This window comes from Meles meles, chromosome 1 (genome assembly GCF_922984935.1).
Source record: "Meles meles chromosome 1, mMelMel3.1 paternal haplotype, whole genome shotgun sequence".
In the NCBI taxonomy this organism is placed as follows: domain Eukaryota; kingdom Metazoa; phylum Chordata; class Mammalia; order Carnivora; family Mustelidae; genus Meles; species Meles meles.
In genome coordinates, this window is record NC_060066.1 from 180,318,363 (window position 1) to 180,440,258 (window position 121,896).

At 47.2% G+C, this 121,896-nt stretch overlaps 6 protein-coding genes across 9 annotated transcripts; 1 reads left to right on the plus strand and 5 right to left on the minus strand.

The window, feature by feature from the left end:
• Window positions 1-4,137: 4,137 nt before the first annotated feature.
• Window positions 4,138-21,888, minus strand: LOC123954961 (fatty-acid amide hydrolase 1). Its single transcript, XM_046026427.1, has 15 exons — window positions 21,604-21,888; window positions 14,451-14,564; window positions 12,491-12,625; window positions 12,154-12,287; window positions 11,871-12,077; window positions 11,583-11,623; window positions 11,226-11,350; window positions 10,017-10,142; window positions 9,375-9,472; window positions 7,303-7,402; window positions 6,981-7,021; window positions 6,156-6,195; window positions 5,537-5,645; window positions 4,893-5,038; window positions 4,138-4,540 (listed from the first exon to the last, which is right to left on the minus strand). Exons 1-15 carry the CDS (start codon window positions 21,796-21,798, stop codon window positions 4,412-4,414), a joined length of 1,740 nt encoding a protein of 579 aa, XP_045882383.1. The 5' UTR covers window positions 21,799-21,888; the 3' UTR covers window positions 4,138-4,411.
• Window positions 21,889-34,938: 13,050 nt separating this feature from the next.
• On the minus strand, window positions 34,939-53,851 carry NSUN4 (NOP2/Sun RNA methyltransferase 4). The gene is made up of 6 exons (XM_046014073.1): window positions 53,466-53,851; window positions 49,064-49,401; window positions 43,588-43,742; window positions 40,269-40,429; window positions 37,747-37,871; window positions 34,939-36,955 (listed from the first exon to the last, which is right to left on the minus strand). Exons 1-6 carry the CDS (start codon window positions 53,556-53,558, stop codon window positions 36,679-36,681), a joined length of 1,149 nt encoding a protein of 382 aa, XP_045870029.1. The 5' UTR covers window positions 53,559-53,851; the 3' UTR covers window positions 34,939-36,678.
• LOC123947656 (sperm head and tail associated protein-like) lies at window positions 50,046-53,039 on the minus strand. The gene has a single exon (XM_046014061.1). It carries the CDS (start codon window positions 53,037-53,039, stop codon window positions 50,298-50,300), a length of 2,742 nt encoding a protein of 913 aa, XP_045870017.1. The 3' UTR covers window positions 50,046-50,297.
• An 11,192-nt stretch (window positions 53,852-65,043) lies between the features above and the next one.
• On the minus strand, window positions 65,044-73,572 carry LOC123947670 (cytochrome b-c1 complex subunit 6, mitochondrial). 2 transcript variants are annotated; one of them, XM_046014088.1, is made up of 5 exons: window positions 73,433-73,555; window positions 69,652-69,678; window positions 69,013-69,160; window positions 68,741-68,902; window positions 65,044-65,261 (listed from the first exon to the last, which is right to left on the minus strand). In XM_046014088.1, exons 3-5 carry the CDS (start codon window positions 69,073-69,075, stop codon window positions 65,229-65,231), a joined length of 258 nt encoding a protein of 85 aa, XP_045870044.1. In that variant the 5' UTR covers window positions 69,076-69,160; window positions 69,652-69,678; window positions 73,433-73,555; the 3' UTR covers window positions 65,044-65,228. The 2 variants fall into 2 exon arrangements, with proteins under 2 accessions (XP_045870044.1, XP_045870043.1); XM_046014087.1 differs by lacking the exon at window positions 69,013-69,160 and having other exon boundaries at window positions 73,433-73,572.
• Window positions 73,573-73,894: 322 nt separating this feature from the next.
• On the plus strand, window positions 73,895-91,100 carry LRRC41 (leucine rich repeat containing 41). 2 transcript variants are annotated; one of them, XM_046010117.1, is made up of 10 exons: window positions 73,895-74,128; window positions 77,780-77,866; window positions 78,534-78,604; window positions 84,325-85,468; window positions 88,128-88,388; window positions 88,917-89,081; window positions 89,173-89,271; window positions 89,883-90,005; window positions 90,224-90,299; window positions 90,393-91,100. In XM_046010117.1, the coding sequence occupies exons 1-10, from the start codon at window positions 73,930-73,932 to the stop codon at window positions 90,610-90,612; spliced, it is 2,445 nt and encodes an 814-aa protein (XP_045866073.1). In that variant the 5' UTR covers window positions 73,895-73,929; the 3' UTR covers window positions 90,613-91,100. The 2 variants fall into 2 exon arrangements, with proteins under 2 accessions (XP_045866073.1, XP_045866077.1); XM_046010121.1 differs by lacking the exon at window positions 73,895-74,128 and adding an exon at window positions 74,188-75,368.
• A 120-nt stretch (window positions 91,101-91,220) lies between these two features.
• Window positions 91,221-118,795, minus strand: RAD54L (RAD54 like). 2 transcript variants are annotated; one of them, XM_046010130.1, is made up of 19 exons: window positions 118,697-118,776; window positions 118,148-118,235; window positions 117,961-118,047; window positions 116,157-116,276; window positions 107,983-108,043; window positions 107,150-107,285; window positions 106,648-106,717; window positions 106,258-106,546; window positions 105,912-106,036; window positions 101,217-101,367; window positions 97,645-97,771; window positions 96,522-96,596; window positions 96,238-96,368; window positions 95,591-95,701; window positions 95,318-95,441; window positions 94,884-94,962; window positions 94,403-94,582; window positions 91,535-91,698; window positions 91,221-91,439 (listed from the first exon to the last, which is right to left on the minus strand). In XM_046010130.1, exons 2-19 carry the CDS (start codon window positions 118,172-118,174, stop codon window positions 91,229-91,231), a joined length of 2,268 nt encoding a protein of 755 aa, XP_045866086.1. In that variant the 5' UTR covers window positions 118,175-118,235; window positions 118,697-118,776; the 3' UTR covers window positions 91,221-91,228. The 2 variants fall into 2 exon arrangements, 1 of the variants encoding a protein (XP_045866086.1); XR_006818847.1 differs by lacking the exon at window positions 91,221-91,439 and adding an exon at window positions 91,896-92,046 and having other exon boundaries at window positions 91,561-91,698; window positions 118,148-118,795.
• Window positions 118,796-121,896: the final 3,101 nt, after the last annotated feature.

The window sequence follows — 121,896 nt, forward strand, 5'->3', positions numbered from 1 at the left end:
TTGGCCTTGAACAAATTAGCAACCGTTTCTGAACTTGTTTCCCCACCTAGAAAATGGAAGTAATAAGGCCCATTTTTTCCCATGGGATAATGGGCTAGCAACTCCAACGGCTAACAGATGTTGGACTTTATTATGAAGACATGGCCCCAGGTCTGGTGTATGGACAACACAAAGAAGCCCTTTTCACGCAGCCTGCCGGAGGGCAGACTACCTTCTCCTTGGATAAGTGGGAGGTCTTGTGGGAGGCCGCAATAAGGCTTGAGACGTGGACAAAACCAGGCCCTGACTTGTTTCTCCTTTAAAGTCCCAATAGCCTAACAAAAGGTTTAGGACGGAAAAGTTGAGAAGCACTGAGAAAGGGTCTGTGCTATGTGTTGTGCGCTCGCCTACGCGATTTCCCACACGTTTACTTGTTAGATGAGAGCAATTTGGTTGGGGTCGTAAACTCATAACTGGTCCTTGCTGTTCCAGCACAGCTTATGAATCACTCTCAGGTTTGTTGTTACTTCTTGTATGTTTTGAGTCACTTTGGAGTCAGTGCAGCTGGTGAAGGAATTATCTGAAGCCAGAGACCACTGGCCTTGGAGAGTCTGCATTTAGACCGTGAGAAGTAGATAATGGGGAAGTCTGGAGGGTTTTTTGTGCATGTAGTAAATTCTTTTGTAATCAGTTAAAAGTAGTTATTGTTGGCTATATAATGCCTCGCTGCCCTGAATAAAGTTGGCGTTGGTAGAAATCATCCCCTATGCTCCTCCTGCCCCCATCTCTTTGTCTCTTTAATTTCTTTTCACCATCCTCTTACCCTCGCGCTTCCTGGTCGATTTGTCACGCGGGCTGTGGCAAGGTCTGTAGGTGCAGATGTGAGGAAGAGCAAGTACAGTGAGCAAAAGCAAACTGTGTGGGGGTGGGAGCTGTGCACACTGTCCCAAGCACCCCCCAAGGGCCATACTGGGATGTGAGCACTCGGGAGGGGGCAGAGACCAGAGTGCTCAGCCGCCTGGTCGGGGAAGGCATGGTCTCAGGGTCAGAACCAGGAGTCTGACAGAACACGAGCGATGCTGAAGGTTTCAGGCATGATCAGAATGGCTTTTAGAAAGGTCACCCAACTCCGATCGGAAGGACGGTGGGAGAAGAGCAGTCTGGAGCGGAGTGTTCCAAGTAGAGGGGCACCAGTGTGACACAAAGGCTCTGTAGCAGGGACCACCAGCTGGAGAAGATCCAGAAACGGAAAGGTGCTCATGTGGCGGGAGTACAAGGAATGAGAGGAAGAGACACACTAGAGGAGGCTGGAGAGGTAAGCAAGGGCCATGACCCACAGAGCCTTATAAGACACAGGAGGAGACTGGACTTTATTCTGGGTGGGATGGGAAACCATTAGGTCTTGAGACAAATGACTCGGTCTGATTTACACTTTCAAAGCATCCCTCTGGCAACTGCACAGGAAATGGGCTGGGGAACAGGTGTGGAGTGAGGCAGGGAAGCCCAGTTAGGTTACTGCGTTTGTCCAGGGGACAGTCAGGTGGCGTGGACTAGAATGCTGGCATAGCAATGGAGACAGGACGCAGTGGCTGCTTCCTGGCCACAGCGACCACCTCCCCCACCCCTTGGCAGCATTTGTCCCTTTGTATAAACTTTCCCCAAGCCCTGATCCCCCAGGGAGTAGATGTGTTCATGTTAATGGCTAACCATCCCCATAAGTCCCCAAGCCTCTCAAGGTTGGGAGTCAGGCTTGGTAGAGCTCCAGCACCACTGAGCCCAGGGCTGGGTGAGGCCATGCTGGGGCTCAAAGGGTGAAGCAGTGAAGCAGTGAAGGGAAGAGGACAGGCACCCCCATCTTACAGCCTTGTGTCTAAGAGCACAAGGATATTGGAGCACCTGGGTGGTTCAGTCAGTTAAGTGTCTGACCCTTGATTTCAGCTCAGGTCATGATTGCAAGGTCTTGAGATCCAGCCCTCTGCACCATCCCCCACTTGCCCCCTGCCATTAGGCTCCCTGCTCAGTGGGGAGCCTACTTGAGGATTCTCTCTCTCCCTCTGCCCAATACCCCCCCCACCCCGCTCATGCATGCGTACTCTCTATAATAAGTAATCTGTTTAAGATTTTATTTCTTTATGGGGTAGGGGGAAGCATGAGTGGGAGGGAAGGGGCAGAGGGAGAGGGAGCAGCAGACTCCTCGCTGAGCAAGGAGCCAGACTCTGGGCTCAATCCCAGGACTCTGGGATCATGACCTGAGCCAAAGGCAGACGTTTAACTGACTGAGCCACCCAGCTGCTCCCACCACCAATAAATAAATCTTTTTAAAATAAAAAAAAAGGGGCGCCTGGGTGGCTCAGTGGGTTAAAGCCTCTGCCTTCAGCTCAGGTCACGATCTCAGGGTCCTGGGATCAAGCCCCGCATGGGGCTCTCTGCTCGGCAGGGAGCCTGCTTCCTCCTCTCTCTCTGCCTGCCTCTCTGACTACTTGTGATCTCTCTCTCTCTCTGTCAAATAAATAAATAAAACATTAAAAAAAATAATAATAAAAAAAAAATAAAATAAAAAAAAAAAGGCACAAGGATATCGGTAATCAAAGAGAGAAATGGGGCAGGAGTAAGAGGCTTGGTGAGGGGGAGGCGGGTACAGATGATTCTAGGGAATGATACGGGCAAAATGATACAGTAGTTACAAGGAATCTGGGCAGGGCCCAACAACCTGGCCATCCCGATCTAGGTGCCCGTGTAAGTTAGGCCCTCTAATCAGCCCTTGCATCTACCCCGAAACCGGTCCTACTGAGGCGGGGACACCACCGTCAGACAGTGCAGTGGCCACTGGGCACATAACCTGGTAGGAAAAGCCCCTCTGAAGGAGTAGGAAAGTCAGGAAGGAGAAGGAAGCCTTGGGAAGGCAAGGTGCCATGAAAAGAACCAGATAGAACCAGGCACGTGCCTGACCCGAGGGCTCAGGCTCAGAAACATCTTCTGCAGTAAACAGGGGAGATAGGGCAGGGGCCAGGGAAGAGTAAGTTCTGCTTAAGGGGGCCAAGAAGTTCCCAGATTAGTCATAGACTAGCCACCCTCCCACCCACCAGTCAATGCAGTTGCATAGGAGGGAGGTTGACAGGTAGGGCAGAGGTGAGACTCTGAGCAGAGACCACTCACTTCCATCCCAAATGTCAATTCCCAAACCACCTCTCTCCCTACCTCTGGGCCATGGCCTAGCTCAGGCTCCATGTCCCCTTCCCCAGGCTAGGATCATGGACATGGAGCAGCCTCCTCGTCCCTCTCCAAGCTCTGGTTGCCCAATCTACTCTCTTCACTGCAGCTGAGGGATCCTTTAAAAACTCCCCGTTGCCCTTGAGACAGGATTCAAGTTCCTGAACTGACCCCCAAAGTCCACCTTGATTTGGCCTCCACCTATGTCTCTGCTGCTTCTCCTTTGCCCATTCAACACTTCCGTCTACTGAACTCTTCATGAGCTCTGGGTGTATGGCTCCTTCGCCCTGGGATGTCCTTACTCCCATCTCAGCTTCTGGGAACCTTCCACACTCAATACAGGTCCTTCAGGAAGCCTTACTAGAACAACCCAGTCCTTGCCAGCCCTGTGAGCACTCTACCAGATCACCTTGTCTCATGCTCTCTTCCCAAGGCCTATGGGCCTCCTCCCCCACCAATAGCGCCACCTTCTGGCCAGAACTCCAGACTCCCTGCTGCCCGGTACCCAGCCCTGGTCACTAAGAACAAAGACATAACATTAGGGTCCCTGCAGTCAAGGAGAGCCAGTGTCCTAAGAAAAGCAAACCCGCCCACAGAGGCCCACCACACAGGACAGACTGGGAAGAAACAGCCCACCTATTTCAGGACCCAGAGGAACGGGGGAAGGCCTTCTCAAGAAAGAGGGATCTGAGCAGGGCCTCAAAGGATTTAAAGGTAGAGGAGCAGAAAGGGCATCCTCAGCAGAGGGAAAGAGCAAAGAGAGAAGGGCAATGCCCAGCAAAGTAGGGTTTAGTCTAAGTGCGGGGAGTGGGGGAGGGGGAGGTGCTGGGGCCACAAGAAGCCAGTGTCGCTCCTGTGGGGGTTGGGAACCAGGAGACTGCCAAGCCCCGTGGCCGAGGTCAGAGTATGGCTCAACCCCCAGTAACAATGACAGCCACAAAGAACAGAGACTAGAAACATTTCTTGACTGTTAGTGGGCTTCTGCCCATGTCATACCCACTGCCTGCCACAAGGAGGGGTGTCAGGGCAGAGGGAGGGGACCAGAATGGGGAGCAAGGTCCAGAGTCTGTGCTTCTTGTAGGGGGTCAGGGAAGGGGGACAAGGAAGCCTCTACCCCAAGCCAAACTTCTCCTCCCAGGGCGGCAGCTGTGCCCAGACGACGCTGGGCGCAGATCGAGAGGGTCTCAGGTCCTCCAGAGCCAGGCGGGTGGGCAGGCCGAAGTCAGAATGGCTGCTTTTCAGGGGTCATCAGTCGCTCCACCTCCCGCATGAACCGCAGACACAACTCTTCCTGCCAGGGCAGAGCCACGCACTGCACAGCCACGGGCATCCCCACGCTTTTCTTCATGGCCTGCAGGGGACGCAGGCACTGGGATGCAAGGTGGTGGAGACAGGACCCCACCAGGGACCAGAGAGCACCCCAGCGGGAAAGGAGGGGCAGCATCGCAGAGCCAGGCCGCAATCTTTCGGGGGCCCGCCAGGGGGCGCCTGGCTGGCTCGCTCAGTAGAGCCTGCAACTCCAGATCTTGGAGTTGTGAGGTTGAGCCCCACACTGGGTGTAGAGCTTACGTAATGGGAACGGGAGGGGAGAGAGGCAAGGACGGCTTATGCTGCTGCATCCCTCCCAGCAGCCAGAGTTGGGGTATGGGTGGGAGTCCAGGGGAAGGGGGTGCACAGGGGCCAGGCCAGGACCTGTGGCTTACCTTTCGTACCACCTTGTCCCAGATATCCCCAAAGTAGCCCCTGTAATGTTCCATCTGGGCCTCGTCGTCTTCGGTCACCAAGGTGACAGGCACCACCCCCGCGGGGAAGTCCAGAAGGTTGTAGAGCAGAGTATAGCTGACTGCGCCTGAAAGGGACCACAGGGAGCTGGAGCCCCACCCCCACCAAGGGGTACAGGCTATCTCCCAGAGTCCAGACTTGAGTGAATGACAAAGCCCAGGGATCCAGATTCAGGGCAGGCTGGAGAGCCTGCTGACCCCTGTCATGTGCCTTTGTCCAGGAAGTTTCCCCACCTGGACCCTTGTTCCTATTTTTCCTGGCTTTTCTAAATCCCATCCGGACTTTAAACCGCACGTCCCCAAACCACAGGCTCTGGATCTCAAGATCTCCAACTTCAGTGTGCTGAGGACAGGAGCTCATTCCCTCCCAGAGCTCCCAGATGACTCCCATCTCTCCAGCCAGTCGGACTGTGAGCTCCCCAAGGGCAGGGCCTTCTGGAGGGGTGCAACCCTCCCCAAGGCTCCGCTCGTACTTCCCAGCAGCCTGTTGGGCACTGGGCTGAATTCACAGAAGGGGAAAGGTGGGTGGGAGTGTCCGAGATGTGTGCTGGGGCAGCAGACCTCACCTGTGGCCTTGCCTGGGGCGTTCAGGTCCGGAGCAGGGCCCAGCATGGGAGTGAGCAGCACGTCCAGGTCCAGCGCTCTCCACTGGGCAATCACAGAGTTGCGGAAGACCTGGGAGGAGGCCAGCACACCAGGGGAAGCCCTCAGAGCCAGCCCATTGCATGGACTCTTCAATGCAGGGACTGTGATGGGGCTGGCTGGGGCCCCAGCACCTGCCCCTTCTCTGGACTAAGCCACACTGGGATGGAGGTCCTCAGGGCACCTAGCACAGCTGCTTCCAGGAGACCTCCATTGCTCTACCTCCCACATGAACTGTAGACATCATTTTTCCTGCCAGAGCAGGGCCACTAGTTCTGGACAGTACCGGGGGAGGGGGGGTGCAGAGAAGGGGGCATCCAGGACAGGAGCTGCAGACTGAGCCAGCCCCCAAGGATGAGCACCCAGGCGAGTGAGGATCAGAGAGCGGGCCAGAACAGACCAGTCCAGGGAGTGGAAGAGGAAATGACAGACCACTCCAGGGGTCCAGAGGGAACCATGGCTAAGAGATCCTACTGGCAGGTGCCCTTTCCAATCCCACCCCATACCCTGCCTGACTCTAGTCAGTAGGGGGTCTGGCCTCACCTCGATCTCATGCTGCAGTTCCCAGAGCTTGCCAGCTGACCTGGGCAGAAGAAAGGAGGTCACTGGCCCTCAAGGTCACAGCCATGGGGAGTAGCAACATCAGACCCCTACTCTTAACACCTCCCAGATCTCACTCCTCCATGGGCCGTTCTCAACTAAGGGAGCTCCGAGAGGAAAGTAGCACAGGAAAGAAGTTCAAATCTCTAAGTGCATGTCCTGTGGAGAAAATCAGGCCCCACAAGGGATTTAGACTGTGTCACTTGGTGACTTTACAGCAGAGCCAGGCCCAGATCAGGCCCAATTCCCAATGACCCTTAGGACACCAGAGACCAGAGCTGTCAAAGGTCCTGAATGCCTGGCAGTGAGAGAAGGGGCAAGTCCGCGGGATGTCAGGGCCTAAAAATGAGGCCATTTATAGCCTGCTTTTCCCACCAGAGCCACTAAGGGGACAGCAGGACCCAGTGTAGCTCAGTTCCTGTCAGACCTCTAAGAGCAGGTCTCTCACAGATTCCTCAGTAGCCCCCCTCTACCCTGGGCCTCCCCAATGCTTCCTTTCCTGGTCCTTTCTACCCTCGTCTAGCCAGGTCTTCTCCTTTCCACCCGGTCTCATCCTGTGATCTCCTTCAGGTCCCTCCTCTCTAGCTGGACCTACACTCTGCAAAAGACAAACATCAAGGTCCCACCTGAAAGCTACAGAGGTTGCCACCCTGGCTGGGCCACTTCCAGCCTCAGCACCCACTTCCCTTGGCTCTTCCCATCAGAAACCACTTAACCCCAAGTCAGGGGAAGAGGAGGGCAGGAACTAGGCACAGGAAATGTCCTTACCGGGGCTTCATGTTGTTAAGAAAAGCTGCCATCCTTGGGAGCTGCCAAAGGACAAGACACAGTGTCAGTGACTCAGTTCTGGGCTGAGAGCGGACAACAACCTTCTTCAGGCCAAGCCACCTGTGTCTCTTCCCTCTGTCCCTTCCCCCAAGGACCCAGGTCAGCACCTCTTTCAGCATGTGACTGGCCAAAGATTGCAGGGCATGGGGAGAGGAGAGGGGTCTGGGTGGGGGGTGGAGAGAAGAGGAGGCTAAGGTGAGAGGGAAAGAGCCCCAGAGGCTCCCTCCCAGCGCCCCCCAGCCCTCCGCTCCTGTGCCCTCACCAGAGGCTTCAGCAGGAAAGCCAGCAGTCCTTTCAACCACTGTGGTATCTTCAGAATGGGGATCAGGTCCCCCAGGCAGGGGTCCACGAAATCACCTTTGCTGGGAGACAAAGGGTCCAGTCCAGCACTCCCTCCCCGGTCCTTCCTCCTGCCCTGCCCCCACCCACAGCACCCCCAGCTCAGTGTCATCTACTCCATGAAACCCCCGCCTTGGCGAGACTCGTAACCACTGGTCTCCAACCCCTTCATCTGCCTTCTTTCCTTTTTTTTTTTTTTCTTTTTTTCAAGATTTTCTTTTTTTTCTTTAAGTAATCTCTACACCCAACATGGGATTCAAATTCACAACCCCGAGATCAAGAGTCCCATGTTGTATGGACTGAGCTAGCCAGGCATCCCTATCTGCCTCTTTTTATTTATTTTTTATTTATTTTTAAAAATTAACATATAATGTATTATTTGTTTCAGAGGCATTTTTTATTTTTTAAAAAGATTGTTATTTATTTATTTGAGACACAGAGAGCGCCCCTGGGAGGAGGGGGGCAGAGGCAGAGGGAGAAGCAGGCTCCCCACTGAGCAGGAAGCCTGACATGGGACTCACTCCCCGGACCCTGGGAACCTGACCTGAGCCGAAGGCAGACACTTAACCGACTAAGCCACCCAGGTGCCCCCTACCTGCCTCCGTGTAGACATACGACTTGTTTCTGCTTATCGTTTGGGACACCCAGACTCCACTCCATATCCCTGGAGCTTCCTGAGGCAGGACTTTGCATCTCCCTCCCTGGCTCACTCAGCTCAAAGTGATAAGGACTCCACGAGGGCAACAGTTCCCCGGGCCAGGGCCTGACACCGAGGGCATCCCCTACTGATGTAGATGTGGGCCTAGAGAGATGAGTGGAGCCGCCATGACTCTTATTTCTGAGGCTGTCTCTAGCTCTAGAGCTTGGGGAAAGGTCTCAGGAGGCTAAACCTAGGGCTTCATCCCCAGGGCCAGAGTGAGGGCAGCCCCTCGTGCTGAGGCCCAGACCCTACTCAGCCACAAGCGGAGGTCTCATCAGCCCAGGCACATCGGCAGGAGGTAGCATCACAAGTCTTTCTTGCACCCCTGTCAACTCTTAAGGACTGGAAGCTTCTAAATGGAACCAGCTTCTCTAATGAGCTCTGGGATGCCTGGCTGGCTCAGTTGGTTAAGTGTCTGCCTTTGGCTCAGGTCGTGATCCCAAGGTCCTGGGATTGAGTCCCGTATGGGGCTCTTCTCCCTCTCCTTCTGCCTCTCCTGCTTTTGATCTCTCTCTCTCTCTCTCTCTCTCTGTCAAACAAATAAATATAATCTTTTTTTTTTTTTTTAAGAGCTATAGGGTGCCTGGGTGACTCAGTGGGTTAAAGCCTCTGCTTTAAGGTCATGCTTTTGAGGTCATGATCTCAGGGTCCTGGGATGGAGCCCCGAATCGGGCTCTCTGCTCAGTGGGGAGCCTGTTTCCTCCTCTCTCTTTCTGCCTGCCTCTTTGCCTACTTGTGATCTCGCTCTCTGTCAAATAAATAAATAAAATCTTTAAAAAAAAAAGAGCTATAAAAAAAATAAACATGAGCTCTGCAAAGTCCCTTAAAATAGGTCTGATCCAATCCACCCGTTCTACAGAAGAAAAAACTACTCAAAAGACAGGCTTGGCTCAAGTCAGAGGAGCCTGAAGTCACAGCATGATGTCTAGACCTCTCTCTTCCTGCTTCACCCCTCGCTTATCTCTGAATCTTTCCCCAGTAGACAAGCAACTCCCCTGCCCACCCCCTTCTCCCAGTGAGTTTTCATCACTCCGGCTCTGCTCAATCCAGCCTCCCCTTGAGCTGGTACCTTTCTAAAGTCTCCCTGGCCAGGGATCTCCAGCCTCCACCTGCACAGTTAGAGGGGCAGTGAGGTCCCTGCCCAGAACACTTGAACCTTCTTTGTGTTCAGTGGAGGCCTGGCCCCCATCTTCCGCCAGAGCGGCCCATCCTGGGAATAATAGGACCCAGCTGATCTCCCTGGGTCTACCCATGTCCTGACCCCACCCCAGAGCCCAAAGACCAACATCACTCACAAGTTCTGCAGGAAGCTGTGGCCTCCATCACTGAACAGCCCACCGGTTGACAGGGTCTCCAGAGCATGGGGTATGTTGCTTGGCAGGAAGGGAACCAGCTACGAGATTGAGGGGTATAAGGGCCCCCGAGAAACCTTTGACTCCCATGCCCCACCCCCATGCTGCCCAGGCAGCCCTGAGGATGGGCTGGACCAGCCCTGCTGCCGTGGGAGCCCTCCCTGGAGCCACAAAGGCAGGTGTCTTGACCCACGCAAACTCCCAAAAAATTCACGTCATGAGAGGAGTCAAGCTACCCATAAACTCGTCTCAGATGAACAGACAAAAACCCACTGGCACATTGTCCGGGGAGGGCAGGAACCCCTGGACAGTGTGCACCACTGTTTGTGGTGGACAGGAGCTTCCCAGTGCGGTGCTCACTCATCCCCAGCACAGAGCTGAGCTCCCCATCCATCACGTAACCTCACACTTGTGATTGGCCCTCTATCTGCGGGTCCCGCAGGGACATCGTTCCCATCCCAACCAGAAAACCATCCCCTGGGTGATGGGTGAAAGGACACCAGGGACAGGTGGCAGTCATAGGTACCAGGAAGGTTTCCCTGAAGGAGGGGCCATACCAGGACTTCCAGGTCCCCACAGCCATACCGTGTGGCCAGCAGCCTCAAGGTTCTGCTTCGTCTCCAGCACGGCCCGCCTCATGGCCGGGGTGGGCATGGTATATTTGTCGGTCTCATAATACCCCACACGCAGTGGCTGAGAGCTTGCGTAGACCTGAACCAAAACCCCAAAATCAGAATCGAGTCAAGAGGGTGGCCCAGCGTAGGGCTCCCAGAGATCAGAGATGCTACTCAGCCCCAAACACAGCTGCAAGGCTGCAGCCCGGATCCCCAGAAAACTGGGTGCCAGAGAGTCCGCCCCTTTCTGCATCTGACCCTTTCACAAAACCCCTTTGCAATGACCGCATTCCCACTGGCCATATGATGAAACTGAGGCTTCAGGTCTAGGTAAGGAGATAGGCAAACAGGCTGGAGTCGGGCTGGGACTCACCAAAGTCCACCCAGCGCACACTGACAATACTAGGTCCAGGACCCAGGTAACCTGTCTCCTGAGTCAAGGAGTCTACTGCCTGTTTCAGGATTGTAAGTCTTGGCTCCCATGATAATTCATTCCAGATCACATCACAAGGATCTCATTTCCTCCTTCCCTTCCTCTCAGGAAGGAGTTCTTTTTTTTTTTTAAGATTATTTATTTATTTGACAGACAGAGAGAGAAACCACAAGTAGGCAGAGGCAGGCAGAGACAGAAGGGGAAGCAGATTCCCCGCCGAGCAGAGAGCCTGATGCAGGGTTCGATCCCAGGACCCTGAGACCATGACCTGAGCTGAAGGCAGAGGCTTAACCCCCTGAGTCACCCAGGTGCCCCAGGAAGGGATTCTTAAACTGCTGAGTGGTTAGAATAACCTCTGCCAAGGAGGGGGAGCTCACCCCACCCAGCCCAGATCTCCTGCCTGCCAAGAAACACCCTAGTTCTCCTACAAGTGGTTCTTGGGCTGAGAAGTTTCTCCTATCTCTCAGGGTCCGCAGGCGAGGCTGAGGCCAGAAGGGGGGCATCTTTCCCTCCCAGGAAGCCTCCCAGTCCAGCCTCAGAAGTCCTTGGGTTGCCACAGCTGGGCAAGGGCTCCATCTGGTGGCTCTCTGTGGAGCAGCAGCTGAGCCCAACTTCAGACCCTTGGAGGGTGCTTTTCAAGAGACAGAGCCTCCAAGACCTGCCCACAGTGCCTGGGGATGCTCTCTGGGCTCTGGAGCACCAGCAATAGCCAAACTCAACCCCACGCCCAGCCCCACCCCTGCTCACCTCCTCCCTGAAGGGCAGCGGGGGCACTGTGGGGTCCAGACGGAACATGTCTTCACACAGCAGTGCTCGCAGGCACAGTGCTAGGCTTTCCACATCTCGGGCCATGGGGCCGACTGAGATCTGCACTGTGGGGGCAGCGAGGGAAAGGAAGAAAGATCACCCTGCCCTAATGGGCTCTGGGGCTGGGACCAAGCAAGGGCTGGGCCATGGCCCAGGAGTGTGAGCAGAGACAAGGAGGTAGGAACTCAGACCTAGACTAACCTGGGAGCCAAACACTGCCCCCAGGAGAGGCAGGGGCAGAGGTGGATCAGGCAGACCCCCCCTCCTCCAGGGCACTGAGGGAACCCCAGACCTCACCTGCTACCTGTCCATAGACACAGCCCTTCAGGCCACTCTTGCTGGATAAGAAACACAAGATGTCGGAAACAGGAAATGGTCACCCTCTGCCCAACCCCAAACCCACACAGCAGCTTAGAACTCTCACCACTTTGGAAACTAGGAACCAAGGCCAATGGCACTGACATTCCCTCCCAGCAAAACCCCAGCAAGGGACTCCCTGCCTGGGGCCTAGAGAGTTTGGAAGCTAGGCCAAGACCACATAGCAAGAGACCCAGAAGCTCCTTCCACCCACCACCCACACCATACCTGATACGGTTCGCCGTGGGCTTGAGGCCACAGATGCCACAGAAGGAGGAAGGAAAGCGGATGCTGCCTCCAATGTCAGTGCCTAAGCCCAGCGGGGAGCCTCCAGCCCCAATAAGGGCCCCTTCACCCCCAGAGGAGCCACCTGGGCTTTTGGAGGGCTTCCACGGATTCAAGGTCTGGCCAAAGAGGGGGTTACTGCAGTCATAGCTGGGGGAAGCAGGAACGGGTCAGCCCGGGGTGCACTGGGGCCAGAGCCCCTGGCCCCGCCCACACACGAGCCCACCTGAACATGGACTGAGGGACGTTGGTGTGCACGAAGGGCACGGCGCCTTGTAGCTTCAGGACCTGCACCACCACACTGTCACACTCTGCGGGCACGCTCTCGTTCAGACTCAAACCCAGCGTGGAGTCATGGCCCTGGAGGGAGGGACCAGTACCAGAGGGCTGTGGCTGCCACCTCAGGGGCCCTTCAGCGGCCCAGGACCCACTGTCACCGCCATCCTGCAGGCCAAGGCTGAGCCTTGGAGGGCCCCAGGTAAGCCAGGAGGCGGAGCCGGCTGACAGGGACAGGGGTGCAGGAGTGGGGTGGGGGTCAGAGCTGGACAGGAGATGGGGCACACCTTGTAGCTGAAGCATTCCTTGAGGCTCACAGGAACGCCATAGAGCAGGCCCCGCTGTGGGGCCTGGGACAGCTGAGTCTCACAGTCGGCCAGGTAGGTAGTCACACAGTTGGTTCCTTTGTTTACTTCCCAGGCCTGGAAGAGGGAGAAACGGACACAGGGCAGAGTGACACTGGCCCTTTGTTTTTAGCTGTGGTCAAATATACGTTATATAAAATTGGCCTCTTTAAGTCTACACAGGGAAAGGGTGACGAGCCACACGGCCCAGAGTCAGGAGCACGGAGAACAATTGAGAGCCCAGCACCCACCTCATCCGGGACATCTAGACGCAGCGTCACCCTGGCAGCGTCTGGCCTCAACCCCAAGATGGAGAGAGCACCTCCAGGGCCAGGGCACAACCCAGGCACCCAAAGGAGCAACAAGCACTGACCTCAGACACTCCCCGGAGGGGATGGGCTGGGAGGGAGATGACCTTTGACCTCTAAGCCACATCTCTGTCTGCGAAGCAGACAGGGGCAGGTCCCCACCTCAGGTCACCCTGGGAGTCAGCACAGAGCAGGGATGGACCCAGCTGCCAGCCTCCCAGAGGCCAGCAGGTTCTCTCCTGCCCTAGGCCTGGCCCACACCGGCCTCAGCTAAGCCTCCCACCCCCCAAAACTCTTGAATCTGATAATCAAGTCACACAGCGCAACTGGCTGATACCAATCAGTTAAAGGGGTGGGAGCTTGCCTAAAAGGAAATGATACTGCTGTCCCTGTGAGACATCTGAGGAAAATGGGTGTGGGCTGCCCTGCCACACCTCAGCCCTGAGATCTGCGGATGACAAGGTAGGGCAGCCGCTTTTCAGGGACACTGAAAGAGGAAAAGAGGAGACACAGGGGTCTGCTGAGCCTGCCTGTGTTCCCCCCGGGGCATCCAGGGCGGGGGGGGGGGGGGGGTGTCCAGGGTCCTCCCTCCATTGTCAGCCTCCCTCCCCCTCGCTCAGTGGCAGTCACTCACTCAGCTGTCACCCACGACCACGGATCTGTTTAGTGGTCATACTCACTGTCACACACTCTGCTTCAAGAAACCACAAGCAAGGAACTCACAAAGCACAACTCTTTCTTTCCTTCCCTTCTTTTCAAACAGATGCCTGGAACACTTACTACGTGAAAAGACAGAGGGCCCAGCACTAAGTACGAAGACAAGTAAGACAAGCTCTGTCCACAAGGGACCCATGTTGACCCAGAAAGAGGCCAAGGCAAGTGCAAAAACACCCAGAGAAATGTGTTAAAAAGTGAGCACTGAAGAGGGAACCCTAATTCGGGCTAGGAGGGGAGGAGGGTCAGATCACTGAAAGAGGATCTCCTTCTCTGAGCCCCAAGGGTTCAGCCGGCAGTGCCTGTTGCCTCGAGTGGGGCAAAGAAGAGGGAGAAGAGCCTTCCAGGTAAAGGGAATCCCGCACAAGGCAGGGCTCGGCATGGTAACCTCTGGGTGCCAGGAAACCCCCGCCAGCTGAGCTACTGATGCCCACCCTCCAGAACGCCTTGGCCAGACAGGATGCTGCAGTCAGCAAGAAGCAGAAGAGCAGAGTTTGAAGAACTGGAAACCTGAGAGGGCATCCGGCCAGGAGGCTGGAGCGCCATCGTGGAGGGAGATGGCTGCTGGGGGCATGGGGACCAGGGGTTGGACTGGAGAGAGCTATAGAAAGAGAACAGACCACACTTGGTGACCGATGGGGTGGAGGCGGGAGGGAGAGGGAAGTCTGGGCTGAACGCCAGGCTCTTAGCTAAGACAACATGCTCAGTGTCGCCCCCACAGAAGCAGACACACAGAGTCAGCGCCTCTCTCTCTTTCTCCTCTCTCTCTCTCCCTCATGCAGCTCCTGGTAGCCCCTGGCACTCAGAGAGACGAACTCCAGGCCAGGTTTTCCCCACAGCCTTTGCAGACAGAGGGAGGATCCCTGACATCCAGGCCTTACCTTTCCAACGTAGGTGAAGAGTGCAGCCTCAGGAGACAGCTCCCCACTGTGTAACTTCTGCACCAGCTGGGTCAGGGGCAGGGCCAGCAAGGCCTCTGAGTCCAGGTCAGGGTTCTGAAAAGATACCCCAGGTAAGTAACCCTCCCCCCACATGCTCCAAGTGCTAACAGCAGACGCATGTGGCCCAGTGCCCCTAAGTCCCCACACCTGGCAAAGCAGATGCTCACTGTCATGTGCCAATCCACGACAGACATGCCCACCTGCAGCTCTGACACCAGACATGTGGCCAAGCCTAGGCAGGTCCTCGCCACCTATAGTCAGTACAGATATATCTCTTCCAGAAGGTTATCGGAGAGGCTGCCCTGGGAAAGGCCACACCCAGGCTGAAATGTTATGTTATGAAAATGTTAAGAAATCATTACAAACCCCCACCACTAACAACTGCCTATAGCCCCCAGGCTGGTATACTCTGGGTGTTGATTAAATCTTGCTACCATTCCTGTTGCACAGGTAAAGAAACCAAAGCCCTGAGGGGCTAAATGAGTCACCTAGGCCCATACAGGTAAAACTACGGTTCTTTGCCCACTCAGCATAGCCCGTCTACTGGCTATCCACCCGCATCTAACCCCTGGCAGGAGAGGCAAAAAAAAAAAAAAAAAAAAAAGGAATAAGAAAAAGAAGACACTGTCCTGGGTGGTTGGGACTGTAGCTAGAGATGATCCCTAAAAAGGGATTTTTTTTTTCCCCTTCTTTCCAGATATGTATTAGGTATCTGCTCTGTACCAAGCACCAGACTAGGCCTGGGGATACAACTGAACAAAAAAGACAACAAGTTCATGCTTTGGGAAGTGAGCAGGTAATTAAAAAGTAAACAAGAGTCTGAGTCAATGAGAAATAACTTGAAGAAAATAAAACCCGGTGTGGTGTGTGGGGTGGGGGTGCGGGGCACACAGGTACGTGCCGTCAGAGAAGAGCTCTCAGAAGGAGGGGGGACAATTTTTCAGATACACGACTGCCAGGCCTGGAAGGCTCCCAGAGTCTCTGAGGTCAGCCCCTGCCTGCAAACCCAGCTCGCTCCCTCCTCAAAGGTACTGAGCCAATTAGCAAAAACAGCTAGAGGAGGATCTGTGAATCACAGCCACCACTTCCCAGCCCACTCCGGCCTGGGCTCTCCTCTTGCCAAATCCAAGAGATACTTGATTCTGTTCTTCACTCCATGTCTTCATCCGTACGAGGGATTCAAATGTATTGAGACTACACACTAGCTCCCTTCGACTTCCTCTGGTTTTCTACTGCTTCTCTGCTACTTCTGTCATCCCTTTATTCAGTCGATCAACAGACATGTTCTTTTTTTTTTTTTTAAGATGTTATTTATTTATTTGACAGAGAGCAAGATCCCAAGCATGCAGAGAAGCAGGCAGAGACAGAGAGGAGGAAGCAGGCTCCCTGCTGAGCAGAGAGCCTGATGTGGGGCTCGATCCCAGGACCCTGAGATCACGACCTGAGCCGAAGGCAGAGGCTTAACCCACTGAGCCACCCAGGCGCCCCTTGACAGATATGTTCTGAGCACTTATTGTGTGCCAAGGACTAAGTTAAGGGTTATGAATTTGGAGGTAACCAAGACAGACAAGTCCCCACTTTCAGAGAACCCACACTTAAGAAAAGAAACAAGTTAACAAATGATGGACAGCTCATGGGAAGTGCAAGAAGGCAAGTACGCACTGCTGTGATGAACACAGCAGAGGACTGGCTCAGATGGGATGGTCAGGCCTGGGAGACGACGTTTCTTTCGGCTGTGATCTGAAGGATGAGAAGGAGCCAGATGTGGGAAGAGACAGTTTCCTCTTGTTTCCTCCCTGATGCTGGGAGAAGTGAACCCTCTCGTGGCTTCCAGTCAGGCTCTCCACCTACCCCATGGCCTCCGGACCCTTCATCCAGCCTGACCCAATCAAGCTGTGGTGTTCACGGGCCATTCACGTTGCCACCCACCCCTGTGTCCTCCCCCATGAGCTCACTGCTCCGCCCCCCCCCCCCAGCCCCCGCTTTCCACCGGCTCCTGCTCTGTGTACCCTTGCTCAGGAAGGGCTGCCATCTCTCCAGGTGGTGCATGAGGACAAAGGAGTCATCCCAGACCCCACTTTTTCCCTCCCACCCACAGCCCAATCCATTCAGTCACTGTGCCCACTAAGTAGCTCTGGAACACGGCCACTTCTCCATCCCCTCTACCAAGACCCTTGCCAGTGCCCAGGCTTTTTCTCCTGGCTCACACAGGGGCCACCTAACTGGCTGCTGGGCCCAAGGCTTGCCCCACCCATCACCCTTCCTGCCAGGTCAAAGTGCAAAGCCTATCAGGTATCAAAGCTACCCTGCAGGTCCCTGTCACACCACAAGCCCCAGGGCTGTGCCAGGAAGTGCTTTCAGGCACCGGTCAGACCCCTCCACACCCCTCCCTGAGACATCGCCTACTCATGCCCTCCATATGTCCTTGGCACCTGGGTGTTAACAGCGAGAACACACTACCCCCAGCCTTCATTTGTTAAACAGATATATTACTTACTTGGGATTTTATATATATATTTATTATTTATTATATATATATAATACAGGGAGCCACAAAGAAGAAAAAAAAATGAATCCGTGATCTCTCCACACACACTTGATAATGCCTGGTGAGATATTTCTTTTTTTTTTTTTTTTTAAGATTTCATTTATTTATTTGTCAGAGAGAGAGATAGAAAGCACAAGCAGGGGGAGCATCAGGCAGAGGGAGAAGCAGGCTCCCTGCCGAGGAAGAAGCCCGATGTGGGGCTCAATCCCAGGACCTCAGGATCATGACCTAAGCTGAAGGCAGACGTTCAATCGACTGAGCCACCCAGGTGTCCCCTCTGGTGATATATTTTTTAAAAGGAGACACAAAATGAGAAATGAACACTTTCCCCACCCACCCCGAGGACCACCCTGCCCGGTCCCTCTTCTGCAAAAGGAAACCACAGTTAATGGTTTCTAATGAAAACTTACAGAGAAAAAAAATGTTTACGAAAAACCGACCATGTATGTAATTATTTATATATGTAGGCACAAAGGAGTCATGCTACATGCACAATACTAACTACACCTTGCCTTGCTCACTTGATGACGAAAATAGCAAAATGGCTTTTTTTTTTCTGATTATATAAATGTGCTCACTGTAGAAAAGAATGCCTAACAGTATGGTGAAGAAAGTAAAAGCCAGCGAAGAGCTCCCCCACACACACACTAGGGTAATTACCACCAACAGTCTGGTCACCACCATTTCCCACCTTGCGACAAGACACCAAGAGCCCCTGTGTGCCTCAGCTTGAAGCTGTCAGCAAGTTCCCTCCATTCTCAGCACAAATTTTAACTCTGTCCTTTGTTCTGCAGATTGCTGATGACACCGTTGCTAACTTTTTTTTTTTTTTTTAAGTCTTCAGCTAGTTATCAGGCAGCTGAGACATTCCCTCTTTCGCAAGACACCCAGGAAAGTCTGTGCCTCCAAGAGGCCAGTCCACAAACACGGGGGCAGTGACATTTGAATGGAAAATGCAGAGATGTGTACAAATGAATTTTAACAGAGAAGAGGGCCTCCCTGTAGTGTTCTTTTTCCAGGGACGGATACTAGAGCTATCGCTGAACGGCTTCCCCCCACCAGCTGTTTTTATCCTTGAAGCCCCTACTGTCCTAATTTCTGGGATCCTCTGAGGTCCTCCATGTCTTTTTTCTTTTTCCCTCGTGGTTTTTATCATGTCTGTTCTATTTCAAGATATCTTTTCCATTTGGTTACGGAGGCCACGGATCCTGGTCTCAACAAATAATTCATCAACTGAATCATTTCGCTTTAAAGTTAGGTTCGAGTGGGGTTTGGAGAAGGCCAGGAGGTGGAACTACAGGTCAGATCCAATGGAAGGCCGTGGTGCTTGTTAAGACCAGTGGGGTTCTGACAAAACGGGTTGTAAGCGATGAGGGCAAAGGCACAGAGGCATGAGCAGGTGCTCTGGTATGTCTCTCCCAGCTATCATATTCCATGGGTGCTAGTCCCTCTCTTCGGCCTACAAAGGACATTTAAAACTCATTCAGGGGGCAGGGTGGGTGGAAAAAAGTGGCCAAAGGGTTGTTATAGATTACAGAGAGTTACCAGAAACAGGCCTTACTGTAGAGTTGCTCAAGAGTCGAGAGAGGTGAACCGTTTTGTGATGACTCAAGAGAAGCTTAGGATTCCTCTTCCTCCAGTGATGCCTGGGAACACTGGAGGCATCTGGGCTCCCAGCGAACTTTGAGCTTTATCAGTCATCCATCAGGCCGGACCTCTACTACCAACTGCTGTAACCCCATCCCTCATCCCCATCATCCAGTGACTCCAGAGCCAAGCAGAAAGGCATATGGGCGCAGGAAGGAGAAAGGAGCTAGACCCAAGGACCCAAGGACCCAAGGGACTGAGTTCAGCTAAACCACCTCCCTCTTAACTGCCCTCAGCACCTTCAGAGCTACTGTCATCAAGACCCCATCCCTTTGGGGCGCCTTGGTGGCTCAGTGGATTAAAGCCTCTGCCTTCGGCTCGGGTCATGATCCCCAGGTCCTGGGATCCAGCCCCACATCGGGCTCTCTGCTCAGCAGGGAGCCTGCTTTCCTTCCTCTCTCTCTGCCCACCTCTCTGCCTACTTGTGATCTCTCTGTCAAATAAATAAATAAAATATTTTTTTAAAAAAGACCCCATCCCTTTGAGAATTGTTCACACCAATGAGACTACTGAGACACTGCTATCTTGCCCACAGTCACTGGAAAATCAAAAGGTAAATATCACTGTTTACCCGCCTGGAAAAGCCAAGCATTGGTGTTCTGAGGCCAGGCTTTCCAGCCCCAGGAAGGGTGCAAAAACAGGATTTTCTATTTCAGAGCCAAAACTTCTACCTTGGAAGGTTTTGTTCTTAAAACTAATGAGGGGCGCCTGGGTGGCTCAGTGGGTTAAGCCGCTGCCTTCGGCTCAGGTCATGATCTCAGGGTCCTGGGATCGAGTCCCGCATCGGGCTCTCTGCTCAGCAGGGAGCCTGCTTCCCTCTCTCTCTCTCTCTGCCTGCCTCTCTGTCTACTTGTGATCTCTGTCAAATAAATAAATTAAAAAATCTAAAAAAAAAAAAAAATTTAAAAAAAAAAAAACTAATGAAGGGCAGTTGCTCCAGAGGGAAACTGTAGATGCTGGTGTCTGGAGCTGAAGTGAAGGAAGGCCCACCCTTCTACCACCTCGCACTCCTGCTAGCAGGTGGGTTTCTTGTGACAAGGAGGCAAGTTCAGCAGGTGGGAACCGTGGGCTGATCCCTGAAGCTGCCCCCACACAGTTCTTGCTAGGAGAACCAGCTGGCAGTGTTCTGGCTTTTGCTGCAGAACGGGGGCCTGGGGAGCAGTGGAGGGTAGAGGCCGAGCCGGGCAGCACTACAAGGATCCACGAGTGGGGCACGGTGGAGTTCAGCCAGAGGAGGAGGACTAGACAGTGAAGAACTTGGGCTCAGTTAGGGTCAGCGGCCTGTCTGGGCTAAAGCTCTAAGACCTGACTGATGGCTTTTCAGCCAGCTTGATGAACCAGATACATATTTATGTCAGCAAATAAATAAATACGACATATCCTGGCCCGGGAACAGTATGGAGTAAATTCATACCAGCTAAAACCTGTGATCACTGTGATCAAGGCTGCACCCTGGGCCTGGCATCCTTTTCTCTTTTTTTAAGATTTTATTTGTTTATTTGACACAGAGAGAGAAGCAATACAAGCAGGGGGAGTGGGAGAGGGAGACGCAGGTTTCTCACTGAGCAGGGAGCCCGATGTTGGGCTCAATTGGGGATTGATCCCAGGACTCTGAGATCATGACCTGAGCCAAAGGCAGATGCTTAACGACTGAGCCACCCAGGTGACCCTGAGCCTGGCATCCCAAGGCCCGGTCTCCCTACCTATTATTTCCCCCACTGTTCTCCCAGGCTGGAATGAGGCTGGAGAGTCCCACTGGGCGTCTAGGTTCTAGTTCCAGCTCTGCCCCAACTCTAAACTCACTTGCTGCCGCAGAGCATCTGCTAAGAATTTTCTGTGACTCCATCCTCCTGATTCCTATCCTGTCCCCAGTCACCTGGAATGCTTTCCCACCTGTCAGATCTGAATCCTCTCAAACACAAACCCTCACAAATGATCGTGGCAAGTTTTTCCTCTCTCAGTAAATAAGAACATCTCTTGGAATTTATCATTTTGACTTCTACCTGGATCCTGTGTCTCAAACACCTGGAGAGAAAGTCCCCTCCTCTAGGCCCCTCCCTGGGGCCTAAACACACCCTGAGCTGATCCAGAAGGAGAAAAGCTTGTTGACAGATCATCCAGGGAAGGGCTAGAATTACACCTGCTCAAGGAAAGGGGCCTATCGGAGTTAGAACGACACCTGGGCGGCAGGAGCTGGGGAAACTGTTCCAGCCTGGCCCGCTTTGCACTTAGGCAAGTCCTTCCCTGGCTGGCTTTCAGGATCATCATGCACAATTAACCACTTCGAACTGTGAGCGCTCCACATTTCCTTGGCCATCACTCTCTGATTTCCAAGTCCTTTTGTTGTTTTTGTTTTTGTTGTTAAGATTTTATGTATTTTACGGGGGGGGGGGGGGGACACAAGCAGGGGGAGTGGGAGAGGGAGAAGCAGGCTTCTCCCTGAGCAACGAGAGCCCCGATGTGGGGGCCCAAGAGGGGGCTCAATCCCAGGATCCTGGGATCATGACCTGAGCCGAAGGCAGACCCTTAACGACTGAGTCACCCAGGCGCCACATGATTCTGAAGTCCTAAACCAGAGCATCACAATGGTTCTCAGGCTCGCATTTTAGTGTCCCAACAGTCTTGAGATTCTTTGGCACGGAGCAAAGCTCCTCTTTGACCCAATGCCTTGATGTCCTTCATGACCTGCCCTTCCCTTTCGCTTCCCTGCCTCTCCCCGCGGCTGGCTCTACCTGACTCGGAAAGAGTACGGAATGCATTAGGGCGTGGAGGGGTTCCGAAAGTAAAACAGGCGTTGCCCGCCACCTGCTCCCCCGCCGCGCGCCAGCGCGCCTGAAAATGCTGCTAGGGATACCCCCGCCCTGTGCCTCCCCCCACACACCGGACCCGAGCGGTCACCTGGAGGCGAAAGCGCTGAGCCGCCTTATCCATGGTCTCCAGGGCTGCCTGCTGCCTCTGTCGTGCCCGGGCCGCCGCGCGCTGCGCGGGCCGGCGACTTGACCAGCGCAGGACCACGGCCGCTGCCACGAAGCAGCAGGCCAGGGCAGCCCCGGAGGCGCCAGACAGCGGGGCCCACAGTTCGTCCAGTACCATGATCTCCTGCGGCCGACCGAAGCCAGGAGCGACAGATGAGGAATCAGCACGCGCGCGTGCCGCCTCAAAACCCGGCCTGGATCGGCCCAGGATCCCGCGCCCGCCTGCGCGGAAGGGGCGGGAGGAGCGCGGCGCGGCCGCCAGCCCTCGGGGAAGCGCGCTGTTGCTTGGCAGCGGGCCGAGGCCGCACGCGCGCAACGGTCAAGGGCAAGCCCGCACCCAGCCGAGGGGGCGGGAGGGGCAACCGCTTCCCCCGGCCGCTCCACGACCCCAGCTCCCGAAGACGTGACTAGCCGGAGCCCCCGGCGGCAAAGGACGGCCAAGAGGACAGGGAGCAGCGGGAGCAGCAACCGACTGATGGGGTTCGCTGACCTGATTAATCCCTGCAAACTGTTCAGAAGCATCTTTCCAGGAGACCTTCCCCGGGTGCCCACCTCTCCCATGCTCGGGGCTTCCAGGGGCACCAGGTGGGAGGGGCCCAGGAAGTCCCATCGGGAGCCCACCTGCTGCCCCTTCCATTTTCCCAACCCTGGAACCCCATTTCTCTCTCCCAGGGCTCTTCATGGCCAGACCACCCATCACTCGTTTTGCCCAGCCACCTCCTGCAGACTGGCTTTCTCAGAGTCACCCTTCTCCAGTCATGGGCCCTCCTGGATTATACATCCAGAGAGCAGAGAGAGGACGCCCCACCAGGAGTCTGGGGAGCCGGCACTCTTCATGGGGGGGTGGGGGGAGAACGCGGATTACATACACAAACAAAATACTCCCACCCAGGCATGTCTCATAGGACTTTATGTTTATGCGCTTTATCTCATTTGCCCTCACACAGACCTACGAGGAAGGCATTTTTATTATCCTTATTTTATAGTTGAGGTAACTGAAGACAAGAGGGGTTCAATGACTTCTGTGGGCCACACATGGGGCTGAGTGGGGACTGAAACTCAGCTCCAGTCTCAAACTATTGCTCTTAACCATCATGCTTTACCACCGTTACTGCTCCTGGAAGAGAAACTCTGTGGGGTGCGGGGTGGGAATGTGCTTTGTGGCTGGAAATGCTGTCTGCTGGTTAAACGCTTTGCTGGTACTCCGGTTCTAGGTTGACTTCTCTGAATCTGTGCCTTCACATGTAAAAAAGGGGATGGTGAAAATGCCTACCTCACAGGATTGTGAGAAGTATATGAGGTCCTTTAGGATTGGCTCCTGGAACATAGTAGGCCCTCCATAAATGTTTCTTGACCGAATGAAAGGCCCACCTGTGAAGAGCCTAAAAACTATCAGTGGGGCGCCTGGGTGGCTCAGCCGGTGAGTCCACTGACTCCAGATTTTGGCTCAGGTGGGGATCTCTGTTGGGGGGGAAGAGCCCCACCACCACTGCCACACTCAGCTCAGAGTCTGCTTGAGATTCTCTTCCTCTCTCTCTGCTCCTCCCCTCCCTCTCTCTCTAAAATAAATAATAAAATAAATGTTTAAAAATCAATAAAACTTGGGGCGCCTGAGTGGCTCAGTGGGTTAAAGCCTCTGCCTTCAGCTCAGGCCATGATCCCAGGGTCCTGGGATTGAGCCCCACGTCAGGCTCTCTGCTCGGCAGGGAGCCTGCTTCCTCTTCCCTCTCTGCCTGCCTCTCTGCCTACTTGTGATCTCTCTCTGTGTCAAATAAATAAAATCTTTTTTAAAATAAATAAATAAATAAAACTATCAGTTATTTTAACAGCAAAATGGTTTATTCCAGAATAGTAGAGAGTTACAACTCCTGACAACATAGGCCAAAAGCCACAGGCAAGTCCAGGGAACAAAGGAGAGGACAGCTCTTTTACAGGGAGAAGGGGGAAGTTAGGAAGGGATATTAGAAACAAAAAGTCCATTGGAGTAAACTGGAAATTTGAAGTATAGTGGCTTTTCATTGGCTGAGTTATGGTATTCTCTCATTGGCTGAGGTGTTGCTGGGGGAAGAGAAAAACTTTTTTGCCTCCAGCTGAGTATTAAAATAGTGTGAATTGGTAAGGTATGTCACTTCTGGTTGGGTCTGCCATTGAGGAGAGAGAGGGTGTGAGAGCTCTTCCCTCTGGCCTGGTGATTCCACTTTAAATGAGATTTCCTGGGGCACCTGGCTGGCTCGGTTGCTAGAGCATCCAACTCTTGATCTTGCGGTTGTGAGTTTGAGCCCCACATTGGGGTGTAGAGTTTACTTAAAAAATATAATAACAAAAATTGAAGTTTCCTTTTATGAGTTTTCACACATGCATTGGAAGGATCTGGACCTCAGGGTCCAGTGAGTTGCTGTCAGGCTCTTGAGCATATTCTGGAGGGGTCCGAAGCCTTGTGTCTCTAAGTCTTCAACCCCAGTTGAATGCTGCTGAGTTCCTACTTAGCACTCATAGCCCTTTGTAAGTTTGCCTAGGAGAGCTGACAATGCAGGATGATGGAAACCCCAATCTGAAGTAGGTCTTGCAAGGTCATCCCACCCCATTTCCTGATAGAATAAAGGGATTATAGCCCTCAACGCTTCAATTTCCGGGTGACCTGAGGTGACTCAATTCCCCCCCCACATTTTTTAAAAGATTTTATTTATTTATTTGTCAGATAGAGCATAAGCACGGGGAGTGGCAGACAGAGGAAGGAGCAGGCTCCTGGCTGAGCAGGACCCTGGGATCCTGGGACCCTGGGATCACAACCTAAGCCTAAGGCAGACGTTTAAGCAACTGAGCCACCAAGGTGTCCCTCAGATTTCCCTTTTGTAAAATAAGCATTCTTCCTGACACACACTCCCTCTCAAGAAAGAGAAACTGAGATTATAGTTATGGGGATACCATGGCCATTCTAAAGCTTAATCACCCAAATTTGTAACCTGCTGTGAGTTGGGCAAAAATTTATTAATTTAGGAACACTGTCGACAAAATATTCACTTGTATTTCTTGGCTGTGATGATGGCTGCTCTCAGTAGTAGCTTCCTGGAGGCATATTAAACAGGATTTAATTTACAAAACAGATCTGGGGAGATCTGGGTGGGGTCTGGAAGCCAGGGCAGCAAGTCCTGGACCAATTCTAATGTGCAGGTCATGGTGGGTGGCCACTTCATTCCTCTGAGAGAGGAACCCTTCTTCTTCTGACATTCTGTGCTTTCATTCAACAGGCTGCCACTGACCCCTGCTACTATTTAATAGGCCTCTTGCTGTGAGCTGCGGAAACTGAGGCAAGTACCAAACTTCGGATCTGGCCTTGTGGAGCTCAAGGTCTGGTTGGGAAGGAAAAAACGTGCATAGACTAAGAGACAAGAGATACTTCGGTGGAAATGCAGAGATCATACTGCAGAAACCCAGAGAGCCTTTGGATCCTAGGCCCTTGGGCTTGGAGCAGCAGATAGTACAGATGGCTCTGAGGTTAAAGTGCCTGGCAACCCATTCCTGTTGTGTAACTGTGTCTGTTTCCTTACCAGGAAAAAGAGGACAATAATGGCTCTCCCCCTCCCCCAGTTCGACAGTACTATTATAAGAGTCAGATGAGTTAATGCACCTAATACAGCCAGAACAGGACCCAACATACAGTAAGGATTCCATGCATGTTGATCATTATATTATATTGTTATTACTTAGTATTTAAAAAAAGAGAGAGAGACAGACCCACAGAGAGGGGTTTTCTAGCCTGAGGAGCTCAAGCTCAGGAACCAGACTGCCTGAGTTCAAATCTGAAGTTTGCTACTTGCTTAAAAAGTAACTTACAAGTTACTTACAAGTAACCTTGAATAAGTCACTTTAAGCTCTTGTGCCTCAGTTTCTTTATCTGGAAAATGGGGGATAATACCAGCAACTACCTCACAGAATTGGGAAGATTAAATGAGTTAAATCAAGGGAAGAGCTTCGGACAGCTCCCTACCCATTGTCAGAGCTCAATAAACATCAGCTCGTGAGTAAGCAGGAATGTGATGCAATCTTACCAGTGTTGGGGGGGGGGGAGGTAACTTGGAAGAGGAGTGGGAGCAGAGGCCATAGAATGGAAGAGCAGGCAGATTCGAGGATGGGGGTGGGGGTGGGGTAGATTTCCAGGGCTCTGCCTCTGTTATCCAAAAAGCATCTGTTAACACCATACCATTCCCAGAGCCACACAGCAGGGGATACAGTGTCAGGTAAGTTGCTCTTACTCACAGCCCCTCAGGCAGGTGCTGGTGGGTTACCTGAACAGGATTGGGGGGTCCTTCCCCATTAGTTGGTCACCTTCAGCAAGTCATCCTTGTGTGTTCTCAGTTGTTGGGAAGACTGGTAATACCCTGCCAAGTCCCCTTGGAGGTGGGAGCAGGGTTGCAAGAAGGGGAAGGAGAGCTTGCAGAAAGGAAGAGAGTGTCTCAGATTCCAGAGGCTTTAAAGTCTGTCTTTGTTCTGGGGGTGAGAACACAGAGTGTGCCCCCATTGCCAGTAACTGCTCAGCTTCTGCGTTTTCTTTCATGTAGGTGAGACTTTTCTCAGTCCTGAAGGGGTGAGCAGGAGAGGGACACAGCCCTGCTTCAAGGAACTCACCATCCTCCCACCAGGTGAGGTGGGATACTACGCTCAGAAGCACTAATTGAGGGGCGCTTTATCATTTCCCAAGCACTGTCAAGCCTTTGACCTCAGCTGTCGGAGCCTCCTTACCACTTTAAAGGCCCCCACTACCCCAACACTGTGCTCTGAGTTAGGGGAGTCTATCTCCTGCGGTAAGTGGATTACATAAATGATCCCAAGATTCTAGATCTGTGCTTTTTGCAGAATCACTTCCTAGCTCCTCCCTTCAGGAGGTGGAATCTATTTCCTCACCCTTGGAAACCTGGGTCGACCTTTGTGGCTTGCTTTAACTAATAGAAAGTGTGCGAGGAATGTTGTCCTAGTTCTGAGCCGAGGCTGCAAGACAATTTTCCCTCCCTTTCTTGAAACCCTACCACTACCATGAGAACAAGTCACAAGCTAGATTGCCAGATGGAACCTACTCGCCCAGTCGTCCCTGCTCAGGCCCTTACACAAGGGACAGTACCCTGCCAAGATAACCAGAGCCACTTGCGACCTGATCCATGAGTGAGCCTAGCCGAACCCAGCTTAGCTCACCAGAACCACCAGCCCCCAGGTAGACTCAGAGAATAAAAAAGTGTTGAAACCACTAATTTTGAGGTGAGTTTGTCACAAAGCAACAGCTAACTGATCTACCTCCTGATCCCCATTGCCCACAGGAATAACCAAGGCCCACAGACAACTAGCAACTTGCTCAGCACTACGTAACCAGCGCAGGGGGCAGGGGGCGGGGGGACAACCTTTAGGCAAACCTGGATCTTTGAGACCTGCTGCTGCCTCTAGAATATGGACACAGACATTAGACTTATTAAAAGTTCCTGTTGGTTAGCTTGGAAACACATCAACCTCATCTCCCCTTAAATCTGTTTTTCTCAACCCATTTTAGCCCATGTGCTCCTTGGACATTCACACAATGCTACGCTTTCTCTCTCCTAAAGGTATTTGAAACTGTGGGGTAAGTTTCCTCGTCATTCTGTCCCTGAGTTGCCTTATCTGTAACGTCGGGATACTGCACTACCTCATTGGTCATGGGAATTAAATGAGTTAATATTAGGAAAGTGTCTAAAACAGGGCCCGACATCTAGCAAAGGCTGTAGAAGATAAAATAATAAAACGTGACTACAAATGAGCCACAGCAGTAGCAATTTTACTAGGGGCAACATTTTTATTTTGATCCTGAAAGCTGCGTGTTTTTCCCTTGGATCTGGTGCCATCGGTATGAGCGTTGAGTCAGCGCCTGTGCCATAAGCTCTTCTCTCCAAGATGGCGTGGGAGACAACACCTCGTGGGTGGCAAGCCAGTTTCTGAAAGCCAGATGTGCAGAAAAGCACATGTCTCCCTTCCTGAGAAGCACTGGTAGTTAGGCCATTATCGCACATTTACCTCTTATCTCACAGACAGCATATTCTTGGTAGGTTGCATGTAGATAAAATCCTAACATAAATTTGTGTTAAAGCTCAACTGGGGACTCATTTTGCAAAGTGAAGAGGGCTTTTGTAAAGGAGATCAGTACCCCTTTGAGGGACATTCAAAATTTGGACCAGAGATGGGTTGATTTCTTTGTGTCTAAAACAAATCTGCCACCCAGGGTTCCCTCAGGGGACTCCAGTCCTTCTCTCTTTCCAGCATCCCCCCATAAGTTCCAGGGCTGCCTGCTGATGAGCCGCAGTACAACTCCAAGAGTCCTCCTCTCACTTGGCTTCTTGCCCTGGGCTCTCCAGGGCTGGGACCTGTGCGATTCCTGGCTCCACCGACGTGAATCCCCTTGAAACCAGCAGGGGCAGAGCTGTTGTCTGTGGGGACTCTGAGGTCACCCTGCTGGTAGTCTGGACATGCAGCCATGAAGCCCTCTGGCTTCTTCCCTAGTGGGCAACCACCTGCTTAGAACTTCCTTCACCAAAAGGGGCATCTAGGACAGCCCACAGTTCTAGCAGATGCCCACATTTGGTTCTGTGGGTTGGGTGAACATACAGAGAGGGTTAAAACTCAGTAGCTGATGATTCTGGCAAGCTGATGGAATGAGCACGAGTATGGAGAAAGGTCAACTTCTCAGCCTTCCTCAAACACTTGGCCCCAGTGTTGTCCTGTGCCTTTGAACACGCTATTCCCTTGACCTCTACTGCCCAGTGTTCCTCGGTACTCTTCTTCCAACTACCCCTACCCTGCAACACACAATGCCTGGTTAACTTCTATTCATCCTTTAAGACCCATTTCAGAGGTCTTGGTTCCACATGGCAGATAAAGCACACAAAACCATTAAAATAACAGAAAAAAAAGTATTTATTGGCAAACTGGAAAAAAAAAGTAAAATTCTTAGAATATCGAAAGCAGGTAATATCAAACTGAATGAAAGGGATAAAAAGTTCGAGATACCGGGGGAGACCAGGTCTTCCCCAGGGGAGCTCTGGGGAAGATCCAAACAGGAATGGGCCATGAGTACAGTCATGGGAATACAGACAGCACTGCTTGGAACTGCGGAGACTTTGGGGTCTACCCTTGCCCTCCTCAATAATAATAGTCCAGGTTCAAGTCTGGAAAAACACTCTGGAAATAAAGTGCCCCAGTCTGGGAAGGGCAAACACCAAAGGCATCAGGGCTTGAAAGGAACAGAACAGAAAAGAGCTGAGTGACTCTGGTCCACTAGAATAGACAAAGAGCGGGGGGGAAAAAGAGAAAAGGACATTGATATTGTAGGAATCCCAAATTACCTGCCCACTTCCCGGTCACACTCCCTCTCCTGACCAGTCAGCCCTCAGGCTAAGGGGAAAGTTTTCCCGGGAGGCCACCTGACTCCACTCCCTAGGAAACGCACACCACCAGCACCTTTACTGACTAAGGTTTGTTCATTGTTCCATCCTGTACCCTCAGATACAGAGGACTGAGTTCCTTACGCTCCTCAGTTTCCAGTACATAATCATCATGGATCCATCCAAGTTCCTCTCATATTTTATCTGCCCATTCTTTTATCCTTGCTCCCCAATCTTATCCTCCCCCAGCCCACCCAGTCACCCACTGATCTGCTGCCTGTCACTACACATTGGGGTACTTCTGGTATCTTCTAATCTCTTTCACTAAAAATGAGGAGCTGGTCTGTGCCCGCTGCAGGATAGGCTGAGATCTACTTCAGTCACAACACAAATTCTCAGTGGCTTCACACAACCCCAGCTCTTTTTCACTCTCACCACATGCCTCACGCAGGTCCATGGGGGCTCCACTTAACACAGTCACTCGGGTACCCAAGCTGATGCAGCTTCCATCTCAACCAATGTTGAGAAGGTTGGACGTGGCAAATCTGAGGCTCGCGCTCAAAGGTTCCATCCAGAAATGTGGAAGAAAAACACCGTTTCTGCTAATATTTCATAAAACAAGTCACATGGCCGTGCCTAACTGCACAGGGAATGTGGAAGGCAGCTCTGCTGAGGACCCAGGCAGATGAGTAACTAGGAGTCTGTGGAAAGTCCTACTGTCCTCCGTACCCACAGAACGGATTTCATAGCCACTGATGAATCATGGTTGTGAACCACAGCTCAGAAAACACTAGCTTGGGGGCGCCTGGCTGGTTCAGTCAGTGGCGTGTGTGACTGTGGAATTCCTTGTGGAACACAAGGTTAGAGAAGCAGACAGAAGCCGACTGTACCAGGAGCCCTATGTCGGGTGTAAAGATTACTTAAAAATAAAATCTAGGAAAGGGGTGCCTGGGTGGCTCAGTCAGGTAAGCATCTGCCTTTGGCTCAGGTCATGATCCCAGGGTCCTGGGATCAAGCCCCACAACTGGCTCCTTGCTCAGCAGGGAGCCTGCTTCTCCCTCTTCCTCTGCTGCTCCCCTTGCTTGTGCTCTCTTGCTCTTTGTCAAGTTAATAAATAAAACCTACATAAATAAATAAAATCTGGGATGGGGGAGGGGGAGAAAACACTAAAGATTTCTTACAGTGACCTGCAATCTGGCCCTCTCCACCTTCTCTCCACTGCCCCCAGCTCTGCCCCTGGGGACACTTAAAACACCTCTGCCCACTCTGCCTCAGAACAGTTGTACTGAGAGATGGCATCTCCCTTGCCCAGGTGTTCCCCTCTCCTGGCGTAATACTCTCAATTCCCTCAACTCCTCTTCCCAGGCTTAGACTTTCAGTTTCCTCTCCATCCTGGTCACTCTCCTCAGGCTCTGCCCATTTGCCAATGTACCTTCTAATATGTCGCCTCAAAATGCAGTCTGAGCTGCTTGGCATTCAGCAATTCCCACTTACTCAGAGAAAAGAAGGCTGAGTCAGCTAAAGAAGAGGACTGACCTTCAGAAGCATGCTTCGTTCAGTCAGTTATCTAATTTCCTCGTTCAGCAAATACTATTGATAATTATTTTCCCAGTGGGAGGCCAAATGGAAATCTGATCAGATCATTTTCTAGCTGAAAAATCCTAGGATGGCTTCCCATCACTCAGGATAAAACACCTGCTCCTGGTACAGTTGGCTTCTGTCTGCTTCTCTAACCTTGTATTTCATGACCATCACCTTCTACACGTCAGCATACTAGACCTCCTTCAGTCTGCTTTAGAGGGATCAAGAAAGAAGTTTCTGATTGTTATTTTTTGAAAGTTATTAAGTGGTTTGGGGTGGAGGGATGGGATAACTGGGTAAAAAATAAAAACAATAATTATACATACATACATACATAATACAGTTTGGGTTTTTTGAAGGAAAAATTTTTAAAAATAAAAATAAACCCAGCCTCATTAGCCATCAGACATAAAACCACCTTATAAGGGGCACCTGGGTGGCTTAGTGGGTTAAGCCTCTGCCTTCGGCTCAGGTCATGATCTCAGGGTCCTGGGATCGAGCCCCGCATCGGGCTCTCTGCTCAGTGGGGAGCCTACTTCTCTCTCTCTCTGCCAGCCTTTCTGCCTACCTGTGATCTCTATCAAATAAATAAATAAAATCTTAAAAAAAAAAAACACCTTATATCAGCTCACAGAGAGTCAAGCATACAATGGGTTAGAGACTATGGCAAACATTTTGTTAAGGGGATTACTGAAAATTAGTATAAAATAAGTAAATTAGCAGGGCACCTGGGTGGCTCAGTTAAGCATCTGCCTTTGGCTCAGGTTATGATCCCAGGGCCCTGGGATCAAGGCCCACATCAGGCTCCCTATTTGGCAGGGAGTCTGCTTCTGCCTCTCTTCCCCATTTGTGCTCTCTCTGGCTATCTTTGTCTCTCTCTCAAATAAATAAAATATTTTTTAAAAATTAGTAAATTATCTATGGAAGAAAGTTACCTTAGGAAAGCTATTGGTGAGATGAGGACATCCCCATATTTTACCTAAAAGCTGAAATGTACACAAGGTCATATCCACAATTAGACAATCGTTGCTTCCCTAACAAATTATGTATCAAAACATGTGTTGTGAAAGTTGTTTTTTGACTACAAGAATAAAAGACAAAAAAAAAAAAAAAAAGAGTTACTTAAGTGGTCTAAGCTTATTTCTTGATCTATAAAATGGAACTAAAAAGAGTACCTATCCTGGGGCGCCTGGGTGGCTCAGTGGGTTAAAGCGTCTGCCTTTGGCTCAGGTCATGATCCCAGGGTCCTGGGATCGAGCCCCGCGTCTGGCTCTCTGCTCAGCAGGGAGCCTGCTTCCCCCCTCTCTCTCTGCCTGCCTCTCTGCCTACTTGTGATCTCTCTCTGTCAAATAAATAAATAAAATCTTAAAAAAAAAAAAAGTACCTATCCCTCAGGGTTTTTGTGAGGATAAGAAACAATGATGCCTATAAAACAATGTTTAGCATCGGTCTGGGACAGACACCTGCTCAACACGCAAGACCCATTACTGCCACTGCTATTACAAATGAGGCAGCAAGGGTAGCCGCAGTCAGGCCTGGGCAGCAAGGCCCATGGCAGTGCTGTGTTGGGAGGTGAAGAACGCCCATGGGACAAAAAGCAGGTTGGCAGAAAACAGAGTGGTGATTTGAGTTAGCCATTGGGGTTCTGCCTGCCCCCTTGCCCTCCTCTAAAGACCCTCAAATCCTGAGCCCTTCTAATCCAAAGTATTTGGTGGGTTTTTTTTTTTCTAAAGGTTTTTAACTTGGGGTTTGCGGATGGTCTTTAGGGAGTGCCCAAACCCCTGAGACTATGTGTAAAATGCATTTTCCCCCTGAGAATGCCAAAGCTTTTACCAATCTCTCAGATTTATGACTCCTGCCCCTTATAAGGTGAAAACCACAGACTCAAGCCATCTCTCCAGTGTGACCCCACAGCTGCCCCAGCACTTGGTCCTCTGCCAAGCATGGGCTATTGGAGGTCACACAGAAAGGGGAAGCCATAGGAAGACTGAAGCAACACTGCTAAGCTTCCAGGTCTCCAGATATAGCCCCTCCCACAGCCCATATCAAGCCACATTTGGCACTATAATACTATGGGAGCTGGTTTTCTACCCTCTATTTTTTGGTCATCATGTGCACAAAATTGGATTAATCCTTTTTATGACACATTTTAATCATTTTTATCATGTACAACATACTTTTATGCATAGCTTTTTACTAATTTAATTGACAATAACCTAATCTAACTATATGTTTCCTCCAGCTCCAACCTATCTCCCTACCTGTGGGAACCATTATCCTGAATCCCACGGTGAGAACCCTTCCGTCCTTTTTACACAGTTTTATGGTGTATGTGTTCATTAAAAATGTTTTTAAATTCTTAGTTGCATTTAACTCTAAAACATGAGATAGATACAAATTAAAACCACAATGAGATACTCAGAGACACCCACTGGAATATAGTTTTAAAAACTTACAATACCAGGGGCGCCTGGGTGGCTCAGTGGGTTAAAGCCTCTGCCTTCGGCTCAGGTCATGATTCCAGGGTCCTGGGATCGAGCCCTACATTGGGCTCTCTGCTCAGCGGGGAGCCTGCTTCCTCCTCTCTCTCTCTGCCTGCCTCTCTGCCTACTTGAAATCTCTGTCAAATAAATAAATAAAATCTTTAAAAAAAAAAACTTACAGGGGCGCCTGGGTGGCTCAGTGGGTTAAAGCCTCTGCCTTCGGCTCAGGTCATGATCTCAGGGTCCTGGGATCGAGCCCCGCATCGGGCTCTCTGCTCCGCAGGGAGCCTGCTTCCTCCTCTCTCTCTGCCTGCCTCTCTGCCTGCTTGTGATCTCTGTCTGTCAAATCAATAAAATATTAAAAAAAAAAAAACTTACAATACCAAGTATTAGCAAGGTTGTGGAACAAAGCATTCTTTTGTTTGAATCACCATGATCTGTGTAAGGAATCTTGGCTTTGAGAGAGTTCAAATTCTAGTTTTTAGGCTACTCTGGCCATGAAATCAAGCCAGACACAGGTAACCACTTAGGCCTGTTATAGACCATTAGTAAAGTAGTAGGTTTACTTATTCACCATAAGTAAACAAGTAAAGAAAGTGACCTTGGAAGCTATCAGGGAAGCTTCAGACTTTAAATGGCACATTAGGACTTCTAGAATAGGCTAAATTATAGGGACAGGAAGCAGTGATTTCCAGGGACCAAGGATGGGAGAAGGGGATTGAGTTCAAAGGAACATAAGGAAGCTTTTTTTTTTTTTTTAAGACTTTATTTATTTGACAGAGAGACACAGCAGAGAGAGGAAACACAGCAGAGGGAATGGGAGAGGGAGAAGCAGGCTCCCCACGGAACAGGGAGCCCAACGCAGGACTTGATCCCAGGACTCTGGGATCATGACCTGAGCTGAAGGCAGACACTTAACTGACTGAGCTACCCAGGCATCCCAGGGAAGTTATTTAGAAGACAGAATTATTTTCTATATTTTGATAGTGATGGTGATTATATTATTTTCAGATTTTATTTATTTATTTGACAGGCAGAGGGGGTGGGGGAAGCAGGCTCCCTATTGAGCAGAGATCCCTATGAGGGGCTCTATCCCAGGACCCTGGGATCATGACCTGAGCCAAAGGCAAAGGCTTTAACCCACTGAGCCACCCAGGTGCCCTGGTGATTATATTATAATTGTCAAAATTCATTAAATAGTACATTTAAAATTGATTAATTATATTGTATGTAAATAATAAATTTTTAAAAGTTTTCCTTTTTTTTTTAGGGGCATCATGCTACATTTAATCTTTTGGGACTGAGCTTTTTTCATTTAATATTATAAAGATTTATCCACACTGTTATGTGACACTGGGGTTCATCTGACAGCCATATAATCTTCCATTGTGTGAGTATTCCAATTAATTTGTCCACTCTGCTGCTCATGGGCATTTGTGTTTCCTTTTGGGATTGCTATGAACATTCTTGTACAAATCTTCAGGTTTCCTTCTAGATTTATCCCTAGTATTGGAATAACTGGGCTGTAGGGTAAGTAAATGCTCAATTATAGGAGATAGTCAACTGTTTTCCAAAGTAGTTCTTTGCTTTTCCAACCTGAGTCGGTCTGGAACCCCAGGGGCAGGAGACCCAATCTCTTCTTCTTCTTTTTTTTTTTTATATTTTATTTATTTATTTGACAGACAGAGATCACAAGTAGGCCAAGAGGCAGGCAGAGAGAGAGGGGAAAGCAGCCTCCCCGCCGAGCAGAGAGCCCGATGCGGGGCTCGATCCTAGGACCCTGAGATCATGACCCGAGCCGAAGACAGAGGCTTTAATCCACTGAGCCACCCAGGCGCCCCCCAATCTCTTCTTGAATTAGCACTGCTTAGCATTCTGTCAGCACCAGGCTGGATACCCGGGAGGCCAAGGGCAGACACCCAGGGAACTGACGCCTCCCAGCCTCAGCCAGTACTGAGAGTAAACAGCAGGCAGGGGCCACATACCATACATGGAGGCTAATTAGAGTCCTACTCCCTGGAGCTCCATCTTCCTAGTTCCACTCGACTTTGAGTCTGAAAGATCTTTCAGGGCCCTCAGTTACAATGCAAATCCCAAGAGGAGACAAGGCTTAACCTTATCCAAAATCCTTCTCAGCTGACACCTCTAATACCAAAACAAGGATTAGCAGGAAAGGCATAAAGAACAAAATGAGTGACAGAAAGAGGAAGAGGAGGGATAAAGAAAGTGGGAAGCACCAAGTACACTAGTATTCTAAAATTATGCTCCCTTTTCTGCACGAAGACCAGTTTTTCAGAAAAAAAAAATGTTTAATTAAAAAAAAGCAGTATTTTTCAAGTGATCATAAGCAATTTTTAATATCCCTGCCATTGAGGGATTACCTTCTTTATGTTGAGTTACAAAGACAACATAATTAGCATGCAGTCAGCAATGATGTAATATTGCCCCAAACCTTCGCATCCATGGGGAGGGGCGGCCCTGTGCTGCTGGGGAAGAGCTCTGAGGGATTTGGGGCTGGGCCAAACCACTGGAACCAGAGCTCAGTCAGACCAGGAATAAAAAAAAAAAAAAAAAAAAGCATAATATAACAGAAAAAGATATCAGGAGATGCCTGCCTACGTGCTCAGAAAGCAAAAGGAGGAAAGTTCCCGTGAAGGAAGAAGAGGAGTCTCACGGCCCACATTCCATCTACCACTCCACCTCCAACAGCTTCCTGGCTACCTGTGAGCCGGGACCTCCAGGAACGCTTGCTACAGGAATGAAGAGGGCAGAAACGCACAGCAGAGGATCACAGCCCTGGGGCGGCAGCGGCTTCCCCAGCCACACGGGGCAGCAGAGCTGTGGACCGCAGGAGGAATGGGCAGCTCAGGAGAGCTTTCTTGGTGCATGTAAGCAGATTATCATGATTGGCTTACCATTGAGAACTGCTAGTTCCTTAAATTAGATCATGGGCCGGCTGAACTACGGAACTACAGAGGTCTGTTTGGGCCCATCGGTTGCTGAAGACTGATCACACACAGAAGTCACTTCCAGTGTGAGAGGTGTTCTGTAACCAGAGGTCTGCCACCAGGCTGAGTTCCTGGGCGTTGGGCCCTAGGAGCTGGTGCTCAGTAACAGGAGCTGGTACAAATGGCACTAAGGGTACTCGCACTGACAGGAGGCCCCAACTATAGCCTCAGCTCAATGGAGCTTCAACAGTTTTATTGGCTAAATGCTTCTTCCCAAGTCTACAGCTGAAAGTGTAGGCCTGCTCACTGCCTCCTCCTTCTAAGCTCTTAATGGGGCAGGAACTTTTAGCACAGGCTTAGAAATGGGGGAAGGTATAATAAGGGAGTTAGAAACCTGCTCATGCTCCACAACTGAACAGCAGGACAGTAAAACTCCTACTTTCTCACGCTGAAAACTGTCTATAGAAAGACTTGAACAGGATGGAGACAGGACCCAGGGTGCATTTTTGCCACTGGTCTCAGTTTCTGGTGCCTCCATGGGAGTATACCTTTTACCTTCCTACACCGGAACTTGAGGAACAGGGTGATGCTATGTCAGTCTACACATTTTGCAAAAGTACATGGGCCCAAAATTGGCCAAGAGGTTTGGGATTACCAGCTCCCCAACCTGGCAGGATGGGAAGAAAGAAAATGTGTCCATGAAAAGCTTTCGGAAGTGACTCAGGTCTTCCACCTGAACCTTGATGCTGTACTGATTGGCCAGGAACTCGACGGTGCCTTGCACTACATACTCGTTCTGTAAGTGTGAGAGCGAGCAGGTAGAATAGACAACATGGCCTCCTGGCTTGGTGGCAAGCAGTCCAGCCCTGTAACCGGAAACAGAGAAAGCAGTGACTACTGAGCTTCCCAGAAGCAGAAGGACAACAGGGGGAGCTGGAAGCGTGGATAGCGGAGTCTACTGTGGGATGGGCAGCTGTGTTAGCTTCTCAAGTCCCTTCCACAGAGATACCACCAGAAGAGTCTTTCTCAAAGCAGAGAGCAACCCAGCCTTACTCCATGGGCTCTCCTCTGGAAGCAATCCCCTGAACTCTGGCTCTGGTTATGGTCCAAACTCCTTTTTTTTTGAGATTTATTTATTTATTTGTCAGAGAGAGCGAGTGAGCACACAAGCAGGGGGAGTGGTGGGCAGAGGGAGAAGTAGGTTTCCCGTCAAGCCAGCAACCTGATGTGGCACTCGATCTCAGAACCCTGGGATCATGCACTGGGCCAAAGGCAGATGCCCAACCGACTGAGCCACCCAGGTGTCCCTATGGTCCAAACTCTGATGCTAGCTATGCACTGAGCCCTTACCAGCCCTACAGACCCTTAACGTTAGTCACTTTTTCAAACTTTCAAGCTTGTGCTACTCACTGGGAATGGGACTAGCATGGAGGTAAGGTAACGCAGTGAATTTGTGCAACGCACTCATGTGTCCTACCACATAGGCTTTTCATGTTCCAGAGGACCCTCCTATCATGTCTGTCTCCTCCAGGTATTCTTCCGTCAAAAGGCCCTTCTGTGGGTGATGGTTGTGGCAAGAACTTGCAATCCCCCAGGTGACCAGGCCCCCAGAGGACTGTGGCACAAAGTCCCCAGTTTCTGTAAATCTGTTACTCACGCGAGCAGCTGCAACTGAAGCATAGGCAACATCTGCCGCTCCTTCTTCCTCGACCGCTGAAAGATATTGTTCTCCTCCTCATGAAGGGAGTGGCGGTCTGTGGTACAGGGCACATCCACCAGCACCTGCCCAGCAGTGGTAAAGGGTACAGTATTAGAGCACCTTACAGGCTCCCTCCCTTAGGCCCTAGCCCTGAGGGGCTTCCCACATTGCTCCCTCTGCCCATCCTTCCAATCCAGAGTAACCGACAAAGCATCTCATTTACACCTGGCATTTCACCTGGTGAAATCATGAGTGGGAAAACAGTATATTTAGGTCTACTCATGGCTGGTCGAAAAGCAAAGCCAATACCCAAATAACTATAATTAAATAGCTGATATCGACCTAGAAATAAGTCTTCCTTTTCTTTTCCAAGATTTTGTTTTTAAGTAACCACTACCCCCAACATGGGGCTTGAACCTACAACACTGAGATCAAGAATCCTGTATTCCAGGGTGCCTGGGTGGCACCTGCCTTTGGCTCATGTCATGATGCCAGGGTCCTGAGATCAAGCCCCACATCAGGCTCCTTGTTAAGGGGAAGACTGCTTCTCCCTCTCCCCCTACTTGTGTTCCCTCTCTCACTATCTCTCTGTCAAATAAATAAATAAACAAATAAAATGCTGTGTTCTATCAACTGAGCCAGCCAGGTGCTCCTAGAAAGAAGTCTTTCATGCTTTAGCGTTCTGTCCTTGCCTCTGTCCTTAGCTATTTGAATGAAACATCCTATTTACAGGTGATAGAATGCCCAGAAGGTAGCTGATAGATTGAATAACAGGATCAGGATTCAAAATTATTTTTTGCTGAAACATCATATCCAATATGGAAAAGCTTTAAAGTAATAAATATAAAATCATTCATGCATTCATTATGAGACTATACTCTGTGCTAGGCACAAGACACAAAAACAAAAATTAAGACAAAAGAAAAAGTCCTATATTTACATTTCCAAAAAAATCAGCTATGGAAGACATCTGTGCATTTTAGTTAAGCAGAAACACAGGCAAGAAGCAGGCCTCAGGGTTCCTGGGGGTTTGTGGGGGAGGGATAAGGTGGCTGGGTTATGGACACTGGGGAAGGTATGTGCTATGGTGAGTGCTGTGAAATGTGTAAGCCTGATGATTCACAGACCCGTACCCCTGGGGCAAATAATACATTATATGTTAATTAAAAAAAAAAAAAAAGAAAGAAGCAGGACTCTTAAGCCTAGCCAAGATTTTATACACCTTGGTCTTTCAATTTCTTAGAGTGGTTGAACCAGAATGGTGAGAACTGGACAGATTAGATCAATGAGTCAGATGATAACAGAGAGACAATAGCTATTTATTTTTTATATTTTTAGAAGTATATGTTTTAATAAATACCTTTAGAATATGCCAATTAAAAGAAAATGCAAATAACTTTAAAACAGGAAATGACTTTCAACATCATTCATAATAAGAGAATGTAAATTAGATGCTTATCAGTTTGGCAAAACCCAAAACATCTAATAACACGAGTGGGGGCAGGATTTGAGAACGTGGTACTCTTCCGCATTGCCAGTAGAAATGAAGCCGATATAACCTCCACAGAGAGTGATTTAGTACCCTCTGTTCAATCTTAGAGGCATATAAACATATAAACTTAGATGCATATAAACTTAGATGCATATAAACTTAGATGCAAAGATACTTAAAAAGCATAAAACTTTTGAAGTTTTTTGAAGGATTGAACCCCAGGGTACATTATTAAATGAAAAAACTACAAAGACCAAACAGTGAGCGTAATACACCACCACTCCTTTTTTCAAAAATATGCACACATTGGGGCACCTGGGTGGCTCAGTCGGTTGGGCATCTGACTTTTGATTTTGGCTCAGGCCATGATCTCAAGGTCGTGAGATTGAGCCCTGCATCAGGTTCCGGGCTGAGTGTGAAATCTGCTTGAGATTCTCTCTCTCCCTCTGCCCCTTGCTCTGCTCACATGCACACATGCATATACTGTCTAAAAAAAAAAAAAAAAAAAAAAAAAACATACACATTTGTATTTGTGTATCCACAAAGGATACATCTTAAAGGATACAGAAGAAAATATAAACAGTGGTCATCTGTGGGGAGAGGAAGGAGATGGCCCTGAGACAGGAGTAAAAGTGAAGGATACCTCTCACTAAATACCCTTTTTACCTTCTGAATTTTGCACCATGTGCTATATTAATGTTCAAAAATAAATTAGCTTATTCATACTCATTTTAATCAGAGTTTCTGAGCAACCAAGTGAGTTGAGAGTCTACTCTTTTCCCACTCAGTCAGGTTCAACCTCTTTCCTGCTAATTATCTCTAACGAAGATATTACCAACAACTGTGCAGATAGCTGTGTTCTCCCAATCACCCATGGAGAGCTGGCCAGGTCCAGAAATGGCTCTCCATCCTCAAATATGGAGGGCCGGACCCTACCTGCTGAGGCCAGATTTGGCTAGGTGGATGTCTCAGGTCAGCAATCACTCACCCGATCATAGGTGTCCCCCTCCAGTTCTCCCCACTTCCTGCCATCCCATGAGGTGACTCGAACTCGATTTCTATTCCTGATATCTTGAGGCACATAGCTGTGAAGAACCCTCTGAAGTCTGCCTGTTCGTGAAGTGGACAGATCATTGGCAGCGAGATTGCCTGTGGGAATATAAATTTTAGCATTGTTTTTTCTAATTCTGGAAAAAAATGTCATTGGAACCTTGATAGGGATTGCACTGAATCTTTAAGTGGTTGTGGGTAGTAGGGATAGTTTATACCTTTGAGAATAAAGAAACTCCAAGGCCATTCCCCAACAAAACATCCTACCAGGAATGGTGCTAATGAAGAGTCAGACCAGTTCTTGGGCATAGCCAATCAATGCAGACCCCAGGGGCAGAGGCAAGTGGAGTAGAAATGTTTATTATGTATATGGCACAGTACTAGACACTCTGGAGTAGGAGCTGCGAAGGCAATCACAAACCCAGGCCAGAAAGGATATGTAAATAAATAAATAAAGCAGACCAAATATGAATATTTCTAAATAAGTATGCCCTCTCCTGCTTTTCTGAAATGTGTCTCTCTCTTTATCTTTGGCAGATACTACACATTTACCAAATTTATTTTCCTCATTCCTTAGTAATAGAACTCCCAACTTTATCTGAGGGAAAGGGGAGCAATGTGCCCTATCTCTCAGCCTCCTTCTATAACTAAGTTAGGACTAAGTTTCGGTCAATGAGTTGTAGGCATAATTATGGTGTGGGACTTATGGGAAGATGTTTAAAAGAAGCTAACACTATTTGGTGTGCCCCTTTTACCGCATCTTTTCTTCCTGCCTTGAATCTGAATGTGATAACTGGAGTTCTAGCAGCCATCCTGGACCATGAGGCAATCCTGAGAAGGGAAGCCAGAAATAAAATAGGCTGCAAAAAGAAAGAGGGAGCCCAAGTCCCTGATGATTGTGGAGACTCTATACCAGCCCTGGATTGCCTATGTCCCAGCTCTCTTATATAAGAGAGAAAAACTTTTCTTCTTCAAGCGTCATTTTCTATTGTATATGACCAAACCTAATCCTAACTGATTCACCATCTATCTTTCACTTTCCCTTTCGTGACAAACACAAAGTTCAAGAAATAGTTCAGTTTGCTCTTGGCTCTCCTGTAAGAAAAAACATTACCACAAGCTTGATGATAAAGGGTGATTGATACCTGGCCTCAGAGTCAAGAAGTGAAAGGGAAAGTCAGAAACAATGGTGAAAAACTAGAGTGCATACCTTATACCTTATGGGAGCGATCACTACCATGAAGGAGCTTAGTGTTCCCACAAAGACATAGAGTCTCAATTTTTGAGGGCACGTGAAGTAAAAATTGGATTTTCTGCTCAGGAGGAATTTGCAGAAGGACATGAACGGAGAACAGAAAAGCTGGGTTCCAGTTCTGCTCTATCTCCAACTCGGATAAAAGTTAAATTATTTACTCTCCTCAGGACTCAATTTCCCCTTCCCTAAAATAGGAGGGCCAAACTAGAGAAACTTGAAGTTTCCTTCTTCCACTGGGATGAAGGACTCCCTTGGATAAGGAGTTGGGATGGGCACAAGGTGCTGGTAATTTAGTACACCTAAGAAGAGCAACTCTCAATGACTTCTCCTCAGCCCTCTCCTTCCTCTTAGTGCAAGTTCCTCTTCTTCCAAGTAACCCCACCTTACTCATCCCCTTTCTCACGGATTCCCGCAGCACTTAGTCAGATCAGCACAGCCTGGCACAGAGGCTAGAACCTCCTGCACTGGACTCATTAAACCGTATCAACAGTTTTTCTCCTCTCCCTCTGCACTTCCAGAAGGTAAGATCAAATGTAGTACCTTGCAATCACCCACAGGGCTGACCATAAGGCTGGAAGCCAACCCAAACTGTGCAAGTTGGCTGACGAGAACTGGAAGAGAAGGGGTTAGCACCCCCAAAAAAGCTGGGGCATAAGCCAAGAGGAGCCTGGCTGACCTCCAGCATGAGTGGAAAAACAACAGCCCCCGTCTGGATATTCCTCAGGTCTCCATGGAAAAAACACTGTCTTTTTATTTTATTACTTTTTTTTTTAAAGATTTTATTTATTTATTTGACAGAGATCACAAGTAGATAGAGAGGCAGGCAGAGAGAGAAAGAGGGAAGGAGGCTCCCTGCTGAGCAGAGAGCCCGATGCGGGACTCGATCCCAGGACCCCGAGATCATGACCTGAGCCGAAGGCAGCGGCTTAACCCACGGAGCCACCCAGGCACCCCAACACTGTCTTTTTAAAGATGGGATGTCAGGGCGCCTGGGTGGCTCAGTGGGTTAAGTCTCTGCCTTCAGCTCAGGCCATGATCTCAGGGTACTGGGATCAAGCCCCACACCGGGCTCTCTACTCAGTGGGGAGCCTGCTTCCTCCTCTCTCTCTGTCTGCCTCTCTGCCTACTTGTGATCTCTGTCTGTCAAATAAATAAATAAATAAATAAATAAATAAATAAATAAATAAATAAATCTTTTTAAAAAAATAAATAAAAGTGGGATGTCAGCCAGTAGAGAGCTGAAATGAACACTTCCAGTGCACATGGCCCAGGCCAGGGGCTACAGTATGAGATGAATAAGACTTGGGCCTGTCGCCAAGGAGTTCATTCTTGAAGAGGGAGAAAATGCATACCAGGTAAAGCTCTGATGCAAGGCTAACAGTGCTAACAGTTGCAAGGGTGACACCCACCGCACGGGAGCATAAGGAGACAGGCATCACTTTTCAGAGGTCAGGAGGGAAGACTTCCAGGAGGTGGCACACCTGAGCTGAGGCTTGAAAGCTCAAAGGCTACAGGCAGGCCAGCTGGGATAGGGTGGAGGGTGTTCTAGACAGAAAATGGAACATGAACAAAAGATGGAGGCTGATTCAAATAATACCAAGTAGCAGAACATGGCTGGAGCACACAAAGTCTGGGGAAGAATGACCTGAAGCTATAAAGGGAGGCTGAAGCCAGATCTTATTGCTTTCATTGACAGATGAAGGAAATGAACTTAATCTTAGAGACAAAAGTAAACAGACACAGAGGAATGAAGGTGTCATGTGTAGATTGATCAGGGCCCTACTTGAATCTGCCTTCAGAGACCTTGCTCAGCTCAGCAACCTTCCTTGGCCAACTGACAGAGGAAGAGAGGAGAAAACTGCAAACAAAAATACACCACCTTAGCAAGCGAGCACTATACCCTCTTTGACCCTGGGACCATAGAGCCCAACCTATTCGGGAGGTCACTGGCTTGGTGAGGTAGGGACCCCTCCCACCCCAAGGCACCAGCCCTCTGACTTACGGCAACAGCCAGTCTGAAGCAGCGCTAGTGTCTTTCCCCCGGGCGCCGCACATAGGTCAAGCACGGTGTCGCCGGGCTGCAGGCCAAGGGCCAGGACAGGCAGCAAGGAAGCAGCATCCATCAGGTAGTAGTCCATGACACCCAAGCTGCCAAGCCTAGAAGAGAGGAGACCACCTGAGAGTCTAATACCAAGTCAGGAGACCCAGTGGAAGTCAAGGCCACCAAGTCCATGCCCTTAGGGGCTACTGAGTTCTACTCCGCAAAAACTCATTTCTCAGACCCACTCCCTCACTCATTCATCCCCACTGCAGCCAGAGGGACCCATTGAAAACACAGATCGAGGGGTGTCTGGCTGGCTCAGTCAGTAGAGCATGCAACTCTTGATCTCAGGGTTGTGGAGTTTTTTGTTGTTTTAAGGATTTTATTTATTTACTAGAGAGAAAGAGAGAGAGTGCATGTGTTAGGGTGTGGGGAGGAGAAGCAGGGTGGGAGGGAGAGGGGCAAGCTGACTGGTGCTGAGTGCGGAGCTAGATGTGGGGCCAATGCCAGGACCCCAAGAAGCCAAGAGCCAGTGGCCCAACCAACTGAGCAACCGAGGTGCTTCCGGGGTTGTTGGTTTGAGTCCCACACTGGGTACAGAAATCACTTAAAAATAAAATCTTTAAAAAAAACCCAAAAAACCAAAAACCAACCCACGGATCAATTCACTCCAATCCAGCCAAGCTAGCCATCTTGCCCTGCCTTAATTAAGCCAGGCACACTCCTGTCTAAGGCTTTTATATCTGCTCTACTTTCTGCCCGAAAAACTCTTCCCAAACAGCCCCGATTTGATTCCTCATTTTTTTCAGTCTCTCCTCAAAGTTCTCTCCACAAAAGTTATCTCATCAGAGAGGCACTGGCATTCCCTGACTACTCTATCTAAAAATAGCACCCCTTACTCCCATCACCTATCTCTCTATGTGACAGTAGTTTTCTTTGAAGCACTTGTTCACTTTACATGTACAGATGTGTGTGTGTGTGTGTGTGTGTGGTTGTGTGTTTGTGTGTGTACTCTCCTCCCTCTCCCTCTTTAGAATGAAGGCAGAGACTTTGTTCACTGTAGTAACCCCAGCACATGAAACGCCACCTGACATATAGGAGGAACTCAGTCTTATTGGATCACATATTAGGACACAAAATGCTTTGTGGGTTTAGAGAAGAAGACCATCGATTGTGCCTCTCACAGTTACCTGAGTCAGGCCTGAGGAAGAAATAGGCCCTCATTAGGTAAAGGAAGGGAAGAAGGGAGGAAGGGAGAAAGAAACAAGAGCATTCAAAGAGCAGAAAAAAGAACAAGCAAAGGCAAGGAAGGAGGCAAACTCATAGCTCCTTTCAAAAACAATGAGAAGGGGTGCCTGGGTGGCTCAGTGGGTTAAAGCCTCTGCCTTCAGCTCAGGTCATGATCCCAGGGTCCTGGGATCGAGCCCCACATCGGGCTCTCTGCTCCGCAGGGAGCCTGCTTCCTCCTCTCTCTCTGCCTGCCTCTCTGCCTACTTGTGATTTCTCTCTGTCAAATAAATAAAATATTTTTTAAAAAATGAGAAATCTGGTGTAGTAGAAATACAAGGCGAAAGAGATTGAAGTTGAAAAACAGATAGAGGCCAGGTTATAAAAAGCCTTAAACCTTATTTTAAGGAGTCTGGACTGTAACGGGCAGGCAGTTACCAAAGTCTGTAAAGAAAGGGACATGATCATCTGAATAGAGTTTTAGAAAGCTAGGCAGGCTAGAAAGAACAAATTAGAAATAGACACCAGTGAGAAGGCCATGATAAGAGTCCAAGACATGAAGACAGGCAGGAACCATATGAGTAGAGACAGAGGGACAACAGATAGCAACCTAATGGTCACAGGACTCCTCACTCCCAGGCCGGATGTCATAAGCCACTCTCCTGCCTGAGACATAGCTTAGCCACTGGAGACAGATTCAAGGAGACAGAAACCTGCCCTGACAGGAAGGCTCTGGGAGAAAAATGCGACAAGACAAGAGACATAGCACCACTGAGGGTCCACTATAAGAGCTACAGTCCCCAGGCTTGAGGTTGTGACACCCTTACAAGTAAGCTCAGACTATGGTGGGATATTTTCAAAGTCAAATCACACTTGGATTGTCCCTGAAACTGTGTGCCTCATGCCTCATGGAGGAGAATGATAAGAAATCTGAGAAAAGGGGGTGCCTGGGTGGCTCAGTGGGTTAAAGCCTCTGCCTTCAGCTCAGGTCACAATCCCAGGGTCCTGGAATTGAGCCCCGCGTCAGGCTCTCTGCTCAGCAGGGAGCCTGCTTCCTCCCCCCCCCCCCCCCCCCCCGCCTGCCTCTCTGCCTACTTGTGATCTCTCTCTGTCAAATAAATAAATAAAATCTTAAAAAAAAAAGAAATCTGAGAAAAGCACAAAATTCCTGTCACACTAGCACAGGTCTAAGAAACTCATTCTCATCAGTTCCTTCCTTTTGGAAGCATCACTCAACCTTTTTTTAATTCACAGACAATTTTGAAATCTGCTGAAAGCTAAAGTCCCTCTTTCCAAAAAAAAAAGTGGGGGGTGGGGGAGGAGGGGGACACAACACTTTTTCAGAAAAATTCAGGAAATTCCTGGACTCCCTAAATATATCTTTGAGCTCCTGAGAGATTAGGATTCCCTTGATTTATTCGGATCCTATCAAGACAAGAAGGAAACCCAAACCTCTCTGAGTAGAAGCCAAGCAGCTCAGGCAACTTGGTAAACCACAGGTGCTGTGTCCATGGTTCTGCCTAAAACTGATGCTTCCCAACTGATCTCCAATCCTGCCCCAATCTATCTCCCTCCCATCCCAGTTTAGTAACATGATCTTCCTGAAGCATAACTTTGATGAGAAGAATACCAGCAACAAGAGGTACTGTTTGTGAATGCTATACTGTAGGTGCTGTACTAGTGTCTCAGATCCATCACTTAATTTAGTCCTCACTAGGACCCTGTGAGACAGAAGAACACAGATTCCAGAGCCAAACCGTCTGAATCTCAAATCCAGCCCAACTACTCAACAACTGTGTGCCTTCAGCAAATTATTCAACTTCTCTGTGTAGCAATGCCCTCATCTGTAATAAGAGTGCCTACTAGGGGCGCCTGGGTGGCTCAGTGGGTTAAAGCCTCTGCCTTCGGCTCAGATCATAATCCCAGGGTCCTGGAATTGAGCCCCACATTGGGCTCTCTGCTCAGTGGGGAGCCTGCTTCCTCCTCCCTCTCCGCCTGCCTCTCTGCCTACTCGTGATCTCTGTCTGTCAAATAAATAAAATCTTTAAAAAAAAAAAAGGGTGCCTACCAGATAGGATTATTGTGAGGATTAAAGGAATTAATAGGGGTGCCTGGGTGGCTCAGTGGGTTAAGGCCTCTGCTTTCGGCTCAGGTCATGATCCCAGGGTCCTGGGATGGAGCCCCGCATCAGGCTCTCTGCTCCACAGGGAGCCTGCTTCCTCCTCTCTCTGCCTGCCTCTCTGCCCACTTGTGATCTTTGTCTGTCGAATAAATAAATAAAATCTTTTAAAAAAAGAAAAAAGGAATTAATAGAAGTTAAGTGCTTAGAACAGTAGCCGAAATATGAGGCAAGTTCCAAATCTAGGTTTTCTTGACTCCAAAGCCTATGCTTATAACCACTGTACATTATTGCCTTTCCCCTACTCAGAAACCCTTTCCAGTGGTTCTCTAGAACAGATCTTGGCAATTTACTACAACAGGCATCCAGCCCTGGAAAGTCCAACCATTTAGAAGCAACCCTGAGCCATCAAAATCCCCTTCTTCCAGGCATGTGCACCCCAAAGTTTATAGCAGCAGTGTCCAAAACAGCCAAACTATGGAAGGAGCCTAGATGTCCATCAACAGATGAATGGATACAGAAGATATGCTGTATGTATACACACACACACACACACACACACAATGGAATATTATGCAGCCATCAAAAAATTGAAATCTTGTCATTTGCAATGACATGATGGAACTAGAGGGTACTACACTAAGCGAAATAAATCAATCAGAGAAAGACGATCATCACATGATCTCACTGGTTTGTGGAATTTGAAAAAAGAGGCAGAGGATCATGGGGGAAGAGAGGAAAAAATGAAATGGGAAGAAACCAGAGAGGGAGACAGACCACAAGAGACTCTTAATTGCAGGAAACAAACTGAGGGTTGCTGGAGTGGAGGAGGGTGGGAAGGGATGGGGTGGCTAGGTGATGGATACTGGGGAGGGTATGTGCTATGGTGAGTTGTGAATTGTGTAAGACTGATGAATTACAGACCTGTACCCCTGAGATAAATAATTCATAATATGTTAATAATAATTTAAAAAATTCCCCTTCTCCCAACCTGTAGGTTCCTGGCATTCAAGATTCCCACACATGCCCGCCCCCCACCCGCCACATACTCTTCTACCCTCACCTCCTAGTTTTCCTAAGCATGCAGCCTTCCCTCAAGCCAGTAGCTAGAACCATTGCAAAAGCTTCCTAATTTACATCCCCATTTCATATGTCATACACGGACTTGCCCCTCTCCAATCAGTTTTCCACACAGCAGCCAGAATTTTAAAAATCCAAATCTGATCATGTCATTCCCCACCTTAAAACTTTTCATGGCTCCTTCTTTCTTTTAGAGAAAAAGTCCAAAATCCCAAATGGCCTAGAAGACCTACAAAGCCTGGCATTTGCCAGCTTCTATAGCCTCCCATCCCCATCCCGCCAGCTTTAATTCCTACTCATTCTCAGGTCTTAGCTTAAATTTCATTTCCTCAGAAAAGACTGGGTTAGAGCTCCTAATTATAAAATTTCATAGCATCTTGTACTTTTCCTTTGGAGCACTTATCACAATTATAAGTCATTTCTTAGTTGTTGTCTTCCTTACCAGGAAGACAAACTGCTCCATGAGAGCTTCAGCTGAGTACTGGATAAGAAGATCAGAAGTCCCCTCACCACCAACCCCTCTGGAACTAACTTTTGTGTCCCTAGGTAAGTCTCACTCGTTGTCTTGTATCAGGAGTTTACTTGTCATCCTCACCTGGATGGGTGGCTATGAGGGCAAAATGAGAAGGCAGTTGTAAAAAAATACACGTTTTAACTGCAGAGGGTACAGTAAGTGTGTAAGTTAGAGATGGCTGTCTTCCATAAGGTGCAGCAGAGCAGGTTCTGGGGTCAAACTGCCTAGCTCTAAGCATGAGCTGTATCAACCTGCTATCTCAGGGACCTAAAGCAAGCAAGTGCCTTAACTTCTCTGCACCTGTCTCCTCAAATGCCCTCCTCAGAGGGCTGCTGGCAGAACAAAAGGAGATAATGCACATACAACACTTAGAGAAACACCTAGCATATATAAGCACTCAATAAATATCAGTAATAGTATAACCCTTATGAAACAGGACAAGAGCTGGGTCTCTTTCTGTCGACTTCCAGCACACTCAGGACAGCCCCAGATCCTACCTGGCAGGAGGGAACCGACTGACATCCCCTCTGGCAAAAGTGAAGCATTGAAGGTTCGGGCTGTAGGCCCCAGAGGCTGGAGTTGTAGTTTGGTCACCCTGAGGCTCCAGCTCTCTGTGGGAGATGGCTTCCTTCACAAAGTCCCTGGCCCTCAGTTGCTCCAGCTCATCACTCACATGTCCCCAGGCGGCAAAGTTATTGACCAGTGCACCGTACTTCTGCTCTGAAAGGAGACTGACCCGGATGGATGGCCAGAGATCACCAAATTGCACGCTGTAGGTCATGTCAAAATTTTGCAGAGCCAGTTGAGTGGCAGGAAATTTGGGCTCTGTGGCAGCCTGAAAGGAAAACAACAAGCTTACTGATCTTCCAGACTGGCCTCTCCCCTACCACCTGACCTCACCAATAGCTCAGAGCCCTGCAGCAAACGCAGATCCAGCCACTGTCCACTCCTGTGTTTGCATCCTGCCTCTGCCGTCCAGAAAAGAAGTATGAAAGAGAAAAGTATTAGGGAGCAGGCCTTTCTATCTCAGGCTGTGAGAAAGCAAGCTGCAGCTCTCACAACAGCATGTATGGGTGGGTCACCAAGAAAGGGGGGAATCCTTGAGGTCTGGGCATAAGAACATAAGAGAATAGGAGCTTAGGACAGGACTCTTGAGGAGAGCCTACAGAAAGCTGGAAGAAACTATGAAGGCCCTGGGGGAAGCCTCAGCCTTAAAAACAAAAGATGCTTTCTCTCTTAACAGCCCTTTCCATCCTCTAAAGCATTTTCTTGTCTCCTAGCTTATGTGAGGACCAAAAAAGGCAGACAGCTCAGTGGGATACGAAAGATATCAACCTTCCACATTTGATGAGAGAGAAAGGTAACTTACCTAAGATCATGCAGTGACTGACACCATAATGCTGAGAATCACAGGGTTGAGGGTCATTTGGGGAGAGTTCCTAGAACTTAGGAAGGTGGGACAAGGAGAACTCCTAGAAACCTTGTGGTGTAAACAAAAATGGGGACTTCTATGGGGGGAGCAGAGAGAGACGGGATTTGGACTTGCAAGAGCATAAACACAGATTAAAAGGAAAATGAAGACGTCGTCTGAGGGGTCCTCAGTTCTGTCCACATTGCCACAGCCGGGACCCTCACTTGGGCTATTACTAGTCCTACTGGGCTAGTGCTATTACTGTCTGTCCATTTCGCTCTGGCCCGCATTTTGGTTCGGGCAGAATCTTCCTCTGGCCCTCATTTCTTGTTACGGCGGGGACTCTTGTTCCGACCATGACTTTTGGCAGGGCGAGGACTCTTGCTCCCGCTCCTGCTCTGGTGGGGACTTTTGCTGCGGCCCCACCTTTTGCCATGGTGGGGACTCTTATTTCCACTCTGACTTTTGTCATGGAGAGTACTCTTGCCTGTGCCCTGACCTTTGCTCCGTTGAGAACTCTCACTCTGGCCCTGATTTCCACTACATTGAAGACCCTCGCTCTTATCCTGACTTGGGCTTTGGTGGGGACTACTGCTCGGGCTCCGACTTCTCTTGCTACTGGGACTCCCTTTCCGGCTCTGACTTCTTTGAGGACGGAGACTCTTGCTTTGACTTCGACTTCTTCTGGGGTGGTGGGTATTCTCAGCCTGGCTCCGATTTCTGCCTTGGTGGGTATTTTTGCTCTGGTTGTCACTACTCTGGCCCTCACTGATAACAATAGCTGAACTACAGCTGAGATCAGTGCTACAGCTGGAAGTCTTCGTCGAAGACAAAGGACAGCTATAGGGAACCTTGGGGGGCTCTTTGCAGCAGCCTCGAGGAGCCACAGAGTAGACATGGAGGCCACAGGGCATAGTATCACAGGCCACAGGATGGCCCTGGGCTTGGGGGGCAATGGGTAAACTTGAAGGATCAAAGGGTGTTCGCAATGGGATAAAAGAATAGATGTGGGTGGAACAGGGAGGTGGCACAGGCTGGCGATGATGTTGGGGTGGGCCCCTGGGACCGCTAAAGATGCCACACGGGGGTACCATGGTCAGTTTATGACACTGAGGGGGACCAAGGAGTGGGCAAGGATCAGAGGTCGGGGGAACCACAGAATATATATGGGTACTACACGGGGGTCCTACAGGAAGTCCGCAGGAGGTGCTCTGAACGCAACTACTGGGTGGGACGGGACAAAAAGGAAGGCGAAGGGGAAGACAAGTGGGGAGAACAGGTTTAAGAGTTTTAGGGATCACAGTAGGTAAGGGAGTTCCTTGGGGAAGTTCTTTAGGGCAGGGATTTGAGCAAGTGGTAAAGGATGTCACCGTACAAGAAGGACCAGAAGGGTGGGAGGGAGGTGGAGAGGCACAGGCCTTAGGGGGTCTGGGGAGGTCAAGAGTAGTGTGCTGAAGAGGGATGATCAGGGAGCGACATCTATGGAGAGCACGTGGTTGTTTTAACTCTGCGGATTTGGGGGACTTCACTTGTGGGCCAGCTGGGGTAGGAAGAGGGGGTTCGTTATAGCTTCTGCGGGGGGGTGACTGGGGTGGAGATATAAACTGGTTGCTCAGGGGTGAAGGGAAGGAGAAGACAGAATAAGGACAATGAGAGGACAGGGAAAGAGGTGGTTCCTGGGGGCAGGGGGGACAAGAAATCGTGGTGCCTGACTCTACTAAGAGGCAAGAGTTCCCACCAGTCTCCCAGGTGAAAATGGACTCAAAGCAAGGCTTCACGGGAGCCTGGGACTGAGGTGAGCAAGGAGAACAAGTACTCTGAGCAGGCAGACGGAGGGTACAACACGGGCTACCAGGGGCAGGTATGTGGGTCTCTTGAGAAATATGGGAATAGTGAAAAGAGCCCTCCTGAGGTGAGCTGGGAGAGCCAGATGTGCCTGCCTGAGAAGAAAGTGGGGAGCCACAGCAATTTTTCCCAAGGAGCAGGTCAAGCTGTGGTTTAGGTTCACAAGGGTCTGGAGGCTTAAGGAGGCTACGGCAAAAGCTGTCAGTGAGTGGGGAGGATGCTGGGGAAGGTGGAGGGTCATTATAACTTCTGCCTGAAGACCAGGGACAGAGCCGAGGGGAGATCACGGGCCCAGTTTCCAAAACCCTGTGAGAAAGGGGTGGGGAAACTACAGATCTAATTTCCACTGCCCGGTGAGCAAGAGGAGGTGAAATAATGAGGGCAGTTCCCAGGGGCCTATGAGTAAGAGTAGGTGAAATGATGGGGCAAGTTCCCTGGGACCCAGGAGTAATGGAAGATGAAATCATAGGGCCAGTTTCCAAAGGCCCATGAGGGAGGATAGGAGAAGTCACGGGACTGGTTCTCAAGGGCCGATGAGAGAGAGAAGGGGAAGTCCCGGGGCTGGTTATCAGGGCTGAAGGGTATCCACCACAATAACAGAGGTAAGTCTGCTGGTCAACGCAAGGGCTTCGGGGACAGGGACGCGGTATTCTCGGGGGACTGATCCAGCTGCAATAAGGGCTCCTTGAACGAACAGGGGGTGACCCCAGAAGGCTGAACCGATCAAAACAAGGGCTCGAAGGGGGCGAACACGAGAGGATAGGCTCGCGGCAGAAAGGCCTTCCAAGGAGTGGAGAACAGGGTTCAAAAGAACATCTCCCAGGGCGCAGGGGAGGCTGTGGAGGTGGGGAGGGAGGCGGTGGGGGCGGGGAGGGAATCAATCGGGGTAGGGAGGGGGGCGTGGCGATTAGGGAAGAAATTCCAGGCCTACAGGTGAGGCCACAGAATGGGTCTCTGGAAATGTTGGGAGAGTCCAGGGGGAGAGGAGAGTCGCTGCACGCTTTGCCTGGGTTTGGGGAAAGGCCAGGAGCGTGGTCAGGGTGATCGCTGTAACCTTTCCTGGGCGCGAGAGGCAGCTCGAGGGTGAGGATGGGGTTGAATCCTTTCCCGGAGGGCGGCGGAGACCCAGGAAGGTAGGGGCTGTCGCTAAAACATTTTTCGAGAGGTGAGGGCGGCCGGGCTGAAAGTTCTAAGAGGAAAGGCGGAGAAGAGGTCATGGAGGGAGGGAGAGGGGAACGGGGTAGGAAAGAAGAGGAGGGAGGGAGGGGAGAGGGAGGAGGGGAAGTGGAAGGGGTAGTGGGGGCCAAGGGGAAGGTAACCGAGAGCCGGGGAACAAGGGGCGGTGACATAACTGAAAGAATGAGGGCGGAGGTGATGACGTAACTTAGAGGGGCGGAGTCCGGAGGGCTCAGACAGAACGCGAGCGACCACCCAAGCCTTGTGACGAAACAAAAGGGCGGATAGAGGCGGAAAACTTAACAGACATGAAAGGGAGGAGCCTAGTTACGCCCCCTGAGGGGCGGGGAAAAGAGGCCGAAGGCGTTCCAGCGGCGCGGGAGTTGCGAACCAGTCCCAGAGCTGAACAAGTTTCCCGGCTAAAGGCCGCTGTCGCTGTTCCCTCCTGGGCCAACGGCCCACCTTACCCATTTCTTCTTATGTCGATGTCTCCGCGGAATGGTCGCGAAGTGTGCACGCTTCAGCACGTCCCGAGCGCTTCTCACAACGAGCGCAGCCATATCAGCGTGCGCCGCCGAGTAATTCCGACCGGAACCGCGACGGCAGACTCGCGGGTTCCGGAGAGATGGTGGCGCCAATTCGGGCGAAAAGAGGAGGGAACTGCGGCGGTCTCTCTTCCGGGACTCAGCCCACCTTTGCAAAACAGGTGCAAACCCCGCCCCGCCAGGGATCTCTGGGTGTTGGGAAAGAGCAACCGCTGTCACAGAAAGAGATGCCTCTGCCTGGATGCATGGAGCATTGGGAGAGACTCCGTAAAGGTCTCTAATCCAGTTAGGGGATCAGAGAGGACTAGGAGCTGGCAGTTGAGTACTGAGAGTTAGCCAGGCAATAAGGGGGGAAGGACCTTCCAAGCAGAAGTTGCACGGAGAAAGAGTCTGAGGTGGAGAAAAACGAGGACAGATTTATGGGCTGAGGCGGATTTACAGAGAAGCTAACTAAGTTTGAAGTTTCAGAACCTGTCATTTGCAATGCCCCTTCCAAGGCCCTGTCCTTAATATTGTATTGTTTTTCTTAAAGAGGGCCCTCGAATTGTGTAAGCTGTAGGAGCCCCAAAAGTTGACTCCACCATAGGGAGCCATTAGAAGGGAAGGATATGATCAAATAGGTGTTTTTAAAAATGATCATCTGGGAGGTTACCGGTTGGTGAATATACCGAAGGGCTGGGAGAGAGCATGGAAGCCCCGCGTCTTTTCCCTATCTATGCCTTGCACTGTGCATCTCTTCCATCTGACTCTCCTAAGTTATATCCTTTAATAATAAACCAGTGATCTAGTGAGAAACGGGTCTCCTAAGATCTATAAGCTCCTCCAGCAAGTTGCTAGAGCCCAAGAAGGGGGTCGTGGGGACCTCTGATCTCCAGGTAGTGAGTCAGAAGTACAGATGTGAGCTTTCAGCCAGTGGAGCTAAAGTATTCAAAAGTAATCAGCCACTATCTCAAACTCATTAAAGAGTCATACCGCTTTCAGAAGGCAGGAAATTTTGGGTACATTTTTACTGGAGTTACAGGAGTGATGAAGCAAGTGTGAATTTTAAGACAACAAACTCTTCACTGCCATAGAAAATTAGAAATAGTGAAGAACCCTTGTAGCACTTGAGCTTTTCCAGTATTTTATGGATTGTGAAGTGTCAAAGCTACATATGAATGAGGGAATTTTTAACCTTTGCTCCAACTGCATTTTTTTTTTTTTTTGAGATTTTATTTATTTGGGGGCGCCTGGGTGGCTCAGTTGGTTAAGCGACTGCCTTTTTGGCTCAGGTCATGATCCTGGAGTCCTGGGATGGAATCCCTCATTGGGCTCCCTGCTCAGTGGGGAGTCTGCTTCTCCCTCTGGCCCTCTCCCTTCTTGTGCTCTCTCTCTTTCAAATAAATAAATAAAATATTTTTTTAAAAAAGATTTATTTATTTGACAGGGAGAGAAATAGCGAGAGAGGGAACATAAGCAGGGAGAGTGGGAGAGGAAGAAAGCAGGCTTCCTGCAGCGCAGGAAGGTCCTGGGTAGGACCCTGGAATCATGGCCTGAGCCCAAGACAGAGGCTGAACGACTGAGCCTCCCAGGCGCCCCTCAAACTGTATTATTCTTAATGTGAATTGTAAAGTTCCAATGAAAAATATACACCTTTATTTCCACATTTACAGGAGTAGTTACCAAAACCTTGAATATCACAAATAGAATCTTGTGTTTATCACTAAAAAAAGAAAAAACCATCTGACAGTAGATGATTGGAGTAAATAGGATTAGGTCAGGGAGATCAGATGAGAGAAGTTCGGGATTAATGTAATGCCAGTGAAGATAGAAAAGGATTGATTCCACTTAAAATTCAGAGAGAATTGCAAGACTTCTTGATTGATTGGCCCCATCTATTTAAACATGCTATACCACCAGTAAACAGCCGTCCTCTTAACCTGCTTTTCTATTATATGTATTTTTTCACACAGTCTGCTAAACTATAATTTTCAAAAGATTTGAAGCATAATTCTTATACAAAGATAAAATGAACACCTGCCAAAGATTTTATTCATAATAAACTGTTCCTCCATTATTATCATAAATAATGAGGGAACCAGTTAGATGGTAAGACTTGTTCAAATGAAACTTTGAGTTTCAGAGATTTAGATTTAGGTTATCAGCCAAAGGAATACTGAAATGAATTTGCTAATAGTTGCAAAAACATTAATATCTTATTAAGTAATAAACTGTGATGTTTGGGATTATTGCTTCTATGACATAGAAATCAGTTCCATTTCTACTGATCAAAATTCAATTACACTACCATGGCTAGGAATCATTTGCATTGTCATTGGTTTTCTACAAGTTTACCTTTACCCCTACAAAGTTCTGCAGTAGCCTGGTCAATATAAAATCTATAAAAGGTGTACCTTAGCACTGTGGTGAAGGAGCCCCCAATAATTCTCTTCTGCCCATTTATAAGTTCTGGACAACTTTTTTACTGTTTTTCCCCTCACTAGAATATAAGATTTTAAAAATCAAGGATTTCGTTTATTCATTGTTGAATTATCAGCACCTAGGACTGTGTATGGCACATATTTGGGTCTCAGTAAATATTGATTGAATGAATGAGTGAGTGAAAGATGAGAAGTTTGTTACAGGGACCTAGCAGTTCTAAGATGGAGATATGTGCATAGAGAAAAGCCTTTTTTAAAAAAAGTTCATGGCAGCTCTTTCTCCCCACCAGTCCTGTCCCCATGCTATAATAAAAACACCTTTTTGCACCGAAATAAAGATGGAACTAAAAAGAAAGAGAAAGAGAGGAAGAAAGAAAGAAAAGAAAGGAAAGGAAAGAGGGAAGAAAAGGAAATGAAAAAAAGAACTGCTCATGATATTTAAATCCAGATAAGGATCCAGGGAACAGCTCGAATACCTAAACAGGAGATATCCCAGAATACCTGTTCTCAAAGGTTTATACCAAATATGGAGTGTCAGGATCACAACCACCATCTCCCTGTGAAGGACCACTCCCAACCCCCAGCCACCTCAGTTTGCCCATCTATAAAATAAGGGATCAAGAGAGAGAGGGTTGGACTATATCAATCATTCCCAAAATTTTGGTCTCGGGACCCCTTTACACTCTTTAAAAAAATTTTTTTTTCAAGATTTTAATTTACTTGAGAGAGAGCATGAGCGGGTAGGAGGTGGAGGGGCAGAGGGAGAGGGAGAAGCAGACTCCTCAGTGAGCAGGGAGCCCTATGCCTGGGATCATGACCTGAGACCAAGGCAGACGCTTAACCAACTGACCCACCCAGACACCCCCCCTTTTACATTCTTAAAAATTAAGAATTATTAATTTTTATTTGCTTTGTCTATCAATATTTGATAGATTAGAAATGAAAACAAAAAAAATTAATATTCGTTAAAAATAACAATAGTAAACCCATTGCATGTTAATATAGATGTCTTTATGAAAAATAGAGTTTTTTAAAAGAAATTTAGTCAGAAGAGTTACAAATTCATTATTTTATAAATCTCTGGCAAATTAATGTTTGGCTTAATAGAAAGTTAGATTCTCATTGTTGTTCTAGTGGAAGTATATGTAGAAAATCCAGCCTCACACAGATAGATAGATAGAAAAGAGAGGTATATATTTTTTTAAGTTTTTATTTGTGTTTGGAAATCTCTTCACCCAACATGGAGCTCGAACTCATGACCCCGAGATCAAGAGTTACATCCTCTTCCCACTGAGCCAACCAGGCGCCCCAAGAGGAATATTTTAATAGCCTAGGTAGATAACTGAATATTCTTAGATGCTATGTCAAAATTTAACATGTGGTAGTTTTCTTAAAAGTTAGTGGCAGTGTGGAATCTGAAACCATATCAAAGGACTTCTCATACTCTGTTGCAGAGAGCCATTGATCTGTCTTGTAATTAGAATGAATCTTTTACCCAAGCTTGATTCTGTCACATCATACAGTGGTTATTTGGAAATTATCAAGTTTACTGAGTCCTGCTTATCTTCCATATGCTTTCACATTTCATTATACAATATCAAAAACCATATTTGTTAATATCACTACTGGTCTCATCAGAAAAATCTTGAAATATTAGGAAGCTTTTAAGTTCACAATAATGGGTGCGAGTTTTTCAAAATCCCAATTTATTTTATTTTACTTATTTATTTTAAATAATCGCTACGCCCAACGTGGGGCTCAAACCCACAATCCTGAGATCAAGAGTTGCACACTCTACCAACTGAGCCAGCCAGGCACCCTTCCAAATCCTAATTTTGCTTGAAAGCTCAATTTTTATCTCTGGCAACTAGTACTATCAATTGTTTTCCTTGAAGTGACAGGCTTACTTTGTTTATTTTTCAAGAAAATGCCATTAAAATATGATTGATTTTTGTCTGTTGATCTTATATCATGAGACCTTGCTAAGCTAAATTATGTTTTGGTAACTTTTCTGGAAATATTTTCACCTTTTCTATGCACAAGGTTATGTCTTCTATAAAGACACTTTTACTTCTTTCCAGTCTGAATTCCTTTTTTTTCTTTTGGATTATTTTACTGTTTATAATTTACAGTACACTGTTCAATACAGGTGGTAATAGTAGACTGACTTTTTTTTTTTTTTTAGTAGACTGGTTTTTGTGCCCATTCTTTGGGGGGAAAGCATTCAGTAGTTCATCATTCATTATTATATGTTAACTATAGCTTCTTGTGGCTTTTTAATTTTTTACAACAGGTGTCCTTTATTAGATTGAGAAAGTTGCCTTCTTTCCTAATTTGCTAAGATTTTTTTAAAAACCATGAATGGGGGGCGCCTGGGTGGCTCAGTGGTTTAGGCCTCTGCCTTCAGCTCAGGTCATGGTCTCAGGGTCCTGGGATCGAGCCCCACATCGGGCTCTCTGCTCCGTGGGGAGCCAGCTTCCTCCTCTCTCTCTGCCTGCCTCTCTGCCTAGTTGTGACCTCTCTTTCTGTCAAATAAATAAATAAAATATTAAAAAAAAAAAAAAACCATGAATGGTTGTTGACTTTCTTCTAATGCTTTTCCTGCATTTATTGAGTTGATGATATGGTTTTTCTGCTTTATTGTTAATATGTTAAATTATATTGACTGATTTTCAAATGATGAACCAACTTTGCATTCCTGTAAAAATAAAAGTACAAATTCATGATGTATTATTCTTTTTATATATTGTTACATTCTTACATCTGTGTACATGGAAGATATTGACCTGAATTTTCTCTTTCTGTAATATCTTTGATTTTGATGTCCGGGTAATGCTGAACTCATAAAAATGAGTTTGGGAAGTATCCCTTCACTTCTATTTTCTGAAAGAATTTTTATAGAATTGGTATTCTTCTTTAAATAATAATAACCATTATTATTATTACTATTTTAGTTTTATTTACTTAAGTAATCTCTCCACCCAACACGTGGCTCAAACTCACAATCCCAGGATCAAGAGTCGCATGCTCTTCCGACTGAGCCAGCCAGGCACCCCTCTTTCTGAAGTTCTTGTGAAATTCACCAGTGAAATCTTCCGGGCCTGGAGTTGGATTGTTTGGGTGTTTTTTATTTTTGTTTTTATTTTGCAGGGGTGGAGAGTACAGGGTGAGGAGGAAGGGAAGGTTTTTAATTGTGAATTCAATTTCTTTCATTAATACAGGGCAGTGATTTTCAACCAGAGATGATGCCCCTTCCCCAAGGGTCACTTGGTAACCTCTGGAGATATTTGGGATTATTATAACTAGATGATGCTTCTGGCATCTAGTGGGTTGAAGCCAGGAATACTATTGCAAACCCTATCCCCCCACATAAAGAATTTTCTAGCCCAAAATGTCAAGACTGCTAAAATTTGAGAAACCCTGATATAGGGCTGTTTGGATTTTCTAGTTCTTCTTATAAGTTTTAACAACTTGAGACTTTCAAAGAATTTGTTCATTTCATGTAAGCTGGCACATTTCTTCCTTTTGGTGTTTAGGCAAGGGGTGTCAAACTACAGCACAGGCCAAATTTAGCCTCCAGCCCATTTTTGAAATACTGCTTTATTTTTACACAGCCACACTTTTCATTTACTAGATGAATAATTGCTCTAGAGATCATAGGCCCCACAATCCAAAAGTATTTGTTATCTGAATCTTTACAGAGAAAGAGCTACTGACCTGATTTGTATGATCTATAGTTATGTCCCCTCTCTCATCACTGATATTGCTAATTTGTGCCTTCCCTCTTGGGTACTTTTTTTTTTTTTAAGATTTTATTTATTTATTTGACAGAGACAGAGAGGGAGAGAACGCACAGACACGTGAGCATGCACAAGACAGGAGAACAGGGAGGGAGAGGGAGAAGCAGGCTCCTGCTGAGCAGAGTCGGATGTGGGGCTCAATCCCAGAACCCTGGGATCATGACCTGAGCTGAAGGCAGACACTTAATGACTGAGCCACCCAGGTACCCCTCTCTTGGGTACTTTTATCAGCCTACTCTAGAGGTTTATTTTATTGAACTCTACAAAGAAACAGTTTGTGGTTTTGTTGGTTTTCTCCTTTCTTTTCTATTTCATAGATTTCTTTGTAATTTCTTTCTACTTAATGTGTTCTTTTTATTGCTACCTTTTTATTTTTAAAGATTGTATTCATCTATTTGACAGAGAGAGATCACAAGTAGGCAGAGAGGCAGGCAGAGAGAGAGGGGGAAGCAGGCTCCCTGCTGAGCAGAGAACCCGATGCGGGGCTCGATCCCAGGACCCTGAAACCATGACCTGAGCCGAAGGCAGAGGCTTAACCCACTGAACCACCTAGATGCCCCTATTGCTAACTACCTTTTAAATAAATTTTTAAAATTAAATATCTATTCTATTTACCCATTTATTTTGTTTCTTTTTTTTTTTTTAAGATTTTATTTATTTGTCAGAGAGAGAGCACAAGCAGGGGAGAGCAGCAGAGGGAGAGGGAGAAGCAGGCTCTCCACTGAGCGGGGATCCCGATCTGGGCCTCGATCCAAGGACCCTGGAATCCTGACTGAGCCAAAGGCAGATATTTAACAGCTGAGCCACCCAGGCACCCCTTGTTTCTTTCAAGTCCTTATTTATATTATATATATATATACAAACACATATAATGTAATATTGGCTTCAGGAGTAGAATTTAGTGATTCATCACTTACATATATAATTCACAGCAGGTGCTTTCCTTAATGCCCATCATCCATCTAGCCCATCACCCACCTACCTCAGAACCCTCAGTTTGTTCTCTATCATTAAGAATCTCAGGGCACAGGGCACCTGGGTGGCTCAGTGGGTTAAAGCCTCTGCCTTCAGCTCAGGTCATGATCCTAGGGTCCTGGGATTAAGCCCCGCATCGGGCTCTCTGCTCAGCGGGGAGCCTGCTTCCCCTTCTCTCTCTGCCTGCCTCTCTGCCTACTTGTGATCTCTGTCTGTCAAATAAATAAATAAAATCTTAAAAAAAAAAAAAAAGAAGAATCTCAGGGCACCTGGGTGGCTCAGTCGTTAAGTGTCTGCCTTTGGATCAGGTCATAGTCCCGGGGTCCTGAGATTGAGTCCCGCATTGCGCTCCCTGCTCGGCAGGAAGCCTCTTTCTCATTCTCCCTCTATGCATGCTCTCTCAAATGAATAAATAAAACCTTTTTAAAAAAAAAAGTAATTTTGGTAAAAAAAAATTTTTCTCTCTTCCCTCCAACCACCCTCCCCTCTTTTCTGGGCCATTTGCTATTATCTCACAGCTTACCTTTTCTTTGTTCATCTATTTTTAGTGTTTTATGTTTCAAGTTTTTATAGTTTCTGCTGCTGTGTCTTCAAGAACATACAAGTACCTATTCTTCTTCTTCAGTGTGTAATCTTTTACCAGTCTTAAGTGAATTTTAAATTTCAGATATTGTACTTTTTATTTTTTTTGAGAGAGAGAGAGAACACTTGAGTCAGGGGCAAGGTGATAGGGAGAGAGGAAAAGGGAGAGAATTTTTTTTTTAAGATTTTATTTATTTATTTGACAGAGAGAGATCACAAGTAGACAGAGAGGCAGGCAGAGAGAGAAAGAGAGAGAGAGAGAGAAGCAGGCTCTCTGCTGAGCAGAGAGCCCGATGCGGGACTCGATCCCAGGACCCTGAGATCATGACCTGAGCTGAAGGCAGCGGCTTAACCCACTGAGCCACCCAGGCGCCCGGGAGAGAATTTTTTTTTAAAGATTTTATTTATTTGATAGACAGAGATCACAAATAGCCAGAGAGGCAGGCAGAGAGAGTGGGGGAAAGCAGGCTCCCTGCTGAGCAGAGTCCGATGCAGGGCTTGATCCCAGGACCCTGAGACTATGGCCTGAGCTGGCGAAGGCAGAGGCTTGATTCACTGAGCCACCCAGGCGCCCAAAGGGAGAGAATTTTAATTCTTTTTTTTTTTTTAATTTTTTATTTCTTTGACAGAGAGAAATCACAACGAGGCAGAGAGGCAGGCAGAGAGAGAGGAGGAAGCAGGCTCCCTGCCAAGCAGAGAGCCCGATGCGGGGCTCGATCCCAGGACCCTGGGACCATGACCTGAGCTGAAGGCAGAGGCTTTAACCCACTGAGCCACCCAGGCGCCCCCAAAGGGAGAGAATTTTAAGCAGACTTGGTGCTGAGCGAGGAACCCATCTGGAGCTCAGTCTCACAACCCCGAGATCATGACCTGAGCCGAAACCAAGAGTCAGACACTTAACTGACTTGAGCCACCAGGATCCCCGAGATTGTACTTAATTTTAAGCTCCAAAAATTTTGATTCATTTTATGTTTTCCACTTCTCTCATTATGTTCATTTCCATTAAATCCTTGAGCATATTTGTAATAGTGCTTTCAAAGTCCTTGTCTACTGTTTTATCATCTCATCATCATGTGTCTGTCTTTATTGATTGACTATTTTTCTTATGGTCACATTTGCCTCCTTTCTTTTGCATGTCAAGAGATTTTTTAGTTAATGCTTGGTTTTGTGAAATTTATATTGTTGAAGGCTAGATTTTGTTGACTTCTTTAGAAACACCTTGGACTTTGTTCTGGCAGGCAGTCAGGTATTTTGTGAATCAGCTTGATCCTTTTCAAGGCTCCTTTTTAAGTTAGGGTATAGCCAATCTTGAGCGGCCTCTTTCTAGGGCTAACTTTACCCCTACTGCTGATGCGCCCTCTTCTGGAGTTTAAGTTCAATGCTCCAGGTGTTCAACAAGTTCAATAGAAATTTCCCACATTAGTTGGTCAAAACTCAAACATCTCCCAGCCTTCTGTTAACTTTGGGAATTATTCATTAACTGGCTACACAGAGTTTTGCCCTATTCATTTGCAGCTTAATATTGAGCAACAGAGTCAAGCATCCTCTAAGCAGAATTCTGGAGCTATTTCTCTGGGTAATTCCTCCTTTCTCTGGTAACACTGATGAACACATTACTAACCATTCACTAAAATTTGAGTAATGAGTTTAGGGATGTTTACCATAAAATTTCAGCTTTGTCGTTATGTTTGAAATTTTAATGAGATGTTTGAGAATAATCAGATTATATACAACAAATACAATGCCACCATTTTATAAAGGTATTTGTGAGATTATACATCATTGTGAAATGGGTTCTAAATCAGAAGTGGCTGGGAAATGCTGGCCATTCCTGTAGCTAGGACAACAGATTGGAAGAGCTTCTAGGTTCAAGTGGCCCTTTGCTGCATTTTTGCAAACATAGTCCCTCCAACTGTCTCCTTAGTGGCAATGTAAGCTTTCATTTATGCTATAGTGTATATATTCTCCTTCTGTAATTAGTATGTATCACCTTCCTCACTTAACTTTTGATTCATTTATTAGTATGGATTCATGAATTATTATATTCAGTGAGTTTAAATCCAGACTATATTTTGATGCTCACATTGTTCTAGATTTGGCTAGTGGCATTTGTGTACTTCTGACGTGTCCCCATTGTTCTTTGAGCATTTTCTTCTTTCTGCAACAACGAAACGTTCCAGGCTTATCTTGTACTTTGCCAGCCCTGGAATCATCCATTTCTCCAAGGAGCTCTGGTTCCTTTTATTAGAGAGTGAAGCCCTCTTTGTGGGCTGAGCTAGAGAAGTATGTATTCCCTACACACACACTGGCCTCTGTATTTACTTACATTGTAAGCTATTTATTTAGTCTATATAAATGCCTCACCACTATTGGGTTCTTTCTGGTTTTTTCCCTTTCCCCTATCTGTAACTCTGTTCTCTGCTAGCATCTATTAACTTCCAGTATATTAACTTACCAGGTGACTCCCCACCATTGTATGTATGTAACCAATCTCATTGTCAGCACTGCCTACCCAGGTGTCTTTTTTTGACCCTTCTTGGAATCCAGTATCCCACCCCTCACAAACCTGTATCCTTCTCTCCTTTTTAAAATGTGTATTTTTCAAAAGCAACCTTGAGGGGTGCCTGGGTGGCCCAGTTGGTTAAGCTTCTGTCTTCGGGTCATATCATGGTCCCAGGGTCCTGGGATGGAGCCTGCTTCTCTCTCTGCCCCTCTCCCCATTCATGCACACACACACTCTCACTCACTCACTCTCAAATAAAAATCTTTTTTCCCGATGCGGGACTCGATCCCAGGACCCTGAGATCATGACCCGAGCCGAAGGCAGCAGCTTAACCCACTGAGCCACCCAGGCACCCAAATAAAAATCTTTTTAAAGAAAAAAGCCGGGAGCGCCTGGGTGACTCAGTGAGTTAAAGCCCCTGCCCTTGGCTCAGGTCATGATCCCACAGTTCTGGGATGGAGCCCCACATCGGGCTCTCTGCTCAGCAAGGAGCCTGCTTCCCCCTCTGCCTGCCTCTCTGCCTACTTGTAATCTCTGCCTGTCAAATAAATAAATAAAATCTTAAAAAAAAAAAAAAAGCTGCCTTGGGGCTCAGTTGGTTAAGTGGCTGCCTTCTGCTTGGGTCATGATCCAAGGGTCCTGCATCAGGCTCCCTGCTCAGTGGGGAGCCTGCTTCTCCCTCTCTCTCTGCCTGCCTGTCCTCTATCTCTCTGTCAAATAAATAAAATCTTAAAAAAAAAAAAAAAAAAAGCTGCGTTTTTGGACACTGAAACTAAAAACTGTCAAAAGACACTTCTGTGGTAGGAGACTTTCATATGGACTGGGTATCCAATGAAATTAAGCCATCACTGTTCATTTTAACTGTGATAATGGCATCATGGTAAATTTTTTCAAAGTCCTGATCATTAAGAATTACATACTTGCAGGAGCCTAAGTGGCTCAGTCGGGTAAGCATCTGACTTTGTCTCAGGTCACAATCTCAGGGTCCTGAAATGGAGCCCCACATCAGGCTCTCTGCTCAGTGGGGAATCCCCTTGTCTCTCTGCCCTCTCCCCCAGCACATTCTCTCTCTCTCAAATAAATAAATCTTACAAAAAAAAAAAAAAAAAAAAGATACATGCTTGCTAGGTGATGGGTACATGGGAGCTGATTATTGTTCTACCTAGTCTTATGTTTGAAAATTTTCAAATTAAAAAAAAAAGAAAAGGAAGCTGCAGGTCTGCAGATCACTGGACTTTTTATTAAGAGGAAATCACAGCTAATTACATAGAAGTTACTTGCCTAGGCCAAAATCCATGAGGTTCACATGAACATAGAGTCACACTTATAAGGAAGAAATGGCATGGTCAAAACCATGAAATATCCTGATGCCCGGGTGAAGTAAGACGGGGTGAAGTAAGCACATTTATTTCAAGCTGTTGAAGAGTTTGTGGGCCACCTAGATGAAGGAAAAAAAAGATGGTCACCAACTGCAGCTTTAATGTCATAGCTTACAAGGTCCTTCATGACCTGGAACATTACTGCCTCTCCTCTCTCCACAGCATTCACACACAACCCATACCACTCCTGAGCCGTAGTGAACTACCTTCAGTTACCTGAATTTGATCTCCCTTCTACCCAGAACTCTCTACTTTTAAAAAAATCTTTTATGTTTCCTTTAGAACTTAGTTTACATGTCATTCTTTGTAAGCTTTCTCTAAACAAACTCGTATCCCCACATAAATCTGTCCCTCCTCATTCTTCCCCATAGGAACTTATACCTCCCATGTCACAGTATTTGTTAATGTAACAAATATTTAATATAACATCTATTATATGCCCGCTACTTTTCTAGGTGCTGAGTGAGCTACAATGGAAACCAGGCAGTATCTCTCTTTGGAAATGTAGAGACTAATAAGAGAAATGTAATATACACCTAAGGTAAACTTCTGACAGTGATAAAAGCTCTGAGGGAAAAAAAGTGGGGGGGGAGCACAGCAGCTTTAAATAGAGGATTAGTGAAGGCCATCCTGAGGTTATACCCAAAGAGTTCAGTATTCTACTTGTCTTCTATGCTGGTTCAACTAAGTAAAGGAAGGGACCATGCCTGTCTCATTTCTACATTTCAAACCAGAGCTAGGCTCATAAAAGTATTTAAGTAATATACAATTTACCATTTTAACTGTATTTTTTTTTTAAAGTAAAGTCTACGACAAAACCCCGAGATTAAGAGTCACAAGCTCCACCGAATGAGCCTGGCAGGTGCCCTCATTTTAACTATTTTGAACTCTACATTTCTGTGGCATTAAGTAACTCACTGTCCAGCAATTATCAAGTTCCAGTATTTTTTCATCTTCCCAAACTGAAACTAAGTAATTCCCCATTTCCCCCTGCCTGAAGCCCCTGGCAACCACCATTCCACTGTCCATGAATTTGATTACTCTAGGTACCTCATAAGTGGAATGACATATTTATCTTTTTGTGATTGGTTTACGTAACTTAGCATGTCTTCAAGGTTCATACAGGTTGTAACACATTGTCGTTTCTTCCCTTTTTAAGGCTAAATATTTCATTATAGGTATATACCACAATGGACAGTTGGATTGCATCTACCCTTCAGCTATTATGAATGCTACTATAAACATGCATGCACAAATACCTGTTCAACTGAACAGTCTCAGTTCTTTTGGGGTATACAACCAGAAGTGAAATTGCTGGATCATATAACAGAGTTTAATTTTTTGAGTAAAGTGCTTCATTTCTTTTCACTGCCAAATAATATTCCATTATACGGATATATTACATTTTATTTACTTATCAACTGATGAACATTTATGTTGTTTCCACTTTCTGGCTATTATGAATAATGCTCCTATGAGTATTTGTGTACAAGCTTTTATACAGACATAGGTCTTCATTTCTCTTGAGTATATATACACCTAGGAGAATTACTGGATCATATGTTAACTTTATGTTTAATTTTTTTTTTAATGAAAAGTTTATTTATTTATTTATTTGTTTATTTAACAGAGACAGACAACAAGAGCAGGAACACAAGCATGGGGAGTGGGAGAGGGAGAAGCAGGCTTCCTGCCGAGCAGGTAGCCGGATGGAGGGCTCAATCCCAGGACCCTGGGATCATGACCTGAGCCGAAGGCAGACGCTTAACAACTGAGCCACCCACACACCCCATGTTTAACTTTTTGAAGAACTGCCAGACTGTTTTCTATAGAGCTACACCAATCTACATCCCCAACAGCAATTTCTCCGTATTGACAACACCGATCCATTTTTTTTAATGATATGGAGAATTACAGATGCATGGAGAATTACAGATGCATGTTTTGTTTATAAATTTTCCTTCTTTTCACTAAAATTATGTTGAAAAGGAATATAATGCCTCTATTTGTATTTTATATTAAATGTATTTGGATTCCATTTTTGTTTAAAAATCTGATAGTATATATGAGAAAACATGGTTATCTCTAGGCAGTATGATTTCAGTTAGATTTTTCTATCTTTATAAAATATCCTCCTTGTCACAACATGTTTCATGGGGCGGGGGGTATGTGCACATTTGTGTATTTCCACTCTATATCATAGAATTAAAACACCTATACTGAAACTTTTTTATTTTTGTTTATTTTTAAGAAAGCTCTACACCCAATTCAGGGGCTTGAACTTAAGACCCTGAGATCAAGAGCTGCGTGCTCTACCAACTGAGTCAGCCAGCATCCCTGGGATTGTTGAAGCTAAGTTGGTAAAGTGGAGATCACTGACTTTTTTCAGGGGGAAGAGAGTCATTTATTTTTCCCTTTTGACCCCCTTCACCCATTCCTCCCCATCTTTTTGATTATACCCATCCTAGCAGGTTATGAACTAGTATCTCATCGTGGTTTTGATCTGTATTTCCCTGAGAGCTAATGGTGTTAAGCACCTTTCATATGCTTATTAAGCACCCCATTGTTTTAATTAACATATAATACATTATTTGCCCCAGGGGTACAGGTCTGTGAATCATCAGGCTTACACATTTCACAGCATTCACCATAACACATACCCTTCCCAATGTCCATAACCCAACTGCCCTATCCCTACCAATTGGTTTTAATATAAGCAATCATCAAACTTTTGCCTGCTGTGCAATTTATTTAAAATATCTGTCAGGGCGCCTGGGTGGCTCAGTGGGTTAAGCCTCTGCTTTTGGCTCAGGTCATGATCTCAGGGTCCTGGGATTGAGCCCCGCATCAGGCTTTCTGCTCAGCAAGAAGCCTGCTTCCCCCTCTCTCTCTCTGACTGCCTCTCTGCCTATGATCTCTCTCTGTGTTTAATAAATAAAATCTTAAAAAAAAAATAAATATCTGTCATATGTAAGAGAGTCAAATTTACTTAAAAAAAAAAAAATAATAATAATATAATAAGGGGGGACCTGGGTGGCTCAGTCCATGGTCCCAGGGTTGAGCCCTGTCAGGGGTCGGGCTCCCTGCTCAGCAGGGAGTCAGCTTCTCCCTTATCCTCTGCCCCTTTCCCTGCTCGCTCTCTCAAATAAATAAAATCTTAACAAAAAAAAGAAAAGAAAAAACTTTTTGGACCAACTAGTACGTACAAGACATACTGGAGGATATAAATGATTTTAAAGAATAGCCTGTTGCTTAAAGGTACAAAATCCAGCTTCCCCAATGTTTCGCAGTCCAAGTTGGGACATCATTTCTCTTCAAGTCGCAGTTTCTTATCTGTAAAATGGGACTAATGAGACCTATCTCCAGGAAAGTAGCACAATTAGGTGGATTTTTTATGTAAAGTGCTCGGCACCGTACATGACATATATGGGCCAGTAAGTAAATGCTTATTGTTGGATCAGCCCCTAGTATGGAGAAGCTGTCAGCACCAAGTCGGCCTGGCCACTAAGCTTTCCTCTCCCTGATTAGGCTGACTTACGCAGTGGTCCCTTGCATGCAGGAAATCAAAGAGCTCCTCCGTGCAATCCTCCTCTGTCTGTGACCTGGAGGATACACGCTGGTCACACATCTCTAGCCGCTCCCGAGCCTTTACACATTTCTCCAACTGCTCGCATTGCTCTCTCACTGTTGTTAGGGGATCCTGAAGAAGAAACACAGAAAAGAACGGAAATGGGGTTTTTAGGAGGAGACCCACAAACCATCTGCTTTGATTAACACAACCACCAAACCAAGGTGCTGCCTCTGAATTACCGTGCAGAAGGCCAGCTGGCAGAGCCACACTGCCGCCAGAAATGGGAGAATGGGGTCTCCCATTCAATTCTGATGCTAAGTAGTAGGGGAAAGTTTCACATTCCTGCCTTCCAAGGTTGCCAGTATGCACTGAAAGCCTCAGTCCTATCTGAAAAACAAGGTGGTAAAGGAAACCTAGCCAAACTTGAAGTATATCTATAGGAGGCCTTACATGTTAACACAGCATTTGTGGATATGTGATGTCTGTGAATTTGAATTCCCCTCATCTGACAGCCAGGCCTATGTACCCCAGCTGCCCAGGTAGAAAGGCAATGTTAACATGGAGAAGGACTGTATAAGAAAAGTTCCTTCCTGAGTCTTTATTAAACTGCAAAGAGCAGATAGATAATTGAATACCAGGCCCTCAAGATGCTGCTCTGCTCCCTGACACCATGACTGAAGAAGCTCCAAACCCAGGAAAGACTCAGCTTCCCAGGCCCACACCCACCAAACACTCCACAGCACAAGAAGTATTAAAGGCTTTTTCCATTTCCATTCTCTCCAAGGTGTCAAATAAAGACTCCTTAAAATGGCCTTAGAGTTTCATTAAGTTCAAACCTCCTTTTACTGAGATGGTTCCAAACCTTAGACGGCTCTTACCACTAATTCCTCCTCCTCCTCTTCCTCCTACAAAAGGAAAACAAGATTAATGTCAGCAGCAACTTGGGACACATATTACTAATCATACTGATGTAATTACTGAGGATAAACACTGTATTAGTTGTTTAAAAATTTTCTGTTATTTTATGATGCTTTTGCATTTTAGGGGCTTTGCTAATCTGGGAGAAAGCCCCTGCCAGGGAATACACCCTTCATATGTAAACCAATCAATCCAAACCCCTATCACCAATCACTTCCTTTATCTCCTAAACTAAACCAATTATTGCTCCTGCCCTAAACACCCTATGGGCCAAGTACCAAACAGCTAGAGACCACACCTATATCCCAGAACCCACGGAAATTACCCAAATAATCCAATCTTAAACTTGCCAGAGCTTGCCTATCCTGACTCATTCGCTCTTTCCCTCAGAAACCAAGGCCAAGAGTCTGGTTTCCCTTGCTTTTTCTGGGGGTCCAGGCCCTTCTCCAGGTGGCTCTGACTGATGTGGCCCTCCCCACCTTCTCTTGGGACTCATAATAAACTCTTCTTTCAAAAACAGTTGTCTCCCAAAAAAAACAAACAAACAAAAAAACCAAAAAGCGGTTGTCTCCATGCCTGTAAACTTACCATACCTAATTAATACAAACCCTGAGTACAAGGACACACTATCGACTTTCATTAGCAACAACCTAGTGCGTAGGACACTGAAGTTTATAAAGTAGGGCACATGGGTGGCTCAGCTGGTTAAGCCTCCACCTTCTGCTCAGGTGGTGATCCCACCGACCTGGGATCCAGCCCCATGTCCAGCCCCACATCGGGTTCCCTGCTCAGGGGGAGTCTGCTGCTCCCTCTCCTTCTGCTCCTCCCTCTTGCTTAGTTCCCTCTTGGTTTCTCTCTCAAATAAAATCTTTAAAATAAAGTTTATAAAGTACTTTCATATCTGTAATTTGATTAACCACAACAGCTCCTTAAGGGCTCCCAGTTTAGAGTAACAACATTAATTAGATATTTTCTTTTTTGTTTTTAAAGCTCTATGATGATGAACATGGAGCTTGAACCCACCACCCCAAGATCAAGAGTCACATGCTCTATTGACTGAACCAGCTGGTGCCCCATTGAGAAATATTCTGATACAGATCCAAGCTGATGTTCACATAGAACCTATATAACTTACTTTGTTTGAAATTCTGGAAGGCCCTAGTATTATGAGAAATAGCTCAATTTAGTACTTACAAAGTACTAAACAAAGTTAAGAGGAAAACTAACATTTTTTCTAGACTCTGAACTTGAACTGGGAATATGAAAATGGCCAAACCTAAACTTTTCTTTAGCCAGAGCTTAGCTAGAAACTGTTAGTTTTTAGTTTAGTTTACAGTCACTGCTCTTTGACTTGCTGAACTCCCAGGACTCCTAAGTAGATTATCAGCATTGTCAATCAAAGGTCTAGAGTACCAACTCCATTCACAAGTTTTGAAACACCAATTCCCAACTATCTACTTCTGATTCAAGCATACAACCTCAAATTTAGTTTCGTTTCCTTCCAAGAAGAGCAGTGGAAAAAAGTCCCAGTGGGAGCATCATTACAGGCCAAAATCTGGGGCACAGGAGAATCTTATCAATATTTTAACCTGTCAAGAGTAAGCTGTTTGCCTGCCTGCACGTGCACATACCCACATCTGGGGGAAAAGAAAGAAAAAGTATACAGGAAGATAAAAAGAACTAAGTCAGCAATCCCTCATGTTTTCAAAATTCCAACACAATCTGCTTCATTCTCTACCATGCCCTTTGGGGAAGAGACCAAACCTCATGAAAGCTGGGAGGGCTAAGGCAAGTTCAACTATAATTCACGGTATTTACTCTCACAATTAGCAAAGATCTCTTCTAAGCAATTCTTCTACATTGATCATTTTGATAATTTTGTGTCAAAGTATCATGGCATGTTTTTGGAAAAACAACTCCAAATGCTAAGTCTGAATATGGACTACTTCATGTAAAATTTCCAGTCAATGACACAAACCAAGGTCACACTAAATAAAAAGAATGCCCAAAAAGTATATGTTCTTCATAAAAGATCTGTTTTCTTTTTTTTTTTTTAAGATTTTATTTATTTATTTATTTGATAGAGAGAGAGAGAGAGAGAGAGAGGACAAGCAGCGGGGAGCAGCAGAGGGAGAGGGAGAAGCAGGTTCCCCACTCAGCAGGGAGCCAGATGCGGGACTAGATCCCAGGACTCCAGGATCATGACCTGAGCCAAAGGCAGATGCTTGACTGGGCCACCCAGGCGCCCCAAAGACCTCAGCTTTCTTAATTTTATTCTATTTTTTTTTTAAAGATTTTGTTTATTTATTGAGAGATCACAAGTAGGTAGACAGGCAGAGAGAGAGGGGAAGCAAGCTCACCGCTGAGCAGAGAGCCCGATGCGGGACTCCATCCCAGAACCCTGAGATCATGACCTGAGCCGAAGGCACAGGCTTAACCCACTGAGCCACCCAGGCGCCCCAGCTTTCTTAATTTTAAAACTGACTACCTTCTTTTTTTCATCTGCTGTGGTGAGCCCTACTGAACTTTCTGGTATACTTCCTGCTGAACTTCCTCAGGCTGGCTCCATTTTGTTCTGGTCCCCTTTCTGAAAATAGTTAAGACTAGGAAAAATCATGGGATAAACTAGTTTCCAACTATTTGGAACCCATAAACCCGGAACAGCTGCCCCGAAGTAACTAGAGAACAAAGGATAGGAAATGTGATTGAAAACCAAAAGCTTGGGGCGCCTGGGTGGCTCAGTGGGTTAAGCTGCCGCCTTCAGCTCCCGTCATGATCTCGGGGTCCTGGGATCGAGTCCCGCGTCAGGCTCTCTGCTCAGCAGGGAGCCTGCTTCCCTGTCTCTCTCTCTCTCTCTCTCTCTGCCTGCCTCTCTGTCTACTTGTGATCTCTCTGTCAAATAAATTAAAAAAAAAAAATTTAGAAAACCAAAAGCTAAATGACTTCTGAAAAGCTGGGTAGCACGGTGGCTAAGTCTTGGCTCTGAAACTATGCTGCTTGGGTTCAACTCCCCGATCCATGATTAAAAGTGTGGTCCTTAGGGAAGATATTCAGCCTTTCTATACTAGTTTTTCATCTGCAAAACGACCATAATAATAGTACCCAATACTTAACCTCGTAGGACTATCGTATGGCTTAAATTAATTAGTCATATAAAAAGACTCGGAATAGTAAGCAGTCAATAATTATCATACCGGTATTCTTATTCCGGGATAGAGCTCCCTCCTCCATCATCGCAGAGTTATACTGGCATATTCCCCAAATATACCTCCCACCCCCACTCCTACAAAAAACAAACAAACAACAAACACCACTTCTTCACAGAAACTAGCGTTAAGGCCAGATCTCCGGAGCCTCCATCGAAGGTGTGGCAGGATTCCTGACCTGAGGGGAGAGAAGCACTAAGACCGGTCGGCTTGACCCCTAAACCTGTCAAACCAGGGTCTCAGGTCGTCTGGTTGGCTAAAAATAAAGATACTGTTTTTACAAAAGTTTAGGCGACCCAGCATTTTCGCTGTTGTTACACCTCCACCTCATTCACAGAATGGGGAAACCAAGCCCAGAAAAGGGGTGGTCCAAGATGAGTAGACACATTCTGGGGAAGGGTCGAGGGAACTAGCAATCGTGACCGTGAAAACTCTAAGGGCGAATCTAGGGCAACAGGGGCCCGGGTGTGTTTTGGCGGGGTAGGTCTTGAGCCTCAGGGCAGTGAAAAGGGTCGAGTCGGTCGCCTTTCCTTACCTCCTTGGGATCTCCGGACCCGGTCAGCATCTTTCGCTCGTCCTCCAGCCCCATGACCCGCTACGGTTCTGAATTCAACACCAGCAGCAACAGCGGCACCTATTCCACTTCAGGATCAAGAAGGACTTGTAAGGGTCACTCAGCGGATATCCGGCGACCTGGCCGGAAGTGCGGCAGACTCGTCGTACTCGCGAACACACGCTTGGATTGGCATATACTACCGTCCAAACGCAAGGGATAGGGGGAGCTGGTATTTGCACCTGAGGAGGAGTTGCTAACTAATGTCCCCTTAATCGCGCCATTGTCAACTACATCGATCTGCACAATTATTTAAGATATTAGCTTCTAGGAGACTTGGAAAGAATGCGGATTTATTCAATATTCCTTTAGCGCAGTTCCCGGTCCTACCCACATCGCTAATGAAACCGTCCTAACTGCTGACCTTTTCAAGATGGCGGTCCGCGCGTGCCACTCTCGGGCTCGCGCACCTCCCCAAGATGGCGGCGCCCGAGGCCTGGCGCGCCCGGAGTTGCTGGTTCTGTGAGGTAGCGGCGGCAACGACCATGGAGGCCACGTCCCGGGAGGCGGCGCCAGCGAAGAGCTCGGCCTCGGGCCCCAGCGCTCCCCCCGCCCTGTTCGAGCTGTGCGGGCGGGCGGTGAGCGCCCATATGGGGGTTCTGGAGAGCGGGGTGTGGGGTAAGTCGCGGGGCGAGGGGCTACCTCTGGCAACGAGCGGAGGCGGCCCAGCGGCCGGGGGGCGCGGGGGGCGAGGCCGGGAGGCCTGGGGCAAGGCCCAGCCCGGGGCGCTGGAAGCCACACCGTCGGGTCGGAACTTGAATTCCGTCCCTGACCGGGCTAGACAGAGTAAAGGCGGGGACCAAATCGGCAGGTGGACGCGCACCGCGGCCTGGCTGGGGGGCGCGGGGGGCGAGGCCAGGAGGCCCGGTCTGGGGCCAGACTGGCAGGGCCCGGGAGACAGAAGCTGCAATGACGGGCCGGCCGCGGGCACCGAACTGACGCTCGGGTCGGGCCGGGCTGGGGAGTCTCGGATGTCGAAGCGACGGGCAAGGATGGCCCTGCTGCTTGGGGGCGGGGGCCGAGCTTGGGAGGCCCGGCCTAAGGCAAGGAGTCCAGGCCCGGGGCCACCTAGCCTGACTGTCGCGCGGGGCCTCCCGTGTCTGCTTGACAGACCGCGGGTGCCGAGACTCCGGAGGCTAGGCTGATGGGCGAAAGCAGCCCAGTGGATTGGAGAGCGAGGGGTTGGGGAAGAGGCCGAAGGACTTGGGGCGCCGAGGCCTGTCGGGCGACCCAGGGTTGAAGGGAGCACACTGACGACCGGGGCCTCGGGTGCCAATTTGCTGGAGCGCTGGACTGACGGGCAGGGCAGGGAGCGCCGGAGGCCACTCGGATTGGCCTGAGCGGAGGAAGGGCCCGGAGCGGGTGAAGAAGGGAGGCTGGAGCGGGTCAGCAACCGAGGGAGGCTCGAATGACGGACCGGCGGGAAGGGCCAGGGAGGCCCCAGGCGGGGCGAGGGCCCCGGGATCCCGGCTGGGAGGGGGCGCGTCGCCGCTAGGAGGCCTCGGGCTGAGTGCGAGCGAAAGGAGGCCCCGGGCCTGAAAGCTGCCGGGGACCGACGGCCCGGCCCGGGCTTAGGGCGCCCGGGCCGAGCGGCAAAGGCGGGCCCGCGCCGCCGAGCCGAGGGGCCGGGGAGGACAAGCTGACGAGGCCGACCGGTGGGCCTGGGATTAGGTCGGGCCGGCGCTGGCAGGGTCGCGCACCAGCGCCGAGGGGAGGCCTGCAGTCGGTGGGCACGCGGAGGCCCGACTTTGGGGTGGGCGCCGCTGGACCCAGATCGGCAGCTGATGAGAACAACTCGGGTCGGCCTTGTGAACACTGATGGGGAGCGTGAAAGAGAGGAGAGTGAAGGCTCTGGAGGGTAGGCCTGCCTGCATAGGGGATGAGGGAGGCCTTGGGCCTGACAGACTGGTGGTGTGAGGGGGTGGGGTCCAGAGACCAGGGCTGAAGTTGAGTGAGGAGATCCAGGCCGGGCCTAGGGCCCAGGGAAGGGGGAGGGAGTGGCAGGAGAGAAGGCCTCAGGCCTTGAGGGGGTGAAGGGGTGGGGTTCTGGAGAAGGCCTCAGGAGTGGTGGTAGTGCCTTTGCGAGGAGGGAAGCCCCGGTAAGGTCAGGAGAGAGGGCTTGAGGTCCTGGGATTGGGGATTTGTGGGGGCGGGGGGGTGGGGGGTTGCACTCTGAGTAGGTGGTTGTGAAGAAAAGGCCCTGAAGTTTGGGGGGAGGGGGTTGGGCCTCCAGGAATAAGCCCCAAGGCTGTGGAGACTGGTTAAAGAAGGCCCAGGGATGTGAGAAGGCCCTTGGTGAGGTGGGGGTGGGGCACTGATCCTGAAGAGGCCCAAGTGTTTTCCTGCAGTGGGGAAGACTGTTAGAAGTCCTCAAGCTGGTAGGGGGAGAGGATTGTGGAGGCCCTGTGCCCACAGCTGAAAGGAGAAGGGTCAGGCTGACCCATGGGAAAAAGGAGAAGTCTCAGTGGAACTGGGCAGGGAGTTCAAAAAAGTCCTCAGAAAAATGTGGAAGAAGGCAGAGAAGATTGGCTGTATCAGCCTGGAGCTTCTAGGATGCTAAACTTGGCTAGGAGGGAAGAGGACTGGGAGTGAAGGCCTGGAGTTGGGAAGAGAAAGCATTAAAGGTGTAGGCTGGAAAGAAGCAAGGAAGAGCCTGGCTTAAGAAGAATGGAGAAATGAAGAGAGGAGTTTGTGGATCATAGGGGATGAGACTCCCCAGTGGCTGTGAGAGGGGATGGCTAAACAGAAGATTGGAGGGACAGAGGAGAAAGAGCTCCTACGGGCCTAGCCTAGGTAAACAGTCACAGAGAAAAAGCTGAATCAAGTTAGGCCTCTTAGGAGAGCCAAGTAGGAGGCCTGCTAAGAAGTGCTGTTTTGGAGGAAGGTCTCAATGTGGGCTAACAGCCAAGAAAGGCTTCCTGGAGGCGGTGGATTAGGGTTGCTTTGTGTAGGGAGAGAGAAGGGTAAAGTGAGTAGAGGGAGCAGGAAAGGAGGATACAATGAGGGAAACAAGTAGAATAGGTATGTTATACCTTGAATGCCAGGATATGGAGCTTGGATTTTATCTTGAATTTAATAGGGGCCTACATTAATGTAATAGTTTAGGGAATTAATACTTTCATTCAGCAGGTACATTGAGTTATGCACAAAGATTATACCAGACTCTTGGACATCAAGATTTAATTATTCTACAAGTAAAGATAAAGGAAGATCCTAGATTAGAAGTTTTTGAAAGATTTTCCTTAGATATATATACTCTAAGAACTAAGACATGTTCTTGGAAGGACAGAGAGGCTATTGACAGATAAGAATAATAATAGACAACATTTAATGAGCTTCTTATGGCCAGGCAGTTCTTAAAAAGATTACAAGCATGATTTTCTTTAATTTTGATAACAATATTGTGAGGTAGTTTTTACTACCTCCATTTTAAAATTGAGGAACGGAGTCTTAAAGATGTGAATTTGCCCAGGTATTCATAATTAATAGAATCAGAATTTCACCCAGTTTTGTCCAATTCTAGAGACTAAACCATTTAGCCACAATATTGTAAAGCCTCTCAATCTAGACATCAACAAGAAAAGTTTTGTTTTTATGATATGTTCAATTTAGAGTTAGGGCCTAATTATTTCTATTGTTCATAGGAAAGTTCTAGTTCAGGATATTGCAGGGGCCCAAAGAATGGGAGTCACCAGCCTGGAAGAGTGGGAAGGGAATTCAGGAAAGGCTTATTAATAAAGGGCACATGCTACTTGAAAGATGAGTAGGTGATATGCTGAAAATGGCAAGGACATTCTTGGTAGGGAGCAGCTCAAAAAAGGCACAGAGGTAGAAAGCAGTGTAACATGTTAGGTAAATGAGAAAAGTAGTTTAGTATGGCTCAAGTAGAGGAGGCAAGGCAGGGAACTGGAGAAGTTAGTAGAGCCCAGATTATGATGGACGTCTTTATGACATATATCCAGTAGGACCTTTTAAATGCAGTAAAATAGTTAAATGATTCATTATGCTAGGCATTATGACCAGCTCCTAAATGAGCATATCAGCTTACTTTATTGTCTCACCCTTGAAGGTGTGAATGCCCCTGAAATTCCAGCTGCCAACGAAGTGGCTGAAGATAAGTAGACTAGAGTTTGAGTTAGACTTAGGTTAGCTTCTGCAGATTCCATTTGCCAAATGAGAAGTCAGCCCTTCTGTTTTTCTTTCCATTAAGATAAATAATGCTTGGAACTCTGGGAGAAAAAAGTAAATTTTGTGTTTTGGTTTTTGTAGCCCTCCCAGGCCCAATACTTCAGAGCATCTTACCTCTGCTCAATATATATTACTTGGAGAGGATTGAGGAAACTGCCCTCAAGAAAGGTAAGTGTCTTTCTCTCTCTTTCTCAGTCAGTGATTATAAGCAAGGCACCATGATGTCATCAGGTAAATATTACACCTGATACCCGCCTAGAACTTCCAGCTTTTCAAAAAGTACCCTCACACCTACTTTCTTATGTGATTCCTCAGAGTGTCCAGTGAAACACAAAGCAAGTAATGATCCCAGTTATACTAATAAAAATGAAACCACAGGCACACCACAATTAATAGCTAACCCAGACTAAAGCCCAGGTCTTCTAAATCTTCGTTTTTCTATTTTACCATGCTGTCTTCCAAACCCCTCATTGGACAGATCTGTTAACAGCTAACATTTATCTAACTAATCCTGATGTGCCAAGTGCTGTCCTATGCACTTTACCTGGAGAAACTCATTTAATCTTTTCAACAATTCTATGAAATAGCTATTATTAACTACATTTTGCAGATAAAGAAACTGAGGTACAAAAAAAATTAAGTAAACTTGCCCAAGGTCATAGAGCTAGAGTGTGGTTTGCTGATACTTAAACCCAGGCTGTCTTTAGAGCTAGCACTCTTTACTAGTCTTCTCTATTGCTCCTGTGAACCCAGAGAAGGACAACATTAAAGGCTGATGTGCTTCACTCATGGTGGCCCAAGAGCAGCCAAGTAAATGTGATATTTCTCCCCACAGGCCTCTCCACTCAGGCCATCTGGCGCCGACTATGGGATGAGCTGATGAAGACAAGGCCTTCCAGTTTGGAAGTAAGTTAAGGCACCAGGTAGAGCTCTGGCCTGACTTTGCACAGTGAAAGCAGGAATAGCTTACAAACACAAACTGGGTACTGGTAAAGTGCAGAGACAGGAATGGAGTGAATTTGGGAGGAGATGGCTTGTCACAGGGTTCTTGGCTCTGATGGCTTGTCACAAGGTCTTTCCGTTTGGCATTTGTCACTGACTTGATTGCACACCATGTTTGCAGGTAACACAAAACAGGGAAAGGTAGTAATCACAATGGATGGCAGAACCCAGATTCATAGATGTCTGGACAGGGCTGGAGCAGTGGTCAAACCTGACAAATGAAATTTAACAGAATAAACCAATTTTTCACTTAAGTCTAAAAAATTCCAGTTGCATGACCTCAGGGTAGGAGGTGGAGGGGTCTGGCTCAGCAACAACTTGTATGAAAAAGATTAAGGGGGTTAGTCAACAATGTGCTAAAGCTACTGATATAATGACTCTACTCTGAGCTATGTGAATCAATGTAACTATAATATAAGCTGAAGGACAAGGGAGATGATAGGCCTACGTGGCTCTGCAGTGGTCAGGCTATCCTGGAATATGGAGAAAGAAGTCAAGGCCACATCACGTGAGTCACATTTGGAAGACTGGAGATGTTGTTCCTGAAAAAGAAGAGTTGGGGAACATGAACTATCTTGAAATATTTGAATGATTCTCACATAAAAGAGGGATTGATAGACTTGTTCTGATAGAAGCTAAAGAAGAATAAATTTCTGCCAAACTGAATGTAGAATTTTTAAGCTCTGAGCTTATTGGTGATGAAACAAGCTAATGCCAGAAGTAACCTTCCCATCTCTAAGTGTTCAAATAGAGTTTAGCTAACTACCTGATACAAGGGTATTGTAGAAGAAAATCAGCATTTTAAGAGAGGTTGGACAAGATGACTTTAGGGTTCCTTTTAACCCTGAGATTCTGTTATTCTTCGGTTCAGATATAACTTGCTCTTATTTAAGCAGAATTTCTTCTGCTGTTCCATAACTAGGGGACAGCACAGATTGAGTTCAATAAACATTTACTAAACTTACCACATACCAGGTCTTATGTTAGGTATTGGAAGCACAGACACAGTCCCAGTCTCTCACATTTAGCGGGGAAGCCTGCAAACAAATATATCGTGCATGGTGGGAAAAGTGGTGTGATAGTAGTAAGGAGGTTGAGGTAGAAGGGAGCATGACAGTCTTTCCTGGGAAGTAGTATTTGAACTGGGCTTTAAATGGTGGATGAGGCCAAATGATAAGACAAGTTGTTTTTTTTTTTTTTAAAGATTTTATTTATTTGACAGAGAGAGGGAACACAAGCAGAGGGCGTGGAAGAGGGAGAAGCAGGCGCCTCGCTGAGTAGGCAGCCCGATGCGGGGCTCGATCCCAGGACCCTGGGATCATGACCTGAGCTGAAGGCAGATGCTTAACGACTAAGCCACCCAGGTGCCCCAGAAGACAAGTTCTTATCAGGAGATTCAATTTCTGGGGATGCACTGGGTTCAGTAAAATTCAGCTCCATATCCTTCAGCTTTCCCCTTCCAGATCTGGACACAACTCCTGAAGTTCAGTAGGATAATCCTAAGGCCCAAGAAAGTCCTCAGGCACTATGAACAGGAATTAGGCCTTATGAGGAAGAAAAGTGAATGCAAGATTAGAAAACACTAAAGGTGTATGAGATTCACTTCGAATCTCAACCATCCCAAGCAGTATGGTTGACTAGCAGATGATGGAGATCGGAACATCTTTCACTTAGAGTAAGCTTTTTTCCTCCAGTATTATCTCAGACTTCCTGGTAGTTTGTTATCTTTTCTTGTCTCAGAGCATTTCAGAATGCTTGGGAAACCCCAGGCTTGGTAACCTTACAGTCCCCTAGACAGAGGTTATTCCAAAGAGTGCCTTCTTCTTTTTTACATGACAGTAACCTTAACTTCATAATTCAGAAACACTTATTGAGTGCCTGCTCAATTCCAGGCACTGTGCTAGGTTCTAGGGATACAGTGGTGAACAAGATAGAGATAGCCCTCATTGCTTATAAAGAAATAGAATCTCAAACAGTGTAGTACTACTGTATGTGTATTAAGAGATCTGTAGAATAAAATAGATATTCTTGAAGCAAAGCAATGGGGAAATGAAGGCTTATTCAATAAAGGATTCTCTGGTTATTGGTTAACTATTTGGGAAAAAAAAGAGCCTCATTTTACAATATGCTTAAATAATTTCTATATGGATTAAAGATTAAATTGTAAAAAATAAAAGCATAGAAAAACTAAAAAAAGAATAAAGGTGATTGGTTATTTAATCTCAAGTTGGAGAGTGTTAATTATTAAATGGATAGAATCAAAAAAGCAAGCATGGACATATTTGGCCATATAAAATGCCAACACAATTTAAAAGGCACATAACCTAAGAAAGAATGTTTGCAACAATATTTGTAAAACAAGAGGATAGAGGGAATAAGAAAAACTATCCTAGTAGAGTAAGATTGGGACAAGTCACAAAATATACAAAAATCTCCAATAAAATATATTCAATCTCAATAGTAAAAAAATGGGAAAGTATATAACTCTCAAGTATATATATTATATACTTATATAAAAATAAGTATATATAAAATAGAATTTATGGCATATAAAAATTGAAATATTCATGAAGATTTCAGGATGTTCATTACAGCAACTTAATATTAAAAAGCTAGCAACAGTTTATTCAGTATGTAGGAATTATTGATTATAGTACATTCCTATTTTTAAAATATTAATAAAGTCATATTCTGCAAACACCTAAATGCATGGTGGTAAAAATGTAATGACACAGTGGCATAATGTTTTAAAAGCCCAGCATTTGAAACTATTCAGAATTGTCTCACTGTTCTAGAAACAATTATCTGTAGCTATTCACATTTACTTATACACTGGAAAGAATGGGTTTACAGATTTTATCTTTGCACAATGTTTGTTACCAGAAAAATAGTGGACCATAGTTTATGAACATCTGCTGCTCTGTTTAGTACAAGAAAATGTTTAGCCTTCCCTAGTTTGTACACCTACTTCCTCCCCAACTAGTCCCTGAGCCACCAGGCTGTGGATGGGCCAAGGACTGTGTTGATAGGCAAATGTCATTTCACCTCTTTGGTGGTGCCTCATTTCCCCTACTCTTGCCCAAAAGAATATGTTGAAATCACTTTGCATTCCCTGAGCAATAGTGTACAAGTCCACAAAATAAGTGCCTTGAACTATTAGCTATTTTTCAGCTTTGAAGTTTAGCAGAAATTCTTCTAAGGGGTGGTGATGGAGTAAAGTGCAGTGAACATAATTGAGATAGTTGTTGTAACTAACTTTACTCATTTAATCCTTACAACTCTGATGTAGGTAGGTTACTTTCTGACTTTACAGATGATGAAACTGAGGCAGAAAGTGGTAAAGTGGCTTGTCTGAGGTTATAGTTAGTGAATGGCAGACCCAGGATTCAAGATGAGGCAATGTGGCTCTGGAGCTCATGCTCCTAATCACTATATCATGCTGTTCTCCCTGCAGTTGTCTGGGGTGTTCCAGTTTCAAATATTCTCTTCCACTGTCTTCATCAACCAATAAGATGTATGAAAAAAACCCACTAAGTTATCTAAACTACATATTCCATATGCCATATGGTCAGAAATAGCCATAGTGTCCTGGTTTATATCTTTGTCCATATTTTGGGCCGAGAATGTTTCACTTGTGAAGTTAAAGCTTTGCTAGATTACCTGCAGGTGTTTTCCAAGGCTGTGAGCGTGGGCCAGTGAATGTGTAGGAAAGTGTTAGAGGTAGGATTCAGGAATATCCTCTCTGCTTCCACTCGAGGCTGAATGGAGATTTTGTTGCCAGGTATGTTTTCCTGGTCCCTCAGCACTCCCAAACTGTTGCTGGTGAGAGAGGTCCTTCCCTCTTTTTGCTACCATGCAGTTAGTTCAAACATGAAGTCATTCCTAATTATTACCACAGCAGGCAGTGTTATGGGGAATAGCCAGGGCAAAGGGAATGTCACTTTTGCTGAGAACTACAGGGGTCCAACTCCTACTAAGAACCTCTGATATAAATTACGGGTCCCTCTGGTATGAGGAAATGCATAGAGGTAGGGTAAGTACCAAAGAGAAGTGTCTCTTAGTTTTGGGGAACTTCAGGCCCCCACTATCTTTTGCTTCCAGCCGAATAAGCACCCTGCTTAACAGGCTCTGCCTCCATCAAGTCCATTTCACATTGCCCATTTGGGCTAATTATTACCATTAGCAGTAACAGAAATAACATTTTGTATTTTACAGTTTATGAAGTGCTTTCACTTGCACTGTCTCATTTGATCTTCAGAACCTGTGAAGCAACTGATATTATCCACGTTTTACAGATGAAGAGGTTCAAGAGGCCTGAGTATAGTGGCAGAGATGACACCTGTGTCAGAGTCAGCAGACTTTGTTGTGCCTGAGAGAATGGGGACTTAAAAGTGTGTCCTCTGGTGGTGGTGGGGATAAGCAGTAATTGCAAACCTCCTACATACATCAGAATCATCTGAGGGAGGTTTAAAAAACAGACACATGGGCCTTACTGCAGATGCAACACAAGAGAATTCCCAGATACCTGGCATATGAATTTTCAAAAAAGAAAAGCTCCACAGTCAATTCTGATGTGCACGAAAGGTTGAGAAATACTTGGATTCAGAGTTTTTCTAAGTGTTCTGGAATACTCTGATGAAGTCTCATATGCATCAAAGCCAATAACTACTGCCTTGGAGAAAACCAATCTAAGATTTGGACCCTGATCTCCAAGAATTTCTAATCTGGTTGGGATAACACATGTACATCATGAGACAGGCCTACCAACATTTAAGACCCAAATAATCGGAGTAGCAGAGGAGTCCCACAGGAGACAGGGAGCGGAGTAAAAGGGGGCATACAAAGAGACACTGAGATGAACCACCTCAACGAGAGTAAAATGTTAGTAGGTCCTCTCAGGAAGCCAGCAATGAAGAGCATTTCTGGCAGATATAGGAAAGGGCATAGAAGGCAGGTTTGGGTCAGTAAGGTGATCAGTTTGACCAGAGCAAAGCGTTCATGTGAGCAAGATGTGGGAGATAAAGCTTCTCAGAGGCCATATTGTGCCAGGCCGAGGAACTTCAGATTAGCCCTCAGCTGTGGAAAGATTTAGGAGGGGGGTGTGGTTAAAGCAGAAGGTAATCAGATGTGTTTTGCAAAGATGAATCCAGTGGACTTGCATGAAAGTTTGGAAAGGGGAAAAAAGGAGATGGCGGAACAATCAGGAAGCTAATGAAGTGGTCAGATGTGAGGTGGTAAGGGTCTGAACAAAGGTGGTAATGGTAAGAATGGAAAGTTGGGATCAGGTTTTAGAAACAGACATGGAAGAAGTTACAGGATTGTTTCACTTGAATGGCAGGCACTATAGCAAAATCTCTGGAACCAAATTTCCTGGGTTCCGTCTCGATTCTACCACTTACCGATGTAACCACAGGCAGTAACCAACCTTTGTGCCTTGTTTTCCCTACCTGTAAAATGGGGCTAATAGTAATACCTCAAAGATGTGAAGATTAAATGAATTTGTGCAAATTTAGAATGTTGCCTGGCTCAGCAAATAGCCATTCGAAAGGAGGAACCCCAGATGAGGATGGTTCAGTGGGTATCCTCTTAGTATCACAACTGTCTGGCATGTTCTCTGCTTTCAGAGTGTGACCTGTTGGCGAGCCAAGTTTATGGAAGCCTTTTTTTCCCATGTTCTACGTGGGACCATTGATGTATCTTCTGACAGGCGTCTCTGCGATCAGCGCTTCTCACCTCTTCTGCACAGCTCCCGCCACGTCCGGCAGCTCACCATCTGCAATATGCTGCAGGGTGCGACGGAGCTGGTGGCCGAGCCTAACCGCAGGGTTCTGGAGACCCTGGCCAGTTCCCTGCACACCCTCAAGTTCCGCCACCTGCTGTTCTCTGATGTGGCTGCTCAGCAGTCACTCCGGCAGCTGCTGCATCAGCTTATTCACCATGGGGCTGTCAGCCAGGTGTCGCTCTACTCCTGGCCTGTGCCCGAGTCAGCCCTTTTCATCCTTATCCTCACCATGAGTGCTGGCTTCTGGCAGCCAGGCCCTGGCGGCCCACCTTGCCGCCTCTGTGGAGAGGCCTCCCGAGGCCGGGCCCCATCCCGAGATGAAGGATCCCTCTTGCTGGGCTCACGCCGGCCTCGCAGGGATGCTGCTGAGCGATGTGCAGCAGCCCTGATGGCCTCTCGGCGGAAGAGCGAAGCCAAGCAGATAGCCAGAGCCGCACCTGCCACCCGGGTAACACGCCGGAGCACACAGGAGAGCCTGACAGCAGGTGGGACAGACCCCAAGAGGGATCTGCACCCTCCAGCAACGTCCCATGAGGCGCCTGGCACCAAGCGGCCATCCTCTGCTCCAGCCACCAGCTCCTCTGCCTCTGCCTCCTCTTCCACATCCTCATCCAAACGGGCTCCAGCTAGCTCAGCCGCACAGCCCAAGCCCCTAAAGCGTTTTAAGCGAGCTACAGGGAAGAAGGGTCCTCGCACCCGTCAGGGGTCTGGTGCAGAGTCTGAAGACCTGTATGACTTTGTTTTCATTGTGGCTGGTGAGAAGGAGGATGGGGAAGAGATGGAGATCGGGGAAGTGGCTTGTGGAGCTCTGGATGGATCAGATCCCAGCTGCCTGGGGCTTCCAGCACTGGAGGCCTCCCAGCGATTCCGCAGTATCTCCACCTTGGAGCTGTTCACAGTTCCGCTGTCCACAGAGGCGGCTCTGACACTGTGCCACCTGCTGAGCTCCTGGGTGTCTCTGGAGAGCCTCACACTCTCCTATAATGGTGAGTGCCCTGCAGGGGCAGGGATGGGTCTCACAGCGGCACCAGCCATGTGCCCAGCCCTGTGGAGGGGAATAGGGAGTATGATCAAGCAGCTGCACATGAGGCCCTGCCTGCTTCACAGTGGGACAGAAAGCATGCACCTGAAATAGGGCAGACTTCCATTGCTGGGGAAGAACATGAGGTCTGTAGGCTTGATTTAGAGTTGTAAGCAGAGGTTCCTGAGAGGCAGTAAGGGCCTGAAGAAGGAGTACATTTTAGCTATGGTAGGCAATCCACAGGCAGGGTGGGAGCAGTGGAGTGTATGGAGGGCCCAGTGAAGGCTAAGGTTGGGTCCCTCCAGTCCTGTCAAAGCAGCTGTGCAGACAAGAAGGTATAGAACACATTTTTATCAGACCAGCAATCTATGAAGCAGTCCTCAGTTCTTACCCATGCCTGGCTGTGTCCAGCTAGCCGAACTTCAACTCCGCAAATCCACCAATCTCCGTCACTTGGTGAGCACAGATGGAGAAAATCACACAACTGTGCAGACTGGTGCTACTATACATTCAGTCTTCAATCTTATATGGATCCTATGTTTGCAACATTAACTCCCATTCCTCTCCACTACTTCTAAATGTTTCCCCCTTTTCCTTTCTCAGCAGAGGACTTCACTTCCTACTTCAGAGAACATAGAAGCCATTACACATGAACTTCAGCTTGTTAACCAACCCAGAATTCTACATCTACACTCATCCTTTCCTCTTTCACAATGGGAGAGATGGCCATTCTAACTAGGGCTCTTACCTGTGCTCTGGATCCACACCCTCTTGCCTTCTTAGGAAAGCTTGTTTCTCAAATACCTTAGTAATAACTAACTTTTATATACTGCTTAATATGTGTCTGGCATAATTTAAGTATTCTGTTAATTGAATCCTTACAACAACCCTATGAGGTCAACTGCCTTACCCAGGGTAACCTCACTAGTAAATTGTAGAGCCAGAATTCAAACCCAGGCAACCTGATTCCAGAATCCCAAGGTTTTAAACTCAATGTTGCCTTCCTTCTCCAAGGTCTTCCTTGTCACTAAGTCCAATACATACTTTTCAGTCGTCCTCTTATATTAATTCTTAGCAGCATTTGCTGCTATGAAACAGCCTTCATGAAATACTCTCATTTTCACTACCTCAAAAAATTTCTTTTCCCCCTTTCTGGACATTACTTGTTATCAATGTTCAGAGTTCCTCAGAGCTCTGTCATTTTACACATACGTCCTGGATGGTTTTGTCCATTCTTTTGGTTTCAAAAGCCAACTATGCTGAAGACTCCTCAATCTATGATAAGGGTCTACTCCAGATCTTCCTAAACTCTAGAACCATTTCAGCCAGGTGACTACTAGATATCATTTCGTAAACCAACCTGAATGCATCTCCTCCCCTTGTGCTTGATCCTCCTATTCTGTCAGTGACCTTGCAGCTCTCAGCTGCCCAGAAGACAGCTGGGTTCTTTTGCACCTCTTCTGTTTTTAAGATCTTTCAAATCCACTTGTTTATCTCCACATCTTAATTCAAACTACTGTTATTTCTCACTTGGATTCATTAACAGTTCCTCCCATCTACACCGTAGCCCCAGCCTTTTTTTTTTTTTTTTTTTAAATGCAAAGGCCATTCATTCACTCACTTAGAAACCCTTCAGCAGTTTCCTGTCACATACTCAATTTACTTACAGGTCATTCGTGTTCTCACCCCTGCTTACCTTCGTAGTGGCATCTGGAACACCCTCTCCCCCATACTTTACACACCAGCCCACTGAGTGTTTTTCAGTTCTTGGAACCTGCCACTCTTCTTTCTTCGGGCCTTTATATATGTTGAGTTCTCCCTGCCAGTCACTCCTCTCCCTCTGTTTAGCCTGTCTCCTTTGTGTTCTTTAGGACTCAACTGGAAAGTCTTTACTGTTAGAAGCTGGACTGGGTACTAAGTACTCATCCTTTGTGTTTTCACAATACCCTACTTCCCCAGCTCCCCTCACACATTTTTGTTGTCCATCAAGCTACATAGCCAGGAATGACATCTACTGGTCATCACTGTCTAGCAAAAACTATATTTACTAGATACTGGGTAAGGTATAGCAGGAGGAATGAGTCCACAGGAACCCGCTCAGTCCAAGGGGAGATAATATTTGCTTTGTGGCATTAAGCCTTTGCTCTAACCCTTCTGGATTCTGCTCACTTTTGTAGGGTGTGATTACCCTTTTTTTGCTCTATTCCCACCCAGTTAATCCTTAAAGTATTCCCTACTGGGTCATTGTCACTCCACTGCTTAGAATTCAGATGTTCCATGTGACCTATAAAAAAAGTCCAGAGACTGCTGCTGCCCCCTGGGCCTGTCATTCAGCTTGCAGCACAAAATGCCCCTACTCTCTTCCTCATGTTACTATCTTCTGTTTTGTGACTGCCCTCACTGATGCAGTCATAGTAGGGCCATGGCCCAGTACAGTAGACATCAATTTGCTGGTTACCTGAGGAGAAAGCAAGACAATGAATGGTTGAAACAAATGATTTTAACTAACCTGATCCAAAGCTCAAGAAATTTGGCAGTTATCAACAGAAATATCTGGAGTTGTCTTTGAATGTCACTTCTGACGACACTCCCACATGACTGACCTAACTTCTTTCCTGTCATAGGCCTGGGCTCTAACATCTTCCGCCTGCTGGACAGTCTGCGGGCCCTGTCAGGCCAGGCTGGATGCCGCCTCCGAGCCCTGCATCTCAGTGATCTGTTCTCACCACTGCCCATTCTGGAGCTGACACGTGCCATTGTGCGAGCCCTGCCCCTACTGCGGGTCCTCTCTATCCGTGTTGATCACCCCAGCCAGAGGGACAACCCTGCTGTGCCAGGGAATGCAGGGCCCCCTAGCCACATAATTGGAGATGAAGAGATACCAGGTGAAACAATGTGTGTGTGTGTGTGTGTGTGTGTCCTTGTCCCCACACAAATGTGAAGTTGAGGAAGGTGGGACAATCTCTAATTCAGGCCTGGTAAACTCATTCCTCAAAAAGGGAATGAAATCCATTCCCTCTTTAGAGCCTGCTTTTCAAAGATAACCATGGCCTGAAGAGGGCTTAGACCACTATAAGCCCAGTAGGAAGTGACCGTGGCAGATTGGTCTCTAGAAAGGCAGTCTAGGTCGCTCTTCTTTATATTCCTTTAGGTCCTGTTTCCTATGTCACCACTCTGCACATACTTAGTTTTTTGAGTAGTCTTGTTTTCCTGGACTAAAAGTTCCAGAAGGGCAAGGACCAAATCTCATTTAGTGCTGTTCCCAGAACCTAGCACAGTACCTAATGTGAAGTGCATACCCAATTGCAAGTAAATGAATCAGACTTTTTAGTGAATCTCTAAAGAACAGGATGGAACCTGCTCTGGGACAAGGGAGATGGCCAGCGATAACCTTTTCTCCCTACCATATCCAGAAAACTGCCTGGAACAGCTGGAGATGGGATTTCCGCGGGGAGCCCAACCAGCCCCACTGCTCTGCTCTGTACTGAAGGCCTCAGGTTCTCTGCAGCAGCTGTCTCTGGATAGTGCCACCTTTGCCTCTCCCCAAGATTTTGGGCTTGTGTTACAGACACTCAAAGGTAGGACCCAGCTAGAATGGTAAAGGGAGGGCAGGAGACCTTGTATCATTCTTTGGCAAAGTTAAGGTCTATGGCCTCTGCCCCCACACAGAGTACAACCTGGCCCTGAAGAGGCTGAGCTTCCATGACATGAACCTGGCTGACTGTCAGAGCGAGGTGCTCTTTTTGCTACAGAATCTGACTCTTCAAGGTAAGTTCTTCATCCAGAACCTGGGGCATTCCTGGATCTTCACGGTGGCTCTGCCACTGTTTCACTGAATGAGCGAGCCACTGTTTTCCTCTTGACCTTATATCTTCAACTATAAAATTGCTATAGAACCTGCATGATCTTCCTTCTAAAAAGTCCCAAACTCAATTCCTCCTATAAGAAACATGGGAAAATTATTAACTTTGAGAGTGCCTCATTCAAATTTTTCTTACCTTTCAGTGGCTGGCAGAAATGGCGGTGGTTAAGGATAAATATGCTGTGTCAGCCTCCCCTTACCCCTAATGCCTAATGACTTGCCTAATGCCTAATGACTTGCCCCTAATGCCCACTCCTGTAGAGGGCAGTTAGTGGGTAGAGGGGGGAAATTAAATGGAGAACTATTCATGTAGAGAACCTCCCAACAGTGAATATTGGGCTCAGTCTCTTGTCTGAATCTGATCTAGTTCCAGTCTTGCTTAGGGTCTTGGAAAATTCCCTTCCTTCTGGGCTTCTATAAAAACGTTCACACCTCTTGCTAGGGCCAATTGAGACAGGAGGGGGAGCACCAAGTCCTAATGATAGCCATCAGAATTTATTCTAATTTCTCTTGACAGAGATTACCTTCTCCTTCTGCCGTCTGTTTGAGAAGCGCCCAGCCCAATTTCTGCCTGAGATGGTTGCTGCTATGAAGGGCAACTCCACACTGAAGGGCCTCCGGCTGCCAGGGAACCGCCTGGGTGGGGGCAGGGCCCTGGGAAGGGACAGGGGGAATGAGCCAGTCCTTGGACTTAGAAACTCAGTGGATGAAGGCATAGGCCTCTCCACTGGGAACATGGGGGTTGGAATATAGTTCTGTGCTGGAGCTTCAGGAGGCTGGGCTTCTCTCTACCAGAACTGGATTGGGATACCCTTGTTCCTGTTGGGTGGTTACAGACAGTTCTCCCCTTCTCCCCAGGGAATGCTGGCTTGCTGGCCCTGGCAGATGTTTTCTCAGAGGATTCATCCTCCTCTCTGTGTCAGCTGGACATCAGGTACATGGGGAGGGGGAAGGGACAAGGGATGGAGTTTCAGGGATATAGGAATTAGTTGTTTCCTGGGTGTCTAATCTGTCTCACCCCTACCAGTTCCAACTGCATCAAGCCAGATGGCCTTCTGGAGTTCGCCAAGCGGCTGGAGCGCTGGGGCCGTGGAGCCTTTGGTCACCTGCGCCTCTTCCAGAACTGGCTGGACCAGGATGCAGTCACAGCCAGGGAAGCCATTCGGCGGCTCCGGGCCACTTGCCACGTGGTTAGCGACTCGTGGGACTCATCCCAAGCCTTTGCAGATTATGTCAGCACCATGTGATGGGGCCCATGCTTCACAGGCCCATGCTCAGTACCATCAGCTTGCAGGGGCTGAGACATGGGCTGCGACATGGGCTGCCCAGAACTCCCAAACACCAATTCTGTCTTTCTCTTTCTGCCACCTTTTTTTCTCTTTTTTTCCTTCTTCCCTTGCGCTGAGGTTCCTGGTGGCCTTGATGGGGCTCAGCAAAGGTATTCCCACAACTGGATGTAGAGCCTCTGGGCCCCTTACCCAGTACTCTGGGAACCCTGGGCCAGGTTACAGTGCTCCTCAGTCACTGAGGACAGCTCCCCTCCCCCTGCCCAAGGTTCCTGCTCTCCTTCCCGAAGCAGGCACCCAGGCTTTAGAGAAGTTTAGGAGTGTCCACTACCAGGCCTCTTCTCCGCCGGGCTTACCATGCTGCTCCCAGGCCTCAGTCCCTTTCATACCTTTATTCCTTTCTTTTTTTTTTTTAACCAAAAAGTTTTTCTTATAAAATAAACTTTGGGCAAACATCACACAGCCCTCCTTGATGATTTTTGTCCCAGAGAACAAAATTCAGTAGGGTCCTATGGGGCAAGGAGCCCCTTTTCCCTGTCTCCTTCCTCTAACAGCTACACCCAGACCAACTGGTTTATCAGCGGAGGCCCCGCTGCTCTTCATGAGAACGCTGGTGGAAGACGAATGTGATGGCAGTGGAGGCAGCGTCCCAGGCAGCCTGGAGTACCTCATCCTTGAGCCCCCGCTTATCAGTGTTATGGTTCCACTGAGCCAGGTCTGAAGTACAGTCAGAATCATCAGGGGGTGGCCGGACCTGGTGGTTGTTGACACAGCGGCGGCAGCGCAGCCTGGGGGCAGAGGACAGAGCTGTGATGACTATAGAGCCCATCTCCATGCTGTGCAGGGAGTTCAGAGGTAATGCCAGTAAGGGCACTCCACGCACCTGTCATGTGTGTCGCTAAGGCTAGCCTCATCGAGAGTAAACAGCTCCTTCAATTCCCCCAGAGAGAAGTGCCGCTCCACGTCCTGCTCCTCATCCACCACACAGCTGCTCAGTGCCTTCTTGTGGCTCTGGCGCTGAAAGATCTTCTCCTCAATGGTTCCTGCCTGGGGTGCGGAGACCCGGGGTACATGGCTAAGTCATCCCCAAACACAGGGCAGGAAAACCCAGGAGTTGAAAGTATAGCCACCCAAGAGAAGGAGAAATAAAAGAAAACCCAAAATCCTACAGCCACACATCTGCTTAGCTGAGCCCATTTTCCCAGTCTCTTTCTTGAGAACATGACTCGTACATGTCTGCTCACCCAGGATATTTTCTGTACAAATGGAGGGTTTCATGGCCTGGCTAAATTCCTTCAGAGTGAGCTGAGGTTTGCAGCAGCTTCACCAGAGCTCCACACCAAGCCCAGGTCTCTCTCACTCAATAAATATCATTAAGGTATCCTAGGCCAGGCCCTGTGCGTGAGGATACAAAGAAGAATCAAATATAATCCCTATTCTTGAGCTCACAGGCTACTGGGAGAGACATGAACTAATTGGTACAATAATAAAAACCTATATAGGATACCCAAGGGCCCAAAAGAGGGATGGTAGTAGAGAGGAGTGTTGGGAAGCTTGAAAGATTATCCTCGAGTTGGATTTTAAAACATGAGTAGATTGGCCTACAAGGAAAGAGAGAAGGGAAAGCTCCTAGATCCCACGTAGGAACAAAGGAATAAGCCTGGCCTACTAGAAGACTGAGAACTTGAGCCTGTCTGGGGGACAGTGGGAATGTAGTAAGAGCTGGGATTGAGAGTCAGCAGAGGTCATACTGGAGAAATAATGGATGCCATGCTGAAAGAGCTTGGCATTGTCCTGCAAGTGATGAAAAGCAAAATCAGAATTTTTGCCAAGTTTATTATTCTGGAAGCAGTATATGAAGAACAGGTAAGACCAAAGGTAAAGAATTAGGAAGCTGCTGCAATATCCAAGTGAGAGAGGATGGTGACCTTAGCATGGGACAGAGAGGAAGTTAAAGAAATTTCCAGAAAGTAAAAATAACAATTTGTTTTTAGGAAACAGAATGGTCCAGTAGGATGATACCCAGGTTTGGGTTGGTTGGATAATGGAGCCATTAAATGACAGAATTCAGAAAGAAAATGAATTTAGTCACCATGCATCCAAAGTGTTCATAAAACAGGCAAGTAGAAATGTACAACAGGTAATGAAAATATGGGTCTAGAACTCGGGTAAGAAATCCAGGCTAAAAATTTAGAGAATCGCCAATATAATGAGTGTATGTAATCACAAGAGGTGGGAAAACCAGAGTGGAATTTCCAGAGAGAATAGAATTTTAAAGATTAGTGGTAAACAGTGTCAGATTCACAGGAAAAAAAACAAGACTTTCTTGTTTTGGCAATTAGGAAGCCAGTGGTACATTTGAAAGCAGGTTTGGTGGCATAAATGGTCTGATGAGTGAGTAGAAGATGAGGAAGTGAAGTTAGTTTGTAGTTTGTATGTTAGCTTTGGAAAAATATGACTATGAATGAATGGAAAGTAACCCAAAGTAGTAGCTACAATTGGATGGAGGCTTAAGAAACTGTTTTCAGATGAGAGCTACTTGAGCATGTTTGTAGACCCAGGGAAATAAAGGAGAACTTAATCAACTAAGAAAGGAAAGGAAAGAGTCTAGGGCAAAACTAGAATGATGAGCCCCAAGAAAGAAGGAAATGATCTTCCTCTGAGATGGGAAGAGAAGAGCCAGGTGTAGAGATTTACAAAAGAGAGGCTAGAGAATTCAAGCCCGGTAGGTACGTTTTCTCTTTGAAGTAGAAGATAAGATCTCTGCAAAAAGAATGATAGATAGGGTTAGATAAGAAACTTGAGGGAAGTGGCGAAGGCTTGCAGTGATATGGCCCAGCCCAAAATGGAATTTGTGAATTTGTGCTAGTTATACCTGCAAATTGTACGTGGTGCAGAACCTGAAAATAGTTGTAATGATCCAAGTGGAGAAGATTTTACGGAAAGAGTGGCTGAAAGAATACATATACAGTAAGAATCAGACCAAACAGAAAGAGAAGTCGAGCCAGACTAGGGGGAGGTGGGGTATTAGTTTGAAGCAAATGTAGGAGGTATGAGAAAGCTGGAAGGACAGGAAGTGAGACTAGAAAGATGGCTATTAATGTTTGGAACTATGTATAGTTTTGGCACTATTAAAGTTCTGGAGTGTGGCCCTGGGAGTAATTAAATGAGGGGGAGTTAAAGAGCTCATTAGGAGGTCAAGGAAACATGAAGGCCAGAGTGCTAGAGAACTGCATGGTCCCTGAAGTCAAGATGATCTGAGGGAAAAATGAAGACTGCACTGGGTATCCAAAGTCATCAATGAATTAGGAAAATAGCATAGAATAGAGGAGTGTAACAAGGAAAAAAAGTAGTCAAGTGAGATAACATGAGCTTTAAAAGAGAACTATAGTGTGGATGGTCTGAATGATGACTGAGAACTTGAAGAATGCCAATACCTCTTAGCCCCATGGGACACATGGAGTGTGAGATTACAAGGCCAGTGGCATGGCAGAAATCAGGCATGAGGCAAAGCAGGTGTCCTAGGAAAGGAAGGTGATCACAGGAGAGTTTGTTAACCACTGAACAGGTATCCAGATGGGGTGGAGAGAGGAAGAAAGAAAGAAGAATAAAGGGGTCTGGTTAAGCTGCATAGCCTGGCCACGGCGAGAGGCAGAGGGGCCAAAGATAGGTACTGACAAACAACCCAAGATGGTCCTGAAGGTCTTCTTCCATGACCCACCCCTACTATGACCACTGTCACCATCCTTACAGACAGCAGGCGATAGATATAGCATGTCTTCTTTTGACCATCACGCCAGACCCTGGCCATGGCTTGTTCATCATTGGCCGGGTTCCAGTCAGGGTCAAACATGACCAGTCGATTAGCCCCGATGAGATTGAGGCCACAGCCACCAGCTTTGCTGCTCAGCATGAAGACAAAGTCAGGGCTCTGGAAAGAGAGGAAGCAGGAGAAAAAGAACCTCTTACAGCCTGAACTGGAATCCTATTCAGTCCAGCAGACTGTTCTCTCTCTCACACATCTATATTCTCATGCTGTAAGGACTACCAATTTGTCTGCTTGCCAGTTTCCCAGCCCAGCCATCAATAACCAGCCGAACCCCACCACACCCACCCGAAAAGGGGGGGAAAAGAAAGAGACCCTAAAGCAGAACACCCTTATAGTTTCTCTATCACCCCTTGATTCTGGTGTTACCGCATTGGTAGTGTAGGAACAGGGGCTGTACATTTACCGACGGATTGTTAAAGCGCTCCACAACCTTGGCTCGCTTCTTAATGGACATTGTGCCATCCAAGCGGACATATAAGTACCTGAAGGGGAATCCAAAGATCAAAACCCAAAAAGGAAGCAGAGCCCTGCTACCAAAGGAACTGAACATGCTTGAGGCTACTCATCTACAGCCTGAGGCCCTAAATTCACAAAGGGATGGGCAGGGAGCTAGAGGCCAGGACTCTGTCCTCTGGAAGTACCTGGGGCAGGACCAGGGGCTATTCTACTTAGAGATGGAGCTGGGACTATCACAACAATAAGAGAACAGATATTTTCTGGGAAGCCCCTACCATACCCGCGTCTTGGCCCATATGCACCAGTCAGAACACCTACTCTGCCCAGCAGGACCGTCAGGGAGAGACACTGCTTTGGCAAACTGATGAGGCCCTTCCCTACCTTCGGGCACGGCAGAGTTTCTCGAAGAGATCCAGTGTCTGAGTGTAATTGGACACCAGCACTACTTTGTCACTGCTGCGGCTTCGGGTCACTGCCAGAATGTAATCAAGGACCAGCATCTTACCTGGAGAAATCAGCAACTATTAGCCCCCAGCAGACCATCCCAATGCCCCAGGAGTCTTACTCCTGATATCATACCTTGAGACAAGGATACATCTAGCACAGAGACAATCTCCCACTCCTCCTCTCAGAGGAACGCAAAGACTGGCTTACCTGACAGCTGGGGCTCTAGAGCCTTGGAGCTATAACCAGGGGGAAATATTTCCAAAGCACCTTCAAAGCCATCCTCCTCTTCCACACACTTGTCATAGATTAGAGCTGGATCTGGGGGCGGGGAGACAACCCACAAGCAAAATGCAAAATGCCAGCTATAGTGCTTTCAGCAGTTTCCACTTCAGTGCTCATTGGAACCTCCTCTAGAAGCCTACCCAGCAAGACCTTCCTCAGCACCAGACTTGCTTGGCCCCAAATCCCAGTATCTAGTCAGTTCCACCGGGGACCATATTGCTCACTAGCATGCTCTCTCAACAAAAAGGGAACTATACCAGAGAGGGCAAGGTTTGTTATTTTTCCACCTGTCCAACATTTTATTTGCACATATGTGTGTGCGCATACTCACACAGAGTCCCATATACCCGAAGCATCGAGTATGGCTGGGCAGGAAATAAGCCAAATCTTTCAAAACAAAGGGTCTGGTTTACAGAGTACACAATGTAGGGTTCATACCTCAGGGAGGGCTAAAATCACATGTGGCCTTTATGAGGACTCTAGACAAGTCTGGAAGGTGTCTGGACCATACCGGAACCTACCCTTGCCTTGCTCACTCTCTCAGAGGACCCCAGGGCATGGACCCAACTCACGATTACAAAGCTTCTTTAGTAAGGTGATGGAAGAAAGGGAAGACACAGTCATCTTTCCCTCACGCAACTCTTCGGCTGGCTTGGCCTGTCTCAGAAACCTCTTGTACAATTCAGTCTGAAGGGGTGTCAGCCTGAAAAAAAAGGCAGCTGGGTCAGTGGGAAAGGCTGCGGACCATACTTCTGCCCTGAAGATACCGTGAGAGCCCAGCCATGCCTCATGGACTGAGTTTTTTTTTTTTCTTTCTTACCACACTCACTCTACACCCCTCAGTTGAGCTCAGTACCTACAACAAACCACCTGCTCAATCTTCACAGGCAGATATTTAGACAGGATATCAGATGTCCTCCGTATCAGACACCTGGGGAGACAGGTAAAAAGGCAAGAGGCTGGTAAAAATGCTATGCTAGCTACTGGAATAAAAGCTACCACCCAAATAATCCAAAAGATTATCTCTCTTCTGTAGTATCAAACGTCAGAGACCCATCAGCTCTACGGCAAATATATCTTTATGAGGGTCTCAGTCATGGAACAAAGACCCTTTTAAACAATCTAGCTTTTGACCATGCTTTGTCTTCCTCTTCAAAAGTTTAGCTGGTCTTCAAGAGAAGGTCAAGACTTCCCCATTGAGCCTGGTGTTCAGACAGGGAAAGCAAGCTACAAACCACTAAGTCCTTAGGGGAATTTCTGCTTACACTTGCGCAAATACCACATGGTCCAAGGTTCAGTGAAATTAAGCCCATACCTCCTGGCAGACCAGGATGGACAAGGATCAGGCACCTAGGGAGTAGCTCCTGAGAACTAGTAGTACCTAAAAACACAGTACTCTCCTTCCTACCATCTAAAAAAAATTGGGAAGAGGAGGGGGCAGGACTCCAGGATATAAATCATCAAGTGTATTGTCTACAACAGAGCAGTCCCAAATGTACCTGTCCCCTGGATTATGCGGGCCCTATGGAAAAGCCCTCTTAGTCTGGGAGCTACACCCATCCTTCAGATCTATTTCTACCTGTCAAAGTAGGCTATGGGGCCTGAGAAGGGAAGCCTGGTGCTTTAGCTCTGAGATTAACTGACAGAAAGCTTCTGAAGTACTAACAATGCTCCAAGACATATTTTGTTCAGGGAGTCTGGCAACATCAGAGAAGAACATCCTCAACAGGGTACTAAGCAGCCCAAAAACAGACTACAGGGCCCTGGCCAGGAAGAAAGCAGGCACCTGACCTGCAAGACACCTCCATTTATTCAGTGGCTCTAGAGAGGGCACAGATCCCACTCCCTAGACTCCTAGCCTTTATAGGCCATGGCCCCAAAGGATTGGACTTGGATGGTTTAGGAGGCAATTCTGATGGCCTAACTTGGGAGAAAATCCTGAAGGAAGGTGCTGCTGCCCAGCCCAGCCCCTTCCCTACCTATTCACAATGCTGGTGAGCTCCCGCAGCCGCTCCTCTCCTAGCCGTCTGTCCGCCTCACTGGCAGCTGCATCTCGACCCTTCAAAATTGGCAACTCAAAATGCTTCTTGAACTCATGGGCAGTTCCTAAGACAAGACAGAAGGGAAAATTAAAGCACTAAAGAATGAAAAAAAAGGGGGGGGCGGAGTCTCACTCTTTTCTGTCCTCGCTTCTAGTCACTTGGTGTGCCAGCCACATGCTCCCCCAGGGGCCCCTGATAGCCATGCTGCAAAAAACTGAAGAAATGAAGAACTTGCTGCTCATGGCCTGGCAAAAGGATGCTAAATCTGTCAAGGTCAAGAAACGTAAGAATAATGTGAAGTTTAGAGTTTGACCCAGCAGATAGATACCTTTAGACCTTGGTCATCACAAAGAGAAGGCAGAGAAACTAAAGCAATCCCAGCTCCCAGGTTTGACAGTGAAGGAGCTGAAATGAACCTGGCACACTGATTTGAACTGTATTAAAATTTTTTTAATTAAAAAAAAAAAGAGGGGCACCTGGGTAGCTCAGTGGGTTAAAGCCTCTGCCTTCGGCTCAGGTCATGATCCCAGGGTCCTGGGATCAAGCCCCGAATCGGGCTCTCTGCTCAGCAGGGAGACTGCTCCCTCCTCTCTCTCTGCCTGTCTCTCTGCCTGCTGCTTGTGATCTGTCAAATAAATAAATAAAATCTTAAAAAAAAAAAAGAATGTAAAAAAGGAATGATTAGCCCACTGCCAATAGAGGCAGACTACTTTGTTTCAGATCACCTTTCTGTCAAGAACAAAGCTAGACAAATTATAGGCAATCTCTGTTTGAATGGATCGGAGAGCTACCAAACCAAGTGGGGACTTGAAAGGCCACATAGATTAAAACTCAAATATATAACTAACTACATCAAATATAAGGGGACCAAGTAATCCAGTTAGAAAGACAATACAATTGTCAGATCAGATTTTTTTTTTAAAGCCCATCTATATGCTGCTTCTAGGAGATGAAGCAGCATGTCTCAGCACAATGAAGTACAGATACATGCCACACGGCGGACAAAACACTGTACTAAGTAAAAAAAGCCAAACACAAAACGTCACATATTGTACAATTCCATTTATATGAAATGTCCAAAATAGGCAAGTCCATAGAGACAGAACGCAGACCGGTGATTATCAGAGTTTGAAGGTAAGGAGAAACAGGGAGTGACTGCTTAATGGGTATAGGGTTTTCTTTTGGCCAGGAATAAAAAAAAGTCAGATATCTCACAAATGAGAATCTCAAATGGCCAATAAACATATTAAAAGGTGTTCAGCTTTATTCAACATTAGGTAAATGCCACCAAAATGACTAAAATTTTAGGGGCGCCTGGGCAGCTCAATCAGTTAAGCTGCTGCCTTTGGCCCAGGTTATGATCCCAGGGTCCTAGGATCAAACCTCACATCGGGCTTCTTCCTCAGCGGGAGCCTGCTTCATCCTCTCCTCCCCACTCGAGCTCTCTCACAAATAAATAAATAAAATCTTTTTAAAAAATGACTAAAATTGAAAATTTCTTTTAAGATAAATATTGGTGATGATATAGAACAGAGGTCAGCAAACTACAGCATGGGCCAGGCACCTGTTTCTATAAATAAAGTTTTATTAAAACGCAACCATGCCCATTCATTTACATTCAATGGCTGCTTTCATGCTACAGTAGCAGAGCTGAGTACTTATAACAGAGACAGTATGGCCTGAAAGTCTAAAATACTATCTAGCCCCTTAAGAAAAAATGTGCTGACCTCTGATGGAGCAACACTAGAATTACTAGCACAATCGTTATCTACTAGAGCTGAACACATGCATAACATATCACCCAGCAATTCCACCTGTAGGACAGAGAATGCATATTTACACAAGAGAAATGCACACCATGCTCAAGTAAAGACATACAAGAATGTTCACAGCATCATTACTCAAAAGAATAAAAACTTGAAACTCAACTGTCCATCAACAGAACAGATAAATAAATTCTGGTATATTCATGAACATGGAATAGCACTGGGGGCACATGGGTGGCTCAACTGGGTTAAGCATCCAACTCTTGATTTCAGCTTGGGTGGTGATCTCAGGGTTGTGGGATGGAGCCCAGCATTGGGCCCATGCTGGGCACAGAACCCAAGATTTTCTCTCCCCCTCTGCCTCTGCCCCTCTGCTTCCCTCTCTACCTACCTCTCTTAAGGGAAAAAAAAAAAAAGGAATAGTATTCAAAGAAGAAAACCACTGCCATGAGCAACCACATGGATGAATCTCATAAACATAATGTTGAAAAAAAAAAAAGAAAAAGAAACCAGATGCCAAGGAATATATACTGTATTATTCCATTTACATATAGTAAAAAATAGGCAAAACCCAATCTCGAGTGTCAGAAGTGTTTACTTCTGGGGGAAAAGGAGAGAACAGCAATTAGAAGGGGGTGCTGCAGCATGCCTGGGTGGCTCAGTCCTTAAGCGTCTGCCTTCGGCTCAGGACATGATCAGGTCCTGAGATTGAGTCCCGCATCAGGCTCCCTACTCGGCAGGAAGCCTGCCTCTCCCTCTCCCACTCCCCCTGCTTATGTTCCCTCTCTCACTGTGTCTCTGTCAAATAAATAAATAAAACCTTAAAAAAGGGGGGCGGTGCACATGCTGCTAGGGGTGCCTGAGTGGCTCAGTTTGTTGGGCATCTGACTCCTGATTTTTGGCTCGGGTCACAATATCAGGGTTGTGGGATCGAGCCCCACACTGGGCTTGCACTCATCTGCTTCTCTCTCCCTCTTCCTCTACCCCTCCCCACCTGTGTGCTCTCTAAATAAATAAAATTAAAAAATTAAAAAAGAAGGGGTACCACAGAGATGGTGGCAGTAATCGATCTGGTAGTGGTTATGCAAATGTGTTCACTTTATGAAAATCTTGCTGCTTAGCTGGTTCTTGACTAAAGTTATCTTCCTGAGCACTGACAAGTTGGGGTGGCACCAGCAAACCCTCCCACAGATACTTATGTGCAAGAACTACCCACCTGTGGTTGCCAGAGGCTGGGGGGAATGGAACAGGGGGAGTTATTGTTTAATGAGCAGAGGTTCAGATCTGCAAGATAAAAAAGTTCTGGAGATGGACAGTGATGATGGCTGCACAACAATGTAAGCACATTTAATGACACTGAATTGTACATTAACAAGTAGTTAAGAAACAAAAACTGCCCACGACAGTCTGCTCTGAGGCCAAAGCTCTTGTGAGGCAGCTAGGATGTGATGAGCAAAAATGCCTAGAGGTAGTATTTCCATACCCAGCTCATAGTGACACATCATGCATAGCCCTACCACCTCTGTGGTAGGAAAACTGGCGGGTGTGGGCCCTGCTGAGTTGTTCAGTAGAAACAAGGTCTCCAATGGCTAAGCTACTCCCTGACAAAAGAAGTCTTCTCCAAGAGTGCCTAGTGACCTACATATAAATAGCATTCTCCCCTTTCTCTCTTCAGCTAGAGTTACACTCCTAAGGCCAAATCAAGGCTCCTCTCCAATGTAGCAGAAAAGGCTGGTTTCTTACCCAGAATGCCTGAATTAACAAAATGTACCAAGCTGAAATACTCAAGGAGATCATTCTGGATGGGGGTCCCAGAGATAAGCACCCGCCGGCTGGTGTTCAAGCTGTCCAGTGCCTGGTATGTCTGATTCTCTGAGTTCTTAAGTCTGTGTCCCTGCAAGGAAATTAATTCTCACTTAGGCCTGGGCATGATGTGGCATCCCTAATGATAGCAAAGTCTTGTGTAGACAGGAAAAGAGGAATCATAAACATTACAGGTCCTGGGGCCTTGGGAACTGAGCAGGGCATGGCAAGAGGGAGAATTGACCTGCTTGTTTAGGGAAAACAGTCAGATCTTCAGTTTCCAGACCATCAGTGCTACATTCATAAAGCAAGGATTCCCTGGATTCCGTTACCTCCCCTCCTTTTCCCTGCCCCAACCTTCGGAGACTTACCAGGCTGCTTACCCTCTTCAGAGACATTCAGCCTTGTTCTAGACCCATGTTTTCAGGGAACCCTCCCTCCCCATCAGCCCAACCAGCCCAGAACCTACTGAGCCAGATGCCTTCTGGATTGGTGTACAGGCCATGTCTAGGCTGTCAGAGCTAAAGGACTTAGCCCAGCCTCCTCCTTCCCTCACCCTGCAGAACCCACAGCTCATATACCTGAAGAGCCTCTCTTTGCCTCCCTTTACATCTTGTTCCCCAATCCCTATTCACCCTGTCACTCGCCCCTCCATACATACCACTGTTACTTCTCTAAGGCTTTTTCGAGAAAGTTGTAAAGGACCCTATGGTCCTTCCTCTTTCCCCAAGAACCACACAGGCAAGATCAGGCCTGTGCCTCTTCTACCCAAAGTCCCCATTTTGGTCCATACTGGGCAAGGCATTCAAAATGCAAACACCCGTGAAAGAATGAACAAACAAGTCAGCATGCTCCCCCTCTGGTCAGCCTTGTGCTGTGCTATGCAATCAGACACAGAACCTCCACTGACGCTCCTGCCTCCAGAATCAGGTCCAAGCTTATTAGTTTAGCACTTCTCAGTAAGGCCCTAGGTAACTTCTCTGACAAGTTTCCACAGCTTGTCTTAGTCCAAGAAGTTCTAACTCCTTCCCACCCCTAATGCTGGATTTCCTTAGGCCTCTCTGCCCATGTCATTCCTCTGCCCATAATTCTCTCCCACAGGCAAATTCCTCAGATGTCACCTCCTATGCAAAGCCTTCCTCAATGACCCCAGGCTGTCAGTCTCTCCCACTTCCACACTCCTGTGGCACCCGGTAACATAACAGCTGTTTACTGAATCTTTTCAAAGTGCCAGGCACTGTACTAATAAGAAGCACTTCCCTATAATCTCTTCGGTAATCCAGAGAGCAATCAACTAAGTGGGAATTTTAGAGAAAATGAAGTTCAGAGAGGTGAACAGTTATCCTAAATCACACTAGTAGAAAGTAGCAGAACTAGAATTTTTTTTTAAGGTTTTATTTTTTTATTTGACAGACAGATAGAGAGAGAGAGAGAACACAAGCAAGGGGAGAGAGTGAGGGAGAAGCAGGCTTCCCGCCAAGCAGGGAGCCCGACACGGGGTTTGATCCCAGGACATGGGATCATTACCTAAGCCAAAGGTAGATGCCAAAGGTAGAGCCACCAGGCGCCCCAAAAATAAAATCTTTTTTTTAAGTTAAAGATTTTATTTATTTAAGAGAGAGAGAGAGATAGTGAGAGAGGGAATACAAGTAGGGGGAGTAGCAAAGGGAGAAGCAGGCTCCCTGCAAAACAGGGAGCCCGACGCAGGGCTCAATCCCAGGTCCCCGGGATCATGACTTGTACCAAAGGCAGATGCCCAATGACTGAGCCACCCAGGCACCCCAAAAATAAAATCTTCTAAAAAAATAAAAATAAGCGGTGCCTGGGTGGCTCAGTTGTTACGCATCTGCCTTCCACTCAGGTCATGATCCCAGGATCCTGCAATCGAGCCCCTCGTCAGGCTCCTTGCTCAGCGAGAAGCCTGCTTCTCTCTCTCACTCACTCCTCCCTGCTTGTATTCCCTCTCTCGCTGTGTCTCTATCAAATAAATAAATAAAGTCTTTTTAAAAAATAAAATAATCTTAAAAAAAAAGAGGGGCAGCACCTGGATGGATCAGTGGGTTAAAGCCTCTGCCTTCCGCTCAGGTCATGATTCCAGGGTCCTGGGATTGAGCCCCGCGTCGGGCTCTCTGCTTAGCAGGGAGTCTGCTTCCCCCTCTCTCTCTGCCTGCTGCTCTGCCTACCTGTGATCTCTCTCTGTCAAATACGTAAATAAAATCTTTAAAAAAATAAAAAAATAAATATAAAAATAAATAAAAAATAAAAATAACAGCCAAACTCTGGCAACTTAGCAAATCAAATGTTTGGCCTGATGAAAGGCTGTCAGAGCTCTTATTAACAAATTGCTGCTGAATTTCTGTTCTGTCAGAGTCTCCACTTATCCTTTTTAAAAACAAAAAATGATACCACGATTAAATGCCACTTTTCTCTCTGAAACATGAGCCCTGAGTAGCATTCTTGTTTTTTATGCATCTTCCCAGCATGTTTCTTCTGACTTGCTGTGTGTTCTAGATCTTATAAAGGAACGTATATGGGTCTGGATAAGGCACACAGGGCCACTCCTCCCATACCTAAGTCACACTTCCTACACCAAGTTTTGGGTTATATCCAAGACTATAAGGGATAAGAGCCAGGTCTTAAAATCTCAGGCCTGGATTCAAGTCCCAGCTCACTAGGTCCTGGCAGGGAGCAACCGGTCAAGTCATCACACTTCTCCTAACCTCTAAAACTGAGATCAGGTGACAACAATGTCAATCCCTCGCCTCGCCTATTCATACGCTTTACAAAATACTTCCGTAGATCTCTCTTGATCTGGATCATGTCCCTTTCAGGTAGACCTGTGCCATCCGCTCACTACAGAAGTAAATGAGTTTCTGAGCAGTCTCACCTGCACAGTATGCTTACAAGCGGCAGAGCCAAGGCTGATCCCAAGTCTTCTACTTTGCCCTAACTCAGATTACTGTAAGGATCAAAGATTTTGTAAACAGAGTTATTATGCAGCACTTCTGTGTGCCAGCAAGAAGCATCAGCTAGGAGGGAGCACAGTCGGTGCTGGGAGCATGAAAGCCTGGGGCGGCATCTTCTCTTTCCAAGGTCTGAACAGGACAGACTAACAAACTCCTCCTACAGTAGGCTGACTATCTTTCAGGACTGGCTTCCTCATGTCTCTGACAATTGACAAATTGCTGACCAAAAAAAAGGTAGATGAGTAAAAAGGAGGGCCAGGATGCTGCAGTGTGGCCCAAGAAGCAGCCTGCCCTCTGCCTGCAGAGTCCGCTTGGAGAACAGGATGGAATAAAAAAGGAAAGAAACACTGCAGAGCAGAAGAAAATCTAGATGGGCCAGGTCCCTGAGCTTTTTGGGTTATCACACATATAACCCACCTCAACCTGCTAAATTCTTTACTTCTGTCAGAAGGAACAGCCCATCGAAGTGTCACAGGTAGGTACCCATGCCTGACAATGGACTCTTTATTAAGGACAAAAGCCCAACTGGGAAAGAAATCATAACTAGCAAGGATGGCATCCCAAAAGTAAGCCTTTCTTCTCTGCAACCTCCCCAAAGTCTCTCAGATAACTGAGCTAATCTGTAGTTCCCAGAACACAGTCAAGCTTGCCAATCAGTTGACAAATGGGACCAAGTCTTTCAGCCATCTCTGCACTAAAGCCCCAGGGGTGTGCAAAGTGGACTTCACTCTTCCCAAGAGGTGCAAACAATGGTAGCAGCCTCAGGGTAACCAAGCACCCTGAAAACCTGGAAAATTCTTTATACCAGGAAGTTCCCAGCCACCCTCATTCCTTTCTAGATAGTAGCATCTCTACCACCACTTATGCATAGCGGTGGAAAAGGCTAACAGTAACCATTACCCCATTTCCCTTTGTCCTAGAGAGTCAACACAGACTACTCTAAGGTGTATGGACTGTCCACGTTGGGCTTTCCTACCTCTGTGTTTCTGCTTACTTGCATCCCCCCACACTACAACAAAAGAAGTCTTACGACAATTACCAGTCTGTGATAAAAGCTTTCCTTCCTTCACCTCATTTACTCCTCACAATAATCCCATGAAACAAGTATTATTAACCCACTTTACTGACTCAGAAACAGAGGCTCAGGTGGTTAAATAACTTGTCCAAGATCATTTTACTGGTAAGCAGAAGAGACAGAATTTGAATAAAAGTCTCTGACTCCAGAACCTATTCTGCTAAACACTATACTGTGTCTCCCCAGCCATCCAAATCCCTTTCATCCTTCAAAGTCTTTCCTTGGTCTAAGAATACTGTCTGGCAAGCAGCCCACAGTACCTCACCCTCCTTGCAGGTCTAAGCACTGCTTAATTCCTATTGGCAGGTTGGTGTCAAAGGCTCTCCTCACTTGCATCCTCTAAGGCAACAAGTTCTGTCCTTAATATTCCCTAGTGACTGGGGTGCCTGGGTGGCTCAGTCAGTTGGGTGTCTGCCCTTCCCTGCCCCCTGATTCATCTCATTAATGCTCTCTTTCTCTCTCAAATAAATAAATAAAATCTCAAAAAAAAAAAAAAAAAATTCCCCAGTGAATGACACAGCCCTTGGATGGCAGTTCTTAGTGAGGAGATTTCAATACTTTCTTCTACCACCCAGACTGCTGAGAGTCAAGTACCTCGTCACATATGACCAGTCCAACACTCCCTTTCTGGAGGACTCCAACATGAAGGCGGAATGTCTCATAGGAAATGATGAGGATGGGAGAAGGCACTCGGGCTCCACGCTGGTTCATGAATACTTCTACAGCAGAAAACACGTCAAGGGAAAAAATCTTAGGCTATCTTAAAGAAAAAAAGTTTGACAGTTCTTTAATGTAGCCCAGAAATGACTACTTCCACTATTTTGCATGGGAATTCCCTTCCACCCCCTCATTACCCTCAGCCTGCTGGCCATCAGGGAGCACACACACAAGAAAGGAGCGAGTTGTATGAAGAGCATGGCCAACTGTTAAGGCTCCATACCCAGCTTTTGGTCTATCTCTTCCTTAGAGCCTCCGTCAATGGCCAGAGGTTGGATCCTCCCTCCAAGCCACTTCCCAACTTCATTGTACCAGTTCTTCACTAGGCTGGAGGGTGACACCACCACTGCCTTGTCAATTTCTGGTTTGCACTCTGGACTCTGGCGCAAAAGCGTCCACATCAGCGTGATGCACTGCAGCGTCTTGCCCAGGCCCATCTCATCAGCCATGATGCAGCCGTGGCTGCCCGGGATGCGCCGACTGGTGACACACTCCCACAGGAACTTCACTCCCTGGGGAATAACAGCACTCAGACCACTTTGGCATCCACACTGCTGCTGCCCCAGGGTGGCAGCCTCCAAGCCCATATGTCTTGCCCCCCAGCCCCCTTTACCTCTCTCTGATGAGGCCGCAAGACCTTACTGAGGACAGGATCAACAACCACATGGACAGGGAGTTTTTCCCTGAGGAAACACAGCAAAGAAAACATGGAGCTCAGACAAGTACAAGGGTATGCCCCCAGGAAGTTGTGTCCTGCTGACCCAGAGACCACAGAGGTAGCTGCCTAAAAAGGCTTTTGTGGAATGATAATCATAGCACATTTGCATCACGAGTTAGAAAGTGAGGAGGGGGTTCCCTATGTCATCAATTCCTCCTGCTCCCCTGAGCAAGTTGGCAGGAAGGGTGAGGAACCTCCATCAACTGGACATGCCCGCAAGCTCTTCCCCACACACTGTCCTTCTCTACCTACCCACTCTCTGGATGGTGGTGCAGTAGTCATGCCCACACTCTGAAAACATGCCGGTCCCAAAGGAAAAAAATCACACCAAAATGCCCTCTGCCCTTCCAGGTATGTGCACTTAACAGACCTACTCAAGAAATATCAATGTACATACTTGTCAAGCTTCAGCTGGTCATGGGCACTCAGTGGGGGAGGCTCATACAAAACCAAGGCACCTTCTTCCAAGGGGTCATGGAGGGCCCGGCGGATCCCAGCCCTTTTGAGGCCCAATGCCCGAAAGCCTAGAGGACCTAGAAACCAACAATCTGTCATCTAAGTATCTATATCAAAGAGGTCAGCAGGCCCAGCTCAAAGGTCTACCCTTCATATAGCCTTTTCCAAGCTTCTCTCTTCCAGAACCTCTCCAAATCCAGCTGCATACTTCTACCTGACCATTATCCCAGTCTGCCTTAGAACAGGGTTCTTCCCATTTTACCTCTCCCATTTAACTATAAACTTCTGGAGGGCTAGGTCTTGTTCACCTCAAGTCAATCCTAGAAAGGTCTAGAACCCAAAGGGGCCCTTCAAGACACAGAGCTCTTGAGAGTTTGTCTCCTCTCTCCCCTACCCCAGTTTTAGCACAATGTTATGTCCTACACAGAGCCCAGGCTTCATGCAGTCTGAGTGAATTCAGTAGCATCTCATTTCTAAGGGTGTCTGTCTGAGGCCATCAGCCACCCGGGTCCACCAGGAGCTGCCCAAGCACTGGCATATCTCCCACAAGGTGAGGGGCCATTAGTCATGCAGGCCTCGCTGAAGCTATCAAACACAGCCTTCATGCAGGCCCCTAGAGTGTCACCCCACACACCGCCACCACTGGCCTGGCATCTTCAATTCCAAGGTAAGCATGTATTAACAATAAGCATGTATAAAAGCAGAGGTATTAAATTATTCAGATACATTCATACATGACTGATTAAAAAAAAATAGGAAAGTCTCCATTTTTACCTTGATAATTTGGAATGGGGATTTTAAAAGGCTTTGACAAAATGCTTCGAATAAAGGCTTCCTAAAAAGAAAGAGAAGAAACAGGGATTCAGGACTGATTAAAGATGTTATGGGATAATATTTTTTACAAATGCAGTCTAAAATGCCTATTTAGGGGCACCTGGGTGGCTTAGTTGGTTGAGAGTCTGACTCTTGGCTCGGGTCAGGTCTTGATCTTGGGGTCGTGGATTGAGTCCCACATCAGGTTCCATGTTCAGTGGAGAATCTGCTTGAGATTCTCTCCCTCTCCCCCCACCACTCGCACACGCTTTCTTGCTTTCTAAAATAAATAAATCTTTTTTTTTTTTCAAGATTGTATTTATTTATTTGACAGAGAGAGACAGCCAGAGAGGGAACACAAGCAGGGAGAGGGAGGGAGAAGCAGGATTCCCGCCAAGCGGGGAGCCCCATGCAGAGCTCAATCCCAGGACCCTGGGACCATGACCTGAGCCGAAAGCAGATGCTTAACAACTGAGCTACCCAGCACCCTTAAAATAAATAAATCTTTAAAAAAATATTTAAAATAACAACATGCCTATTTAACAATAATACATTCAGAGCATTCTATTTTGATTACATCTTACTCAGATGCATCTAGAACATACGGAGAGGTGCTCCATATTAGGTTATTGGGTTTTATACCACACCTTTCACCTTTGAGGCTTGACATAAGATTCTACAAATACTCAGAGACAGCAGAGAGCCATTAGCAAGTGCCCAGCCTCAGTCGTCAGCCACAAGGCTTAAACCTATTGGTTCACAAAAGACCATGCTAACAAAGACAATTAACTATTCCCTAGGGTACAAAACCTTAAGAAGAAAGCATCACAAACCTACCCAAATCCAGTACTAACAGAGAACTCCAATATTTGGATTCAATCACTCACCTACAGGACTACATTTTCCCAAACATTACTTCCCTCACATCAGTGCTGCCTACTACATCTAATTTCCCCATCGGCCACCTTGGGAACTAACCAGACCTTCAAAAAGTAGTGGTAGTAGCACTAATAGTAAGAGTATTAGTACATAATATTAACAGCAACAGAAATGACAACAGGAACGATGACTAACAGTGCACATCAGATGCAGAGCTAAGCACTCACAAGATGCCTGCACTCAGGCTGCCATTGAATCCTCACCACCAGCACTCTGAGGTCCTGGTATCTCCATTTTCCAGATGGGCATATTGAGACTGAGTGGTTAAGTCACTTTCCCAAGTCACAGGGCCATCATGACAGGTGCAGGACTTCCCTCATTCCAAGACCCCTACTTGTAACCAGTGGGCAGTAAGGCCTCCTAATCCAATCTGTTTGACGAAAGCCATATGGATTAGCCCAGAGTCAGCAGCTTCACATCAGAAGGTGTGAGAGGGAACAACATGAGAAAGAGGACATGAGCGGGCAAACAAATCACCAAAATAAACAAGTGACAAGGGTGACAAGAAGCAAATATACATAGCTCTTAGAGAAGAGTGGCCTTGGTGCCTCCACCTCAGAGCCTACAGGAAGCCTCTGTGCCAACACCTCAGCCTGGAACAAGCACTGGGGGTGGGGCTGGGCCAGAAGAGCAGCCCAAGGGGGTTCACAGTGCCAGCTCCAGGGCAAACTCTGACAACTCCCAACACTCCCAACAAAGTCCTGGTCTTCTGGTCTATATATAAAAAAAACCCTGAGCTCTCTGGGGAATTACAATGGCCTGTGAACAAAACAGGAGCTGAAGCCTGAGAAAATAAGAACAGAAACCCTAAAGGTAGTTTTAATGGGAATACATTAGTGGAAAAAGAGATAACGAAAAGTACTCCCCTCAAGCAAAAAGGCAGTTTATGAGGGAAAAAAGCAAACCTGTCTTGCCCTGAAATTTTTACTTTTCTTCTGACTCATTTCTATAAAGATTATAAATTTCTAGAAACTCAGTATACTTTAAATAGGAAAAATATAATGAATATATTTGACCATCCACTGGAAGGTAGGAAAAAAAATGTGGAGAACTGAACTTCAACACACTAAACCACATGATAGGGGGATTTAGAGAAAGGCCCAAATTCTTTGTTTATTTGCATATTTCTTTACAGCTGAATAAGATCTTGTACTATTTTTAATTACCATGATTTTTATAATTATGAATAGCAATGATAAGGAAAAAATTGTATATGAACAATGCTAACTTTGCTAACAAAGCCATCCTTAAGTCAAAAGAGAAGAAAAGGATGGGTGGGTGGGTGGCTGCTGGGTGAGCATCTGACTCCTGATTTCAGCTCAGGTGGTGATCTCAGGATCTTGGGGTCAAGCCCCCAGCACCGTATTGGGCTCCATACTCAGCAGAGAGTCTGCTTCTCTCCCTCTGTCCCTCCCCCAGCTCTCACAGGCATGCACTCTCCCTCTCATAAATAAATAAATGAGAGGGAAAGGAAGGAGATGGATTCTAATTTCCTTTCTAATTTAGCTTCAATTCTAAACCTGAAATATTACTTTCGGGTGTTTTTTTGTTTTGTTTTGTTTTTTAAGAAATCTCTACACCCAACATGGGGTTTGAACCTATAACCCCGAGATCAAGATTCTTATGCTCCACTGAGCCAGCCAGCTGCCCCCCCAAAACTGAAATATTACTTTCAAAACTGTCAATACAGAAGGCTAGATTTGAGGTTTTAGGTAGCCAAGAATTTATGTTCCAGATTTAAAAAGCAAGAATTTGCACTGCAAGCTTGTGTAACCAGTGTGGGAGAATGTGAGCATCCCTGGCCAAAAACAAAGCCTGTAAGACATGCAGTGACCAGTCTCTGGGAATCTGGTCTGATAAGACTGGCAGAGGCAGGGGACAGAGCATGTACTCACTTTATTTAGTTACTGCAAATTCATACCATCCCTTCCTTCTGGTAGAAGACGGTCAGAGCATCCCTCCTCCCCACCAAGGTCAAAGCTTCCCTCTTCCAGAGATTCACTCTACCAGTTCCGCCTGAACTCTCCTCCATCTCAACCTTTCCCTCTCTATTAGCTCTCTCTCACCAGCATTTAAAACATACTTAACTATTTTAAAAACAAAAATTCCTTTGGGGCACCTGGGTAGCTCAGTCAGTTAAGTTTCTGACTCTTGATTTCAGTTCAGATCATGAGTCTCAGGGTCCTGGGATCAAGCGCCATGTGTGTTTGGGGGGTGTGTCGGGGGGGTCCTATGCTCAGCGGGAGTCTGCTTGAGATTCTCTCTCCCTCTCTACCCCCCACCCCATGCATACTCTCTAAAATAAATTTAAAAAAAAATTCCTTTGACCTCTTATCTCCTCCCCTTCAAACTTCTAGAGTGTCTGTCTCCCCTTTCTAATCTTCCACTCCTCTGAAATGACTCTAGCCAAAATCACCAATGGCCTACATGACCTTAATTCCAGTGGACACGTTTCTATCCTTATCTGGCTAGACAGAGCTGGCCACTCTTTCCTCTCAAATATTCTCTGCCTTCGACTACCATGACACCACTTTCCAACTATTCCACCTCTTTAGGACCTCATGCTCAGTCCCCTAAGGAGCTCTTCTTTCTCTGCTTAACTCCCTTAAAGGTAAGTGTTCCTCAGGGCTCAGGGTTGCACCTCAGTTCCTCTGACTGCGCTCACTGACACTCCAATACACTTTGGAGGGGTTAAATATCATCTCTATGCTAAAGAGCCCAAATGTATTTATTTCCAGCCCCTACTTCCCTCCTAGGCTCCACACCTACCATATTTGCAACCATCCCCAAGCCCAGACCTATAGGACTGCAGACTCATCACCCTTAAGGCTAAGTGCTCTCATTTCCAGGGCTGCATTTATGATTTTGGTGGGCCTGAGGCATTTTTATCTTTAGGGTCCCCTCTATCTAGAACACTGCCCACTCTCTCCACCTGGCTGACTTCCCCTATCCTTGAGGACTCAACCTAATCGGCATGTTCACCAACCTCCAGACTGTTAGACTTCCTTTTGTACACTCGCACTGCACTTACATTTATGACATATAACTTACATAGGACATCTTGAATGAATCCTAAATAAAGAGTCCCATAGAATCACACACCTTTTTTTTAAAGATTTATTTGTGAGAGAGAGAACACAAGCAGGGGGAGAGGCAGAGGGACAGGGAGAAGCAGGCTCCCCACTGAGCACAGAGTCTGGTACGGGGCTCGATCCCAAAACCCTAGGATCGTGACCTGAGCCAAAGGCAGACGCTTAACAACTGGTGCCCAGGTTAAGGGCACCGACACACAGATGCCCTTACACACTTTTTTTTTTTTAAACATTTATTTATTTGAGGGGCCCCTGAGTGGCTCAGTGGGTTAAAGCCTGCCTTCAGCTCAGTTCATGATCCCAGGGTCCTGGGATTGAGTCCCACATCGGGCTCTCTTCAGTGGGGAGTCTGCTTCCCCTCTCTCTGCCTGCCTCTCTCCCTACTTGTGATCTCTGTCAAATAAATAAAAATCTTTTTTAAAAAATTATTTATTTGAGAGCTAGAGCATGTGTGCAGGGGGAGGGGCAGATAGAGAATGAATCTCAAACAGACTCTTCGTTGAGTGCAGAGATTGATCTCACCACCCTGAGATCATGACCTGAGCCTAAACCAAGAGTTAGACACTTGACAGACTAGCCACCCAGGTACCCATTTTTTAAGGCTCAGTAAACAATTAAACAGTGTATTACTTAGTGAATTATGTATATATCGTTCAACTATCACAAAAGGGATGATGAAGATAATTCAGGATAGTGGTTACCTGTCAAGATGGGAAAAGGGATTACAACTTCGGTGATGTTCCAGTGCAGGATGGTGGGTTCACGGGTGTTTATTCTGTGTTTTCTATCTCACATGTTATATACATATTCCTTTGTATTTATCAAGTATTATGTAAAAATGTTTTAAAATGTTTGGTGAGGGCTGCTTGCCTGCCTCAGTGGGTTTAGCATCTGCCTTCAGAACAGGTCATGATCCTGGGGTCCTGGGATCAAGTCCCACACTGGGCTCCCTGCTCAGCAGGAAGCCTGCTTCTCCTTCTGCCTGCAACTCCCCCTGCTTATGTGTGCACTCTGTGCACACTGCTGAATAAACAAATCTTAAAAAAAAAAAAATTACAGGGGTGCCTGTGTGGCTCAGTGGGTTAAGCTTCTGCCTTTGGCTCAGATCATGATCTCAGGGTCCTGGGATTGAGCCCCACATCAGGCTTCCTGCTCAGCAGGGAGCCTGCTTCCTCTTCTCTCTCTGCCTGCCTCTCTGCCTACTTGTGAGCTCTCTCTCTCCCTCTCTGTCAAATAAATAAAGTCTTAAAAACTAGATAGATAAGGGGCGCCTGGGTGGCTCAGTGGGTTAAAGCCTCTGCCTTTGGCTCAGGTCATGATCCCAGGGTCCTGGGATCGAGCCCCGCATCGGGCTCTCTGCTTGGCAGGGAGCCTGCTTCCTCCTCCTCTCTCTCTGCCTGCCTCTCTGCCTACTTGTGATCTCTGTCTGTCAAATAAATAAATAAAATCTTTAAAAAAAAATAAAAAAAAAATAAAAAACTAGATAGATAAATAGATAAATAAAAATGAAAATAATAAAAGTACATTTTAGGGGCACCTGGGTGGCTCAGTGGGTTAAAGCCTCTGCCTTTGGCTCAGGTCATGATTTCAGGGTCCTGGGATAGAGCCCCGCGTCAGGCTCTCTGCTCAGCAAAGAGCCTGCTTCCCTCTCTCTCTCTCTCTGCCGGCCTCTCTGCCTACTTGGGATCTCTGTCAAATAAATAAATAAAATCTTAAAAAAAAAAGTAAATTTTAAATAAGCAAATAAATAAACAAAATGTCTGCTGAATGCACATATAACTAATGCCCATTACATATTCCTATCACCTTATTGACATTTTTCCTTCATAATGTCCCTGTAAAGTAAAAACAAGACTCCTGTGTCTCCCTGACTCTGCCATGGTACTTGACACCAGATGGGTGGCTTTTCCACACACAAGCAATTATTGAGCACCACCTGCGTATCCTACAACTTAATTCTAACATTACCTACCTGAAGATAGCATCAGATGCCACAGGTTAGGGGCTCAGTCCCACGGTACTGCCTCCCCCCACCACTTCAGACGTCAATCCCAAATCCAGGTTGCTCCCTGTGCTTGGGACCAACAGGCCATAAATTGGAGGGTCCCAACCCCCTCCTGGTATTCAATTAATTTTCTAGAGCAGCTCACAGAACTCAGGAAAGGTTTACTTACTAGATTACCAATTTATCACAAAGGCTACTAAAGGATATGTAGAGCCAGATGAAGAGATACATAGAGCGAGGTCTAGAAGAGTCCTGAGCACAGGAGAGTCTGTCCCTGTGGAGTTTAGGGTATGCCTCTTCCTCATGGATGAATTCTTGTTCACCAGCTCAAACGCTCTCCAAACCCTGACCTTTTGGAGTTTTATGGAGGCTTCAATACACAAGCACACTTGATTAAACACTGGCCCCTGGTAGGTTGGTTCCCCTGGCAACCAGCCACCAAGGTTAGTTGCTTTACAAATGAATCTCATTAACATAAACTCAGGTGTGGTTAAAAGGGGGTTTTAATAAATAGTAAAAGACTCCTTTACTGCTTTATCACTTAAGAAGTTCCAAAGGTGGGGCACCTGAGTAGCTCAGTCAGTTAAGTGGTCTGTCTTGCGCTCAGGTCGCGATCCAGCTTTAAAAAGCAAGACTCGGGCACCTGGGTGGCTCAGTGCGTTAAAGCCTCTGCCTTCAGCTCAGGTCGTGATCCCAGGGTCCTGGGATTGAGCCCCACATCGGGGGGATGCTTCCACCTCTCTATCTACCTCCCTCTCTGCCTGTCAAATAAATAAATAAAATCTTTAAAAAAAAATAAAATAAAAAATAAAAAGCAAGACTTTGAACTGCAAGCTTGCGCAACTAGTGTGGGAGAATGTGAGCATCCCTGGCCAAAAACATGAGGACACAGCCTACAAGACTTGCAATGACCATCCTCCAGGAATCTGGTCTGATAAGACTGGCAGAGGCAGGGGAGAGAGCATGCTCTCACTTTCTTTATTTAGTTACTGCAAATTCATACCATCCCTTCCTTCTGACAGAAGAGGGAGAGCACCCCTCCTCCCCACCAAGGTCAGAGCTTCCCTCTTCCAGAGATTCACTATCAGTAAATTCTTAGGAGTGCTTGGGTGGCTCAGTTAAGCATCTGCCTTCAGCTCAGGTCATTCCAGGGTCCTGGGATAGAGCTCTGCATTGCCCTGCATGGGGCTCCCTGCTCAGCAGGGAGTCTGCTTCTCTCCACCCCTCCCCCTAGCTCGTTTGCGCACACAGGCTCTCACTCTCAAATAAAATCTTTTTAAAAAACACATGTCGGGGCGCCTGGGTGGCTCAGTGGGTTAAGCCGCTGCCTTCGGCTCAGGTCATGATCTCAGGATCCTGGGATCGAGTCCCGCATCGGGCTCTCTGCTCAGCGGAGAGCCTGCTTCCCTTCCTCTTTCTCTGCCTGCCTCTCTTGTGATTTCTCTCTGTCAAATAAATAAAATCTTTAAAAAAAAAAATAAAATAAAAAAAAATAAAAAACACATGTCAAAAAAAGAAAGAAAAAGAAATTCCAAAGGTTTTTGGAGCTCAGGGTCAGAGCTCAATACCATTGTCCTCAGAAAATTTGGTGGAAAAAGCTTTGGGGAAGTTAAGCAGATGTGACTACTCTGTAATTTTGGGCAAACTACTTACCCCTTGGAGACTCAGCTTTCACATCTTAAAAAAATAAGTTGCATGAGATTACGCATAGAACATGCTGTAGGATTACACTGGATTTTTACTAGAGGAAACATGTGGAAGCTGTAAGACTTTGATACTTCTTAAAGTCGTATGCTAAGTGAGAGACCAAACTGGCATAAGGGTCCTGGTTCCAACACCCTTCCACAGCCTTCCCTTTCCTATACCCTCATGTCCTCAGGAATCTGAGCCAGAGACTACAAGCCGGGCACACATCCTGAAGGAAAGAGGCCAGGCCCTTAAGGCTGTAGGCAGACCCCAAGCCTCCACCAAAGTCTGACCACTGGCTACTCTGTAGAGCACTGACGGCGTCTTCAGCAGGAGAAGCCTCCCTAGACAAAACAAAAAAGGTGCCTCCATAGGGCACACACATTCACCAGAAGGTTGCAATTCTGACTTACGTGTTGACTACTATCCAGACAGGGTGGTCGACTGGTTAGTTGAATCAAAGGTTTCCGAAAAGGAGACAGGAAACACTCCTGGCTCTGAGTCCCACTGTTGGATTTCCGTTTCTTGGGAGTCTAGAAGAGTATTGGTGAAGGTGAGTCAAGTCTGGAAGACCACAGAGTTCACCACAATGGCAACTAACATTTAAAATGCTTACTAAGGGGCACCTGGGTGCTCAGTGAGTTAAGCCTCTGCCTTCGGCTCAGGTCATGACCTCAGGGTCCTGGAATCGAGCCCCGCATCGGGCTCTCTGCTCAGCGGGGAGCCTGCTTCCCCCCTCTCTCTCTGCCTGCCTCTCTGCCTGCTTGTGATCTCTCTCTCTGAAATAAATTAAAAAATCTTTTTAAAAAATAAATAAAAATGCTTATTAAACTGTGGTAAACTCTTCACATATATTATTGTGTATCATCTTCACAGCAGTCCTATGATAAACGTTTATTTTTTAAGATTTTATTTATTTATTTGACAGAGAGAGAGATCACAAGTAGGCAGAGAAGTAGGCAGAGAGGTAGGCAGAGAGGTAAGCAGAGAGGCAGGCAGAGAGAGAGGAGGAAGCAGGCTCCCTGCGGAGCAGAGAGCCCGATGCGGGGCTCGATCCCAGGACCCTGAGATCATGACCTGAGCCGAAGGCAGCGGCCTAATCCACTGAGCCACCCAGGCGCCCCGATAAACGTTTATTATTATACTTATTTAGCAGGTGAGAAAACTGGAAGCTAATTAGGTTACAGACATTGTCTGATCTGAAGGGGGCACTGGATGAGGGGAATAAAGTGAGCCACACTATGGCAGGGAGGTCACTAGCACTGAAACCATTTTCAGGAGCAAAGAGCACCATTTATGACCCAGCTGCACCAAGTGCTGCCCCAAGTTCAAGTCTAAGATCCTTTTAAGTAGCAAGAGGCAGCCTTTTCCCTCACAGGAAGAGGATCCCCCTACATACCAGCAGCATTGCAACTGCAGAGCAAGACCCCACGGAACCACAGGCAAGCTTGTAGCAGCTTGCCAAGGTATTTGAAGTGTCAGTGATCCTACAAGAAACACCTGAAACAAACATCAGCCCCTTCACCTCTCACATATAGCCCCTACCCAAAATTGCCTTCCAGACCTTCTTTAGTGAATCCCTTCCTCCAAAGTTCCAGTGCCCAAGCCCTTACTTCTTGAACTGCTCTTTCTCTCTTAAGTATATGCTGTATTATCCTATTGGTTTTTGTATACATAGGTCCTACCCACAGTCAGCCCAGAAAGCCTCAAAAGCAGAGAACAGAGCACAGGATGCAATCCAAAGTCAAACATACTGCACTTGAGTATAAGCAGGGACTAGAAGGGCATCCCTCCTTTAATTTAGGCCCAAGTGAGCTCAGGGCCCTAAGGCAGGCCCTACATACTCTACTGTTTTATCATACTGGGCAAAGGACAAAGAGCAAAAGAACAGGCTGCTGGTTGCTATTGGGGAGCCATTTTTTCCCCCAAGGGAGCCAAAAGGCCCAACCCAATCCGCTCTTTTACTTTGGAATATGTTTCTCTACCAGAAAAAAAGGCTATATTAACTTCTAGTAGGCACCTTGAGAACAAAGTTTTTGTTTTTATCTTGTTCAATGCCTGACACATAGTAAGAACTAAGTAAAAGTTTACTGAAAGAGTTTTCTGGAAGTGACCAGGTTCATTCCATAAAACCCCAGAAACCAAGTCCAAGACTCCCTTCTGCCCAAACAGTCCTCCACCCTACCTGTCCTGTCCCCTGGAGGGCAGGGTACTCACCACTGTCCCAGGCTGCCAGTCTTCATCATCACCAGATCTGCCTTCCGGTTTTCTCTTGGCCAGCTGGCTAGGAGCTAAGCTCTTCCTCTGTAAGGGGAAAATGGAAACAGCGCTTCCAGAGACCCCACAGCCTGAACCCACAGGCCGAGACACAGGGCTACCCAGTCTCCCTTAGGCCCATACTTACCATCCTGGGCTCAGGAGCATAAAACATCAAGTACCCATCAGCCAAAGATCAAAGGTACCCAGCAGTTGAGAACGCAGAACCACTGTTGCTGTATTATTGAAAGCATGGGCTAATTAAAGAGGGAGGATAGATGGAGGGAATCCAGCTAGAGGCTGGAGTTTGGGCCCAAACTGTTAAGAGTGTTGGTCGCCAGTTAGTCGAGGCCGAAGAGCAGGCCAAAGAGGAAGCCAAGCAAAGGTGAGTAAAGCTCGGGATGGGGGAGGGGGCGGGGAAGAGGAAGATGGAGTACCAGACTGGGCAGAGTGGAGTAGGAATAATGGTCCCAGGTGAACGTGAAGGCAAGGGGTAGTTGTGGCTGTGAGATGGGGAAGAAATCACAGGCCAGGGGAGAGGGGCCGGGGTGAAAAATCCCAGTCGTGGGGAGGGGAGACGCCCAATCCGAAGGGGTTTTTCCCGGGTCTGGAGCGCGAAAGCCAGGCCCAGACTCGGAGAGGTCGAGCAGGGGTCCAGGCAGGACAAATAAAAGACCCGGGCTTGGGAGAAGAATACCAGGAAGAGCTGGAAAGAACAGCAGAAGTGAATCCCAGCCCTAGCACTCCCGTTTCTGCCTTCCTTTTCCCAAAACGCGCGTTAACAGCCGCCAGGAGTCTCCGGACCCGCCAGGCCCAGTGAATCGAACCTCCCGCGGTGCTGCCGCCCGCACCGCCCATTGGCTGCGTTCGATGCGTTCGGCGCTCGCGACCCGAGGAAGGGGGCGGGCCTAGTGGTCCAGTCACCACGGAGCCTGGGCACGGAAGTAGCGGCTAAACGGACCTGCTAGGAGGTGGGACTTAGGAACATAGGCGGGGCCAACAGTGAAGGAGCAGTTGGGCGAGGTGGGCGGGGCAAGCGGGGCAAGCCGGGCAGTCCGGCTATTGAAGTGACATTTGTATCCGACTGGGCGGTGGAGGAGTTACAGCCAATCTGCTGAAGGCTAGGGATTATGAAACACTGCACGTGTCTGCACTTCCCCTGTGCTGGGGCTGGAACTGTGATGCAGGGTCGGAGTCAGATCTCACCCACACCAAAGGTGGCAGTAGTTTTTGGCCCCGACGACCTACCGCCAGGACTGCTCCGGCAGTGACAGCGCCCTCGGGGGGACGTGATTCTTTGATCCGGGATTTCTTGAAGAAAGCTGCGTTTCTTAGGCAAAATCATGTTGGTGGAAGTGTGATTCTTGGAATGGAGACTTAATGACTCAATCTCTCAACACTTCTCTTTCTTCATATCTAAAATGTACATTCTAGGGATGCCTGGGTTGTGCAGTTAAGCCTCTGACTCCGATGGTGATCTCAGCCTCTGTGCTCAGCAGGGAATTTGCTTAAGACTCTCGCCCTGTGTCCCTCACCCCCTCCCTCCTTCTCTCTCTCTCTCTCTTTCTCCCTTTCTAAAATAAATAGGGGCGCCTGGGTGGCTCAGTTGGTTGAGTGTCTACCTTCGGCTCAGGTCTTGATCCCGGGGTACTGGGATTGAGGCTCACATGGGGTCCTTGCTGGCGGTGGCGGGCGGGGGAGCCTGTTTCTCCCTCTCCCTCCACCGGCCTGCCTGCCTGCTGTTCCTTTTATTTGTGCTCTCTTTCTCTCTCTCACTATCTCTCTTTCTGTGTCAAATAAATAAGCAAAGTCTTTAAAAAGTAAAAATAAAATATAAATAAAGTACTCAGGACAGCTCCAGGCACAACCTAGGTGCATACTAATAGTTAAGTGTCTACAAAACATTTACTACCAAGCGCTTCCAAGCTTCTGAGATATAATAATTCATTTAGTACTCACAAATATGAGGTACGTTTATTATTGTCCCCATTTTATAGATGAAGAAACAGGCTCAGAGAAACCAGTAATGTGTTTAGAGTCACACCTACTGTATGGTTCCAGGGTCACTGTTCTTAGCCATCTTTCTAAGGAGGGTCAGAGCCAGATTTGGTGGGACCTGAACCTTTTGTTAAGTAGTTGTTGGAACCTTCTAAAATTAGGTGCACATAGGGGTGCCTGGGTGGCTCAGTGGGTTAAAGCCTCTGCCTTCTGCTGGGGTCATGATCCCGGGGTCCTGGGATCGAGCCCCACATCGGGCTCTCTGCTCCGCGGAGAGCCTGCTTCCTCCTCTCTCTCTCCCTGCCTGCCTCTCTGACTACTTGTGATCTCTGTCTGTCAAATAAATAAATAAAATCTTAAAAATAAATAAAATAAAATAAAATTAGGTGCACATATTAATATTAGGTTAGAAATGAGGAAAAGAGTACCCAATTGTGGAATCTTGGAAGATTTGGTGCCTTTCCTCTGAAATTTCTCTAGGCAATTGATTAGAAATGCTTCGTGGTGTAATCTGGCTTCTCCCCAGTTAGAACACTGATTACAAATCTCTGGTAACTTCCAGCACTCCCAGGGTTTATGCGGGTTGGCCCTGACTTACCCTCAGCTTCCTGGTACACCTGCCTCTGATGCTAACTATTATTATTTGGGTGGTGGAGAACAAATAATGTTTTATTTACTGATCTTTTTAAAGATTTTGTTCATTTATTTACTTTTGAGAGATAATGGTGGAGGAGGAGCAGAGGGAGAGAATCCCAAGCTGACTCCCTGCCCAGTGCTAAACCTGAGCCAAAACCAAAAATTGGACACTCAACTGACTGAGCCATCCAGATGCCCCACTTACTGATCTTTTTTATTTTTTTAAAGATTTTTATTTATTTATTTGACAGAGAGAGATACAGTGAGAGAAGAAACACAAGCAGGGAGAGTGGGAGAAGGAGAAGCAGGCTTCCCACCAAGCAGGGAGCATGATGTGGAGCTCAATACCAGGACCCTAGGATCATGACTTGATGTGAAGGTAGACACTTAATTACTGAGCCACCCAGGTGCCCCTGATCTTTTTAATTAAATGTCTTATTTTGAGACAATTATAGATTCAAATGCAGTTGTGAGGAATAATACAGAGAGATCCTATATACCCTTTCCCCACCCCTAATGGTATCTTGTAAAACTATCATACAACATCACAACCAAGGTATTATCAATAATACAGTCATGATACAGAACATTTCCATCACCACCCAATGATCCATCATATTGACCTTCCGTAACCACATCCCACCTCCCATCCCTTCTTTCCCACCTCTACCCCTTCCTTACTCCCTGATAACCAGTAATCTGTTCTCCATTTCTATCCTTCCATCATTTCAGGAATGTTATATAAATGGAATCATATAGTATGCAACTTTTTAAAATTGGCTTTTCCGTCTGCATAATTCTCCAGAGATCCATCTGTATTGTTGCATTATGTGTAACAATTTGTTCTTTATTATTGCTGAGTAGTATTCTACGGTACAGATGTACTTCAGGTTATTTAATTACATCTGGGTTGTTTGCAGCATTGGCTATTATGAGCTGCTATAAGCATTTGTGTGTAGATTTTTGTGTGAACATGTCTTCATTCTCTGGGATACAGGGCCCAAGATGGCAATTGTTAGGTTGTAGAATAGTTACATGCATAGTTTCTTCAAAAACTGACAGGGGCACCTCAGTGGCTCAGTCCATTAAGTGTCCGACTCTTGGTTTCCGCTCAGGTTCTGATCTCATAAGAGATCATGAGATTGAGACACCCCCCAACACACACCTATCACTGGGCTCGGCATGAATCTGCTTAGATATTCTCTCCCTCCGCCCCTTCCCCTCCCCAATAAATAAATAAATCTATAAAATAAATACCTAAAA

Excerpts from the sequence above, each read along its gene's own strand:
- LOC123947670 (XM_046014087.1), bottom strand. The coding sequence starts at position 73,486 with ATGGGGCTGGAGGACGAGCGAAAGATGCTGACCGGGTCCGGAGATCCC. Across the intron at positions 69,679-73,432 it reads GGTCCGGAGATCCCAAGGAG|GAGGAAGAGGAGGAGGAGGA; the intron begins GTAAGGAAAGGC and ends TTCCTTTTGTAG. Across the intron at positions 68,903-69,651 it reads AGGAGGAGGAGGAATTAGTG|GATCCCCTAACAACAGTGAG; the intron begins GTAAGAGCCGTC and ends TTTCTTCTTCAG.
- LRRC41 (XM_046010117.1), top strand. The coding sequence starts at position 73,930 with ATGGCGGCGCCCGAGGCCTGGCGCGCCCGGAGTTGCTGGTTCTGTGAG. Across the intron at positions 74,129-77,779 it reads TCTGGAGAGCGGGGTGTGGG|CCCTCCCAGGCCCAATACTT; the intron begins GTAAGTCGCGGG and ends TGGTTTTTGTAG. Across the intron at positions 77,867-78,533 it reads GGAAACTGCCCTCAAGAAAG|GCCTCTCCACTCAGGCCATC; the intron begins GTAAGTGTCTTT and ends TTCTCCCCACAG.
- NSUN4 (XM_046014073.1), bottom strand. The coding sequence starts at position 53,558 with ATGGCTGCGCTCGTTGTGAGAAGCGCTCGGGACGTGCTGAAGCGTGCA. Across the intron at positions 43,743-49,063 it reads AGTCGGTTCCCTCCTGCCAG|GCTTGGCAGCTTGGGTGTCA; the intron begins GTAGGATCTGGG and ends CCTCTCTTCTAG. Across the intron at positions 40,430-43,587 it reads GCTTCAGACTGGCTGTTGCC|GCAATCTCGCTGCCAATGAT; the intron begins GTAAGTCAGAGG and ends ATATTCCCACAG.
- RAD54L (XM_046010130.1), bottom strand. The coding sequence starts at position 118,174 with ATGTTTTATGCTCCTGAGCCCAGGATG. Across the intron at positions 108,044-116,156 it reads GTCTGGATAGTAGTCAACAC|GAAGCCTTTATTCGAAGCAT; the intron begins GTAAGTCAGAAT and ends CTTTCTTTTTAG. Across the intron at positions 94,963-95,317 it reads AAACTCTGCCGTGCCCGAAG|GTACTTATATGTCCGCTTGG; the intron begins GTAGGGAAGGGC and ends ATTCCCCTTCAG.
- LOC123954961 (XM_046026427.1), bottom strand. The coding sequence starts at position 21,798 with ATGGTACTGGACGAACTGTGGGCCCCGCTGTCTGGCGCCTCCGGGGCT. Across the intron at positions 12,288-12,490 it reads AGGAATGCTTCAGCTACAAG|GGCCATGACTCCACGCTGGG; the intron begins GTGTGCCCCATC and ends CCCTCCCTCCAG. Across the intron at positions 7,403-9,374 it reads CACAGCTTCCTGCAGAACTT|CAAAGGTGATTTCGTGGACC; the intron begins GTGAGTGATGTT and ends TTTGTCTCCCAG.
- LOC123947656 (XM_046014061.1), bottom strand. The coding sequence starts at position 53,039 with ATGACCTCTTCTCCGCCTTTCCTCTTAGAACTTTCAGCCCGGCCGCCC.